We start from the raw sequence: 113,988 nt of genomic DNA on the forward strand, positions 1-113,988 counted from the left end.
AACTGTACATCTTTTAAGTAATACAAAAACTTTTTAAATACTTTTCTCAAATATTGTGCCTGGGGCTCAATCCCACCCAGAACCTTGCACCTGCATGGGACAGCTGAGAAACCTCCCTGCCAGTCTCCATTCTGTATCCTTTAAGAGAGGGAGACATGCAAAGCCCTGCTCCTCTCTGCACGGAGTCCCTCCCATTGCCTGCCTGTGGTGTTCACTTGCAGTGTCTAGGATCAGACCCCCAGCCACATGCTATATAAAGCATGTGCTTTACCCCCTGAGCCGCCTTCTGGATCCTCAGTTTGATTTCTGGCATTGCATGTACCAGAATGATGATCTCATTCTCTCTCATGAATAAAAAAGTTATGTTATTTATGTTATTTATGTTATGTTATGTTTTTAATTAACGTATGTTATGTTGTGTGTTCTTTTTAAGAAACAGACAACCTGCACCTAAATTTAGGCTGGTAACTGGACTCAACAGTAGGCCAGGCCCATTTAAAATCCAGTATCAACAAATTTAGAACCACGGCAAAGGAGAGAACAGTCACTACAATCTTTTTTTGAAGACACTGGGTAGCTTCTTTGCATTATTTTCAACATCTCTGTATTTATGATTGAAGTGGGTCAAGCTGACGTAGCTCTTCTTGAGCCAGACAATGTGTGTATCTACATTTGGGTCACAATACCCTGCTGTATGTTGATCTTTGAAAGTAAAAGAATATGCTGGGATGGGATGGGGAGGCAGAACTTGGAGAAAGAATCATGGTCATCCATAGGTGTTGCTATATTCTGCCTTCACATAGGAAACACCTCAAGATATCAGTATCAGAGCAACCATTTACAAGTATGTTTTCATGATTTATTTTACTTTACATGTTTATTGAATAAAGACAGAGAAACTGAGATGGTAGGGGGAGGTAGAGAGAAAGACACCTGCAGCACAGCTTAACTGCTTGTGAAGCTTCCGTCTTTGCAGGTGAGTCTACAGTTATTACCATATTAAGCTAGGTATCATTTCTTCCTTTCTTTCTTTATTTCTTTCTTTTTCTTTTTAATTTCTTTATTGGGCAATTAATGCTTTACATTCCACAGTAAACACAATAGTTTGTACTTGCATAACAATTCCCCGTTTTCCATATAGCAATCTATGTATCATTTCTTTTCTTTCTTTCTTTTTTTTTTTTTTTTTTGTTATTGGATAGCGACAAAGAGAAATTGGGAGAGAAGGGGGAGGTAGAGAGGAATAGAGACAGAGAGACACCTGCAGACCTGCTTTACTACCTGTGAAGGGACACCCCTGCAGGTGGGGAGCGGGGGCTTGAACTAGGATACTAAATGGTCCTTGCTCTTTGTGCCATGTGGGATTAGCCCACTGTGCTACTGTCTGGTTCCCTTAGGTATCATTTCTAACGCCTGTTAAATCTAAAATGTTCTTAACCTTTTGTAGTAATTTCCTGATTCATGTTTCCTTGTCTTAAACATCTTGGTTCTGTTTTAGTTTGCCTTGTGGGAACTCCCATCTGTCTTTGGTCTTGGTGATTTTCCAGGGCTTGTAGTTGAATGCCAGCAAGAACGCTCCCAGATAAAAACCAAAGAAATCGCTCTGCATGTGCTTCGAGGTAGGCTTTACCAGAAGATTATAGAGAAAGACAGGTGTCAACAGCAAAATGCTAGAAGACTGCAGGTAATATATATACATTTAAATAAAAGAAAGACAGAAAGAAAGGTGGGGGTCAGGTGGTAGTGCAGCAGTTTGAGTGCAGGTGGTGCGAATCACAAGGACTGGTGTAAGGAACCTGGGTTGAGCCCCTGGCTCCCCACCTGCAGGTTGTCTCTTCATAAGTGGTGAAGCAGGTTTGCAGATGTCTTATCTTTCTCTCCCCCCTCTATCTTCCCCTCCCCTCTGGATATCTCTCTGTCCTATCCACAAACAATGACATCAATAACAATAATAATAATAAACATAATAATGATAAAACAAGGGCAACAAAATGGAAAGGAAAAAATAACTTATTCATTAATGAGAAGGTGTGAGGGAAGAACCAGAGCATCACTGTGACCTATGGAATGCCAGAGATAAGACTCAGAATTCATGCTTTAGAGTCCAATGTCTTATTCACTGCACCACCTCTCAGGACACTGCAGATAAGTTTTATTTAGTAGAATCACTTAACAACTGTTCGAAGAGTCACTCTGCACATGCCTTACATATGGGAGTCCCTGGACTTGTTTCCTGGCAGTACTGAACAGTAACACAGACACAGCAGGCCAAGTTCAGTGGATGGTAGAGCAGTGCTTAGGTCTCTATCTCAAAATCATAAGCATTGAACTGTGAAGTAGCTTATTGGTAAATTGCATACTGCACATGCATCAGGCCCCAATGACTGTGGAGAGCAATGGTGTCATCATGCAGGCAAGAGCCCCAGCAATAATCCTGGTAGTAAAAAAAAAAAAAAGTCATAATAAAAAATTTATTTAATTAGTCATCCTAGTCTCGTCATACTACAAAGCAAGCCAATACATTTTTTTCAATATATAATTATTGATGGGAGAGTACTAGAATGATATGGAGGAAATGCTCCTACGAAATTTTTTAAAAACTGCTAATACACATTCCTATCTTCCTTAAGGGGAGGGGATGGGATATAGAGATCTGGTGGTAGGAATTGTGTGGAGTTGTACCTCTCCTATCCTACAATTTTGTTAACATCTCCTTTTTAAAATAAATAAATAAATAAATAGAAATAAAAAAATACTGCTCAAAAACATCCCTGTCTTCTTTCAACATAACCTGGCTCTGAGGCAGATATGGATGGTGAGACACTGTGGGATGAATTAGAGTTTCTTTCTAATGGGAATCCCAATCCTACCACCTCCCAGTCTCAGAATAGACTCCATGCCTAATCCAGACACTCACTGTGTCACTTCCTGGATTGCCTGAGACACTAGAGAAATCTAAAACATTCCCTATCCATCCATCAACACAGATCCAGCATCACTGTAAAAATTTGAGTCTTCCTTTTAGGTCAGACTTCCAGGTTTTTCTCTCCTTTTTCTTGTCATTCTCTTCTTCCTTCTCTTAGGCTCTCAGTTTTCTCAGTTTTATACTAAGATAGTAATAATATAAATGAATGAAAACAGATGTACAAAAACTTACAGATCAACTTATATCCCTCTATTTAAAACACTTTTGTGTGTACTACATGAACAATCTCTATACATTTAGAAACAAGTAATATTACAAGTCATTACACAGACAATGTATTAGATTCACTAAAAAGGGTTATTTCAGTTTCTCTAGGAAGTAAAGGTATGTAGTGTACATTATCTTTTTTTTATATGGTACTATTGTTTAAATTCTAGACACCCATGATTTTTCTTGTGTGCATTAGGTGTCATTTAGGTGTGCATTTAGTGTCAAAGTAATTGATATGACTAGTTAATTTTTTCCTTTGCTTTTGCTTTTCTTTTTTTTATTTAAGAAAGGATAAATTAATAAATCCATAGGGTAGGAGGGGTACAACTCCACACAATTCCCACCAATCAATCTCCATATCCCACCCCCTCCCCTGATAGCTTTCCCACTCTCTATCCCTCTGGGAGCATGGACCCACAGTTGTTGTGGTTTGCAGACATAGGTGTTGACTGGTCAGTCCATACTCCTAGTCTGCCTCTCTCTTTCCCTAGTAGGGTGCGTCTCTGGGAAATCAGAGCTCCAGGACACATTGGTGGGGTCTTCAGTCCTGGGAAACCTGGCTGGCATCCTGATGGCATCTGGAACCTGGTGACTGAAAAGAGGGTTAACATACAAAGCCAAACATATTGTTGAGCAATCATGGACCCAAAGCTTAGAATAGAGGAGAGGAAGTGTAAGGGGGGTACTCACTGCAGACTCTAGTGTACTTCTGCTTTTAGGTATATATTTTGCAGTAGTTTATGGATACGTGTGCACATAAGCTCTCTCTCACCGAAACTGGTGTATATCTAGGTTTTGGGACTTTGTTAGAAAGTGAACCACCTTAGATGGAATTAAAGAATACTATGAAAGATAAGGTCTCACCCGAGTAATGAAGCTGAAGGGTTGTCATTCCACATGTGAAGTCTCTGGACACAGTCTGAGGTGAAGCATGTTGAGGTGGCAATCATTGTGTTGATTAGGTTGCGATCAGCAGATGCAATATAATTTGATACAGATTGGGAGAGGCATACGGGAAAGTGGGCCCTATCCAAAGGTATCAGGACTGGGGGGAGTAGAGGCTCTATAGTGGAGATGTGAGGTTCCTGCTGTCTTAGGGTTCAAAAAGACAATGGATAGTTAATGTTAACATCACATTATTTGGTAATTGGGTTAACTTTGAAAAGTCCTTTTGTTAGTATTTGCTGTACAGTACCCAGTATCTTGTATATAGCTGTGCTATTGGTTGCTTATGATCTACTTGGTCTAGGCTTTTGAGAGAGTCTGCATTCAAATACACAGCCTATATATTAAAAAGACTCAGTCTGTGTTTTAAAAACTTTGAGACATACAATTAACTTTCCCCCTCTCATATTAATTAACTAGTGATTTATACGACTACACTTTACTAGGAGTGTACATAAACACCATTCCCACTACCAAAAGACTGTGACCCATCCCTCCCACACACTCCCACCCCCCACTGGCCTAGGAAGCTGCATGGCTACCCCTCCCCACAGGGTTTTTACTTTGGTGCCCTACTTACAATTTAGTCAGGTCCTACTTTTAGTTTCCCTTTCAGATCTTCTTACTCAACTTCTGTTGATGAGTGGAATCATCCCATACTCATCTTTCTCTTTCTGACTTAGCTCACTTAACATAATTCATTCTAGCTCTGTCCAAGATGGGTCAGAGAAGGTGGATTTATTGTTCTTGACCGCTGCATAGTATTCCATTGTGTATATATACCACAGCTTTCTCAGCCACTCATCTCTTGTTGGGCACATGGGTTGCTTCTAGGTTTTAGCTAATATGAATTGTGCTGCTATGAACATAGGAGTACACACCTCTTTTTGGTTGGGTGTTATGGAGTCCTTGGGGTATAATCCCAGGAGAGGAATTACTGGATCATATGCAAGGTGCATGTCTAGCCTTGTGAGAGTTTTCCAGACTGCTCTCCACAGAGGCTGTACCAATTTACATTCCCACCAGCAATGCAAAAGGGTTCCTCTGTCCCCACAGCCTTCCCAGCATTTGTTGCTGCTGTCCTTTTTGATGTATACCATTCTTACAGGAGTGAGGTGGTATCTTAGTGTTGTCTTAATTTCCATTTCTCTGACAATCAGTGACCTAGAGCAGTTTTTCATATGTTTGTTAGCCTTTTGGATCTCCTCTGAGGTGAATGTTTTGTTCATATCCTCTGCCCATTTGTGGATGGGGTCATTTGCTTTTTGGTGCTAAGTTTGCTGAGCTCTTTATATGTTTTGGTGATTAGTTTCTTGTCTGATGTATGGCATGTGAAGATCTTCTCCCATTCTGTGAGGGGTCTCTTTATTTGTTTAATAGTTTCTTTGGATGTGCAGAAGCTTTTCAATTTGATATAGTCCCATTGGTTTGTTTCTGCTTTAGTCTTCTTGCAATTGGGTTTGATTCATCAAAGATGTCCTTGAGGTTTAGGTGGGAAACTGTTTTACCAATGTTTTCCTCTAAGTATTTGATTGATTCTGGTCTGACATCCAGGTCTTTGATCCATTTGGAGTTGATTTTTGCTTCTGGGATAAAGTGGTTCAATTTCATTCTTCTGCATGTTACAACCCAGTTTTCCCAGCACCATTTATTGAAGAGAGTGTCCTTCATCCATTTAATCCTTTGCACCTCCTTACCAAAGATTCGATGTCCATAGGTGTGGGGATTTATTTCTGGGCTTTCAATTCTGTTCCATTGGTCTGTGTGCCTATTTTTGTTCCAGTACCATGCTGTTTTGATGATGATGGCTTTATAATATAGTTTAAGGTCTGGGAGTGTGATGCCTCCATTTCTGTTTCTTTTCCTCAAGATGGTTTTGGCAATTCTAGGTGTTTTCAGGTTCCAGATAAATGATTGTAGTGTTGTTCTATTCTCTTAAAGAAGCTTGGTGGAACTTTGATGGGTATTGCATTAAATTTGTATATGGCTCTGGGGAGAATATTCATTTTGATGATATTTATTCTTCCAATCCATGAGCATGGGATATCTTTCCATTTCTTGGTATCAGTTTCTATTTCCTTGAGTAGCGACTCATAGTTTTCAGTATACAAGTCTTTCACTTCTTTGGTCAGCTTTATTCCTAGGTATTTGATTGATTTTGCTGAAACAGTAAATGGGAGTGATTTCTGGATGTCTTCTTCTTGAGACTTAGTGTTTGCATAAAGAAACGCCACTGATTTTTGTACATTGATTTTGTAGCCTGAACCTTGCTATATTGCCTAATAACTTCCAGTAGTTTCCTGCTGGATTCTTTAGGTTTTTCTATGTATGCTATCATATCATCTGCAAATAGTGAGAGCTTGACTTCTTCCCTTCCAATCTGTATTCCTTTAATTTCTTTCTCTTGCCTGATTTCTATGGCAAGAGCTTTCAATACTATTTTGAAGAGTAATGGTGACAGTGGACAGCCCTGTTTAGCCCCTGATCTGAGGGGGAATGCTTTCAGCTTCTGTCCATTGAGTATGATTTTGGCTGTAGGTTTGCTATATATAGATTTCACTATCTCCCACTATCCCTTCGGAGGATGGAACATTCTGTACCATTGTTGATCCAAGTTCCAGAGCTGTAGTTTCTGACACTTTGCCCTCTACCTGCACAACAGCCCCAGGATCCAGGCTCCCTCAGGCGGGCTCCTGACTCTGAGATCTCTGCTTCACTTCTTTTCAGTGGCTGCTGGTCGCAATGGGATCAGAAGTGCCTCTGAGGAAGTGGTAGCCAGGGCGGAGCCCTGAACCCTAGGAAACTACATCTGGAAGTGTCAAAGAGGCACAGTGGGAAGTGACTCTAGTCTAGGGTGCCTTGTCGCCTCTAGGTCTGGTTTCTCAGCTCTGAGTATTTCAAGTCCTGGTGATCTTTCATGTGGTACTCTCCATTGTGCTCTCTTTATAGAGGTTGTTTTTTTTAGTAGGACAGAGAGAAATCGAGAGGGAAGGGGAGAGCAAGACACCCTCTGTACTTCCTGCAGTGAAGCCTCCTCTTGCAGGTGGGGGCCCAGGTTCTGAACTCCAGCCCTTAAGCTCGTCCTTGCTCTTTGCGCCATGTACTTTTAAACTGCTGCGCTCTACCCAGTCCCTGAACTACAGCCCTTAAGCATGGTGATGTGTGCACTCAGGCAGGGACACTACCCGTGCCTCCTCTGCTTCCACATCTCTTTTTTAAATATTTTTCCTTTTAATTTTTTAAAATTGCCTTTATTTACTTATTGGACAGAGACAGCCAGAAATTGAGAGGGAAGGAGAAGATAGGGAGAGGGACAGACACCTGCAGCCCTGATTCAACACTTGAGAAGCTTCCCCCTGCAAGTGGGGACCAGGGGCTCAAACCTTGGTCCTTGTGCATTGTAACATGTGAGGACAATCAGGTGCGCCACCGCCTGGCCCCTGTCTCCCCATCTTAGTATCCTTTTCTGTCTGCAGGTGGTCTTCCTGCATAGCTGCCTGAGTGGAGCTTTTCCTGCGAAGTCACTTCTGACTGTGTGCAGGCTGAGCACTTCCCCAGGGGTCACAGTGTCTCTCCTGAGGTGGGTTTCTGGGTATAACAACCCCAGGAGCTCAGCATCTTGCTTTTCCAACTCCACTCCATTTACATTGAGGTTCCTGCTGTGCTGAGGTAGGAATTTTACCTGGAAGTGTTCTAACAAAAATCTATTTGCCATTCTTTTATTCTGACCATTTTTTCTGAAGGACTCACTGCTGATTGTCATTTCTGGTAACTACTGGTGCATTCTTCTACAGCCTTTTCCAAATACTATTAAAAATGTTAAATTTCACTAAGGGTCTGGGAGATAGAATAGTTATGTATAAGATTTTCTTAGCCTGTGGCTTCTAGTTCCCAGGTTCCATCCCTGTCACCACCATCGGCTGGAACTGAGCACTTTGCTGGGGAGAAAGAAAACATGAAATTCACTAGTAAAATTATGCAGGTTTGATTATTTTTGGAGGTCATTCTGTGTATTTTATTACTTGCAAGAATGCCGGCACAGGCTGATAGTGATAAAGTGAAATAATATACTATTGCACCTCACACAGTAGAAGCAACAGACTTTCATAAAGGCTGATTCTGATCCATTGTGCCCTTTGCTCCAGCTTTAAACCTCAGGGTGTTGTTGTATGCTTTACATTGGGTAGTTCTCCCCCGCCAACAGAATTGGATCAGTCCAGTTAGTTTCGTGGGCCTGCTTGGCCCCGACCCGAAGGGACCCCGAGAGGGTTCCTGAGTTCCAGAGTAAGAGAGAGTGCTTGCGCCGCCGCAAAGAGACAGCAGAGTTCTGTTTGGTCATTAGTTTGGTTTAGTTTATGAATCGTTGTTCCTGAATAAAGAAATACAGCTTCCCTGCCCAGCCGTATGTCTCTGGTCGTCTCTGTTACCCGCCGGTGAAGCTAGCCCGGCCAGCTAAAGCCGCCGAATTTTGTAACAACAGGATGTAATAGGCAAAGTGCTTTTCTTAGAACACATATCCCACCCCCATCCCCTTTCTAATTGGATAAAACTATTATGTAACTTTGTTAACTCTTGATCATCTGTGTTGGTGTTGGAGGAGAACAAATAGTACTACCCACAGCCATTATATCTAACATTAATTTTTTAAAATAATTTTTTAATATTTATTGAATCCCTTTTGTTGCGTTTGTTCTATTTTTGTAGTTGTTATTGTTTTGTTGGTTAGGAAAGAGAGAAATGGAGAGAGGGAAGACGGGGAGAGAAACACACCTGCAGACTTGCTTCCCCACTTGTGAATCGACTCCCCTGTAGGTGGCGAACTGGAGACTTGAACTGGGATCCTTATGCCAGTCCTTCCACTTTGCAACACATGCACTTAACCCACTGCACTACCGCCTGACTCCCAACTATTATTTCTATAACTACCTGCATTTACATACATTTACCTATTTTTCCTGTGGCCCTGCCTTTTCTCCTTTCTAACTCACACCTACACCTATCACTACTTTCAAATGTCCTTCTTTTTTTCCTCTTCTCTCTCTCTGGGTCCTGGTGGAATTGGAGTCCAGAGCCCTCTGGTTATCTTCTCCTAACATTTCTTCCCCTCTGAGAGTATGAATCAAAATTACTTATGGGGTGCAGAAGGTGGGAATTCTGGTGTCTGTAATTGCTTCTCCACCAGACATGGACACCAGGCTGGGTTGTTTGCCCAGGGAAATCAGGATGGAACCATAGTAGCATTTGCAACTTGGTGGCAGATTATTGGAGTTGGAAGGTTGACATCTATAGCTTGGTCTCTCTGGATACAATCCTAAGTGAAAAGGCAGTGGTGGCATAATGTGGCATGGTGGCACTGGCATTGGTGGCATTGATTTAGTTGAAGTCTGCAGACGCAGTATAGCAGACTAGGAGATCTAGAGGAGAAGCATCAAAAAATAACAAGCAAAGTCCCAAAGGTTCCAGGACTGGGAGAAATACAGATTTTAATGAGAATGGGGAAGGTACTTTCCAGTCTTACGATTTAAGAAAGCAATAGATAATAATAATAATAATAATATTAATAATAATATTATAACAAAGTTACTTAGGAGTTTAGTTAGAAAAACACCATGGTGATTTGGGAGGTGGCTTAATGGATAAAGCACTCATCTCAAGCATGAGGTCCTGAGTTCAAACTCTGGTGACAGCACGAGTACCAGTGTGATGTCTGATTCTTTCCCTCTCTCCTCCTCTTATCATTCTCATTAATAAATAAAATATTTAAAAAAAAGAAAAGAAAAATACCATGGATAGGAAATCCCATGCCATATTTGACCTCACCATGGAAAAATCACTAATTTAACCTGTAACATTGATTATTAATTTTGCTGCTATTTTTCATGTTAGTTAATCAAATATAGTGGATGGGTATAGGAAACAATGCTGTCTTTATTTATTTAAATGTTTTATATTAAGGGGAGCAGGTGCTAAGTAACTGGGTAGAGTGCACACTTCACCATGCATGAGGACCTGTGTTCAATCCCTGGTATCCCCATAGGAACACTTGCATGGGGGTGGTGACAGGCAGAGAGAATCTTCACAAATAGTGCAGTGTTATGGTGTCTTACCTCTCTCAGGAGATGTCTAAACATAGAATAGGAGTACAGTATGTAAAGCATTGGTCTCTCAACTTTTGAGGTCGAGTTCAATTCTTGACATGCCAATTGCCAAAGTGATGCTCTAGTTCTTTATCTGATTAATAAATAAGTAAATCTTAAAAAAGAAACAAAGAAAGAATAGTCTTCAGGGAGCAGCATCATACAGGTGTGACTTTCAATAATAACCCGACAAAAAGAAAATAGTTTAAAAGTTTGAAAGAATTATTGGGGTGGGGTGTTGGTTTATGTTGCAGGAGAGAGAGGGAACACAAATATTTATTCAGGCAGACGCCTCAGAGTTGGGTGAGAGCACAGCACTTCGGGCCACATGGAGCTAGCAAGATGGCCGCCTACTGCTATGTGCAACAACCCTTCTCTGAGTCGGTTGCTGAAGTGAGGGAAAAGGCAAGAGAGAGAAGGGCAGAAGTGTGAGGGCTTTTAAGGGAGAAATTCTGTAACTGGCAAGTCCTTACGGGATTGGCTAGAAAAATGGGGGTGGAGAAAACAAGGCATTCTGGGAAGTTATGGTTTCAGCTTTAGCGGGAATGGGTGATACCCTGAGGGTATCTGCACAATTACCCAACAGTATGGGTGTTCTGGAAACTGGGAAATGTATTTACAGCTGTCTTGGGGCAGTGAACTAAGTTCTTTAATTTTCTTCAGCTTTATTATATATGCACCCACAGTCAACAACTGCCACCTCTCCAGATTCAAAGGAGGTCTCGAAACTTTACATCAGGCTCAACCTGACGCTGTTGACTGGCTACGGAAGAAGGGCAAATGCTAGAAGAAGAAGCATTAAATATGCAGTGCTGAATTTTTTTTCTTTTTTTTTTAATTTCGAGTGCATTTATTGTATTTCAGGTGCTGAGATGAGTCATCACCTGTTCATTTGCTTGTTCAGAAACTTGTCTCTTGTTGGTCACCACCACATCCACATCAACCTCTGTTCTCATTTGCTTGTACAGACACATTATGATGTGAGGGCATGTGTTTTCAGACACAATGGGAATAATATTGTCATCTGTTAGGTAAGATTTGGCCCAAGAGACATTGTCATCAGGATATTAGGATGCTTTTGAGGCAGAAGGCACTACAGAAGTACATAGGGGGCATGAACACGGAGTACCAGACTCTGGATCAGTGCTTGCAGCATCCTTCTGTGCATGAAGGGGACTGGAGGTCTGTGAAGTGGAGGCATGCCCAGTTGGCACTACTGGTAGCCATCTTCCAGGAAATCCAAGAGGCTGAGTGAGCCATAGAGGAGCTAACCTGGATGTGTGCAGGTAAATGAAATGTGTTGGTTTCCTAAACTGAACAGCTTTGCCGGATTCAGTCTTTTAAGGACCTGATAAGTCATAAGCTGTATACTTGGAAAAGACAGGACTCAACTCTTAATTGTTTTAAGTATTCCAACTACTAGAAATCTATCACTAGAGTCCAAGGTTTTGTAATGCTTGGGTTTATTGTACAGACGTTTGTTGAGCTTGGTCCTACATGTCACCACCTACAGTGGTACCAGTTAGAGGGTTTATATAATCTAGGCATTGTTCAATCGGCTCCCCCAAAGCACTCTGACCTCATTGTCTTCAGTCTCCTTGAATATGGTTACCCTTCTCAGTTTTTTTTTCTCTTTTTAAATAATTATTTAATGAGAGAGCATGCACACTGGTTAGCTCTGGTTTGTGATGTTGGGGTTTGAGCCTAGGATCTTGGAGCCTCAGGTATGGATGTCTTTTTGTATTGTATATCCAATATGCTTTCTCCACAATCCCCCTGTGCTCTATTCTGGTCCTTAACCTCCTCCCCTTCTCCTTTAACAAGAGTGCCATATTTTGTAATTTTTATACCTCATGTGGTAGTGAAAATAGGCTTTATCATAGACTTTAGCATTTTGTGGTTGTATCAATATCAAGAAATTACATGACGTTGGATTTTATACTTCGGTAAATAGAACACAAAGCACTTTTATTTGATTGTAAACGACAAGAGTTCTAGAACAATAGTTTGCTTTTTTATTCTAGGACAGTGGTGCTCTCGCTTGTGGTGAACCTGGGGCCAAGGAACTTCAGGCATGAAAGTCTTACTTAACCATATGCTATCTCCTGCTGATGTATGCCATATATACATAAGTAGAGAAAATCCCAATTAATTTCAAAACTTAACTTATTTGGGTTGATATTTATTTAGGCACCTCCTTTCTCAATGTGTTGATTAATTACCAGTTTCTGTAATTACTTACAGACATTTAAATCATAACCTTTTGGGGGTTAAGATTATTTTTTTCATACAAGAGGACATACTTATTAATTGAAATTTTTAATGATACTAACTGTTCTTTAGTGTAATAATACTTTTTGCTTATAACTAAAAGTATAATGGCAAACATTTTTTCTTCTTTTATATTATTATTATTCTTTTTTATTGGGGAATTAATGTTACACATTCAACAATAAGTACAATAGTTTGTACATGCAAAACATTCCTCAGTTTCCCATATAATAATACAACCCCCACTAGGTCCTCTGAATCCTTCTTGGACCTGTATTCTCCCCACCCACCCACCCACCCCAGAGTCTTTTACTTTGGTTCGATAGGCCAATTCCATTTCATGTTCTACATGTATTTTCTTTTCTGATCTTGTTTTTCAACTTCTGCCTGAGTGAGATCATCCCATATTCATCCTTCTGTTTATGACTTATTTCTTATTTCTGACTTATTTCTTTCCTATTCTTTATCCCTCTGGGAGTATGGACTTAGACACATTATGGTGTGCAGAATGTAGAAGGTCTGGATTCTGTAACTGCTTCCATGCTGAACATGGATGTTTACAGGTGGATCCATACTCTCAGCCTGTCTTTCTCTTTCCCTAGTGGGGCAGAGCTCTGGGGAAGTGGGGCTCCAGGGCACATTGGTGGAATCGTCTGTCCAGGGAAGTCTGGTAAGCATCTTGGTAGCATCAGAAACCTGGTGTCTGAAAAAAGAGTTAACATATAAAGCCAGACAAATTGTTGACCAATCATGACCTAAAGGCTGAAATATTAAGATGGAGATTTGGGGTCTCCATTTTGAAGATAGCTAGTAGGCCTATTTTAGTTCTATTCCAAAGGGATATATATTCCAATGGGATATATATTCCAAAAGGATATTATATTGCAAGGGATATATATTCCAAAGGGATATTATTTTCCTACTGCTTTGTCCTCCTCTCAGGCAGTCTCATCCTGCAGGTAGCTGGGGTGGGTCTGGGCAAAGCCCTATTTCTTTTTCTGGCTCTGAGATTTTGAACTTTACATCCTGTCTCTAGATTTTATTCAAACTTAAGTCTGTCTCTAAACCCTAACACCATCAAAACAAAATGAGTTGAGTTAAAGTCTTAAAATTTATTTTGGATTTGAGTCCCCACCACACCTGCAGAGGAAAAGCTTTGTGAATGGTGAAGCAGTGCTGCTGGTTTCTCTCTCTCTCTCTCTCTCTCTCTCTCTCTCTTCTCCCTCTTTACTTCCCCTTTCCCTTTTGATTTCTGCTGTTACTGTCCAATAAATAAAGATAATAAAAATATTTTTATTTTTAATTTTCAAAATATTTATTTTCCCTTTTCTTGCCCTTGTTTTTTTATTGTTGTAGTTATTATTGTCGTTATTGATGTCCTTGTAGTGGGATAGGACAGAGAGAAATGGAGAGAGGAGGGGAAGACAGAGAGGGGGAGAGAAGGATAGACACCTGGAGACCTGCTTCACTGCCTGTGAAGCAAACCCCCTGCAGTTTGAGAGCCAGTGTACTTAACCTACTGTGCTACCACCTGACTTCCTTTAGATTATTTTTAAAGAATTTATATTTACAATTTAATTTTGATTTGATAGAACAAGGCAATTCATACAAGGAAGGGAGATGATGAGAGAGACAAACACACGTGCAACTCTGCTTGCTTGTCAGGCTTTCCCCCACCCCCTAGCAGGTAGGCACTGGGGCCTTGAACCTGGGTCATGGTTATGTGCATGCTCAACTGAGATGACCACCACCTGTGCCTATTATAAAATTATTAAAGATTTTCTTAAGAATCCTGTCAACTCTTCATCTGCACTATTCCAGCCTTTAGGTCCATGATTGTTCAACAATTTGTTTGGCTTTGTGTGTTAACTCTTGTCAACCACCAGGTTCCAGATGCTAGCATGATGCTGACCAGACTTCCCTGGACAGACAACCCTAGCAGTGTGTCCTGGAGCTCTGCTTCCCCAGAGCCGTTCCCCACTAGGGAAAGGGAGAGACAGGCTGGGAGTATGGATCAACCAGTCAACGCCCATGTTTAGCCTGGATGCAATTGCAGAAGCCAGACCTTCCATCTTCTGCATCCCACAATGACCTTGGGTCCATACTCCCAGGGTTAAAGAATAAGAAAGCTATCAGGGTAGGGGATGGGATACAGTGTTCTGGTGGTGGGAATTGTGTGCAGTAGTACCCCTCTTATCCTATGGTTTACTCAGTGTTTCCTTTTTATAAATAAAAAAATTAAAAAAGGGAGTTCGGAGTTAGCACAGCGGGTTTAGCGCAGGTGGCACAGTATAAGGATCCTGGTTCGAGCCTGAAAGGGGCCTGGCTTCACAGGCGGTGAAGCAGGTCTTCAGGTGTCTATCTTTCTCTCCCCCTGTATTCCCTTCTTCTCTTCTTCCCTTTGTCCCAGTGCATCCACAGCAGCGCCATGGAGCCCTGTGGCCAGCGCCCTGAGGCCCTGTCGCCCCCACGCATTGCGTAGCTTTGCGTCGCGTCTCACCCATAGGTCCCAGCAATGGCGCCCAGACCCCGCGCCCTGAGCGCCCTGCCAGGACTGTGCGGAGGCCCCCCATGTGGAAGTACTGCTGGGGACTCCTGAAGGTGCTGTGCCAGACAGCAGCCAGCGGCCAGGTCCATCGTGCTTGAGCCCATCTAGTGAGATTCCTCCAAGTAAGTGGCCCCCGGTTCCCGCGCCCTTGAAGGCTGGGGTGTCGCGCTGCCTGGGAAGGTGCTGGGTGGGGGGAGGGGCGAAGTTGGGGTGCAGCCCCAGAGGGGCCAGCGCCCCCGGACCCCAAGCGCTGGGCCAGGCGCACCCTGGAGAGGTGGCTCCGCGCCCCCCAACCGCCAGGACTCAGCGGCATTGAGTGGGGTGCTCCCAGGGGAGGTGTCCGCGAGCCCCCAGACCCCGCCCCCCCCCCGCAGGGACACCCTGGAAGGGTGGCTGCGCCCCCAGATCCTGCTGCTTTTGGCTTCCTGGAGCGCGAGCTCAGGGACCCTGCCGGAGAGTTGGTGTGGCCGGCCTTCCCTTTCCTTCCTGCCTGGAGAGGGGTCCTCGGGTCCCTGGGCAGACAGAAATGGAGAAAGGAGGGGAAGACAGAGGGGCAGAGAAAGACACCTGCAGACCTGCTTCACCATTTGTGAAGTGACTCCCCTGCAGGTGGGGAGCCAGAGGCTTGAACCGGAATCCTTACGCTGGTCCCTGCCCTTTGCGCCACATGCGCTTAACCCACTGTGCCACCGCCCGACCCCCCCGACTTTCCTTTTTATAAATAAAAATTTTAAAAAGGGAGTTCGGAGGTAGCCCAGCGGGTTTAGTGCACGTGGCTCAGCATAAGGATCCTGGTTCGAGCCCCCAGCTCCCCACCTGCAGGTGAAGCAGGTCCGCAGGTGTCTATCTTTCTCTCCCCCTGTCTTCCCTTCTTCTCTTCTTCCCTTTGTCCCAGCTGCATCCACAGCAGCACCATGGAACCCTGCAGCCCGCGCCCAGAGGCCCCATCGCCCCCATGTTGCATTGCGTAGCGTAGCTTCGCGTCACCCCCACGCCGCATTGCGTCACGTCGCGTCGTGTCTCACCCATAGGCCCCAGCGCTGGCGCCCGACCCTGCGCCCTGAGCGCCCAGCCAGGACTGTGCGGAGGCCCCCCGTGTGGAAGTACTGCTGGGGACTCCCGAAGGTGCTGTGCCAGACAGCAGCCAGCGGCCAGGTCCATCGTGCTTGAGCCCATCTAGTGAGATTCCTCCAATTCCAAGTAACTGGCCCCTGGTTCCCGCGCCCTCGAAGGCTGGGGTGTGGCGCTGCCTGGGAAGGTGTTGGGTGGGGGGAGGGGCGAAGTCGGGGTGCAGCCGCAGAGGGGCCAGCGCCCCCGGACTCGTACCCCGGGCCAGGCGCATCCCGGAGAGGTGGCTGCGCCCCCCACCCAAATCCCCAGGAGCCAGAGGCCTTGAGCAGGGTGCTCCCCGGGATCGCTGCCATGCGCACCCCTGGCAGGGGCGCACCCAGGGGAGGTGTCTGTGAGCCCCCAGACCCCACACCCCCGGTAGGGACACCCTGGAACGGTGGCTGCGCGCCCCCAGATCCTGCTGCTTTTGACTTCCTGGAGCGCGAGCTCAGGGACCCTGCCAGAGAGTTGGTGTGGCTGGCCTTCCCTTTCCTTCTTGCAGGGAGAGGTGTACTCAGGTCCCTTGTCCTAGGCAAGCGTGTCCCTGCTGGAGGCTCCCAGAGCCCAGAGGGTGAGGTCCCGCCCATACAGCTGGAGGCCGGGCAGTGCGCCTCCCAACCACCTGGGCAGGAGGGGACCCCAGAACCCACCAGCCTGCCATGGCTTCAGGAGCAGCCAGGCCCAGAGAACTTTCCGCGCGCCCGCCCACCCGAAATGTGCACCCGCTGTCCTTCCTCTTGGTGTGTGGCCCAGGACGAGGTCCTCGGGGGACTGCTGTTTGGAATCCTGAACTTCGAGTTTGGCCTGGGGCAACATGGCGAGCCAAGCTCCCAGACTAGGGTGAAGGAGGCTGGGGCGCGGGGTGCGGGTCCAGGTTGGGGGTCTCCTCGCACTACTAGATCTGCAGTGTTTTCTCTGCCTCTGTCTCTCTTGGAAGAGACATGCATTTCAGAGCGGTGCCCCAGGCCTGCTGGCTCCAACCCTTGTTGAGCCCTGGGCCCGGGCTGTGGTTTGGGTCTGGGCTGAGGGTCTGGCACTTTGCAACCTGCTGGTCCTGGGAGGCCACTCCTAGTGCCCACCTCAAACCCCCTCATCCAGGAGGCCTGGGCCTGGCAGGGCTCCATGTGTGGTGGGGGTGGGCAGGGGTCGCCTGGGGTTCTTGTGTCTGCGGGGACAGTCCTGGGGAGACTGCAGTCTGCCTGCGCACACAATGGGGCGGCCAGGGCGCTGGCAGGTGGGAGCTGCACTCAGAGCCCTGCAGAGCCAGGCAGGAGCCAGTCTTGGAGCTGGGTAGGAACTGGGCAGGAACCGCGATTTTTTTTTAAAAAGAAATTACACAAAGGAAAAACATTGTTACTTATTAATACAAAAAAGAGAAGCAGAGCATGACTATTGGACATGCAAATCTGGGGATTGAATTCAGGACTTAACGCCTACAGATCCATTGCCCTAGCCATTCTGCAATTCTAAAGTATAAATAGGTTATTTTATTTTTGTTGTTGTTGTTGTTGTTGTCACCAAGGTCTCATTGCCCCCCCTTTTTTCTTTTCTATTCTTTTCCACTCTTTTAATTTTTATTTATTTTTCCCTTTTTTGCCCTTGTTGCTTAACATTGTTGTGGTTATTAATGTCGTTGTTGTTGGATAGGACGGAGAGAAATGGAGAGAGGAGGGGAAGACAGAGATGGGGAGGGAAAGATAGACACCTGCAGACCTGCTTCACCACCTGTGAAGGGACTCCCCTGCAGGTGGGGAGCCAGGGGCTCGAACTGGGATCTTTCCGCCGGTCCATGAGCTTTGTGCCATGTGCGCTTAACCCGCTGTGCCACTGCCTGACTCCTACTGTCTCCATCTCTTAACACTTTTTTTTTTCTAGCTTTTCCTCCCTCTCCTACACACACAAACACTTCTCCACTCCTGGTCCCTAAACTCTGCCTGCCCCTGAGCCAGCCTCTGTGCCTTATGGGTATGACCATCTCACTTTAAAGATTTTATTTTTTCTGATGTGCCGGCATCTCATGCATGCCTGACTTCTCTGCTCTGGAGGGTCCTGAATTGGCACTGACAATGCCCTCAACTCAGTAGGACGCTTTCCCTTGTGACCTGGGACCTGGGGCATGGGGCTGGGCAGCTGTGGCAGACTGAGCCCCAGCATTTCATGTGCTGAATGGATGAATGGATGCTTTGGTTCTCCCTCTCTTCTGTTGTCCTATTCCATATATATACATATGCGCGCGCGCGCGCGCACACACACACACACACACACACACACATACATATACATGATTAAATGCTTTTTTTCTCCACATGTAACAGCCCAGACCCACAGGAAACCTGGTTAGCTAAGAAGGACACCTGTAAAAGTAGCATTTTGGGGAGTCAGGCGGTAGCGCCGCAGGTTAAGTGCAGGTGGCACCAAGTGCAAGGACCAGCTTAAAGATCCCGGTTCGATCCCCCAGCTCTCCACCTGCAGGGGAGTCGCATCACAAGTGGAAAAGCAGGTCTGCAGGTGTCTTTCTCTCCCTCCTCCTCTGTCTTCCCCTCCTCTCTCCATTTCTCTGTGTCCTATCCAACAAGGACAACATCAATAACAACAACAATAATAACTACAACAATAAAACAACAATGGCAACAAAAGGGAATGAGTAAATATATATTTTTTTAAAGTAGCATTTTGTCAATCTTTTGAATCCTCCAAATCTTCCCAGGCCCGAGAATCTCATGTGTTTTCACCACTGAACCACATGAGGGCGTCAGTGCACCTCGAGAGTTCTTTCCCTCTCTTTAAACTATAACAACTATTAAAACATTAAAGCTTGCTTGCTATTTCTGTTTTCTCGAGATGCCTGCCCACTTGTTTTACTTTTTTTTTTTTTTTTAACAAGAGCATAGTTCAGCTCTGGCTTGTGGTGGAAAGTCATGAAAAGTTTTTGCCCATTTTTTTCCTCCATAAAAGGGAAGCAGAGTGAAAGATACAGAGAAAGACTAGGGAATCTGATCAGATTAGCTCTGATTTACGGTGAGAATACGGACTGATCCTGATACCTCAGGCATGAAAGTATTTTTTTCTTTAATTATCTTTATTTATTTGTTGGATAGAGAAAATCAGAAATCAAGAGGGGAGGAGAAATAGGGAGAGAGACACCTGCAGCCCTGCTTCACCACCTGGCAAGTTTTCCCCCTGCAGGTGGGGACAAGGAGCTGGAACCTGGGTCCTTGCGCATTGTAACATGTGCGCTCAACCAGGTGAGCTACCACCCGGCCCCATTAAAGTATTTTTGCATAACTATTATGCTGTTTACTCAGCCCTTCCTCCCCATATATAAATAAGCGTGGGGCAGGGATAGATAGCATATTGGTTATGCAAAGAAACACTCATATCTGAGGCTCCAAAGTTCCCGGTTCTGTCCCCGGCACCAAAAAAAAAAAAAAATTAAAATTAATAAATAAATAATGCAGGCACCAAGCCCTAGCGATAACCCTGGAGGCAGGGGAAAAAGAAAAAAAAAAAAGCACATAATGGCCCAGAAGGTGACCCAAGCAGGTAAGGTGACATGAGTTTCGACTTGTTCCCTCACATGACATGTGTCTGGGTGGTGCTTTAGTTCTATAAACAAATAGAACAGTAAATAAACGAGTTTGCAGCTTAATGAGTGTGTGGGCACACCCTGAGCTTTGGGTACCCGTGAGACACGTGGGTAGTGAATCTGGAGACAAAGTTAGCCTTTGGGTGGAGGCTAAGGCATTGCTGGTGCCAGTAGCAAGAAGACCGGTTCCCATGAAAAGACCGGATAAAAGCATCTGCCAAGGAGCCTCCGTTTGCCAGAAAGGAAGAAGAGGGAGGCATGCATGTGAGGCAGAGGCGCAGAGAGGAGCTGGAAGAAAGAGGGGGCAGGCGAGAGCAGGGATGCCTAGTCACCCTGTCTTTTCCAAAGGGTAAACACAGTCAGGGCTGCAGAAATGACAGAGGCCAGAGGTAGCCAGAGATGATCAGCTGGAGGAGGAAGGCGGGCTGAGAGCAAAGGGGAGAGAGGCTGAGCCCAGCTGCAGGGGCGTGGAGATTCTCATCCAAAGGAGGAGAGGCCGTCGGGATCCAGACAGAGCAGAGTTGGAAGGTTGCAGGAAATTCATATATGCCCGAGGAGGCCCTATGTGAGCGCCCAACCACCACCACTACCCGGGCAGAATGTGGTGGCGGTGACAGGTAAACAGGGACGAGGGCCCATGGAGCCGCCAGCCAAAAAGAGTGGGTAGCCCTCTTAACACTTTTTAAATAAGATTATAAAATAGTCCTAGCCTTGGTAGCACATATACTAAAATTGGCATGATACAGAAAAGATCAGCATGGCCCCTGCTCAAGGATTACACAGAGAGTCATGAGGCATACCATATTTTTTCAAAAAAAGTATTATAAAATATATGTACACACATATGAATAATTATAATCTTTAAAGAGCCAGTTAATGCAAGCTGGCAGGTGGCTAAGTGGATTTGTATGTGTGGGATCCCAGGTCTGTCTGAACTCTGGTTCTACATATGCTGAAGCTCTTTTAAAAGATTTATTAATCAGTGAGGGAGAAAGGGAGGAGAGAGAGAGGAAAAACACTATAACATCAGTCTGGAACATGTGATGCTGGAGGTAGAATTCAGGACCTCATGCTTGAGTCCAAAACTTCAACCACTGTGCCAGCCTCCAGGGCTGCAGATTGGCTTTTTTGAATAAAATCATGGTAATATTGTTCTCTTAACTGTACATCTTTTAAGTAATACAAAAACTTTTTAAATACTTTTCTCAAATATTGTGCCTGGGGCTCAATCCCACCCAGAACCTTGCACCTGCATGGGACAGCTGAGAAACCTCCCTGCCAGTCTCCATTCTGTATCCTTTAAGAGAGGGAGACATGCAAAGCCCTGCTCCTCTCTGCACGGAGTCCCTCCCATTGCCTGCCTGTGGTGTTCACTTGCAGTGTTGAGGATCAGACCCCCAGCCACATGCTATATAAAGCATGTGCTTTACCCCCTGAGCCGCCTTCTGGATCCTCAGTTTGATTTCTGGCATTGCATGTACCAGAATGATGCTCTCATTCTCTCTCATGAATAAAAAAGTTATGTATGTTATTTATGTTATGTTTTTAATTAATGTATGTTATGTTGTGTTTTCTTCTTAAGAAACAGACAACCTGCACCTAAATTTAGGCTGGTAACTGGACTCAGCAGTAGGCCAGGCCCATTTAAAATCCAGTATCAACAAATTTAGAACCACGGCAAAGGAGAGAACAGTCACTACAATCTTTTTTTGAAGACACTGGGTAGCTTCTTTGCATTGGTCTCTATATATAAAGTTATTTTCAACATCTCTGTATTTATGATTGAAGTGGGTCAAGCTGACTTAGTTCTCCTTGAGCCAGACAACATGTGTATGTACATTTGGGTCACAATACACTGCTGTAGGTTGATCTTTGAAAGTAAATGAATGTGCTGGGATGGGATTGGGAGGCAGAACTTGGAGAAAGAATCATGGTCATCCATAGATGTTGCTATATTCTGCCTTCACATAGGAAACACCTCAAGATATCAGTATCAGAGCAACCATTTACAAGTATGTTTTCATGATTTATTTTACTTTACATGTTTATTGAATAAAGACAGAGAAACTGAGATGGTAGGGGGAGGTAGAGAGAAAGACACCTGCAGCACAGCTTAACTGCTTGTGAAGCTTCCGTCTTTGCAGGTGAGTCTACAGTTATTACCATCTTAAGCTAGGTATCAGTTCTTCCTTTCTTTCTTTATTTCTTTCTTTTTCTTTTTAATTTCTTTATTGGGGAATTAATGCTTTACATTCCACAGTAAACACAATAGTTTGTACTTGCATAACAATTCCCCATTTTCCATATAGCAATCTATGTATCATTTCTTTTCTTTCTTTCTTCTTTTTTTTTTTTTTGTTATTGGATAGCGACAAAGAGAAATTGGGAGAGAAGGGGGAGGTAGAGATTAAAGGAGACAGAGAGACACCTGCAGACCTGCTTTACTACCTGTGAAGGGACACCCCTGCAGGTGGGGAGCGGGAGCTTGAACTAGGATACTAAATGGTCCTTGCTCTTTGTGCCATGTGGGATTAGCCCACTGTGCTACCATCTGGTTCCCTTAGATATCATTTCTAACGCCTGTTAAATCTAAAATGTTCTTAACCTTTTGTAGTAATTTCCTGATTCATGTTTCCTTGTCTTAAACATCTTGGTTCTGTTTTAGTTTGCCTTGTGGGAACTCCCATCTGTCTTTGGTCTTGATAATTTTCCAGGGCTTGTAGTTGAATGCCAGCAAGAACGCTCCCAGATAAAAACCAAAGAAATCGCTCTGCATGTGCTTCGAGGTAGGCTTTACCAGAAGATTATAGAGAAAGACAGGTGTCAACAGCAAAATGCCAGAAGACTGCAGGTAATATATATACATTTAAATAAAAGAAAGACAGAAAGAAAGGTGGGGGTCAGGTGGTAGTTCAGCAGTTTGAGTGCAGGTGGTGCAAATCACAAGGACTGGTGTAAGGAACCTGGGTTGAGCCCCTGACTCCCCACCTGCAGGTTGTCTCTTCATAAGTGGTGAAGCAGGTTTGCAGATGTCTCATCTTTCTCTCCCCCCTCTGTCCTCCCCTCCTCTCTCGATATCTCTCTGTCCTATCCACAATGACATCAATAACAATAATAATAATAATAAACATAATAATGATAAAACAAGGGCAACAAAATGGAAAGGAAAAAATGATTTATTTATTAATGAGAAGGTGTGAGGGAAGAACCAGAGCATCACTGTGACCTATGGAATGCCAGAAATAAGACTCAGAATTCATGCTTTAGAGTCCAATGTCTTATTCACTGCACCACCATTCAATGCTGTCTCCTCTAAGTATTCCTGCCTGTGACCACTGAGTTTAGTGAACCTGCTGGAACCCTGCGGGGACTGGTGTTTTGCCAGAGGTGACCCCAGGAATGCAGGACCTCAGTCTGCTAGGGGAAGAAGCTGCTCAGCTGTGTGGCAGATGGGCACTGACTGAGGTGTTGTGAAAAGTAGAAGGCTTAGTTCTTGAGGAAAGAAGCTGCTGGCAGCAGGTTTCTTTTTGGCGACAGGAAGACTGAGCTGGATGGTTGAGGACTGAGATGGATTTGGGCAGTTGAGCAAGAACTATCCTTCAGAAGTCACAGGCAGCAGATCAGCAGATACAGAGGCAGCACAACATGAAACTGGATGGTGTGAGAAGAGACAACTGACACCCTAGGACAGTGTGAAGGGGTCAGCTGATAGGAGGTTATGGTGGGGTTGTCTTTGTGCCTGAAAAGTAACTCAGCAGGAAGAGCCCTAGGTTTGCCTTTGTGACACTGAACTTGGATGTGTGAGATCTTGTCTTCTGGACCAGCATGGCTTGTGTGAGAGATGAGTGATGCTTTGCCAAAGGATGTCTTTCTCCTTAAGTAAGTGCTTAAAACTGGAAAACAGAGTTTTATAAATGAACTGTAATTCAGGGAGCCTGAGGCCATTGGAAGGTGTGTAAGATAAGAAGGATGTTGTAGCTGTGAATCACAGTGTTATATATTTCTTCCTTTTTTATCATTTAATTATGAAGGACAAGTCCATAGCCCCCTACCCTATGTACTTCCTGAGTTCCTCTCTGCTGCCGGGAGGAGAAAGATGGAGGGCACATGGTGTGGTGATTACATTGTTTGCCCGCTCGTGAATAAAGATTAAACTGCGTTCTCAGCTCAGCCACGAGTTTCTGGTCATCTGTGACCTGCCCATGAAGCCAGCCCCGGAGAAAACGACATGGATGGGTTTAGCACTGCTGAACATAGATATTTAAGCATCTGAGCAGAGGCTGTGGTATAAAATCCAGCCATAACAGGATTCATTCAGAAATATTCAGAAGGTAATTTCAAAAGAATAGAGAGTGTGTTGGGCTGGGGAGATGGTCCTAGAATTAAAGCTCCAAACATTCAGTCCCAAGATACATGAGGCCCCAAGTTTAATTCCCAGTAAGCCATGGCTGACCAGTGCTCTGTTAAAAAAAAAAAACAAAAAAAAAGCAAGCAAACAAAAACTAAATTAAATAATACTCTGTAGAGGTAGCCATGAGGGGGCTTTAAACAAAGTGAAATCAAATCTCCTAGAGCTAGTGGTTCTCTGTCACTAGCAGTGCAGGCACCTGCCACCTCCTTGCAGCTCTTTGCCTGCAGGATTTTCTCTCTTCAGATACTGGCCTGAAAGTGGAGCTGCACAGAGGATATATAAACAGATCACCAGCGCCTCCTTTCAAAACACCCAGTGTATTGCTCATGTATTTGTTTCTCTAAACTGGTAGGTAGGCCTCTATCCGTGAAAGCTAAGTAGAAAAATCACGGGTTTCTTAACTGATTTTACTCAAAGAGATAGAATTACAATATTTTTGAGGTCTACAACTCCACAGAGTCTATTCTTCAAAGCTCTTTCTGGACTTTCTCAGATTGATTTACACTGATGGGACCTTGCTTGTGACTACTGGGGATATTCTAACCTTCCCTTCAGTTATCTTCCTGCCTTTCTGTCATCCCATTAACTCAATCCTCCAAAGTGTTATGGAATTCTTTCTCTCGAAGTCAGTTATACTTGGAAAGGCTTGTTCTAAACCCTGGAATCACCTTCTCCTATTCCCATATTTCAATTACCAGAAGCCAGCCTCTAAGGACTGCAGGATAAGCTCTGCACCTTAGTGCTTATTTTGTTATTTAATATTTGTTTTTCTAGAGAAGGAAATTGAGAAGAGGGAGACAGAGACCCCCATAGCCCTGCTTTAGTACCTGTGAAGCTTTCCCCCCTGCAGGCAAGGTCACGGGGCTTACTCGCTGGTATCCTTAGGCACTGTAGTGTATGCACTTTGTGTGTGGCAGCCGGGCCATGCAATATATTGTTTAAATTTCATGGTGAAAGGGTGAGCAGTGCCACAGTCCTGGCACAGTAGTTAGTGCTCACACTACCTCTGGGCCTCTTACTCCTTTCTCACCTCGGCACATCCGCAGTGGGGATTTGTAGTGTAGGCACTGAGCCCTAGAAGTTACCCTGGAAGCCAAAAAAAAAAAGAGATAACTGCAGGGAGGCAATTTTCAAAATTTTTTTTTTAATTTCTTCACCTTCTTAATTTAATTTATTTAAAAAGTAACATTAACAAAACCATAGGATAAGAGAGTTACAACTCCACACATTTCCTACCACCAGTACTCCATATCCCATCCCCTCCCCTTATAGCTTTCCTATTCCTTATTCCTCTGGGAGTATGGACCGAAGGTCACTGTAGGATGCAGAAGGTGGAATTGCTTCCCCACTGAACATGGGCGTTGAATGGTCGATCTATACTCCCAGCCTGCTTCTCTCTTTCCCTAGTGGGGTAGAGCTCTGGGGAAGCAGAGATCCAGGACACATTGGTGGGGTTGTCTGTCCAGGGAAGTCTGGTCAGCATCATGCTGACATCTGGAACCTGGTGGCTGAAAAGAGAATTAACATACAAAGCCAAACAAATTGTTGACAATCATGGACCTAAAGGCTGGAATAGTGCAGATGGTGTGTTGGGGAGGGGGACCCTCCATTTTGGAGATAGCTAGTAGGCATATTTTAGTTATATTTCAAAGGTCCTGTAGCTGTACTAGTTTGTTTTTTATTTTTCCTCTGAGCCTGAAATCTGATATGCAAGTGGATCCCAGTATTGTCTGGGGAGTTGATGTCATGGCTGGAAAAGGGACAGAAAGCTGGATCAGGGAAGAGAGTAGCTCCCTATTATGGGAAAGGGATATAAATATTGTTGACTATAAACCCTATCAATTTGATATGGACTGGGACCGATATTCAACTTAGGATCTATGTGAATTCTGCATCCCTGTAGATCTGAGCTCACAGGCTGTGGTCATGAGTAGGAGCATTCCAAGCTGCATCAATATCAGGACCCATCTTCCTTAGGTGTAGCATAGCTTATGTTGTCCATCCTCCCTTTGGAGGATGGGACATTCTCTACCATTGTTGATCCTAGCTGAGGTCAAGGTCCTCTGGGGGCCCATATAGGGTTGTTTTTTATAGAGATGACCGGTAACAATGGAGAGAGGGAATTATTTGAGGTCTAGGCCCATCATGTCTGTTTGGGAATCTCAGGACTCTGCGAATAGGGCCCCAGCTGATAGGGTGGCCAGATAGTGAGGAAAGAGTCATCATTAACGTACGCCAGCCTCTTGTCCTTTTCAGGTTTGCAGTCCTTGCTTTGTTAAGGTTAGCTTTGGAGTGAGTGAGAGAACTGTAATAGGAAGGAGGTAGGAGGGTATCTAAGTCTAATTAGATACTATTTCATTAGGAACTTTATACTGACTCACTGAAGACTATTGTGTACATATGCTTTCAGGTATATATTTTGTCCTAGTTTATGGATGCATGTGAACATATGCTCTATCTCATGGGACCTGGTCTATATCTAGGTGTTGGGAGTGAACCTCCTGGGATGGAATTAGAGAATACTATGGAAGGAAAGGCCTCACCCGAGTAATAAGCTGAAGGTTGTCATTCCACACCTGAAGTCTCTTGACACAGTCTGAAGTGAAGCATGCTGAGGTAGTACTCCTTACATTGATTAGGTTGGGATTGGCAAATGCAATATTATCATTATTGTTGTTAGTAGTATTTTTGTTGGATAGGACAGCCAGAAATGGTGAGAGGAGGGGAAGATAGAGTGGGAGAACAGATAGACACCTGCAGACCTGTTTTACCATCTGTGAAACAACTCCCTGTAGGGGCGCATACCCAGATCCTTATGCTTGTCCTTGTCCTTCAGGTTATGTGCACTTAACTGCCTGTGCAGCTGCTCAGCACACAGGATCCTTTCCTTATCCTTACTTTGTTTCATTGTAACTATGATATGTCATGGTGTCTTCAGGTCTGGGTTGATCCTGTTTGGGACTCTCCTGGCCTCTGTAATCTTAATGTCCTTTCTGTTGTTGAGAGCTAGGAAGTTTTTCTCTATTATTTCCTCTAGGATGTTTTCTTCCCCTTCCTCTCTTTCTTCCTCTGGCATGCCAATTATGAAATTTTACTTCTTTTGAGATCATCCCATATGTCTCTGTTACTGTTTTCAGTGTCTCTCAATCTCCTTTTTAGCTCTTTTATATCCTTCTTACTTTTTTCTAGCTCATATTCTGTCTGGCTAATTCTGTTTTCTGCTTCTGTTAACCTTCGTTCCCTTCCTTCACCTTCCTTCTTCAGTTCAGTAACTTGTTCTGCTAGTTGGCCTTTTAGCTCAGTTCTTTCAGCTTTCAGTTCTCTAATTACCTTGAGGTAGCTGGTATTTTCCTTGAGGGTCTCCTCTGTTGTTTCCCTATTTCTGATAGCGCTTTCCTCCATAGTTGTCTTTATTTCTGTGATCATCAGATCTATTAGTGTTTGCATACTTGTCTATAATTACTTTTGATTTATCTGGACTTTGTTCTGGGGTCTTGTCCTGATTCATTGTTCTAGCAGTTTTATTTGCTCTCAATTTAGCCTTCTTTATTTTTCATTGATGTGGTTTATAGTTTTCTGTCCTGTCATTCTTAAGTTGTTGTGTGTGTGAGTATAAGGCCACACTAGAGTCTTTTCTCAGATGAAGTCGCAAACCCCAGAGTGTACAATAGCAGCTGAAGCAGAGATTGATGCAGTTCAATCAAAACCAGTTAGCCAGACAACACCACAACCGTTAAAACAACAACAGACATTAATGAAAAGAAGAGAAAAATAGAAAGAAAAATGGAAAGGCAAGAATACACTATTACAAAAATCAGCCATCAACTATAAATTCTAGAGATAGTGGGAAGGGAGAGTGAAGGAAGGGGAAAGAGGCACAGGGAGATAGAGACATAGACAGAGTCCACTCCGCTACTGCTATAAGCTCACCCATCTCTGATTCTGGCATCTTGTTTGAAGGATTCTGAGCAATGAGTCAATCCTATTTCTGAATTATGCCATTTCCCAGAATAACCATAATAATTCTTTGTTGTGATAGAGGTAGATGACACATAGATAGATAGATAGATAGACAGACAGACAGACAGACAGACAGACAGGCAGACAGACTACAGCACTGAAGCTTGCTTCAGTGAAGTGGGGTCAGGTCAACATGCATTTCACACATGGAAAAGCAATGCACTATTCAAGTGAGCTATTTCACCTGCCCAGAAAAATCTTTGTTTTTCTGTCTTTTTAAAAGGTTTTTAAAAATATTTATTTATGGGAGTTGGCAGTAGTGCAGTGGGTTAATTGCATGTGGGACAAAGTGCAAGGACCAGCATAAGGATCCCGCTTTGAGCCCCTGGCTCCTCACCTGCAGGGGAGTCACTTCACAGGCAGTAAAGCAGGTCTGCAGGTGGCTATCTTTCTCTCCCCCTCTCTGTCTTCCCCTCCTCTTTCCACTTCTCTCTGTCCTATCTAACAATGATGGCATCCATAACAACAACAATAATAAGTATACCAACAATACAAAACTACAAGGGCAACAGAACGGGAAATAAATAAATATCTAAACAAATAAAAAAAATATTTATTTACTTTCTTATTTCTTTATAGAGACAGAGAGAAATTGAAAATGAAGGGGGAGGAGATAGGGAGAGAAATATACCTGCTACACTGCTTCTCCTCTCATGAAACCTCCCCCGAGAGGTGGGGACCTGGGCCTTGAACCCAGGTTACTGCTCATGGTAACCTGTGTGCTCAACTGGCTGCACCACCCACCACATGCGCTGCTCCACATAATATTTAAATATCTTTGCTAGGGGCTGAGAGATAGAGGTAGGGTGCATACCTAGTAGGGTGCTCCCGGCCCAGATGAACCCTGGTACCATATAGGTAGGAGTACCATAGCACCAGGGGCTGGGCAGAGGTACACCCAGTAGAGTGTGTATGTTACCATGTGCAAGGACCCTAGTTCAAGCCCTCAGCCCCTACTTGCAGGGGTTAAAGCTTTAGGAGTGGTGAAGCAGTGCTATAGGTGTGTTTCTGTCTCTCCCCTGTCTATTTCTCCTTCCTTCTTAATTTCTCTCAATCCTATTAAATCAAATACATTTATTAAAAAATGACTGTCACTGCACCAAGGGGGAGCGCCTGTCTATCTGAGTGAAATTGGTGGGACTACTTAGTAGTTCATGCAGAAGACTTTAGGGCTTGAGGCACCAGAGATTCCAGGTTCAGTCTCCAACAGCATAAGCCAGAGTTAAGCAGTGGTCAGCTAAAGAAGGAAAAGGAAGGGAAGGGAAATACAGAAAAGGAGAGTAAGGAGAAGGAGAGATATATGGCATTTAGTGGTGCTTATATATGACCATTATGCTATCTCCTCAGTCTTTCCGTTTTTTTTTTTTACCACTTATAGATCAAATTAGAAAAAAACTCAAATCCCCATTCATCCACCCTCCAAATTTAAACAATAATCATACTTTGTCTCTCACAGTTTGTTCTTTCCTAGTCCTATTTTTTTTAAAAAAACTAATTTATTTATTTTCCCTGTTGTTGTTATTGTTACTGAATAGGACAGAGAGAAATGCAGAGAGGAGGGGAAGACGGGGAGAGAAAGATAGACACCTGTCAACCTGCTTCACCACCTGTGAAGCGAACCCCCTGCAGGTGGGAAGTTAGGGGCTTGGAACAGGATCCTTATGCTGGTTCTTGTGCTTTGTGCCATGTGTGCTTAACCCACTGTGCGACGGCCGGACTCCCCAGATGTCTTTTCTTAACATAATGGTGTTACCACTATAATGGATTTTACTTTTTTCCTTCTTAATATTGTGTTCAGGATCTTTGCCAGTTAATAACATCTAAATTTGGAGGCGGGGAAGATAACTTAAAGTTTACGTAGAAAGCTTTCATGCTTCAGGTTCCAAGGCTTCAGGTTGAATCCCCAGCTCTCCAGCATAAGTCTGATCTGAGCAGTGCTGTGCTTTCACTCTCTAATACACACACACATATTTATTTATTTTTTATTATTTTTTTACCAGAGCCTTGCTCAGCCCTGCGTCTTGGTGAGGCAGGAACCCCAGAGCTTCAGGTATGAGTCTCTTTCCATTACCATTATGTTATTTACCCCTGCCCATTCTCACTCTTTTTGCGTCATTCCATATCTCTAGCTTTCATTACTAAACATAACAATAAAATAAAATGTGATAAAGTAGTAAGTGGGCAATAATGACTGCCTAGTTATCACCTTTCTGTCTTTATACCTATCTCTCATTACTAATGATATTTTAAAAAGTAATGGAAAATAAAATATTTTTCAAAGAAGCCCTTCGACTGGGAGAGCTTTGACATCTTTCTCTCTCTCCATAACTAAATATAATACAATAAAATACAACTATTTAAAATAAAAGAGAGTTGGGGTAGATAGCATAATGGTTATGCAAAAATAATTTCATGCCTGAGGCTCCAAGGTCCCAGGTTCAATCCCTAATACTACCATAATCCAGAGCTGATCAGTGTCCTGGTTAAAAAAAAAAAAAAAAAGAAGTAGAAGGACAAGGAGAAGGAGAAGAAGAAACATACCTTGTGAGACCCATATTTGAATGTGTGAACTTTGGAGTTCTTTAAATAAAATAAAGTAAAATAAAATAAGACCTTGTGCTTAGGAGTTCTGCTGAAGCCTGTCATACCTGTGGCTTTAAGAGCCCAGTATCAGTTTCCCTGTGCCCCCTTGAGCTTGAGATGACTGTTCTGGTGTTTCTCTGTATGTTTTTCTCCCTTGATCTGAGTCTGGAAAAGAAAGTGAAGAGAAATTTGGGAGAAATATGGGAGCCCTTTGGTTGGCTCTAGGTTCCTGTAAGGTGCATTCTGCTCTGTGTCCACAAGGCAGCAGCATAACACAGCATGGCCCCTCCTGGGTTGGCCTTGCTCTCATTGCACTGCCCCTTGGTCTGGAATAGTTGTTACTTTGGGCAGGGTGTCTGCAGTCTGTTCCCAGGATCTGTTCCTGGGAGCTTCCTTCCCAGGAGCTAGAGAGAGGCAAGAGACTGTTCACTGGGCATGGCACCAGGTTTATGAGGCTTAGGCGCCAGGTTCCCTGTCCTGGTGAGGTGGCCACAGAGACAGAAGGGTCCTGGAGCTCTGCCTTTGCTCCCCCTGTGTTTGTGTCATGGGTGTATCCCCTTCCATTTCTTGCACTGCTCCAATCCCTTCCTGGGAAAATGATTTGAACACCTGTGCTGGGCTGCTGGGCTGTGAGGAACCTGCTGGAGTTCCCAGACTTCCCTGCACAAGGACCAGGGTTGGAGCCCTGTTGGTTCCCCACCTGCATGGGGAGGAGAGGTGAGGCAGGTCTGTGGGGGTCTCTTTCTCTCCACATCTCTCTCTCTCTCCCCTTCCTCTCAATTTCTCAGTAGACTTTAAAATCAGAGAGAAAGAACAAATGGGACATTGTTAGGTGGCAGGAGTGGGGTGAGCCATCAGCATCCCTGGGTTCCTAATATTGGAAATGATGTCCAATTAAAAATACTTGTCAAGGCAAAAAATAAGGAATTGAAGCAAGGCATTTATTTATTCTTTTGCAAAAGGGCATGCCACCAACAGTGGCCTTCAGGCAGCAGCATGTCCCCCTCAGCCTTCTCCCATCTTTTATACCTGAAGCAGAGCTGTCTCCTCCACCCCTGGGCTGGGCTTCAGAGCTCACAGTCTCCCCACTGTCTAAATAAGGAAAGGAGGAAGGGTGAATGAGGGTCTCTGCTGGAGGAATGGGGGGCACTGCAGGGAGCTGACCTAAAGAATACAAAACTACTGGCCACAGGTGGTCATAAGTAACAATTTATAAAAGAATGTTTGTACTAAACAGTTGTTCTATATGTGTTCTTTTGAAGAGAAGACCTAGTCATCTCTCACAGTTGATCAACTTTTTCTCTGCATGTTCTTTCATTGATAACCAACAGTAAAGCTTCCATAACCTTCATGAAAATAAAGAGGGAAAAAATACAGATGGGAAAGAGCTGTAGTTCAAGTCACAGCAATTCTGCTGATCCTCAGGTTCCTTAGAATAAAGCAGAAGTGTCTAAAATTTTAGTTCAAGAAGTTATCGAAAGTACAAGAGATAAAGTCTCTGAAATACGTTTTCCTAGTAGATAAAGAACTACATAGTATTGATTTAACGTTCACTATTTCTACATGTCTCTATCTATACATACGAATGCAGTTATTTCTCTACCGCTCTGCCCATTTGTGTACTACCAGAGAGAAATTGAGTAATGAACCACAAGGTAGGGAGCAAACTCTCACAAGAATATACTAAAAAGTTATGTGTCACAGTGTTTATTTGGAGTTATTCATGACTTTAACCATCAAAGAGGATTGGAAAAAAACAATGGATGGGAGTTGGGTGGTATAGTGCAGTGGGTTAAGTACAGGTGGCATGAAGCACAAGGACCTGCATGAGGATCCTGCTTTGACACACACACCCTCCCCAGTTCCCCACCTGCAGGGGAGTCCCTTCACAAGATTTGAAACAGGTCTGCAGGTGTGTATCTTTCTCTGCCACTCTGTCTTCCCCTCCTCTCTCCATTACTCTCAATCCTATCCAACAATGATGACATTAATAACAACAACTAGAACAAGGGCAATAAAAAGGGAAAATAATTTTTAAAAACTAAAGGAAAAAAAAAGAAAAAAAGCAATTGATACTCGATTTCACTGTTAGATATTTTCGCTATTAGGCCAGATTTCACTATTAGACATCGGTGCTCAATGTTGGTAAGTTTGCTTGATAACCCAGTCGACCAGGAGAAATCACTCTGCTTGTGTTCCTACATTAATGACTGTAAACAACACTATTCATCGTTTCCATTAAAAACAGATTCATTTAATTCTAGAGAACTTTCAAGGAATGATTAATACCTATTCCCATAACTTCTTATTCAATGATCTGTTATTGGCTATTAGTTTGCTTTCCTGTTTGGCTACTGTAAGTAGTGCAGCCGAAAACATGGGGCTCAGAAACCTTTTTTTTTAAATGTGTTTGCCTCCAGGGTTATGTATGGGGCTGGGTGCCTGCACTACAAATCCACTGCTCCTGGAGGCCATTTTTCCACTTTGTTGCCATTGTTGCATTGCTGTTGTTGGATAGGACAAAGAGAAATTGAGAGAGGAGGTGGAAGAAAGAGAGGGGGGAGAGGAAGACAGAGACCCGCAGACCTGCTTCACCCCCAGTGAAGCGACCCCACCCTGCATGTGGGGAGCAGGGGGCTGGGGCTCAAGCCAGGATCCTTGTGCTGCCATGTGCAGTTAACCTGCTGCAATACCGCCTGGCCCCTGGGCTCAGATTTCTTTTGAGAACAAGTGCTTCCATGTCTTTATTTATTTTAGGCTAAGACAGAGAGAAACTGAGAGGGGAGGGGTACATAGAGAGGGATAGAGACCTGTTTCTCAGATTGTGAAGTGTTCCTCTGCAGGTGAGGAGCCAGGGCCTCCAACCAAGTTCCATGCGTGAGTCTGTGCTTTTATACTATGTGCACTAAACCCAGTGCACCCCCACCTACCCCACCCTCCCATTTGCACTCCTTTATAGGTGAGAGGAAATACAAAATCAGAGGCAAAATCTTCACCCAGCACTTTGTTTAGGCCAGAAGAACTGCAAATGTCCCCTCTCAGCTCAGAGGGAGAGGGGAGTTTCTCTGCATGTGATGCCTGTTGTTTTTTAATTATCTATGTATGGATTGACTGATTGATTGGATAGAAACAGAGAAATTGAGAAGGGAGGAGCATATAGAAAGGGAAAGAGATGGAGACACCTGTAGCTATATTTCACCACTTGTGAAGTTTTCCACCTGCAGGTGGGGGCCCAGGGGCTAGAACCCAGGTCCTTGTGCACTATGATGTATGCACTTAACCAGGTGCACCACCACCTGCCCCCTTGTTTTTTTGTCTTTTAAAGAAGCTCCCACTGATTTTTTTGCATACAACTCTATATGTATGCTATTCTTTTAAAAAATTTTATTTATAAAATCGAAACATTGACAAGGCCATAGGATAAGAGGGGTACAATTCCCACCACCAGAACTCCATGTGCCATCCCCTCCCAATAGCTTTCCTATACTTTATTCCTCTGGGAGTATAGACTCAGGGACATTATGATGTGCAGAATGTAGAAGGTCTGGCTTCTGTAACTGCTTCCATGCTGAACATGGTGTTTACAGGTGGATCCAGACTCAGCCTGTCTTTCTCTTTCCCTAGTGGCACAGAGCTCTGGGGAAGTGGGGCTCCAGACACACTGGTGGAGTCGTCTGTTCAGGGAAGTCTGGTAGGCATCTTGGTAGCATCTGAAACCTGGTGGCTGAAAAAAGAGTTAACATATAAAGCCAAACAAACTGTTGACCAATCATGAACCTTAAAGGCTGGAATATTGCAGATGAAGATTTGGGGTCTCCATTTTGAAGATAGCTAGTAGGCCTATTTTAGTTCTATTCCAAAGGGATATATAATCCAAAGGGATATTATATTCCTACTGCTTTGTCCTCCTCTCAGCCAGTCTCATCCTGCAGGTAGCAGGGGTGGGTCTGGGCAAAGCCCTATTTCTTATTCTGGCTCTGAAATTTTGAACTTTACATCCTGTCTCTAGATTTTATTCAAACTTAAGTCTGTCTCTAAACCCTAACACCATCAACACAAAATGAGTTGAGTTAGAGTCTTAAAATTTATTTTGGATTTGAGTCCCCACCACACCTGCAGAGGAAAAGCTTTGTGAATGGTGAAGCAGTGCTGCAGGTCTCTCTCTCTCTCCTCCCTACTTCCCCTTTCCCTTTTGATTTCTGCTGTTACTATCCAATAAATAAAGATAATATAAATATTTCTAAATTATTATTTTTTAATCTTTATAATATTTATTTTCCCTTTTGTTGCCCTTATTGTTTTATTGTTGTAGTTATTATTGTTGTTATTGATGTCCTTGTAGTTGGATAGGACAAAGAGAAATGGAGAGAGGAGGGGAAGACAGAGATTATTTTTAAGGAATTTATATTTGCAATTTAATTTTTATTTGATAGAACAAGACAATTCATACAAGGAGGGGAGATAATGGAGAGAGTGAGAAAGACATGTGCAGCTCTGCTTGCTTGTCAAGCTTTCCCCACCCCCTAGCAGGCAGGCACTAGGCCTTGAACCTGGGTCCTTAGTCATGGTTATGTGCATGCTCAACTGAGATCACCATCACCTGTGCCTATTTTAAAATTATTAAAGAATTTCTTAAGTATCCTCTCAACTCTTCATCTGTACTATTCCAGCCTTTAGGTCCATGATTGGTCAACAATTTGTTTGGCTTTGTATGTAAACTCTTTTCAGCCACTAGGTTCCAGATGCTAGCATGATGCTGACCAGACTTCCCTGGACAGACAACCCCACCAATATGTCCTGGAGCTCTGCTTCCCCAGAGCCCTTCCCCACTAGGGAAAGGGAGAGGCAGGCTGGGAGTATGGATCAACCAGTCAACGCCCATGTTCACCCAGGAAGCAATTGCAGAAGCCAGACCTTCCATCTTCTGCATCCCACAATAACCTTGGGTCCATACTCCCAGAGGGATAATGAATAAGAAAGCTATCAGGGGAGGGGATGGGATACAGAGTTCAGGTGGTGGGAATTGTGTGGAGTTGTACCCCTCTTATCCTATGGTTTACTCAATGTTTCCTTTTTATAAATAAAATATTTTTTAAAAGGGAGTTCGGAGGTAGCACAGCAGGTTTAGCACACATGGCACTGCGTAAGGATCCTGGTTGTAGCCCCCAGCTGCCCACCTGCAGGGGCGTGGCTTCACAGGCAGTGAAGCAGATCTGCAGGTGTCTATCTTTCTCTCCCCCTGTCTTCCCTTCTTCTTTTATTCCATTTGTCCCAGTTGGGTCCATCCATCCTGCGCCCTGAGGCCCCGTCGCCCCCACGCTGCATTGCGTCATGTCATGTGCGTTGCACCCATAGGCCCCAGCGCTGGGGCCCCTACCCCGCGCCCTAAGGGCCTGGTCACAACCCTGCGGAGCCCCCCCTCCCCCTCCCGCGTGTAAGTACTGCTGGGGATTCACGACGGTGCTGTGCTGGACCGCCTTGGCCAGGTCCATCGTGTTCGAGCCCATCTACTGGGATTCTTCCAGTTCCAAGTAAGTGGCCCCTGGGGCCCAGCGCCCTGGATGGCTCGGGTATTGCGCCCGCCCATGAAGGTGTTGGGTGGGGGGAGGGGCGAAGTCGGGGTCAGCCACAGAGCGGCCAGCGACCCCAGACCCAGTACCCCAGGCCAGGTGCACCTGGAGAGGGGGCTGTGAGCCTCCCCAACCCCCAGGACCCAGCGGCCTTGGGCGGGGCGCTCCCCGGAAATCGGCCATGCGCACTGGCAGGGGTGCACCCTGAGAGATGTGCACAAGCCCCTAGACCCCGCACCCCCTGCAGGGACACCCTGGAAGGGTGGCTGCGCGCCTCCAGATCCCGCTGTTTTCGGCTTCAGTGAGCAAGAGCACGGGGACCAAGCCAGAGAGTCCAGGTGGCTGGCCTTCCATTTCCTTCCTGCCAGGAGAGGGGTCCTTGGGTCCCAAGGCCTTGCCCAGCGTGTCCCTGCCTGCAGCTCCAAGCGCCCCGAGGGGGAGGACCCGCCTGCGCAGCTGGAAGCCAGGCAGTGCGCCTCCTGCCCACCCCAACCGCCCAGGCAGGAGGGGACCCAGACCCACCGGCCTGCCTTGGCTTCCGGAGCGACCAGGCCCAGAGAACTTTCCGCGCAGCAGCCCATCCGAAATAGAGCCCTCTGTCTTTCTTCTCGGTGTGGCCCACGACGAGGTCCCTGGGGGACGTCTGTTTGGAATCATGAACCTCGAGTTTGGCCTGGGGCAACATGGCGAGCCGGGCTCCCAGACTAGGGTGAAGGCTGGGGCACTGGGTGTGGGTCCAGGTTGGGGGTCCCCTCGCACTTCTAGAACTGAAGTGTTTTCTCTGTCTCTGTCTCTGTCTCTCTCTCTCTCTCTCTCTCTCTCTCTCTCTCGGAATAGACATGGATTTCAGAGCGGTGCCCCTGACCGGCTGGCTGGAACCCTTGCCGAACCGTGCACCCAGGCTGTGGATCTGGTCTGGGCTGAGGGTCTGGCATTTTGCAACCTGCTGGTCCTGGAAGGCCACTCTGAGCCCGCTCCCACCCCTGATCCCTTCCAGGAGGCCTGGGCCTGGCTGGGCTCAGTGTGCAGTGGGGAGTGGGTGGGGATCGCCTGGAGCACTTGTGTCTGTGGGGACAGTCCTGGAGGGACTGCAGTCTGACTGAGGGCACAACGGGGAGGCCAGGGCACTGGCAGGTGGGAGCTGCACTAGGAGCTGGGCAGAGCCAGGCAGGAGCCAATCTTGGAGCTGGGTAGGAACCGGGCAGGAACCGCAGTTTTTTAAAAAAAGGAAATTTAAAAAAGGAAAAAAAATGTTACTTATTAATACAAAAAAGAGAAGCAGAGCATGACTATGGCACATGCAATGCTAGGGATTGAATTCAGGACTTAATGCCTACAGATTTATTGCCCTAGCCATTCTGCAATTGTAGAGTAGAAGTAGGTTATTTTATTTTTGTTGTTGTTGTTGTCACCAAGGTCTCATTGTCTCCCTCTCGTTTTTTTTCTTTTCTACTCTTTTTTTTATTTTTTATTTTCCTGTTTGTTGACCTTGTTGCTTAACATTGTTGTGGCTATTAATGTCGTTGTTGTTGGATAGGACAGAGAGAAATGGAGAGAGGAGGGGAAGACAGAGAGGGGGAGAGAAAGAAAGACACCTGCAGACCTGCTTCAACACCTGTGAAAGGACTCCCCTGCAGGTGGAAAGACAGGGGCCTGTCCCTGAGCTTTGTACCATGTGTGCTTAACTGGCTGTGCCACCACCCGACTCCAAATATCTCCATCTCTTAACACTTTATAAATAAGATTATAATATAGTCCTAGCTTTGGTAGCACATATACTAAAATTGGCATGATACAGAGAAGATTAGCATGGCCCCTGCTCAAGGATTACACACAAATTCATGAATCATACCATATTTTTTTAAAAAATATAAAATATATGTACACACATATAAATAATTATAATCTTTTAAAGAGCCAGTTAATGCAAGCTGGGAGGTGGTTCAGTGGAAAGAGGTCTGGATTTGCATATATGGGATCCTAGGTCTGTCTGAACTTTTGTTCTACATATGCTGGAGCTCTTTTAAAAGATTTATTAATCAGTGAGGGAGAAAGGGATGAGAGAGAGAGAGAGGGAGAGAGAGGAGAAACACTATAGCATCTGGAACAACTGTTGCTGGAGGTAGAATTTAGGACCTCATGCTTGAGTTCAGAACTCCAATCACTGTGCCAGCCTCAAGGGCTGCAGATTGGCTTTTTAAAAAATAAAATCATGGGGAGTCGGGCTGTAGCGCAGCGGGTTAAGCGCAGGTGGCTAAAAAGAACAAGGACCGGCATAAGGATCCCGGTTCGAACCCCGGCTCCCCACCTGCAGGGGAGTCACTTCACAGGCGGTGAAGCAGGTCTGCAGGTGTCTGTCTTTCTCTCCTCCTCTCTGTCTTCCCCTCCTCTCTCCATTTCTCTCTGTCCTATCCAACAACGACAGCAAGTATAATAACTACAACAATAAAACAACAAGGGCAACAAAAGGGAATAAATAAATATTTAAAAAAAATAAAATCATGGTAGTATTGTTCTCTTAATTGTACATCTTTTAAGTAATACAAAGACTTTTTAAATTTTTTTTCTCAAATATTGTGTCTGGGGATCAATCCTACCCAGAACCTTGAAGCGGCATGGGACAGCTGAGAAGCCTCCCTGCCAGTCTCCATCCTGTATCCTTTAAGAGAGAGAGACATGCAAAGCCGTGCTCCTCTATGCACGGAGTCCCTCCATTGCCTGCCTGTGGTGTTCACTTGCAGTGTGGAGGATCAGACCCCCAGCCACATGCTATATAATGCATGTGCTTTACCCCCTGAGCCACCTTCTGATTCTCAGTTTGATTCCTGGCATTGCATGTACCAGAATGATGATCTCATTCTCTCTCATGAATAAAAAAGTTATGTTATGTATGTTATTTATGTTATGTTATGCTTGTAAGAAACATGTTGTGTTTTCTTTTTAAGAAACAGACAACCTGCACCTAGATTTAGGCTGGTAACTGGACTCAACAGTAGGCCAGGCCCATTTAAAATCCAGAATCAACAAATTTAGAACCAAGGCAAAGGAGAGAACAGTCACTACTGTCTTTTTATTAAGACACTGGGTAGCTTCTTTGCACTGGTCTCTAAAGTTATTTTTAACATCTCTATTTATGATTGAAGTGGGTCAAGCTGACTTAGTTCTCCCTGAGCCAGACAATGTGTGTATCTACATTTGGGTCACAATACCCTGCTGTATGTTGATCTTTGAAAGTAAATGAATGTGCTGGGATGGGATGGGGAGGCAGAAATTGGAGACAGAATCATGGTCATCCATAGGTGTTGCTACATTCAGCCTTCACATAGGAAACACCTCAAGATATCAGTATCAGAGCAATCATTTACAAGTATTTTTTCAAGATTTATTTTACTTTACATGTTTATTGAATAAAGACAGAGAAACTGAGATGGTAGGGGGAGGTAGAGAGAAAGACACCTGCAGCACAGCTTAACCGCTTCTGAAGCTTCCTTCTTTGTAGGTGAGTCTACAGTTATTACCATCTTAAGCTAGGTATCATTTCTTTCTTTCTCTCTTTCTCTTTTTAATTGCTTTATTGGGGAACTAATGTTTTACATTCCACAGTAAATACAATAGTTTGTAGATGCATAAGAATTCCCAGTTTTAGTTTTCCATATAGCAATCTATGTATCATTTCTTTTCTTTCTTTCTTTTTTTTTTGTTATTGGATAGAGACAGAGAGAAATTGAGAGAGAAGAGGGAGATAGAGAGGAAGAGAGACAGAGAGACACTTGCAGACCTGCTTTACTACCTGTGAAGCAACTCCCCTGCAGGTGGGAGCCACGGGCTCAAACCAGGATCCTAACCGGTCCTTGCTCTTTGTGCCATGTGTGCTTAGCCCACCGAGCTACCGTCTAACTCCCTTAGGTATCATTTCTAAAGCCTGTTAAATGTAAAATGTTCTTAACCTTTTGTAATAATTTCCTGATTCATGTTTCCTTGTCTTAAACATATTGGTTCTGTTTTAGTTTGCCTTGTGGGAACTCCCATCTGTCTCTGATTTTGGTAATTTTCCAGGGCTTGTAGTTAAATGCCAGCAAGAAGGCTCCCAGATAAAAAACAAAGAAATCGCCCTGTGTGTGCTTTGAGCTAGGCTTTACCAGAATATTGAGAAAGACAGGTGTCAACAGCAAAATGCCAGCAGACTGCAGGTAATATATATACATTTAAAAAAAAAGAAAGGTAGGGGTCAGGTGGTAGTGCAACAGGTTAAGCGCAGGTGGTGCAAATCACAGGGGCTGGTGTAAGGATCCTGGGTTGAGCCTCTGGCTCCCCACCTGCAGGTGTTTGTGCCTGCTCACTTAAGGGCGATAAAGCACCTCCCCTTTCCTCACTAGGCCTGAGAGCAGAGCTCCACTAGATGAGTGAATTGGCTTGGGAGGGCAGTGTCTACACTGTGTGGCACCTCGCTACCCACTGACAGGGCTACTACTCAGATGGCAGCGTGGTTGGGAGCCCGCAGTTCAGGTGACATTGCCAAATGAACATCCAAGTGCCACTCCATCCAGCAAGAGAGGCTTGGGAAAGCCCGCTCTCAAAGGAGTGACAAGCAGTGTCTTCCCAAGCAGCTCTAGACTTAAAGCTCTGCGATTCTCTTTATTTATTTTATAAAATGGAAACACTGACAAGACCATAGGATAAGAGGGGTACAATTTCACAATTGCCACCAACAGGGCTTCAGGTTATGGGGTGGACTGATAGTGACTAGAGAGTCATCATTAAAGTATACCAGTCTCCTGGCCTTATTCAGCTTTTGTAGTCCTTACTTTGATAAGGTTCATTTTGGAGGGAAATGTAATAGGAAGTAGGTGAGGAGGGTATCTAGGTCTAAGTATAAACTGTTTCATTAGGTACTTTATGGTGTCTTTTTAGGTCTTTCTACTTGCTTGTTTCATTTATTGACTCACTGCAAACTATTGTGTACTTTTGCGTTCAGGTATACATTTTGCCCTAATTTATGGAGATGTGTACATATGCCCTATATCATAGGACCTGGTCTATACCTAGGTTCTGGGACTTTGTTAGGAAGTGCACCATGTTAAATGGAATTAGAGAATCCTATGAGAAAGGAAAGGTCTCACCGGATTCATGATGCTGAAGGGTTGACATTCCACACTTGTTGCCTCTGGACACAGTCCAAAGTGAAGCAAGCTGAGATGGTGCTGGTTGCATTGATTAGGTTGGGATCAGCAGATGCAGTATCATTTGGTATGAATTGAAAGAAGTAGGCAGGGAGTTGTGGCTATGGAGCAGCAGCAGCAGTGTTTTCTCCTCTCCTCTCTTCTCTTCTCCTCTCCTCTCCTCTCCTCTCCTCTCCTCTCCTCTCCTCTCCTCTCCTCTCCTCACCTCACCTCACTTCACCTCACCTCACCTCACCTCTCCTCTGCTCTCCTCCCCTCTCCCAGGTCAACTATGAATACCAAAAGAGACCATCTTGGACTACAACAACACAGGACTAGAAGGACTTCAGGAACCCACCAAATCACTGTTGAGTGCAAACCCGTGTGGCTTGTGGACAGAGAGAGGATGCCCCCAGAGGCAAGAAATGCCCTTTCGACTGCTCGGCACTGCCCTTTGAGTCAGGAAACTGCCTTTTGAGTCAGGAAACGCCCCCCCCCCAGTCCTCCCCTTGGCATCACACTGGTTCTTGCTTCTCTCCTATTTTGTTCCTCCATGTCATGTGCCAGTTCTTTTGAAAATTCCTGTGCCATATAGGTTTCTGTTCACCCCACACTCCTGATACTATGGCCATTAGTTAAAAAGTAAGGGGGAATTGTTGGTATGCTTCTAATTCTGCTTCTAAAAACTCCTTCTGTTTCATTGGTTTAATCCCCCCCTGATTAACACTGTATTCTATTTACATAACCACTGTTAACTAAGCACCATCCTGTCTCCAGGGCATTGGTTTAATCCCCACTGGTTCATGATGTCTTTTTGCTCCACTCCCTCTCCTAGTACACCCTAATTTCCACCAATATCTTTTTGCCTCACCCTTTCTATGTCATATCATGTTTACATCCTACTTGGCCAGTATATATATATATATATATATATATATATATATATATATATATATATATATATATATATATATGGACAGGTAGTTTAGTTTAGTATTTAGATGGTTTAGATTGTGCTACATTCTGCATAAATAAAGAGATATTATGTACAACTCAGCCATGAGTCCCTGGTCATCTGTCTCCCACTCGCAAAGCTAAGCCCAACAAGACACCACAGAAATCCAAAAAAAATTAAGCGAACGTTCTACAAACAACTACATGCCACTAACAAAAAAATCTGGAAGAAGGGCTGAGGGTAGAGGTAGCATAATGGTTATGCAAACAGACTCTCATGCCTGAGGCTTTAAATTCCCAGGTTCAATCCCCCGTACCACCATTAGTCAGAGCTGAACAGTGCTCTGGTGAAATGAATGAATAAATAAATAATAAATTTAAAAAAATAATCCAGAAAAACAGAATATTCCTAGAAACATACACCCTTCCAAAACTGAACAAGGAAGAACTACAAAACTTAAATTCATCAGTTACAGACAAAGAAATCAAAACAGTTATTAGAGCTTCCCAACAACAAAAGTCCAGGACCAAATGGTTTACAAATGAATTCTACAAAACCTTTAGGAAATACATAATACCTATACTTTTAAAGCTCTTCTGAAAGATCGAAGAAACAGGAACATATCCTTCCACCTTCTGTGAGCCAGCATCACACTACTCCAAAAGCAGATGGGGACACAACAAAAAAAGGAAAGCTCAAGAGAATATCTCTGATGAACATAGATGCTAAATCATTGAACAAGATCCTAGTCAACCAGATACAGCAGTATAACAAAATGATTGTTCATCATGACAGGGTGGGATTTACTCCTGGAATTCAAGCCTAGTTCAATATGCATAAGTCAATCAACACCATTCACCACATTAATAAAAGCAAAACCAAAAACCACATGATTATCAATAGATGGAGAGAAAGCCTTTGATAAAATCCAACACCCAGTCATGCTCAAAACTCTACAAAAAACAGGAGTAGATGGGGAATTTGTCAAGATAGTGGAATTCATATATAGCAAACCTACAGCCAACATCATACTGAATGGACAGAAATTGAAAACATCCCCGTTCAGATCAGGGACTAGACCGGGCTGTCCATTATCACCATAACTCTTCAACATAGTATTGGAAGTTCTCTCCACAGCAATAAGGCAATGGAAAGGAATCAAAGAAAGGGAAGAAACTCCAAAGGTTCACTACTTTTATAGCCAAAAGTTACAGCTGTAACCACTCCCCTTTCTGGGTGGTGCCTTCTCTCCCTCAACACCATGACTCATCCAGGAAATACTCCTCCCTGCTCTCTCTATGCCCTGAGCTTCTGCGTCCTGCTCCTGCTTCCACTCCAGCTCCTGCCTGATTTCCTGGGTCCACATGGGTCTGCACTTCTGCTCTGAGGAGGCACCAGGACCACCACTTTGGAGACCACACCTTGAGTCCACCAGGAGTCACAGTGCACAGGGGAATCTCAGTCTTGCTGGAGATAGAATGGGTGCGCTCAGGGGGTCTTAGACTTCAGCCACATGGCCATCTCCTTGACATCACTGCTTCCCACCTGGAGCTTCCAGAAGCTTCTTCAAAGGCGCTCCTGCTGTCTGAGGGCAGGAGACCCGAGTGTCTCTAGAGGTTAAGAGACAGCGGTTGGGATTGTGCCCATATGTCAACTCTGTCCCATAAACCTGGAAGCCCCCATTAAGATGATGGCAAAAGGAAAACAGACAAACAGCAAAAGATGGAAGGCAACAGTGAGGTGAACAATGAACCTTTGAACGTTCACTGAAATGTTTAATGTGAGACGGCCTTTACTCTGTGCTTCATTTTGTCCCACCAGACCCGGGGCTCCACATCTGCCCAACTCCACCATTCCTAGAGGCCATGCTTTATCTTCTTCTTTTTCCCATTTTTCTTTTGATGGAGCACCCAGATGGATGGGGGAGACGGTGGCACACACTATAGAGCACAGCTACAATAATGTACAAGGACCCAGGTTCAAGACCTAGGCCCTCAACCCAGTGGAAAAGAGGCTTCACAGAGCAGTTAAGCAGAGCACCAGGTGTCTCTCTCCCTTTCTGTATGTCTGTCTTTCCTCTTTCATTTTCTCTATGAAAAATAAAGAGAAAAATCGATCACATGCAGCACTATTCATCTGCTTCTGAGTTCTTCCCCCTTGAGGAGGGGACCACTAGGGACTTGAACCCAGGTCCTCTACTATGGTAACATGTGCTCTCTATCAGGTGAGCCAGCACCTAAGCCCTGGCCTTTGCCCTGAGCCCTCTCATCACACTTGCCAGGGGCAGTGATGTGGACATGGACACACACAGCCCAAACCTTTTGATTCTTACTGTGTTAGCTTCTGACTTTGGAGTCCTACAGGTCTTGCGCAACTATGAACATGACACAGCATAGCCAGGACTGAACACGTTAGGAAAATAACTGAACAGTCTGGGGCTTGGGATTCAGCATCCAGATAAATGTAGATGCACTTGCATTTTCCCACCAGTTGTTAGAAGTTCTCTTCCACTGGAATGAACTGCATATTGGAATTTAAACATACTTATGAAGGAAGCTCAGTGAGTTACTATTATTGAAGTGAGGAGGCACAGTTTCATTCAGAGCACAGCGTTCTTAGCACATCAGTGTGCAGACATGAAGTCTGGCTGCAAGTGGGCACCAACTGAGGAGTTTTTAGACCCCAGAGATTCTGTTCTGTCATAGGATGGACTTCCTCTGGGGGGCTGATCTCAGTGCTGAATAGCTCCAGGTGAAACTCCCTGTGCTGCACATTTGGAGGGACCACCGTGGGGCTCCAGGGACATTGACATCAACTTTGAGAAGCAGCCTTGGTTAGTCCTGTGAGTGACCACACATGTCTGGTTTGTCAAGAGCGTGCTCAGAGAATGTGAAGATAAGAATAAGACAGAGCGTTGCCAGTGGTGGTGTGTGGGCTGCTGAGGAAGCCTAGATGCAGAGATCGGCACCACAGTAACAGTGTGTGGATTGCTGTTCTGGGGACCCTTCTAAGCAGCTCATGTTCTTTGGAAGCACATGTCAGGCTGTTCTGTAACTTAGAGTCTTTCCATTTTTCCTTTGAAAACAGGAACTGATATGACTGACTTTGACCCATGTCTAAATGAGGGAGTGGGGGCTTGTCTCACTGACACTGTGGACATAAACATGTTGATGTCAGGGAGTCTGGCGGTAGCACAGGTGGTCACTCACCGGTGGTGCAAAGCACAAGGGCTGGAGTAGGGATCCCGGTTCAAACCCCGACTCCCCTCTTGCAGTGGAGTCGCTTCACAAGCAATGAAGCAGGTCTGCAGGTGCCTATGTCTCTCTCCCACTCTCTTTTTTCCCCTCCTCTCTCCATTTCTCTCTGTCCTATCCAACAATGACCACATCAATAAGAACAACAATAATAGCCGAAACAAACTAACAAAGAAAAAAAAACAAAAGAAGGGCAACAAAAAGGAATGAATAAATACAATATTTTTAACAATGTTGATGTCTAGAAACAGGTCTTCAACTAATTTTAGCTAAAAATGCCAGTGAGAATTGTAATCCCCCCCCCATTTTATATTATCCTGCAGTTATTCACAGTGGTATTTTAGATGAATTCAAAGTGTGTTTATTACATTTTGGTGACTGGAGATAGCTCAGCTGTTAGAGTGCATGCCTCCCGTGTTTGAGTCCCTGCATTGGAGCATCAGCACCATACATGGCCTCAGTGCCTTCATGGATGTTGCAGATGCTATGATGACTAGGTCTCTCTTTCTCCACTGCTCTCTCTCTCTCTCTCTGAAAAATTATTTTAATATTATACAGTTGGGCATTGGGGCCACTCAGTGGCACTGTGCAGATGACAGGGCCAGGATTATTCCCTGGAATGATTAACATAAATCAAGAGCCAGGGAGAGACCATAATGCTTATGCAAATGACATTCATGTCAGAGGCGCCAGAGTCCTAGGTTCAAATTCTGCCACCACCATAAGCCAGAGCTGAGCAGTGCTCTAAAAAAAAATAATAATAAGTCTCCTTTCAAATGAACTCTTCCAAGGAGGTTTCCTTGTTTGTCCTCTCCACAGTGTCAGTCAGGTTTCACGTTCCACCTTTACTCCCTCACTTCCTTCTTTGTTTTTTTCTGGGTAATATTTCCAGGAGTCTAGAATCACACTGTGATTGGTGGTCTCTTCTGTTGAATTTCTGTTCCCCATTCAAAAGTTGGTCGCATAAGAATTGGGCCGTTTTTCTTTTTCTTTTTTTTTTTTAGTTCTCACTATAGGACACTATTTCATTTCCTCAGGAAAATAACTTAAATATGTAGGCCAATATGTAGATGCAGATAAGAAATCATTAGTAGCCACTTGTGGTGGACAGTCATTAGCACCTTGGGGTCCAGGACCTGGACAGGGCTGAAAACTTTCCTTGGAAGCTGCATGGACATGTCTGAAGCATACAGTCCTGCAAACCTAGGTCTCATCCAGAACTATTAATGATACCTGGCAGAGGCAGAATGTTGAGGTGGTTGTGTGTCTAGTGGTAAATAAAAGACAGGCGTTCCTCAAGCTTCCTGAACAACTAGGAAAAACACAGCCCACATTTCTCCAGTTTAGCTACTACATAGCCCCCATTTGGAAACAGCCCAAATGCCCTTTGACAGATGACTGGATAAAAAAGTTATGGGACATAAAGTTATGGGACAGTAAGGAGGTAAGGGACAGCGACAGAATGGTTTCACTCACATTCAGAATGTAGAGAATTAAACACACAAATGTGAAAAAAAAATGTGCAGCTTTATCTAAGAATGTGGGAGAACTATAATGGTTACCAGGGGGGTGAGGTGGGGACGCAGACCTTTGGTAATGGGAGCAGTGAGAAACTGTACTCCTAAATGAGGGGGGAAAAAAGAAAGAAAAGAGATGAAGGAGGAATTCAGTAAAATATTTTTGAAATTTGAAAGTAGTGATAGAGGTGGGAAAAAAGCCTAGATGAATTTAAAGGGAACATGAGCAGATGAATATATTTGTCTGACTCTGTCCTTGTGAACATCCTGATCATGATACTATAATCTAGGCAAGTACTACCACTGGGTCAGTAGAGCTAAAAGTCCTTTCTTACACCTGCATGTGAGGCTGCCTTCATCTTGTAACTGAAATACTAGTCTTTAAAGATCAACAGCTGGGGGCACTGCTGGCCCCAGGAGGCAGTTCAGCAGTGTGTCAGTGATGTCAAGAGCCTTAGAATGTGACATCACAGCTCCAGTGGCCAAGGCTACTGCAGAATTTTCAGACTTGAGGACGAAGTTGGCAGTACTCGGGGTATTGTACTCTTACTTTCTCTTCAAAGTCAAGGAGTAAGAGTGAAGGATGTCTGCTTCCACCCGAAAGCCCTCCAGGCTTTCAGGGTGCCTTGGCTGGCTCTCCTGCTTGAGGTAGGCTCTCCCTGTGCTGGGTATGGTTGTCAGGGGAGCAGGGCAGTGATGGGAAGTTCTCTGCTTCATTCCCTCTGAAACATGGGAAAGGACTCTGTTGGTCTTCAGCTCTGGTTTCATGAAGAGATAGTCCTGTTCCTGGCACTCAGTCCTGCAGAATATGAGAAAAAGGTTAGACCTTCTTAGGCAGATACTTCTCAGGGTCCATGGGAGGGTTTTCTGTATAAATAATGAAATGAGTAAAATAATCTGCCATGTTTGTCCAGAACTTTCATGTTCTATTGAATTGAGTTGTCATAGCTGTTAAGACTGGACAGTCCTAGTGAAGTCCACCCATAGTTCAGTATTATCTAGCCACTTCCTTGCAGTTAGAGATATTTGGATCTTTTTAGTATTATTTGCTGATTCTGATAATTTTTCCCCAAAATGTATTAATCACTTTAGACAAGATTGGAGTCAGTTTTCCAGATTCCTGTTACCTAAATTTTTAGACTCTCCTGCAGCCACATTGCCCTCACCTCTCCACAGCTCTACATGCCATTTAATGTAGCCTCTTATAGTTCCCAGAGAACCTGCTTGTTGTGTTGGACATTTTTTTATTTCTCTCTCCCTTTGTCTATTTGCTTTTTTTCTTCCTAGCAGCTCTGAGCGGCCTAGCTGCTTCCTCTCTCCCTCACGTCTAAGATGGCAAGGCCCAGTGTCCTCACTTCAAACTGCTCCCATCTCCATCAGTCCCCAAGCAACCTCATCTCTCACACGGGCTTTCTATAACCCAGGGACTCCTGACTGGAAGTCTGGGTTTCTCTTTGGGGGATTAAAATAAATGACTAGCCTGTCGTGTCACTGAGGATGTTAAGCATGCAAACCTGCTGTCTACTTGAGCCCTGAGTGGCTGTGTTTGATGTGTTCCAGAGGGTCTTCTGAGGACACAGCTGCTTCTGAAGGTGAGGATGCTTGGGAGGGACCCTATGGCAGGCTGCTGCTGGCCACCACAGCCACGGTCAAAAGGGGCCGCAGGAGGCAGGCGCGACAGCTGCACCTATATGCCAACGTCTTGCTCATCTCTAGCTCAAAGTATGTAGATGCTCCATCTCCATGTATGACCTGGGGGTGGGGACAGTGCAGGCCATGTGGGCCAAAGCAGCACTGAATGCTGCCTCCTGGTGCCACCTCCTGGGCTGGTTGGCTATAGTGGTTACGTTATGCATGTGCAAGGCCCCAGCAGTGCAAAAAAAAAAAAGTACATACATGGGGGGGCGAGAAGGAGAGTGACACTGTGACTGGAGAAGTTTCTGGCACTGGGTAGAAACAACTCAGCAGTACAAATCTCAGGTCTGTTCTGTGGCACTGCATATGCTTGTGTCATGTGTCATTCTATCTCTGTCTCTCTCATCAGTCACCAAATGGATTTTTAAATTAGGCTACCTGGTGATCTATTCCTCTCATCCTAAATAAATTCTTGAAAAAATAAATGGAAATATTTTTTTAAATTCCTTTATGAAAAGGAATTGAATTTTTTCCAATTGTGTTCTTTTGTATGAAGGCCTGAAATAAACTAGAAGGTCTGAACTAAAAAGTGCATGATTTCTATTAATGTGTGAGGTTTAATTATATAGTATATACAATTAAATGTAACAAAATATAAGTATCAGAATTTCAGCAACAGGAAAGGACACTCGCTGTTTGCTGAGTGGCATTTGTAAACACTGAAGTACGGCCACACTGGAGCCTCAGCTCTGAGGGCTGGCTGCTTCCTGCCTTTGGTGAGATGCCCCCAGGGTCAGTCAGCACACACAGTGCTCAGGCCCCTCTCTCCACCCTTGCTGAGCTGCCAGATGAGGACAGCTGCAGGAGCAGGTCTTCATGGGCTCGGCTGAGAGTACAGGGCAGAGTGACAGAGGTCTTCTTGCTGTCCCTCCAGGTTTGAAAGCAACTTCACCATCAAGCACTCGGTGCCCCTGCGTAGCCTGTGGGTGTCTGCCTACTTGGAGAGGTCCAGGAGAGCCACCAGCAGAGACCGGAGGTCACTGGTTCTAGGCTGGCCCAGGAACAGCTTCGTGGTCACTTTCTCGTAAGACCTCCATCTTGGTTTTCCATGTGGTCATGACTTTTACATCTAAAACATTTTCATCTTGTTGTTTGTAAAGCCAATTGCTCAAGCATGAAGTCTTTGTTTTTCTCTCTCGTTCTCTTCTGAACGTTAAAAGGGAAAAACAAAAGAAATCATGGGTCATCTGGGACAGTGTAATCATGCACGGGAGGCCCAGCAGACAGAGACAGGAAATATGGATATCAGTGTTCTGTGGAGTTGAACTTATTTCTTCCCAATTTCTTGCACTGCAGGTCTGTTCAGCAAAAGCAGGAGTGGCATTCCTGTCTGGAGAGGTATGTTTGCCAGTACATATTTTCTATCTTTCATGTGTAATGAAATAATGCAGATCTCAGCACAGCAGTGTGGCCTTCTCTCCTGCCCTGCCCCATGGTGGTGAGTTCTGGTTTAGAGCCACCTGCCACTCATGCAGGTGTTGGTCCCTCCTTCACATATGTATCATACTCCATTATTGATTTCTGAGGGACTTGTGGTCAGCACTCTTTATTTTCTCTTCCTTTTAACTTGTGATTGGAGACAACAGCTATTTTCAAAAGGTGAATTGAAATTCCATAAACTGTAGACACTTATCATGGTGAGATGGGAAATTTTACCCAAGTGAGAACTAGACCATAAACCATCACCCTTAATCCTGCACACACCCCCCATACACACTGTTGTTGGGTGAATCAATAGGCCCAGGTTTCCCCTTTGCATGATTCTCAAAACAAGTTTCCTTCCCTCCCTCCACAGAGCCCTAGGCCATGGGTTCTCATCTGTGAATAGTTGCAGATCCAGAGCTCCAGTCTCACAGACCATGTCATACTTTCCAGGGCTCCTCTCACTTGCCTGAAATAAAACTCCTTACTTTCCCCAGATTTAGACTTGACTTCATAAGAATGTTCATTTGTTTTGAAAAGTAGCACAGGATATTAAACATAGTAGCAACAAATACTGACTTGGGGGAAAAACAGACTAACAGCTCATCCTTTCTCCTCTCTTTTGGGTCCCTGTTGGATTTGATTAGCTGCATGGTTCTTGCTAACGACAGGGACCAGCCTGGAATGACTCCCCAGGACACCCTTCCTGTACAGAGGGAGGATGGGGCATGCGTAAGTGTTTTTTTTTTAATTTCTTTATTGGGGAATTAATGTTCTACATTCAATAGTAAATACAATCGTTTGTACATGCATTAACATTTTCCAGTGTTCCATATAACAATACAACCCCTACTAGGTCCTCTGTCATCTTTCTTAGATTCTCTCCACCCACCCACCCCAGAGTCTTTTATTTTGGTGCAATATGCCAATCCCAGTTCAGGTGCTACCTGTGTTTTCCTTTCTGATCTTGTTTTTCAACTCCTGCCTGACAGTGAGATCATCCCATATTCATCCTTCTGTTTCTGACTTATTTCACTTAACATGAATTTTTCAAGGTCCATCCAAGATCGTGCAAGATCGGCTGAAAATGGTAAAGTCACCATTTTTATAACGGAGTTATATTCATATATATACCACTACTTTCTCAGTCACTCATCTGTTGTTGATTTTGGCTATTACAAATTGTGCTGCCAAGAACTTATGTATACACAGATCATTTTGGATGGGTGTGTTGGGTTCCTTAGGATATATCCCCATGAGAGGAATTGAAGGATCATAGGGTAGGTCCATTTCTAGCCTTCTGAGAGTTCTCCAGACTGTTCTCCATAGAAGCTGGACCAGTTGACATTCCCACCAGAAGTGTAGGAGGGTTCCTTTGACCCCACGGCTTCTCCAGCATTTGCTGCTATTGCCTTTCCTGACCTATGACATTCTTAGAGGAGTGAAGTGGTATCTCATTGTTGTCTTTACTTGCATTTCTCTGACAATCAGAGACTTGGAGCATTTTTTTCCTGTGTTTCTAGGCCTTTTGGATCTCTTCTGTGGTGAATATTCTGTCCATGTCGTCCCCTCATTTTTGGAAGGGGTTATTTGTTTTCTTGCTGTTTAGATTTGCAAGTTCTTTATATATTTTGGTTATCAGCCTCTTGTTGAGGTATGGCATGTAAAGATCTTCTCCCATTCTGTCAGGTGTCTCTTGGTTTGGGTAGTAGTTTCTTTAGCTGTGCAGAAGCTTTTTAATTTGATATAGTCTCATAGGTTTATACTTGCTTTAGTCTTCTTTTTAATTGGATTTGTTTCATTGAAGATGTCTTTAAAATTTATGCGGAAATGAGTTCTGCCAATATTTTCCTCTAAGTATCTTTTAGTTTCTGGTCTAACATCCAAGTCCTTCATCCACCTGGAATTTACTTTTTTATTTGGTGAAATATAGTGATTCAGTTTCATTCTTCTGCATGTTTCAACTCATTGTTTCCAACACCATTTGTTGAATAGTCTTTGCTTTCCCCTTTTAATAGTCTGGCACCTTTGTCAAAGATTAATTGTCCATAGGCGAGGGGGATTACTTCTGGGCTCTCAGTTCTATTCCACTGGTTAGTGTGTCTATTCATGTTCCAGTACCTAGCAGTTTTGATGACAAGGGCCCTATAATACAATTTGAGATCTGGGAATGTGATGCCTCCAGTTCTGTTCTTCTCAAGATTGTTTTGGCAATTCTAGTTCTTTTCTGGTTCCAGATGCTACATTTGTAGCATTTGTTCTGTTCTCCTAAAAAATGTCTTTGTGATATTGATAGGAATAGCATTAAGTTTGTATATGGCTCTGGGTAGTATATTCATTTTAATGGTGTTAATTCTTCCAACCCATGAACATGGAATATCTTTCCACTTCTTTGTGTCTTTTGCAATTTCCTTGAGTAGTGACTTACAATTTTCAGTATACAAGTCTTTCACTTCTTTGGTTAGGTTTATTCTTAGATATTTTACAGTTTTTGTTGCTATAGTAAAAGGAGTTGATTTCTGGATTTCAACTTCTTCTAAGTTAGTGTTTGCATAGAGGAATGCCACTGACTTTTGAGTGTTAATTTTGTAGCCTGACAACTTACTGTATTGCCTGATGATATCCAAAAGATAGTTGATGGATTCATTAGGTTTTCTATGTAGATTATCATGTCATCTGCAATTAGGGAGAGTTTGACTTCTTTTCTTCTTGTCTTTTTTTTTATTTTTTATTTAAGAAAGGATTAATGAACAAAAACATAAGGTAGGAGGGATACAACTCCACACAATTCCCACCACCCAATCCCCATAACCCAACCCCTCCCATGATAGCTTTCCCATTCTCTAGCCCTCTGGGAGCATGGACCCAGGGTCATTGGGGTTTGCAGAAGGTAGAAGGTCTGGCTACTGTAATTGCTTCCCCGCTGAACATGGGCGTTGACTGGTCGGTCCATACTCCCAGTCTGTCTCTCTCTTTCCCTAGGAAGGTGTGTCTCTGGGGAAGCTGAGCTCCAGGACACATTGGTGGGGTCTTCAATCCAGGGAAGCCTGGCCAGCATCCTGGTGGCATCTGGAACCGTTTCCAGAAGATGTGATCAGAGAACACCGAGTTTGACTTCTTTTCTTCCAAGCTGTATGCCTTTAATTCCTTGCTTCTGCCTGATTGCTATGGCAGGAACTTCCAACACTATCTTGTATCGTAATGGTGATAGTGGGCAGCCCTGTCTAGTACCTGATCTGAGTGGAAATGCTTCCAGTTTTTCACCATTGAGTATGATGTTGGCTGTAGGTTTACTCTATAGAGACTCCACTATCTTCAGGAATTTTCCATCTATTCCCATTTTTTGTAGTGTTTTGATCATAAAGGGATGTTGCATTTTGTCAAAGGCTTTCTCTGCATCTATTGATATGATCATGTGGTTTTTGGTCTTGCTTTTATTGATGTGGTGGGTCCCACCGACTGATTTACGTATATTAAACCAACCTTGCATGCCTGGCATAAACCCCACTTGGTCATGATGAACAATCTTTTTAATCTACTGCTGTATCCAGTTGGCTAGAATTTTGTTCAATACTTTAGCATCTATGTTCATCAGAGATATTGGTCTGTAATTTTATTTTTTGGTTGTGTCCCTGTCTGCTTTTGGGATCAAAGTGATGTTTGCTTCATAGAAGCTGGAAGGGAGTATTCCACTGTCTTCAATCTTCTGGAAGACATTTAAAGGTAGAGCTATAAGTTCATCTTTGAAAGTTTTGTAGAATTCATTTGTAAAATCATCTGGTCCATGAGTTTTATTTTTGGGAAGATTTTTGATAACTGTTTCAATTTCATTAGCTGTGATGGGCCTGTTCATGTTATCCACTTCCTCTTTACTTAGTTTTGGAAGTTGGTAGGTATCTAGGAAATCATCCATTTCTTCCAGGTTCTCTAGCTTGGTGGCATATAGTTGTTCACAGAAGCCTCACATGATATGTTGAATTTCTGCAGTGTCTGTTGTGATATCTCCTGTTTCATTGACTATCCAATTTATTTGGGTCTTCTCCCTTTTTTGTTTTGTGAGTCTGGCTAAAGATTGTCGATTTTGTTCACTCTTTGGAAAAACCAACATTTACTTTAATTGATCTTTTGTATGGTTTTCTTATTTTCAATGTTACTGATTTCTGCCCTAACTTTAGTGATTTCTGTCCTTCTAGTTGCCTTAGGGTTCTTTTTTCTTCTACTAGGTCTTTAGGGTGTGCAGTCAGGCTGCTTATTTGTGCTTTTTCTTGTTTCCTAATGTGTGCTTCTATGGCTATGAACTTCCCCCTCAGTACTGCCTTAGCTGTGTCCCAAATATTTTCAGAGCTTGTGTCTTCATTTTCACTGAACTCCTGAGACATTTTGATTTCTTCTTTTATTTCCTCTTTGACCCAGTAGTTGTTAAGGTGTGTACTGTTGAGCTCCCACATTTTGGGACTCTTAGTAATCTTTGTTGACTGTTAAGTGTTATTTTAATTCCTCTGTCCTCTGAGGAGATGCTTGGGATGAGTTCAGTCGCTGGAATTTGCTGATGCCCCACTGCTATGCCACCGAGATATAGATCTTCTGCTGAGTTTCTTGCTTAGTTCTCTGACCCCTGGTGTCAGCACAGGGCCTCCATGCTGCTGCTCCAGACTCTGAGGGAAGTAGAAATGGAGACTCAGAGTTGCACTTGGTGAGTCCCAGGGGACTTCTCTCCTCCCCTCAGTGGTCCCCTTGTTGGTGAAACAGACTGAAGTTGGTGTCTCAACTGATAAACTGCCTGACTCTTACCAGCCACCCAATCTCTCCCTAGGCTCCTTTTTGTCCACCAGCCCACACCTGTTTGCACTCATTGATGATCTGGTGGGTTCCTGAAGTCATTCTAGTCCTGTCCTGTTATGGTCCCAGGTGATCTCCTTCAGTATTCCTAGTTGATCCAGGAGAGGAGAGGGAGAGGGAGAACAAGAGGGGGAGGGGGAGGGGGAGGGAGAGGGAGAGGGGCACATCTGCTGCTGCTTGTAGCCCCACCTCCTGAAGTCTCAAGTGTTTACTTTTAAGAGGGTAATCAGATTACCACACAGAATGGGATGTAGAAAATACAGTATTGAGAATTTACATGTGAGAGAAAGTATATAATCAAAATGTGGATCACTTTTCTCAGACTGTTTTAATTGTTTTATTTTTATAAAAATAGAGACAAATTGAAAGGTAAGAAAAGTGAAGAGAAAGAGAGCCAGACATCTGTAGCACTACTTTATAGCCCTTGAAGCTTCCCCAGAGCAGGGAGCTGAACCCAGGTCCTTGCTCTTGCTAACATTGCACTCTACTTGGTATACCACCTCCATTCTCTGCAGTGGGTTTACTAGGGAAAGTACAGACATTTATTTTTATGTGAAACTGTGAATGCATAGAAAGCAAAAGGAATTCTTAGTGACTCTACAGCCTAAATATAGAAATAATGTTGTTTATTAAATTCCATAATGTTGATCTGGCTCTTCTTGATATCAATCATCAAAGCTTCTTGTAAGGAAGTGAGTTTGAGGGCCAGCTGGCGGTGTACCTGGTTAAGCACACCCATTACAGTGCACAGGGACACAGGTTCAAGCCCCTGTTCAAGCTTTAGGAGTGGTGAAGCAGGGCTGCTAATGTCTGTGGCTCTCTCCTTCTCTATCTCCCCTCCCCTCTCAATTTCCCTCTGTCTCTATCAAATAATATATATTTGCAAATAAAGGGGCTGATGTTTACTAACTGGAAACTCCTACAAGAATCAAATAAATTTTCTAAAAGCAGGGGAAAGGCCCAAAGCCCTGTGTTCAAGTGAGATACCATATGGATGGCTGAGGGTGAGAGTTTCTACATAGAGTTTAGGGAGATACGAATGTGAACCCATCAGATGACTACAGTCTTGCAAAACATCATTCCTGGGGGCCTACCGGTAGCACAGCAGGTTAAGCGCACATGGTATGAAGCACAGGACCAGGTTAAGGATCCAGGTTTGAGCTGCAGGCTCCCCACCTGCAGGGGACTCCCTTCACAGGCAGTGAAGCAGGTCTATAGGTATCTGTCTGTCTTACTCTCCCCCTCTGGATTCCCCTCCTCTCTGGATTCCTCTCTGTCCTATTTAAAAACAGCCACTATAACAACTACAACAATGGGAAAAATGGCCTCCAGGAACAATGGATTCATAGTGCAGGCACCAAGTCCAGCAATAACCTTGGGGGCAAAAAAAAAATCCTCAGCATAAACAACAATTTCCTCCAATTAATCGTCATCCTTACAAATGGTGGTTTCAGTGTTTTCATAGGTCACTGTCTCTTATGATTTACTGAGGTAAATGTAACCTAGAAAAAAATGGTAAATGTAAAAGGGTCATTCAGAATCCCCTCAAGTGCTTTACCTGGACTCACCATTTCGTGGTCTTTTCCTACCCTCAAGGAGCCCTTCCACCTGGAGCAGATGACTTCAGAGACCTCAAGGCAGCTGGTCCCTAATCCCAGGCAGCAAGGAAGGAGCCAGCAGGGGAGAGGTGAGCCCCAACCCTCTGAAAGTGCCTCCTCTGGGCTGTCTCCCTTTCTGAAGCAGGATCATGACACTGAGGACCATTCGCACTGTGGGGGTTGGGAGGGTTCAGGGAAGGCTACAGGCAGGGACCCAGTACTCACCCCCAGTCATTTCTAGAAAGTTATTTTAGTTTGTGAATTGCTCTAGGTCAGGGTGGGCAACCCTTTTTCTGCCAAGGTTGACATGGATATTTAAGAGATAATTTGTAGGCCCTACAAAATTATCAACTTGAACATGAGCACTGGATGCTATGTGCCGACTCTGATTCCCAAATAAAATGACTCCTTGGGTCTCATGTTGCCCACAGGCTGGAGGTCCTCACCTGTCTATGTTGACAGTGGCTCCTATTCCGGATGCCCAGAGTCTGTCCTCCATGAGCTTCTCTGTAGGTGCATTGTTCTCTCAGAGCAGGACCTTTAGGACCTGGGAAGAGGCCTTCCCCACCTCAAGTATGTGTCCAGTATCCTGGCCATCCTGGGAGCAGATGTACTGCCAGGCCTGTCAATCCATACTTGTAGTGGGGACTCTGATGCACAGAGAGTATTGGGGGGTGAAAGGGAATCTGAGCACAGCCTGGGCTGAAGTGGCCTTGACTAGGCTAGAATGTGGCTCTGACCTCACCCCACTCTAACTTACTTCCCACATACTGACTGGAAGTTGATGGTCAGGTCTTAATTTTTTTTTTTAATTATCCAGCTTCCTGTTCTCCCATGCTTACATGTTATGCTTCTAATATTCCTACTACAGAAAAAATATGATTTGATGAGATTTGCATCAGAGGAAGGGCAAAAGACTGTCTTAGTGCACTGCATTGCTTTTGTATGACGAAACCTCAAGCCCAGACCCTCCATGTTGAAAAAAGCTTTGGTACTATCTCTCTCTCTCTCTCCCCCTCCCTGTCTACTTTTCTGTCTCTTTTCTCCTCTGTTTTTCTGTCTCTATCTTAAGTAGAAGGATTTTGCACCAAGAATGAAAATCGCATAATATACCTTTTAGCAGGATGACTCTTACTTTATAAAGATCTAGTTCACCTTTTGTTGTTGTTGTTGTGAATAATATTCTTCCTTCACTGAAACCTGAGGAAACTGTACTTGAATCTTGGCCTTAACAGATGGAGAAAGATGAAGTTGCATTAAGTTAACTTCTTTAATCATGTCCATCGGCCTGTCTAAAATAAAATAGACCATGTATTGTGATCAGTCACAGAAATACAGAGTCTCCACCAGGGCATATCTATCTGTGATTAACAGGAGAGCTGAGCCTGACAGTCCTTCTCGGGATGAGACTCCTTTTCTGTCTGTCTGTGTCCTGGAGTCACTACTGCAAGATTACACAAAGGCTCTATTCCATCAAGGAATAGAGCATTCTTGCTAAAAGCCTTTGCAAGGGACTATATTTGGGTTCCATTTTAGAAGTCTTTAATGGATCTCCGGTAGGAAAACCAGGATGCATGTATCAAGTCATCTATAAACAAACATTCCCATGGTGATGTAGGAGAATCCCCTGCTGTATTAAATAGGTGTTTGCTGTCCCTTCCTGTCTGTCCTACTGAGCCTCAGTAGGAAGTGGACCTGCCCCAGGCCTTGTATTTAGCAGTCCTCTGTTCTCCAATACTCTACTAAGCAACCAGGGAACTCCTCCTCTGCTCCTCCCAAAGCTCAATGTCTTATTTACAGGTGTCCTTGCTGATGGGAGAGGCTCCAGGATGGGATTCCGGGGCAACACCAGGAACTCCCAGCCCCTGGGAACCCTGTTGGATGAGCACTCCTTCTCCATCATGTATCAGCAAGAAGCCACCTGGCAGCAGTCCCTGTTCATGCAGATGCGCGTGGCTCCGGTCATACTGCGGGGCCCATCCACGCTGGCCCTGGGTGCAGCTCAGTGCCCCCCATCTGTGCGGGTCCGTAGGGACCGGGGAGCCTGCAGTAGACCACAGGATAGCAGCAGCACGGTCCTGCGTTGTTCCAGTTACAGCATCTTCACTGGAGTGACTGGCCCCATAATATGTGTCAGTGTCCCCTAGAGACACCTGCTAGCCATATGCTGTTGGGCATTTCATTCTTTTCCCATTGGTTTTTATTAATTTTTGATGTTTTCAATTGTTGCCCTTGATTTTTTATTGTTATTGTAGTTATTAGTATTGATATTGTCATTGTTAGAAAGGACAGATAGAAATAGAGAGAGGAGGGGAAGACAGATGGGGAGAGAAAGATGGACACCTGGAGATCTTCTTCACCACCTTGAAGGGACTCCCCTACAGGCAGGGAGCTGGAGGCTCGAACTGGGATCCTTCAGCAGGTGCTTGTGCTTTGTGCCACGTGGCTTAATGTGGTGCGCTACTGCCTGGCTCCCTTTTTCACTCTCTTTTTTAAAATTTATTTATTCATTTATTCCATTTTGTTACTCTTGTTTTATTGTTGTAGTTATTATTGTTGTTGTTACTGATATCATTGTTGTTGGATAGGACAGAGAGATATGGAGAGCAGAGGGAAAGACAGAGAGGGGAGAGAAAGATAGACACCTACAGACCTGCTTCACTGCTTGTGAAGCAACTCCTCTAAAGGTGGAAATCCAGGGGCTCGAACCGGGATCATTACCCCAAACCTTGTGCTTTGCTCCATGGGCGCTTAACCCGCTGTGCTGCCACCCAATTCCTCTCTTTTCCCTTTCTATATGCACTGAGTATGTACTTGTGTCTGATGGTCATGTATACCCTATGGGTTTTTGTCTTTTCTTTTGCCTCCAAAGTTATCAATGGGGCTCCGTGCCAACACTACGAATCCACTGCTCCTGGAGGCTGTTTTTGACATTTTGTTGCCCTTGTTGTTATTGTTGTTATAACTGTTGTTGTTGTTGGATAGGCAGTGAGAAACTGTGAGAGGACAGGAAGACAGAGAGGGGCAGAAAAAGATAGACACCTGCATACCTGCTTCACTGCTTGTGAAGCGATGCCCCCCCCCCCCAGGTGAGGAGCTGGGGGCTCAAACTGGGATCTTTATGCCGGTCCTAGTACTTTGAACCATGTGTGCTTTACCCGGTGCGTACCGCCCAGCCCCTGGTATTTGCCTTTAATGACTTCGGTGTATCTTGCTAATAATGAGAATATTTCTCATATAGACCCAGAATTATACTTTGATCAGTCTTTTCAGGACAGCATTTCTTTAGATCATGTTCAGAGCTATATTTCACTTTTTAAATATTTTTCATGAAATTCCAGATTTTATATATATGGATACAGAGATAGAGATAGGAACAGAGAGACAAGAGAGACAGCATACCCAGAACCCATCTGGCTGGGATAATCCCCTAAACTCTCTGCCCTCTCTGCATCCAAGGAGACGTCCTCGTCCCTACTCCCTGACTGTCCAGGGACCCTCTGCCTAGTAATTGCTACCTACCTCTGCTTTTTGCCTAGTCAACATGAATGTTTGATCATTTGAGAGTTGCTCCCTACTCTTGAAAATTGTTCACACTTTCAAGGTGTTTACTCCTCCCCCCTACATTAAGGAGCACTTTAACTGCTATGTGGATAAAATACATTTCCTTGCAAGAAAGTATTTGAAACTGTGATCTCTATTTAAACTTGATTTACAAAGAGATGAATTTGCTAGAATATATATTTCTCATTTACAAGGAAATAGTCACTGTGCAAGAAGAAATACAAGTGTTGGCATTAGTGTTTTAAACATATATTGTTCTTATGCACTCAGTCAAAGAGTTACTGAAATCAACAATGTTTGCTCTCAAACCGTAGTCAAGTCTGTGGAGCTAAGAGAATTTATATTTTTACTTGATTCATTTTTTGTGAAACTTAAGGAAGCTAAAGACAAGTTTTCTTCAAGTAGATCCTGTGAAAGGTGGGTTGTAACCCCAGTTTTTTTCTTAATTCAAGGTTCTTGCACAGCATGAGATGTGTCTGACTTCTAAGGATAATGAGACCCCAGACACAGTGATGGGTGAGTGTCAAGATATTCTAAGTTGGGATGGTGGGATTTAAAAAAGCAGATCAAAACTCTCTTAATAGCAGCTGTGGGAGTCGGGCTGTAGCACAGCGGGTTAAGCGCAGGTGGCGCAAAGCACAAGGACAGGCATAAGGATCCCGGTTCGAACCCCGGCTCCCCACCTGCAGGGGAGTTGCCTTCACAAGTGGTGAAGCAGGTCTGCAGGTGTCTATCTTTCTCTCCCCTCTCTGTCTTCCCCTCCTCTCTCCATTTCTCTCTGTCCTATCCAACAACGACAACAACAATAATAACTACAACAACAAAACAACAAGGGCAACAAAAGGGAATAAATAAATATAAAAAAAATTTAATAAAAAAATAGCAGCTGCTTAGTATTAAGCTTAATTGTCTTCACACATTTCATCCATCCTGACCAGCCCAAAACTGTGGCACAAACTCAGACCTGCCTTCCTAAAAATTTTCTTTAATACATTGAAGGAGCTATTAATTTGTACATCTGTGGAACAATATAGTTGCTGGGTCTTTCTATTTGTTTTGTCATCACAGTGTAATTTGTTTTAGGTAAAATGCTTTATTAAAATAATGAAAATAAAAACAGCCATTGTACAATGTAAAGGCATCAATACCCCTGTCCCAAACTCACCTGTTCCCAGTGTCTTTTTCATCCCCTTTCCACATTTTCAGCTGCATGTTCTTAGCCAAAAAAAAAAAAAAAAAAAAAAAAACCTCAGGCCTGTGCCTCTAACCATACTTGATGGTGTTTCTAGCCAGGGAGGTGAATTCTTCTCTCTTTTTTTTTTTTTTCGTCAGGAAGTGCTGTCTTGAAAAAAATGTTTTGAGGGAGAGGCTGGGTGGTGATGCACCTGGTTGAGAGCACATGTTACAATGCTAAAGGACACAGGTTCAAGCCCCTGGTCCCGACCTGTAGGGGGGAAGCTTCATGAGTGGTGAAGCTGTGTTGCAGGTGTCTCCCTCCCTATCACCCCCTTCCCCCTCAATTTTGGGCTGTTTCTATCCCATAAATAAATAAATAAATATAATAAAAATTTTAAATATATATATATATACATGTTGAAGGGACTGGTTGTGCACCCGTTAAGCACACATAGTACTCAGCACAAGGGTCCATACAATGATCCAGGTTCAAACCCCATTCCCCACGTTCAGGCAGGTCACTTCACAAGAGTTGAAGCAGGTCTGTAAGTGTGTGTCTATCTCCCTCGCACTCCCCTCTCAATTTCTGTATTATCCAATAAAATGAAAAAATAGGACACCATGAAAAATGGAATCTTATTGAGCCCCAGCAATAAATAACCCTGGAGGCAAAAAAAAAAAAAAAAACAGGAAAAGGAAAAATCTGTTAATTTATTTATTCATTTATTTCACTAATCATTTCTTTCTCTCAATATGTTGAAAGAAATACAGTTTAGACTCTCTTTTCCTCACACCTTTTTATTTTCAGTATGGGATTCTGCTAGTGTATTTCCTTACAAATGAGCCCCTTGTATTTCTGAGACTCCTTTCAAATGAGGTCACACCTGTGAGTCCACACAGAAGTATTTTTGAACTCCAGCTCCATGGCAGAATGTCCTCAGCGTCTTACCATGGTGAGAGGCTTGTGTCCAGGCTCCGGTATTCACATGCTGACCACAGCACTTGGTGTTTCTCAGACTGAGTTCCCAGTCCTCTTAGTGATGTGCAGTTACAGTCCAAGTTAAATTCTCAAACAGATCAGAGTGGAAGGAGACTGTGCTCTCTATACCTCAGAAATTTGCTCCATTTCCCAGACTGTGAGCTAGTGTCCAGAGCACTGTCAGGCGACTGTGAGCTGCTTAGTGCAGTATCCTCAGTGCCCATCCAGAGTGACACTCTGTTCCTCCTTTCCTCCTCTTCTCTCCCTCTTTCTCGCGTATTAAGAAATGATCCTTCCCACCTGCAGGGGAGTCACCTCTTAGGTGGTGAAGCAGGTCTGCAGGTATCTATCTTTCTCTCTCCCTCTTTGTCTTCCCCTCCTCTCTCCATTTCTCTGTCCTAACTACCAATGAATACATCAACAACAATAACTACAACAACAATAAAAACAACAAGGGAATCAAAACAGAAATAAATAAATATTCTTTAAAAATCATTAAAAAAACATTTTAGAAAAAGAAATAAAAAGAAATGAACCTTATTTTTGAAACTCAAATCCACATTACAGCAAACTGTCTTTTTCTAATTTGGGAAGGGCAAGGGGAAGCAATCCTAAGCATGAAGTACTAGCCACTGTTTTTATGCACAGTTACTCCCTGTGTAGGCTCTGGCTTTGTACTTGGCTTCTGGGTTATCAGTCCCCTGAGTCCTCTCTTTGGTGACTTGGTGGGCTGGGAGGAGCAGCGGGATGGGAGCATAGAGCAAGGTGCCTGAGGCTCCTGAGTAGCCCTGACAGAGGAGAAGGACATTCTAGGACTGGCACAGAGCTCCCACAGCAAAGTTCATTTTATTGTGTAGGAAGCCCCGGGTTCACACCACTGATGCACATCAGATCAGCTCACACAGCACAGAGGGGAGACTTCATGAGCAGTGGAGGGGTTCAGTGAGCCTGGATCTCTATCTCTCAACCTGTGTGTGTCTCTCTCTACCTCCAGGGTTGTTGCTGGGGCTCTGTGCCTGCACTATTAATCCAGTGCTCCTGGAGGCTATTATCCCCTGTTGTTGCCCTTGTTCTTTATTGTTATTAGAATTGTTTTTGTTATTGCTGTCATTGTTGTTGGACAAGACAGAGAAATTGAGAGAGGAGAGGAGCAGAGAGAGGGCAGAGAAATACAGACACCTACAGACCTGCTTCTCCACTTATGGAGCCAGGGGCTGGAACAGGGACCCTTAGGCTAGTCCTAGAGCTTCACACCATGTGCGCTTAACCTGCTGCACTACCACGCAGCCACATTGTCTCTTTTTAAAGGATTCAAAAGAAAAGATATTCTGGAACTAGTGGGTCACAATACCATATCAGTTAAGTAAATACTAAAAAAGAAACATTTAAAGTCTATTAGACTGACCTCATGTGTCAGTATAGTGAGCAGAGCAATTCCACACAATCCATTGCAGTTATTTAATCACAGCAGCCATCACAGACCTCTGGTAAAGGCACAGTTTAGAAGGACAATGTCAGAGCACAGGTGGTGGCATATCTGTTAGAGCGCACAGATTACAGTGCACAAGCATCCAGGTTCAAGTCCCCTGCCCCCACTTGCAAAAGGGAATCTTGATGAACAGTGAAGCAGAGCTACAGGCTCCTGTCTGTCTCTCTACCCCGCCTCCTCTCAATATCTCTTACCTTAATTAAAAAAAAATAAATCAAGTGTTATCTAAAGAGGGCACATTTAGAGTCAGAATTGACAAATAATCTGCCAGAGAAATAAAGATCTCAATGGTATTGGGCATGAATGAGCAGGAGTGTTCTCAGACAGGATCCTAGCAGAAGTTACTAATGGTCCCAGCAGAAGAGCCCTCACACTGCACAGTCGCCTGCCTTTCCTGTGCTAGATCCGGGTTCAAGCTCAGTCCTCATCACATGATGGAAATAAGTGTCAGTGCTGTGTTGCTGCCTTTCTCTCTCTCCCTCTCTGTCTCTCTCTTTCTGCTATTCTGTAATTCACTGAAGCTGGATGCACGCACTGTGAATTCACTGGTCCTGTCAAGTCATTTTCCTTTTGTTTTTTTCTTCCATTTTATTTGATAGAGAGAAATTGAAGGGGAAAGACAGAAGAGAGAATGATAGACGCCTGCAGTGTGTTTCCTCACACTAGAAACTATCCCCAGCATGTTGGGAGCTCGAGCTCAAGATCCTTGTATGTGGTCGTGTGTACACTCAGCCTGGTGGCCCACCACCTGGCCCCTTGTTGTTATTTTTGATCTATCTCCCTCCTCTACTGGAAAGAAGGCCAGACCAGTGCAGTGTAACCCCAGACATCATGGAATACAAAGTCCCCATTGCACTCTGTACCAAGGGATGTCTGCATTCTAAGCAAGGGAACCTGGGAAGCCTGCTCCCAACAGACTCAGCACATTCCATGCTTGGGCACCTGCTTTCTGTAGGGTCTCCGTGCCTGAGTGCAGGGATGCTCCCACAGACACATTGGCTCCATCCTGAGACCCAGAAGGAGGACCACGGGCACCATGTGGGCACTAGCTGGGGTGAGTTGGCCTGATGGGGACCATTCATCAGCCTGAGTCTGCATGTTGACTGTCCTCCCTGTAGGGCACCAACAAGACTGTGGACAGGAAATGGGTGAGCTGCCAACCACTGAGCTGCTGTCCCAGAGACCACAAGACTCCACTTCTGTCTTCATCATCACAGAGCCCTATGATCTGGAGCAGACCTCTGAGGAGACCCCAGGTCAGTGTGTCCTCAGGCCCAGACACTGAGTGGAACTGGGAGGGAGCACTGGTGAACCCCAGCCATCCTGCAGGTGTCCCCTCTGTGCCCATGACTGCCCTCCTGATGTGGCTCCTGACATTGGAGTGAAGTGATCATGGAGTTCCAGGTAGAATGGAGCTCTCTATCCCACCACAAGCAACCTCACTCCCACAATTCCCAGGTGTAGCTTGATATGAATGTCTGTGCGTAGGAAGGCAGGGTGTGTGTGTGTGTGGGGTTCCTTCTTGATGTTTTCTGCCTTCCATTCTAAAATGTTTTACCGTTGATATTACTACTATAGAGGAAAATGTTGGATTGGTATGCATTTCACGCAGAAAAGATAAAACGAACTCTTGTATATATTTTGTTTGGAGGAATCATAATATATAGTTTTATATATATAACTTATATATTATGTCAGGTTGTCACTGTGGCTCAGTCCCTGCAATATAAATCCACCACTCCTGGAAGCCATTTTCTGCTCTTTTTTTCCCCTTTTCTTTTCTTTCCATCTCTCTTTCTTTCTTTCTTTCTTTCTTTCTTTCTTTCTTTTGCCATTAGGGTTATTGCTGCAGCTAAGAGCCTGAACTAGGAACCCATAACTCTGGTAACCCATTCCTCCATTTTGTCTTGTTTGATTGGAAGAGAAAAATTGAGAGGTGAGGTGCAGATTGAGAGGGAGAGAGAAAGACACCTGCAGACCTGTTTGACTGCTCCTGAAGGATCCCCTTGCAAGTGGAAAATGGGTGTTTGCACTCAGATACTTGGGTATTGTACTGTGTTTACTTAACCAGGTGTGCTACTGCCAAGCCCTCTAATATATATATATTATATGTTTAATGGATAGAGACGGAAGTGAGAGAGAGGGGAAACACACACACACACACACACACACACACAGATATACAGAGTTTTGCAGAAAGAGAGAATTCTTCATCAAGGAATGCAGAACTCTAGATGAAGTGATTCTTCTTTCTACGAAAGCTGAATAACAAGTTCTAGTTTAAAAACTTCAAATTAGCAAAAATCAGGGAAACCAGGATGCCTCAGTCAGCTCACTTAAAAGCTATCCCTGTTGATACACTGGAACCCCATGCGCTGTTCAGAATATGTTCTGTCTCTATTTTGCCTTTCTAAAGTGGCTCCTTAGAAAGTGAGCTCTCTGTAGCACCCCTCTCTGAAATGTCTCCATCCTCTCACTTCCTCTGTTCCACATCCTTTGCATCAAATTCACAGATTGTCTCTTTCACAGGAGTCTCTGCAGTTGGAGCAGCCACCTGGCCCGCACCACCCCACATTATCAAGTGCTCCCCTTACCAGGGCGCTAAGATGGCGTTGCATTGGCAGTACAAGGAGAACATCTTCTCTACTCTATATAGCAGAGAAGATATCTGCGGGTACTCCCCCCACATCCATGGGGCTCCCAAGGTTCCCAGAGCATTGGCCTTGCTGGCCCTCCATGCCTCAGAGGAGACTGAGACTCTGCGGATCTGTGGGGACAGGGCCACCCCCAGCCTGTCCCTATACACTTTTAACATGCACCGAACCATCTTCCACCAGAAGGTGCAGGTAATGGATGTGATAGATTATTTACAAAGCATCCTTGTAAAAAAGGTCATCACTATGACCTCCTGCATCTCTCCCAGATAGTTCTTCTACCCTTAAATAGTATATTACATATATTATTCATAGTATCTGATAGCATATATATTAATATAATAAATACTTTGTTGCTCTATACCTTAGAGGACTACTTTTTAAAAAATTCTTTATTGGGTAATGAATGGTTCACAGTTGACAGCAAAACACAAGCTTTTCTACATGCGTAACATTTCCCAGCTTTCTACAGAACAATTCAACCCCCACTATGTCCTCCTCTGCTATCACATTCTAGGACCAGAACCCACACCCTGCCCAGAGTCTTTTACTTACAACTCCAGTCCAAGTTCTGCTTAATGTTTTCCCTTCTGATCTTGTTTTTCAACTTGTGCCTGTGAGTGAGATCATCCCATATTCATCCTTCTCTTTCTGACTTCTCTTATTTTACATGATTCCTTAAAGCTGCATGCAGAATGAGGTGAAGAAGTTGAAATCACTATTTTTAATATCTGAATAGTATTCCATTGTTTACATAGACTACAATTTACTCAGCCCTTAGCTGATTATTTTATTTGCTGCTGACTCATATACACATAGGTGGCAGTGTGTCTTGGGTGTTAATTTTTTATCTATTTATTTTCCTCTTTGTTGCCCTTGATTTTATTGTTGTTGTAGTTATTGTTGTTATTGATGTTGCCATTGTTAGATAGGACAGAGAGAAATGGAGAGAGGAGGGGAAGACAGAGAAGGTGAGAGAAAGACATCTGCAGACCTGTTTCCCTGCCTGTGGAGTGACTCCCCTGCAGGTGGGGAGCCAGGGGCTCGAACCCAGATCCTTACGCCTATCCTTGCGCTTTGTGCCTCATGTGCTTAACCCGCTGCTCTACCACCTGACTCAGTGTGTTAAATTTAAAGAAGAAGAAAACCAGCTATTAGATAAGAGGTTTTGCACAGTGGTAGGTGCTCCAGATATCAGGGCTGAACCCAAGAGCGCCTAGATTTAACACCACCAAAACCCAGAACTGTGTCACAGACTGGGCTCCATCCATTTTTCTCTTTCATTAAAAAAAGGGGGGGAGCTGGGCGGTAGTGCAGTGGGTTAAAGGCTTGTGGCGCAAAGCAGTAAGGATTCCTGTTGGAGCCCCTGGCTCTCCACCTGCAGATGAGTCACTTCACAGATAGTGAAACAGGTCTGCAGGTGTCTGTCTTTCTCACCCCTTCTCTGTCTTCCCCCTCTTGTCTCCATTTCTCTCTGTCCTATCCAACAATGATGATATCAGTAACAACAACAATAACTACAACAATAAAACAAGGGCAACAGAAGGGAATAAATAAATAAGTAAATAAAACTCTGCTCCCAATTAAAAACAACTTTTATCTTACTATCAAGACATAATCAGTCTTCTGGGTGAGCTCATTCCTATCACAGTTATCAACATCTAATCATGCTATATCATAGCATTGGAGAAGAAAGAACATGTTATAGAAATACACAATCTGATTGATAGAGATGAAATTAAATCTCACAAACCGTCATCCAGGTTGAAGTCGCCCAAATCTGAGAAGTCCCCTTATGTCTCAGCCCAATGATCATTTTCTCTTGCAATGTCACCACTGTGGTGACTCTATGATCCTACTGCCATTAAAATCATAATGCCTAAACATGTGCTCCTGACATTATCTGATGTTGTCTGCTTTTGGATTGCCTTACTACCATACCTGCAGAGTTAGCAGTGGGGCTTCAGTGCTTGCACAAGGAATCCCCAACTCCTGTGGCCTTCTTTGTACCATTTAAAAAATGTATTTAATAGGACAGAAATTGAGAGGGAAGAGGTAGGCAGAGGGGAAGAGAGAGATGGACACTGCAGCAGATCTTCACCACTCATAAGTCTTATTGGTACAGGTAAGGACGGGGCTGGCAGCCATGTTTTCTCATGGTACTCTGTCAGCCCCTGGCTTTGAACATTTTATGAGTTAAACCACCCCCTGTGTGTTCCTTGTCTTGATTGTTTAACTTGACAACCTGTACAGGGGATGAATCCCTGTGGCTGAATGTTAACCAGTACTCATTTCTTGTTATTAGCATGTACTTCTACTGTTATTAAAGACATCCACTGGAATCCACAGGGCTGTGCAGGGTGTGGTTAACACCTTTCTCAACTCTTTTCACGTGGTGATGGAATCTTGGATATAACTCACATTTTATTTCCATATTCAACAATTTTATTATTCTTTGGTTCTCCTCTCCAGATCAGTGTTTGCAGACAGACACAGAGAGGACAGAGCTGAAGAGAGAGGGAGAGGCTCACAGCACAGACCCTTCCTCAGGAGCCACAGCGCTCCCTGGGCTGGACTGGGGGCTCAGACCTGGGCTGTGCACATGGCAGAGTAGACAACTCCTGAGTGAGCTGTCTTTGGGCCCCGGGTGTAACACTGTATCCTTGTATTACCTCTGCTGTGAGAGTCCATGGTGAAATATAAGCTCTGTTTATGCACAGAAGTTCTTTGTAGATGGGAACAACAATTCCCATGTTCATTCTGCTAGGATTTGTATTTGCATTTTTCTGACTCTGTGTAACCATATATAATGTCACAATCAACAGATCTAAACACACTTTTTTATTTTACACAAGGCTGTATTCTCCCCATTTTTTTGAAGTCTTTACTATAATCATCTCTAAGTTTTATGCATTTTTTGCCACCTCAGTTATTGCTGGTGCTTTTTGCATGCAAGTCTCCTGCATCCCAGGTTGAAATATTTTTTCAGTTTCTTTTTTTTTTTTCATATGCAATATGTGAGACTGCAACACATAGAGTGAAAGAGAGTCAAATGTATACATATCATAAATCCTCACACTTCCCCTTGTAAAGGGGCACAGAGATTTGTACTTGGTCTTCATGCTGGGGAAGATGTGCTCTCTGTTATCCCAGATTCACCCTGGTCCCTTTGGCAATATCTGAAAGCAGCAAGGTGTTCATCACCTCCTGTTCCCAAAGGCTCAGGCTATAGCTAGAGGACCGACAAGGCCAGGCTCCCACAGTGGACCAAGTTCAGAACTCATAGAATATTAAGGGGGCCATTGTGTTAAAACCTTGTATGTTCAATTTCAGTTGAGAAGTCACTATAGGTAACCAGTCTGCATTGCCTGTGCTGACCAGTCTTGTAGAACACTTGCGAGAGTCTGCTGGTGACTGGTAACTTTCCAACAGCTACTCAACTCACACAAGGTAGCAAAGGGTATTGATGAGGGGCTTTCTGGGCATAAACATGTGGCCGTTTACAAAGAGATAGAGAGAAAGAGAGAGAGAGAGAGAGAGAGAGAGAGAGAGAGAGAGAGAAATGGAGAAATGGAGGAGGGAAGAGAAGGAAAATGAAAAGAAAACAAAAGAAATGAGAATTAAGGAACAATCTGGTCCATTTGATTTCAAAGGGAGGAATCCGACTGATTCCCACCAAAGAGAGACCAGGTCGCAGTGCTGGCCTAGTGATTGCAGACAGACATACACAGTGTCACAGAGGGACTGGGGGCCCTTTCCCACATTGGGAGCTCATAGCGGGCCACTCAGAGCCAATGTTACATTAGAAGCATTTAAATGAAATGTTGGTGTCTGGTAACTTGAGACAGGAATGCCTTCTAGCTGTGGGAAATACACACACACATACACACACACTCACACACACACACACACACACACACACACACACACACACACACACACAAGTGCACGCACGTGCCCAACTAGGCACACACAGAATGGAAATAAGCAGAGGAATTAAAAAACACAGCCATGCAAAAGGAGACAAATAGGTCTCCAAAGTGATCTGTGCACAGGTGGGTCCAACTACCGGAGCAACCCCGAAGGTTAACAGAGGAGTGTTTCAGATGGTTGTGGTCCATATACAAAAGTGAAGTCTACTCACCCATTGAAGATGGAGAAATCATCCCCTTGCCTCCTGCTGGATGGAACTTCAGGTGGTCCTGTTTAGTACCATCAGCTGGAAGGAGAATGATGAGTACTTGGTGATCTCTTTTACAGACGGAACTTAAGAAATAAGGAAGAGGTTCAAGCCCCTGGCTCCCCACCTGCAGGGGAGTCTCTTCACAGGCACTGAAGCAATTCTGCAGGTGTCTATCTTTCTCCCCCCCTCTCAGTCTTCCCCTCCTCTCTATCCATTTCTCTTTGTCATATCCAAACAACATCAATATTAGCTACAACAATAAAACAACAAGGGCATTACAAGGGAATAAATAAATAAATAAATTTTTAATGCCCTCACCCTTAATTAAAAAAAAATTAGGAAGAAAAGCCAGTGACATTACATTGTGACATTTAGACTGGTCCTGGCCTGTTGCATCAAGACCAGGCCTTGGGGGGGCTGGGCGCAGGAGGAGTCAGAGTGGGTGCTAGAGACACAATGCCCATGGGTGGCAGAAAGGCTAAGATGACTGTGGGGTCAGTGTGCAGGTGCCTGTTAGGTAAGGAGAGAAGTTGTGCCCACATAATAATTACTATTATTAAATCATTCCCAAGTAGAATAAAAAAAAAACAAAACTGAAAGTCATTTTGAAAATTTCAATACACTTTTTTGAGTTCAGGTAAATTCATAAACCATTGTTTCAGAAATTGACGTCTTCACTTTTTCAAAATGTGTTGCAACACCTTATCTTCCAAAGTCCACTGAACCCTCTGCACCCCATCTGCAGACTCTGGGGTCTAAGCACTAAACTCTAGTTTTCCACACAAAGAAGTTCTGCTGTCCTTGATTTAAACTAGATTTTATGGACAGAAGTCACTTTCCTAATTCAGGTGGCTCACTAAATTATGTATTGTTAGGATTAAACTGAAGTTCTGTAGAATACAGTTTTTAGATCAGTATATAGAACATAGTAATAGCCAATCAGTCATTTATTTTTATTTCCCCAAATCTGTTGTTCTTAATTTTACAAATACCTCATGTGTTTTAGATTTTGCCCATTTGGCTTTGGCTGGAATTCAATTACTCTGCCGGTCCTTGTCTCATCATCTAGTGGGTAACAACTTTTTCCAACGTAGGCCAGGGAGTCAAGTACTATTGTTTCCTTTCTCCTAAAGTTGAGAATACCATTCCAGGTACACATGGGAACACTCCATTTAGTCTGTATTATGAACAGCCTAACACACTAAGGATTAAAACTCTTCTGAAATGCCTTCTATAAAGGTTTTGCAATACATCTGGTGTCTCTGCTAGAATTTTTTAGCTCCAACAATTTCAAGTATCAACTTAGCGCTATTAGTCATAGGAAGTATTCAAATGCTATAGCAATACAAAAACCATCCTTGATTAAGAATGAATCTCAGCATGTAAGGAAATGTGTATCTGTATATATACATATGCACATAGTTGTGTGAGAAGTTTACACTAAGGAACTCAGTGTTGTAAGAAACATTTATATTGTTTTATGTACTGCATAATCCTGAAGTGTAAGGGCTTTATGTACATTTATGGTTGTTCATTCCATCAGTGAATGTCCCTCTCTAAGTGGAATTGAACTGCATTTATACTTCAAGCATTATTGACCATGTGGACCTAGGGCCTTGCATATGATGAATTGCACCTCTTCTAGGCTGCTTTTTCATTCAGACAGAGGGAAAAGAGAGGTGAAGAGAGATAGATGGAGTAGTGACTGCATTGAAACTTCTCCTGGTCCATTCTCTTCCCATGTAGGCCAGGGCCCAATTCTGGGCAGCCTGCTCTACTTGGTGAACATTCTGTGTTAAAGTGTTCATTTTCCACATTTTAAACTGTTTTTTACAGGTAGCATTTGCAAAACAGTGTCTTGGAATGAGGATAGGTTGACTTTAGATGCCAGTTACAGGCATAGGTACTCTTTGCATATTAGTGAAAATTCAGTTTTCCAGAACTTGGACATTGATTTTCTCTACTAGAACTTCTGTTTTCTTTCTTTATTATTTTTCCCTCTTTCTCTCTGTATTTATGTGTTTATTTATTTTACCAGAGCACTGCTCAATTCTGGCTTATGGTGGTGTGAGGCGTTGAGCCTGGGACTTTGGAGTGTCAGGTATGAGAGTCCTTTTGCAGAACCATTATGCTCTCAACACCTGCTGGAACAGTGACTTCTTTGTATCAAATTCTTCTCAAGAGAACATACCAGAGCATCATTCTGGTACATTCAGTGCTGGGATCAAATTAAGGATCCTCTGCTTGCAGGTCCTGTTTTCTGAATTCTGAGCTCCCTCCTGGGTTATAATAATTCTGCTTTTAAAAACAAACAACCAGAGCACTTCCAAGCTCTGCTTGTGGTGGTGCCAGAGGTTCCACTGGGACTCCAGAGCCTCAGGCATGAAAAACTTTTGTATAACCACTATGCTGCCTCCCAGTCGCTGCAGTTATGCTTGCAAAATGGACTTGTAGCACCAAGGTTTGGTGCAGGCACCTGAAGGAGCCAGGAGCAGCCCCAGCCCTGAGTGGTGCCATGCAGGTGTTGTGAGCTGAAGCTGGGTTTGGAGGTCAGTTTACTGTGCCAAGAAAGCTTCATGGAACTCATTGTGACACCTGTGCTTTTCCTCCCTTTATTATGCTTTGATCAAAGTCTAAGTGTTCTTTAAAGGAGGCTTGGTGCTCTTCTCTTTTCAGACCCAGTAGAATTCTTTTCTCCATTGTACTGTCAGCATCATGACTTTTATTGGTTTGAAGCCCATCACTAACTTGTTAGAATCACTGCTGCTTGGATGTTGCTAACATTATGCTTGCTTACCCCTGAATTGTGAACTTCTGGTGGGCAGAAGGGGAACAGAAAGACACCTGCAGACTTGCTTCACCACCTGTGAGGTGACTCCACTGCAGGTGAGGATCTGGGGTATAGAACCAGGGTCCTTATGCCAGTCCTTGCATTTCACAACATGTGCCCTTAACCGGTTGCGCTACTCCCCAACTCCCTGTTACTATTTTTTGTATTGCCTTTTAGAGAGTTTAAACTTTTTAAAATTTATTTATTCCTCCTATTGCCCTTGTTTAGTTATTGTAGTTATTTTTGTTGTTGACGTTGTTGGATAGGATAGAGAGAAATGGAGAGAGGAGGGGAGACAGAGACGGGAAGGGAAGATAGACACCTGCAGACCTGCTTCACTACTTGTGAATCAATTCCCCTGCAGGTGGGGAGCTGGTGGCTCTAATTGGGATCCTTACCCTGGTCCTTCTGTTAGTGCCACCTATGCTTTACCCGCCGTGCTACTGCCCGTCTCTTGACCTTAAACTTTTATAATTTTCAGTTGTGGTCGTAATGTACAAAGATTTTCATTTTTTAAAAATTTTGACAAAAGCAGACTCTGATATGTTAGAAAATTTGTGCTTTTTACTTTGGAAAATGTGGACTTGCTTGTTTAAAAATGTCACTTCTCTTTGAAAAGACGTTGGGTGTTATATTTTCTAAAGTTCTTAGTAGGCAGTGTAGTACTAAGTTTTCCTAAAAAGAGAAAGGGCAGTCAGGTTGAACAGTGACCTTCATTTCCCCAGGATGCCAGTTTTGACCTGTGACCTTCTGACTTGCATGTGGTGCACAGATGCTGGCCAGTGTCAGCATAATGAGTGGCTATTCCATGAACATTTGTCCCCACACTTGGCAACTGTCTGGGAAGTGCTGGGCTAAGGAATAAAAGGCTAGTAGCTGAGGCCCTATGGTAGTACAGATGTCACCTTGAACTTTGCCGTGAAATGTGCTGATCACAGTAACAGCCATGCAGAAGTCGGAAATGCGCCATCTTTACTCTCTGCTACTGTCTCCTCCTGGCTGACTGCAGACTCAGCCATGTTCTTGCTCTGACCTATGGAACATGGACAAATGGGAAGCAGGCGGAGACCTCAGTGATTGTCTGGCCATGGTATGGGAGCCCTTCTTCTGGCACTGAAGAAGCTAGGTGCCACCCTGTGGAGGCTTGGGGAACAGGCAACACACAGAAAGGAGATCCAATTCAGCTGCTAGCTGCCTGCAGACACATGGGACCTCAGCTAATGCAGAGCTGCCCAGTGGAGCCCACCAAGGTTTCATCTGAGCCGTGAGCAAAGAGAGGGGTCATATAAGGCACAGAGTGAAGGAGTGATATTTATTATAGCAATAGAATCAACAAGAAAATACAGTAAAAGACTGTATAACTACATACATACAGTGAAAGGAGTAAGAGAGAGATTTCTGTGAAAAGACCTTCAAACCAGGATGTAAGAAGGGATCAGGGAAGATGCCTCAAATGAAATGAGCTGGATGTGGAATATTGACATTTTTCATTGTGACCCCATTAAACAAAAAGTTTAAAAGAACTGCATTAGTCAGAGGGCTTCATGTCTTCCACCAGGAAGTTTTCACATAGATGGCAGGACTGAGGACTAACTCAAAATCCTGCAAAGGATTAAGAGAATAATTGTTGTCAGTTGGATATCATAAACTAACAGGGAAAAGAAAGGGTCAGTTCTACAAAGGGGAAGCTGGCTGTAGGCATTCCAGCAGACACCCAGGTGGCCTCACTGATTGCAGATTTGCCAGGGGAGCCCCCAGCAAGGTTCTGAGTGGAGCCCTGAGCCCTTATCAGCAGAGCAGGTTGTAGGTAGGGGGCTCTCTGAATCCCATTAGAGAGGCCTGATATGGTCCATCACTGAGCCTTTCTGGAGGTGTCACTCTCCCAGATAGGAATATGCAGGCTGTCTTCTTGTCATGCCTGAAATGAAAAACAGAGAGCTGTCTTAGTTAAATCACATTGTCATATACTAGCTTCCTCTTGATTCCTGAAGAAATAAGTTAAGCCAAAGAAAGAATTTCTCCATGGAGATAAATACGTGAAAGGGCTAAGTGGTGCCCACCTGGTGAGTATACATGCCACAGTGAACAAGGACCTAGGTATTTGCCCCTATCCCCACCTGCAGGGGGGAAGCTTCAGGAGCTGAAAAGCAAAGCTGTAGGTATCTCTCAATTTCTTCCGCACTGTCTCTCCCTACCATCTTAATTTGTATCTCTAGCAATTAGTTAAAGTGAATTATTATCAAAAGAGTTAAATAGATTAAAACCTACTCAACATTTCCTGTCAACACAGCCAAATTCTGCAGCCTCCACCTAGACTGTGTGTCACCAGGAGAATGAGTAAAGTCCTGCCATTGTTGGGATGTGATTCTCTTGTCCTGTTTTAATCAGCCAGACACCTTTGTCTCACAGAGACTAGTTGCTCCAATTAATGTCATATGGCCTAGGCTCACCCAGACTCATGTTGTAGATGAGGTGTGCCCGGTCACCTTTGTACTGCTAGCATCAGTAAAGAAGGAGGCACCTACCTCTAGCAGGAACAGGGGACCAAATGGAGGGCCTCACTCCTCCCTGTCTTCCTTTTTAAGCAATGTGTGGTTGCTGGTGCACAGCATGGCCATGATGCAGGAGAACTGAGTGCTGGTGGCCTTCTCCTTCTGGAGGAGCAGATAGACACAGTCCATGATGTCCTCCACTGCCAGGTTCACGGGGATGATGGGGTGGCTCAGGGCATAGTTGTAGAGTGACAGCTTGTGGGTGGCCCTGTCCCTACAACCCATCAGGTATTCAGGAGTTAGCTCAGAGGCAGTGAGGTCCAGCAGAGGCAGCCATGAGGGGGCCACGTGCAGACGGTTGAACACGGAGCTCTGCCTGATACTTTCCACATCATGGAGGGTGGTGTCAGTGTCATCCCTCTGGTCCACAGCCACCAAGATGCTCTTGTGGTGGCCGATGTCAACGGAGCTGCCCAGGAAACAGGTAGAGTCACCCCCAGTGCAGAGACCTGTGAACATAGTAGTGGGATTAGCAATGGACAAAGTAGGAGCCCTAGGGAGCAGAGCAGAGGCTCTGAGAGGATGAAGGACATGGAAAACCAAAAGGTCGAGCGTCCACTTTCTAACTGAAACCTTTGTAGAGGAACAGATGGAGTTAGCAAACCCAGTTATAAGTGTAGGAGATGATTCCTGCATATAGGCAGGAAAATATTTGAGGATTTGTGAAAGGAGACCTGGACTCCCTACTTTTGATTGAATATGAAAGTTTATATCTGCCCTTGGCTTTATATTGCAGAACTTAAGAGGTTTCTAGAAACTTGGAAGTAGAAGTTATCATGCTGCGTCACTATTAGTTCTGGTGTATATTCTGGTCCCATTTCCCCAGTGAGGCCGGTTTTCAGTGTCATGAGCTTGTTTTCAAGAGGGGAAAAATGTCCAGAGAGGTGGAACTTGCATCAGAGTGGTCAGTTTCCCTCTCCTCTGCTGGCCCTGACCTGGGGTCTGTGCTTGAGGAGGAACTAACCTGGAGTGTCCTCAAATAGCTGCTCCAAAAGGAAGGACTCCTGGCAACTGGAAGCCAAGCCAGTGATTTCCTGTTCCTGTGACTGCTCCTCAGTCACCTGTAGTGGAGCCATTCCACATTCATGGTGATATTCACCGTCTGTATGGAGAGAAATCCAAACATAGGTTCAGGCTGAAGTGGTTGTGATGAGCCTATCGTGACCACAGGATGTAGCTAGAGCATGGCAAGGGAGCTGTGGCTTCCTTGGAGATGTGCATGGTTTTCTGTGGGGCTACTGGGTCCCTGCCAATCCTGCCCCCACCTTGGGATTGACTTTCAGTGTCATGAGTTTGTTTCAGAAAGGAAATATCACGTGGAAGGAGGCATGTACAGGAACCCAGCTGGTCTCCACATGCGAGGCTGTGGTAGTCATCTACTTCTAGTGGAAGCCCCTCAGTGGCTGGCATTTGACCCTTCATGTTTATGCTGATGTTTGACACCTACATGTAGAGAAACTCCAATCTAGGTCCAGGCTGACCATGAAGAGACCCACCTCACTGTAGAAGATGACACATGGGCCTTCTCCTGGACCTTCTGTGCAAAGAAGGCTGTGTCTCTGTGTCTCTGTGTCCATGAATCTGACAGGAGACCCTGCCCTAGCATGTGCCCAAGAAAAGAGTTGACAAAATAAAGAGGAAGATGGTCTCATACATTCCTGTGCCTGGAATGCAATGAATTCCTCATGAGGAGAAGCTTTATATAGCAGCCCTGTCTGCCACAGAGAAGTAGAGACGCAAGGACTGTCATTAGAGCCTGTTACAGAGCAGTGTGTTGGTCAGTGTCTGCTGAGTGCACGGAGGCCTTTTGCCTGCTCTTTTCCCTGTCAGAAGGTATTGAAGCTAAGCTGGAAACCATTTTCCCTGAGCCTTTACAGTTAATGTCTCACTCCAGTCAGTCTCTTCTTAGACTGCCCTGACACTCACCTGCAGGTGACTCTTTGGTTTCTTCCATCTTGGAACTCACAGACCCCTGATCAGGTTCCTCAGACTCCTGGGAGAGAAAGAAGTCAGGGTCACAATAAGCCTTTGGAGTGAGCAGTGGAAGAACACATTTTCCACCAGCTCTGTTTACCCAGAGAGAGAGAGAGAAAGAGAGAGGGTGGGAGAAAGAGAGAGAAAGGAAGAGAGAGAGAGAGAGAGAGAGAGAGCCCTGTATCCAGTATCAAAGCTACTTGACTCTTGGGGGTGACTGTGATTTAGAGTTGCCACTGCAGATTTTAGTTAGTACCTGGATTTTCAGTGTATGATTAGCAGTGTGTTGACAAGGTTATTTGAATTTCTTCCTTCTTGCTCTCTAGTCTCAGGATAATGCACACAGGTAGTTCTCAGTTGAGTAAGTAATTTGTAATTTAAAATGTCATCTATCTAATCAAATACTTTTTAAAAAATGTATCCCCCACTCCACTAGAGGAGAAGAATTGCCTGGTATATGTTGAAGCCGGAAACTGGCATCAATGCTGCAGAGTGAAGGCCAACCCTGACATGATGCAGATGTTCAAATTATGCAAAAGAAGAAATAAGAAAAAAAGAGAGGGCTAGGGGTGTTGCAGCTGGTTAGGCACACACCTTACCAAGTGCAAGAACCCAGGATTGGGTGCCACTACCCTGCCAGAAAGCCTTCTTATTGACATACTAAGCTGATAATGAAGATGAGAAATTAAGGAGGAATTGGTTTGTGATAAGTCATTAAAAATTATTCCATTCTGGGGGTCGGGCGGTGGCGCAGTGGGTTAAGCGCACATGGCGCAAAGCGCAGGGACCGGCGTAAGAATCCCGGTTTGAGCCCCCGGCTCCCCACCTGCAGGGGAGTCGCTTCACAGGAGGTGAAGCAGGTCTGCAGGTGTCTATCTTTCTCTCCCCCTCTCTCTGTCTTCCCCTCCTCTCTCCATTTCTCTCTGTCCTATCCAACAACAAAGCAACGTCAACAATGGCAATAATAATAACCGCAACGAGGCTGCAAAAACTAGGGCAACAAAAAGGGAAAAAAATGGCCTCCAGGAGTGGTGGATTCATGGTGCAGGCACCGAGCCCAGCAATAACCCTGGAGGGAAAAAAAAAAAAATCAAAAATGATTCCATTCTAATGCAGTAAAGAATTGTAAAAAGAGCACACAGTGTACAAGGGACATGCAGACAGTATCCCTAGGTCTAGTATATCTGTAAGTGGGATCTTATGAGAATAGCATAGTGGGATCTCCAAGCATAATGGTTATGGAAAGAGACTGTCATGCCTGAGGCTCCAAATCCCAGGTTAACCGCCCCTCCCCCCATAAACTATAAGGCAAAGCTGAGCAGTGCTCTGGGAAAAAAGAAAGAAAGAAAGAAAGAAAGAAAGAAAGAACCCTCCTCAGGGCCAGGCAAGGCAGTACACCTAGTTAAGTGCACACATTACCATGGACAAGGACTCATGTTGTAGTCCCGGGCCCCACCTGTAGGGGGATAGCTTCATGAGTGGTTAAGCAGTGCTGTAGGTGACTCTGTCTCTTTCCTTCTCTATCTCCCCTCCCCTCTCAGTTTCTTTCTGTATCTATCCATAGTAAAATTAGTAAAACAAACAAACAAAAAAACTCCAAGGGAAGAAGATGGTGTCCCATATCTGAAAATGGGGAAAGATTTAAGATGGGAAAGAAAAGATATCCGAGGTCACATGACTGAAAGATTCTAACTTAAAGAAACAAGTACATTTCCAAATTGGCGAAGATACTCAGAATTACTTCGTTCAAGTTCACATGACTCAGTTCTTTATATTCCATAAATGTGTGAAACCACCTCATAGCTCTCACCTCCTCAATTCATTAAGCATAATCATCTCCAGTCCCTCCCCCCAGATGGAGCACAAATGTATCTCAAGGTTTGTGAGAACTATGAAATTATCTCTTACAGGAGACACAGGGCTTTGGAGTGGGGTGAGCATGCAACTCTACCCCTATACTTGGATAAGCTTATTAACCATTATTCAGTCACTACTGAAAATGTGGGTAAGAGAATGTCTTAGTTCCCCATGGTAAAAATCTATTGTACTGCAATTCCATAAAACAAATGATATGAATAGATCTTTTTTTTTTTTTCTAGCAGGGCTTGGTGGCTGCATCATGACTTCACAGCTCCTGGCTGCCATTGTTCTTTTTTCTTTTTCTTTGATAGAGGGGGAGAAAGGGGCAGAGAAAGAGAGAGACACCAGCAGTACTGCCTCACCACTCATGAAGCTCCCCTGCGCCAAGTAGGACTCAGGGACTTGAACCCAGGTCCTCTTGCATGGTAACATGTGTACTCTACCAGGTACACCACTGCCTGGTCCCTCCTAGCTTGCTTTTGGTCCAGTAGCATAAAGAAAAGTGAGGTTGTTATTTTTTCTTTAATTAGTAGAGTCACCCATTCTAGGAGGAAATAATCCACAGGGAGCAATGCAAACCACTCTGTATATGCAAGAGAGGGTTGCATACAGTATCGGTTCCCTTTTTTGTGTCTATAGATATGTGTGTGTAAATAGGAAAATGCATCCTTCTGGGTAGTATGTGCTGAATTCTTCCCTTATCTCTAGACCACTTTCTGTGTAAAGCAAGAACTTGGGATGTAAGTTCTAGCCTTAGAAACACTCACACAGGTGCATTCTGCCTCCTTTTGGTTGATATCCAGGTAGTTGAGAATGGCGGTATAAATTTTTTTAATGGATTCCACGGTGACCCAAAAGAGAGAAGGAGAAATGAGCTGTTGGACTATTATCAAATGAACTTGCATTTTGGCTAATCATTTCAACATTTTTCAATGCTTTTTCAAGATATCAAGTTTTTGAAGATATGTGCAAGATGTAATGAGAACAACAACATGCAAATGTATTTCTGAAAAATGAGACAGATCCCAGAAAACATGTCTGTGGTGTCAGGTCTCTGAGACCAGGGCTGAGCATCGCATCCTCCAGGCCTGCCTGGAGTCCAGGCCAGAACCTCCCTGGGCTGTAGCTCTGGCAGGTTCATTTGCTTTGAGAGCCAGCCCATGGAGAAACCTGCCCTTAAGTCAGGGCCATTTAATACATGGTGCAGGGTGATGTTAGCTCCCATCACAGTGTGAAGAGAAGGAGGACAAGAGGGAGGAACATTGACTGCTAGGACTCTGCATTCTGAGAACTTGAAGATTTGAAATACATGAAATGAGGACATACTCAGAAAGCTCATTGTACCATTGCTCCATCTTCTCAACTGATCTGAAATCCAAGAGAAGGGGAGAAAAAAATTAAAATGCACATTCACACAAACATATTATGAGTGCTGGGTTGTGTAAACAGCATCATTGATTGTTATTGGTGGGACTGTGTGATCCAGGGGGCCTGTCCTGGTCCCTGGGTGCTGAGGGGCCCTGCTCTTTGACAGTTTGCTGGGTTGCAGGGAAATCTTCTAAATGGAGGAGAAATTGGGTTTAGGGCCAGTTGGTGGTGCTGGTGGTTCACTGCACATGCTACCATGCACAAGGACCCGGGTTCAAGCCCTTGGTCACCACCTGCAAGAGGCTTATCAGCTACATGTGTTTGCCTGTATCAGAGCCATTGGGAGCCAATGGAGAGCTCAGAGCTGTCCTTGTGGGGGTCAGAGCACCTGTGGCTAATAGACCCCCAGATGGAGCTGTGCTCCCCCTCAGAGTCGTGAGGAGACAGGCAGGGCCTGGCTGCAGTCTTACTGAAAATAGACCATGAAGCTGCGGTCAGTCCATCCCAAGACCAGCGATGTGCGGGCTCTCGTGGCTTTCCTCATGTTGGTTTCCACCCACATGTCCATCAGGTGTGCCAAGTACTTGACTCTTGTACCTGGAGAGGAAATAGAGCACAGCGCTGTTAGCTTGTATCCCAGAGATCTGGGAGCAGCTGGGTTTCTCCTGAGGAGATGAGATGGTGGGTGTGTTTCTTTCTTTAATTTTTTTATTTGGGAATGAATGTTTTACAGCCGACAGTAACTACAATAGTTTGTACATGCATAACATTTCTCAGTTTTCCCTGAGAGTTTTCCACATAGCAATACAACCCCCACTAGGTCCTCTGTCATCCTTTTCCAGGGTCTGTACTCCCCCCACCCCTCACTCCTCCACCCCAGAGTCTTTTACTTTGGTGCATTACAGGAACTCCAGAGGGGGCAGGTACCTACTTTGTGTTGGAGATGAGCAGCACGTAAGATCAGTTGCCTTTTCTGCCACCTCCGACCCTTCTGGAATTTGCCAGTGCCCATGAACTGGATATGGCCATAATGCAACACTAGGATGTTCTCTTCCAGACTACCCTCCTCCATAGAAGAGCTGCAACACAGCAGACCCACAGGGCAGTTTGTCACTGGCAGGTGGGACACAAGGGCTCATGTTGATGTCAGCACTCACAGAGCATTACAGAGGAGTCTCAGTGCCCCAGAAGGGCTCAGCAGCCCAATTAAGGAGTCTTGAGCTAGACAGAGCTCCTGTGAGAGTTGAGGTCACTCAGGGCTGGTGGTAATGGAGGGCTGCTTAAAGGACAGGGCACAGGGCCTGTCATTTCAGTGTCAGGGGACAAGGAAGTAGCAGAGTCTAAGGACCTGGTAGAAAGGAGACACTGAGAGGGAGTGAGTGGGAGTGAGGGTATTGGGGCCCTGGTGCTTGGTGCTGGGAGAGGACCTGACTTGGGGTGAGAGTATTGTGCAGACACCCTGTGTCAGCAAATCACACTGTAGTGAATTAATACTTCAAAATATAAGGATAAAAAAATGTAAGGGGACACTAAGTGGTCAAAGGAGAGAGGATGAGAAATGTTTCATAGAACCAACTCAGGGACACTGGGCCTAGGCCTGAAGGCAGCACAGTGTCTAGAGCGTTGTCGGAGCATAATCAACCCCTAGTTTTAGCCTCTGTGACTCTGCTTCTTTCCCTACCCATTCCTCTCCCCTTCTTTCCTCTTTCTACTTTTCTCCTCTTTTTTATTCTCGCTCTTCCTCTCTCATAAAAGTAATTTTAAACAGATCTGTGTGTGACCTATAGGGGTCAGATTGCATAGATCCAAGAGTGTGAAGAAGTCATTCCATTGTGGTCTCAGGTTAACATACACACTTAGATAACAGGATTCTGGAAAACTGACTCTAATCTTCTTTAAGTCAGTCATCACTTTGGGGTTGAGGGGGCCAGCAATCCCATGATCAGCCGAGAATAAGCCAAACATTCAAATGTTTCTCAACTCAAGGAAGTACTAAGTTATTCCTTGGCTGTGCCCTGAGTAAGCCCACAAGACTCTGATGCTAATGGGTCATGCCTGCTCTCTGGCATCAGCAGAAGGGAATCTCATGAGCACAAGTAACTGTTGATGAGACCAGGCTGAAGCTGAGGATTGTCAGTGGGAATCACACAGAGCACCTCCTGGGACCACCCTCCTCCTCCTCTGCTGGTCATACAGGGCATGTGAACAGACTCTACCTTAAGCAGGGCAGCCAGCGCAGACATGCTGAAAGCCTCAAAGACTTTCTGGTAGATGCAGACATCCTCGACTCTTCACTCCTTGACAGGAAAGAGAGAGCTGGACACAGCACTGTGTGCACTGTTCAGCTCAGTCTCCAAGACTGAAGATTCTGCTATAGCCTGGGCCCCTGGGCTGTGATGTCAGTGGTCAAAGGTCAGCATCATAACTGACAGCTGACAGAGTGCCCCTCTAAAGCCAGTTGCACCTATAGCTTTGAGTCTTTTAATCTTTTCCTTTTGAGATGACTATAGACTTCCAGGCTTTTATTGGAAATAATAGAGATGCTACAAGCCTAGCCCCTATCTCATGCAGTGGTCATCTAATTTTATAATTCTAAACAGAGTAAATATCACAGTAGGATATTCACATGGATGCTGTCACAGACACAGTATTTCCAGGAGCATTAGTGTGTGTGTGTGTGTGTGTGTGTGTGTGTGTGTGTGTGTGTGTGTGTGTGTGTGTGTGTACATACACAAACAAAGGCAATGTTATCCTCATAAAACCATTTTTGAAAGAATGAATCCATCAGCAAATGAGTTGTGGACATTCTTTGATGTCCTTCAACTCTAGTGTAAAAGACACACATTTGAGAAACCATTGGAGGACTTGATGTAGCCTAGAATAGATGTCTTAGCTTCTTGGTATTTTTTATCTTTTATTAATTAAGTTATTTCTCTTAATGAGAAAGATAAGAGCCCTGCTCAGCTCTGGCCTTTGGCAGTGGGATTGAACCTGGAAAGGACCCCAGATCCTCACACATGAAAGTCTTTCACTTCTTTTTTTTATTATTTTATTCATAGTTCACTGGACAGCTACAGAAAAAGTAGAGTGAAGGAGATGGAGGGAGAGTGGAGAGAAACCTACAGCACTGCTTCAACTGCTTGTAAAGCTCTTCCATTCTAGGGGGGACACGTGTCTTGAGCCCAGCAGCTTGTAACTAATGCTCTGAGCCAGGTGCACCACAGCCTTCCACCACTTCTTGTCTTAAACAGCTCTGTAGGATGCAGTCCATCTGATCACAGACAAGAAACATTCAGATTAACATCAGTGAGAGAATCACTGGTCAGAAATATCAGGGTGTGGAGCACCAGACAGTGTGTTTGTGTCTGTGTCTGCTTGTGTGGGAGAGAGGTGGGGACAAGCCTGTTCTCATTGTCCTGCTGCATCGTCTGAGTGCATGACCAGGCTGAGTGGTTCCTCAGACTTTTCTTTCTTTCTTACCTTTCCTTAAGGTCTTATAAACTATTTGAAGGAAAATATGACTTTCATACTAATGATGTCATGCTTGAACAATGCTTTTCCTCACTCAATACAGGAAAAAATGAGACAGATGTTAGTCTTTGCCATAAGGAATGATAAAAAGATTAAGGAGGCAATGGATCCCATATACTAGATTTCCCTCATGCTGCTGGCACACAGGTAAAGCACAGTCAGGTGGCCATGATGTCATTCACTTCCCTTGTCTGTCAGACTCATTGTAACTTCACCTCTAAAAGGTTCAGGCAGATTTGCTTTAGCTGCAGTTTTGGAAATCAGCCACCTGAGGGCACTCATCCTCTACACAGGGCAGCAAAATGAACAAAACTCACAGTTTTCTTCAAGTACTTAGGAGATTCTTCCAATAGATCCATTCACATATTTTAATTGTGAATGATCAACTTATAGCAGTGCATAATGTTTAATAAGAATCAGAAATTCAACATACATGTAGATTGATATTAACTGTCAACTGGAGGCAGTCCGCAATATTTTGTAAAATGATTTTTTCTATGGATTATGCTTTTCAGAACATTGGAATGATTCCATTCCATACTTTAGAGATGCATCTGGATCTAAATTTACAAAAATTTTTTATTTTTTTTATATTTATTTATTTTCTCTTGCACTTGTTTTTTATTGTTGTTGTAGTTATTATTATTGTTGTTATTGATGTTGTTGTTGTTGGATAGTACAGAGAGAAATGTATAGAGGAGAGGAAGACAGAGAGGGGAGAAGAAAGACACCTGCAGACCTGTTTCACAGCCTGTGAAGTGTCTCCAGCAGTGAGGAGCTGGGGCTTGAACTGGGATCCTTAGCCAGTCCTTGAGCTTTGTGCCACATGAGCTTAACCCAGTGTGCTCTCGCCTGACTCCCTACACAACACTTTTTATGTGTCCAGCATTAACTACCACAATAATAGTTTGAGTTTCCTTAGGACATTTGGGGTCAATTCTCTTCTTTGTGTCCAGGTTATAACCTCTGGGGGCTCATTGCAGGCACTAGGAATCCACTACTCCTGGTTGCCATTTTTTTTTTTAAATATTTTATTTTATTTATTTATTCCCTTTTGTTGCCCTTGTTGTTTTATTGTTGTAGTTATTATTGTTGTTGTCGTCGTTGTTGGATAGGACAGAGAGAAATGGAGAGAGGAGGGGAAGACAGAGAAGGGGAGAGAAAGATAGACACCTGCAGACCTGCTTCACCGCCTGTGAAGCGACTCCCCTGCAGGTGGGGAGCCGGGGTTCGAACCGGGATCCTTATGCCGGTCCTTGTGCTTTGCGCCACCTGCGCTTAACCCGCTGCGCTACAGCCCGACTCCCTATTACTTCTTCCCTATTTTGTTGGATAGGACAGAAAGAAATTCAGAAGAGAAGGGAGGGAGGAATATAATATATATATGTGGATAGAAGGAGAGAGAGACCTACAGACCTGCTTCTCCACTTGTGAAGCCTCCTTGCTGCAGGGATGAGCAGGAACTGGAAGCTGGGCCCTTGACCATGTACTGTGTGTGCTTATCTGGGTGCACTACCGCCAGCCCCATAATGAAGCGATTAAATGCACAGCTTTTTACTCTACAGGCTAGAGAAACACCAGTAAGGGCACTTTTACATATTAATATGTCATTCATATAGCCATTGAGTAATAACTTTGTCTCATACATTTGGGGCCAAGATTGGAACATTCATTTTTCTTTACATAGTTCAGTCTGCAAAGGAGATTCTGCAGATGAGAAAGAGGGAAAGGATGCAGCAGGAGGCAGCTTTTCTGGCCTCAAGTTTCAAGATTGATCCCCAGGGGGTGGTCAGCTCCTGATAGCCAACCACAGAGAAACTCCACAGGGGTGCTGGGTGTTGGCTCACCCTGATGAGAGCACATGTTTTCATGCCCAAGGAACTTATAAAAGGTTAAGACAGTAAATATCTGGGAGTCTGGAGTTGGGCAATAGTGCAGCAGGTTAAGCACACGTTGCAGGAAGTACAAGGACTGGCTTAAGGATCCTGGTTCGAGCCTCCGGCTCCCCACCTACAGGGGAGTCACTTCACAATTGGTGAAGCAGGTCTGCAGGTGTCTATCTTTCTCTCCCCCCTCTGTCTTCTTCTCCTCTCTCCATTTCTTTCTGTCCTATCCAACAACAAGGACATCAACAGCAACAACAGTAATAACTACAACAATAAAAGAAGGGCAACAAAAGGGTATAAGTAAATATTAACAAAACAAAAAGACAGTTAATGTCCAGGAACGCTGGCTGCCCTGTGGCTCTGCATTTTTACAGTTATGTGTGAGAAATAGTCAGCTAGCTTACAGGAAACAGTCTTTCAGGTACTGGCTTAGACAGCAATCCTAAACTCTAGGACATCTTATCTGAATGTCCCCCAAGTTTGAAGGTAGACAGTCGAAGGTTAAGGATGTGCTGGTGGCCTTCAACTTCTCTAGAACCAGAATGAAACAGCTTATGTCCTCCACCACTATATTCTCAGGGAAGATGGGGGTCTCCTGGATAATAGCTATTGTACAGGAGCAGTTTGGGGCAGCCCTGTCCCCAGAGGCCATCACAGATTCAGGCGTGAGCTCAAGGCACTGAGGAGGAGTAGATTTGGCCAAGTTGGGGCCATGGGCGTGTGGTATATGGTGGAGTGCCTGCAGCTAAGTTTCCATATCATTGATGGTGGTGATGATGTCACTGTTCTGGTCCACTGCCACCACGAAGCTGTGATGGATGGTGTCTGAGGACAGATTGTACAAGGGCCAGGGATAACCCACCCTCCCCGAGCAAATAGACCTGTGACATAGCAGTGTGTGTAATGATGAGCTCCAGTGGCCACTCTGTGTGCTGAGAGGAGGTGGAGAGCCAGGTGGCCACCAGGCCCACTTTCTAGTTGAGAGCATTATAGAAGGAGAGAAGGAAGAAAGCCCAACCAGTCTTACATCCAGGAGAATGATGTACCTCACCATGGAAATGTTTGTGCATGGGCTGATGTATGAGATTCGACTTCTCTACTTCTAACAGGATTTAAGATTTCGTAGGTGGAATCCAGATATATTGTGTTATTCATCTTTCACAGGGAGAATGCCTATAGAAAGAACGCCCTGTCCCTTGACATACAGTCCTACCTCCAAAGACAGCTCTATGAGCAAAGACAGAAAGCAGAGAGGGCACTGAGTCTTGTCACATACTGTTGTCTGGCTTCTGCCTTTTGAATGGACAGTATCTGTTGCAAGAGTCACCAAGGCCTGGCAGTGGTGCACCTGGTTGTGCACACACAGGAGCCAGGGGCAGGACCTTGTTTTAAGTCCCTGGACCCTATTCCTGGGTGTGGAAGAGGGAGAGGAGAACACCTCCCAAGTGGGGGAGCAGTGGTGCTGATGTCTGCCTTTATCCTTCTCACCCCATCTCTATATCTCTCTGGTGTGGAAAATTAGAAAAGGAAAAAATGACTGTGGAGAGCAATGGTGTCATCATGCAGGCAAGAGCCCCAGCAATAATCCTGGTAGTAAAAAAAAAAAAAAAAGTCATAATAAAAAATTTATTTAATTAGTCATCCTAGTCTCGTCATACTACAAAGCAAGCCAATACATTTTTTTCAATATATAATTATTGATGGGAGAGTATTAGAATGATATGGAGGAAATGCTCCTACGAAATTTTTTAAAAACTGCTAATACACATTCCTATCTTCCTTAAGGGGAGGGGATGGGATATAGAGATCTGGTGGTAGGAATTGTGTGCAGTTGTACCTCTCCTATCCTACAATTTTGTTAACATCTCCTTTTTAAAATAAATAAATAAATAAATAGAAATAAAAAAATACTGCTCAAAAACATCCCTGTCTTCTTTCAACATAACCTGGCTCTGAGGCAGGTATGGATGGTGAGACACTGTGGGATGAATTAGAGTTTCTTTCTAATGGGAATCCCAATCCTACCACCTCCCAGTCTCAGAATAGACTCCATGCTTAATCCAGACACTCACTGTGTCACTTCCTGGATTGCCTGAGACACTAGAGAAATCTAAAACATTCCCTATCCATCCATCAACACAGATCCAGCATCACTGTAAAAGTTTGAGTCTTCCTTTTATGTCAGACTTCCAGGATTTTCTCTCCTTTTTCTTGTCATTCTCTTCTTCCTTCTCTTAGGCTCTCAGTTTTCTCAGTTTTATACTAAGATAGTAATAATATAAATGAATGAAAACAGATGTATAAAAACTTACAGATCAACTTATATCCCTCTATATAAAACACTTTTGTGTGTACTACATGAACAATCTCTATACATTTAGAAACAAGTAATATTACAAGTCATTACACAGACAATGTATTAGATTCACTAAAAAGGGTTATTTCAGTTTCTCTAGGAAGTAAAGGTATGTAGTGTACATTATCTTTTTTTTACATGGTACTATTATTTAAATTCTAGACACCCATGGTTTTTTTTGTGTGCATTAGGTGTCATTTAGGTGTGCATTTAGTGTCAAAGTAATTGACATGACTAGTTAATTTTTTTCCTTTGCTTTTGCTTTTCTTTTTTTTATTTAAGAAAGGATAAATTAACAAATCCATAGGGTAGGAGGGGTACAACTCCACACAATTCCCACCACTCAATCTCTATATCCCACCCCTTCCCCTGATAGCTTTCCCACTCTCTATCCCTCTGGGAGCATGGACCCACAGTTGTTGTGGGTTGCAGACATAGGTGTTGACTGGTCAGTCCATACTCCTAGTCTGCCTCTCTCTTTCCCTAGTAGGGTGCGTCTCTGGGAAAGCAGAGCTCAAGGACACATTGGTGGGGTCTTCAGTCCAAGGAAACCTGGCTGGCATCCTGATGGCATCTGGAACCTGGTGACTGAAAAGAGGGTTAACATACAAGGCCAACCAAATTGTTGAGCAATCATGGACCCAAAGCTTAGAATACAGGAGAGGAAGTGTAAGGGGGGTACTCACTGCAAACTCTAGTGTACTTCTGCTTTTAGGTATATATTTTGCAGTAGTTTATGGATACGTGTGTACATAAGCTCTCTCTCACCGAATCTGGTGTATATCTAGGTTTGGGGACTTTGTTAGAAAGTAAACCACCTTAGATGGAATTAAAGAATACTATGAAAGATAACGTCTCACCCGAGTAAAGAAGCTGAAGCGTTGTCATGTGAAGTCTCTGGACACAGTCTGAGGTGAAGCATGTTGAGTTGGCAATCATTGTGTTGATTAGGTTGCGATCAGCAGATGCAATATAATTTGATACAGATTGGGAGAGGCATACGGGAAAGTGGGCCCTATCCAAAGGTATCAGGACTGGGGGGAGTAGAGGCTCTATAGTGGAGATGTGAGGTTCCTGCTGTCTTAGGGTTCAAAAAGACAATGGATAGTTAATGTTAACATCACATTATTTGGTAATTGGGTTAACTTTGAAAGTCCTTTTGTTAGTATTTGCTGTACAGTACCCAGTATCTTGTATATAGCTGTGCTATTGGTTGCTTATGATCTACTAGGTCTAGGCTTTTGAGAGAGTCTGCATTCAAATACACAGCCTATATATTAAAAAGACTCAGTCTGTGTTTTAAAAACTTTGAGACATACAATTAACTTTCCCCCTCTCATATTAACTAGTGATTTATATGACTACACATTACTAGGAGTGTACATAAACACCATTCCCACTACCAAAAGACTGTGACCCATCCCTTCCACACACTCCCACCCCCCACTGGCCTAGGAAGCTGCATGGCTACCCCTCACCACAGGGTTTTTTACTTTGGTGCCCTACTTACAATTTAGTCAGGTCCTACTTTTAGTTTCCCTTTCAGATCTTCTTACTCAACTTCTGTTGATGAGTGGAATCATCCCATACTCATCTTTCTCTTTCTGACTTAGCTCACTTAACATAATTCATTCTTGCTCTGTCCAAGATGGGTCAGAGAAGGTGGGTTTATTGTTCTTGACCGCTGCATAGTATTCCATTGTGTATATATACCACAGCTTTCTCAGCCACTCATCTCTTGTTGGGCACCTGGGTTGCTTCTAGGTTTTAGCTAATATGAATTGTGCTGCTATGAACATAGGAGTACACACCTCCTTTGGGTTGGGTGTTATGGAGTCCTTGGGGTATAATCCCAGGAGAGGAATTACTGGATCATATGCAAGGTGCATGTCTAGCCTTGTGAGAGTTTTCCAGACTTCTCTTCACAGAGGCTGTACCAATATACATTCCCACCAGCAATGCAAAAGGGTTCCTCTCTCCCCACAGCCTCTCCAGCATTTGTTGCTGCTGTCCTTTTTGATGTATGCCATTCTTACAGGAGTGAGGTGGTATCTTAGTGTTGTCTTAATTTCCATTTCTCTGACAATCAGTGACCTAGAGCAGTTTTTCATATGTTTGTTAGCCTTTTGGATCTCCTCTGAGGTGAATGTTTTGTTCATATCCTCTGCCCATTTGTGGATGGGGTCATTTGCTTTTTTGGTGCTAAGTTTGCTGAGCTCTTTATATGTTTTGGTGATTAGTTTCTTGTCTGATGTATGGCATGTGAAGATCTTCTCCCATTCTGTGAGGGGTCTCTTTATTTGTTTAATAGTTTCTTTGGATGTGCAGAAGCTTTTCAATTTGATATAGTCCCATTGGTTTGTTTCTGCTTTAGTCTTCTTGCAATTGGGTTTGATTCATCAAAGATGTCCTTGAGGTGTAGGTGGGAAAGTGTTTTACCAATGTTTTCCTCTAAGTATTTGATTGATTCTGGTCTGACATCCAGGTCTTTGATCCATTTGGAATTGATTTTTGCTTCTGGTGAGATAAAGTGGTTCAATTTCATTCTTCTGCATGTTACAACCCAGTTTTCCCAGCACCATTTATTGAAGAGAGTGTCCTTCATCCATTTAATCCTTTGCACCTCCTTACCAAAGATTAGATGTCCATAGGTGTGGGGATTTATTTCTGGGCTTTCAATTCTGTTCCATTGGTCTGTGTGCCTATTTTTGTTCCAGTACCATGCTGTTTTGATGATGATGGCTTTATAATATAGTTTAAGGTCTGGGAGTGTGATGCCTCCATTTCTGTTTCTTTTCCTCAAGATGGTTTTGGCAATTCTAGGTGTTTTCAGGTTTCAGATAAATGATTGTAGTGTTTTTCTATTCTCTTAAAGAAGCTTGGTGGAACTTTGATGGGTATTGCATTAAATTTGTATATGGCTCTGGGGAGAATATTCATTTTGATGATATTTATTCTTCCAATCCATGAGCATGGGATATCTTTCCATTTCTTGGTATCAGTTTCTATTTCCTTGAGTAGCGACTCATAGTTTTCAGTATACAAGTCTTTCACTTCTTTGGTCAGCTTTATTCCTAGGTATTTGATTGATTTTTCTGAAACAGTAAATGGGAGTGATTTCTGGATGTCTTCTTCTTCAGACTTAGTGTTTGCATAAAGAAATGCCAGTGATTTTTGTACATTGATTTTGTAGCCTGAACCTTGCTATATTGCCTAATAACTTCCAGTAGTTTCCTGCTGGATTCTTTAGGTTTTTCTATGTATACTATCATATCATCTGCAAATAGTGAGAGCTTGACTTCTTCCCTTCCAATCTGTATTCCTTTGATTTCTTTCTCTTGCCTGATTTCTATGGCAAGAGCTTTCAATACTATTTTGAAGAGTAATGGTGACAGTGGACACCCCTGTTTAACCCCTGATCTGAAGGGGAAGGCTTTCAGCTTCTGTCCATTGAGTATGATGTTGGCTGTAGGTTTGCTATATATAGATTTCACTATCTTCCACTATCCCTTCGGAGGATGGAACATTCTCTACCATTGTTGATCCTAGTTCCAGAGCTGTAGTTTCTGTCACTTTGCCCTCTACCTGTACAACAGCCTCAGGATCCAGGCTCCCTCGGGTGGGCTCCTAACTCTGAGATCTCTGCTTCTCTTCTTTTCAGTGGCTGCTGGTCGCAATGGGATCAGAAGTGCCTCTGAGGAAGTGGTAGCCAGGGCGGAGCCCTGAACCCTAGGAAACTACATCTGGAAGTGTCAAAGAGGCACACTGGCAAGTGACTCTAGTCTAGTGTGCCTTGTTGCCTCTAGGTCTGGTTTCTCAGCTCTGAGTAGTTCAAGTCCTGGTGATCTTTCATGCGGTACTCTCCATTGTGCTCTCTTTATAGAGGTTGTTTTTTTTAGTAGGACAGAGAGAAATCGAGAGGGAAGGGGAGAGCAAGACACCCTCTGTACTTCCTGCAGTGAAGCTTCCTCTTGCAGGTGGGGGCCCAGGTTTTGAACTCCAGCCCTTACGCTCGTCCTTGCTCTTTGCGCCATGTACTTTTAAACTGCTGCGCTCTACCCAGTCCCTGAACTACAGCCCTTAAGCATGGTGATGTGTGCACTCAGGCAGGGACACTACCCCTGCCTCCTCTGCCTCCACATCTCTTTTTTTAAATATTTTTTCTTTTAATTTTTTAAAATTACCTTTATTTACTTATTGGACAGAGACAGCCAGAAATTGAGAGGGAAGGAGAAGATAGGGAGAGGGACAAACACCTGCAGCCCTGATTCAACACTTGAGAAGCTTCCCGCTGCAAGTGGGGACCAGGGGCTCAAACCTTGGTCCTTGCACATTGTAACATGTGAGGTCAATCAGGTGCGCCACCGCCTGGCCCCTGTCTCCCCATCTTAAAATCCTTTTCTGTCTGCAGGTGGTCTTCCTGCATCGCCACCTGAGTGGAGCTTTTCCTGCGACGTCACTTCTGACTGTGTCCAGGATGAGCACTGGCCCCCGGGGTCACAGTGACTCTCCTGAGGTGGGTTTCTGGGTATAACAACCCCAGGAGCTCAGCATCTTGCTTTTCCAACTCCACTCCATTTACATTGAGGCTCCTGCTGTGCTGAGGTAGGAATTTTACCTGGAAGTGTTCTAACAAAAATCTATTTGCCATTCTTTTATTCTGACCATTTTTTCAAAAGGACTCACTGCTGATTGTCATTTCTGGTACCTACTGGTGCATTCTTCTACAGCCTTTTCCAAATACTATTAAAAATGTTAAATTTCACTAAGGGTCTGGGAGATAGAATGGTTATGTATAAGATTTTCTTAGCCTGAGGCTTCTAGTTCCCAGGTTCCATCCCTGTCACCACCATCGGCTGGAACTGAGCACTGTGCTGGGGAGAAAGAAAACATGAAATTCACTAGTAAAATTATGCAGGTTTGAATATTTTTGGAGGTCATTCTGTGTATTTTATTACTTGCAAGAATGCCGGCACAGGCTGATAGTGATAAAGTGAAATAATATACTATTGCACCTCACACAGTAGAAGCAACAGACTTTCATAAAGGCTGATTCTGATCCATTGTGCCCTTTCCTCCAGCTTTAAACCTCAGGATGTAATAGGCAGAGTGCTTTTCTTAGAACACATATCCCACCCCCATCCCCTTTCTAATTGGATAAAACTATTATGTACCTTTGTTAACTCTTGATCATCTGTGTTGGTGTTGGGGGAGAACAAATAGTACTACCCACAGCCATTATATCTAACATTAATTTTTTTAAATAATTTTTTAATATTTATTGAATCCCTTTTGTTGCGTTTGTTCTATTTTTGTAGTTGTTATTGTTGTTGTTGGTTAGGAAAGAGAGAAATGGAGAGGGGGAAGACGGGGAGAAAAAGACACCTGCAGACTTGCTTCCCCACTTGTGAATCAACTCCCCTGCAGGTGGCGAACTGGAGGCTCGAACTGGGATCCTTATGCCAGTCCTTCCACTTTGCAACACATGCACTTAACCCACTGCACTACCGCCTGACTCCCAACTATTATTTCTATAACTATCTGCATTTACATACATTTACCTATTTTTCCTGTGGCCCTGCGTTTTCTTCCTTTCTAACTCACACCTACACCTATCACTACTTTCAAATGTTCTTCTTTTTTTCCTCTTCTCTCTCTCTGGGTCCTGGTGGAATTGGAGTCCAGAGCCCTCTGGTTATCTTCTCCTAACATTTCTTCCCCTCTGAGAGTATGAATCAAAATTACTTATGGGGTACAGAAGGTGGGAATTCTGGCTTCTGTAATTGCTTCTCCACCAGACATGGACACCTGGCTGGGTTGTTTGCCCAGGGAAATCAGGATGAAACCATAGTAGCATTTGCAACTTGGTGGCAGATTATTGGAGTTGGAAGCTTGACATCTATAGGTTGGTCTCTCTGGATACAATCCTAAGTGAAAAGGCATGGTGGCACTGGCATTGGTGGCATTGATTTAATTGAAGTCTGCAGACGCAGTATAGCAGACTAGGAGATCTAGAGGAGAAGCATCAAAAAATAACAAAGTCGCAAAGGTTCCAGGACTGGGAGAAATACAGATTTTAATGAGAATGGGGAAGGTACTTTCCAGTCTTAAGTTTAAGAAAGCAATAGATAATAATAATAATGTTATTATTATTATTATTATTATTATTATTATAACAAAGTTACTTAGGAGTTTAGTTAGAAAAACACCATGATGATTTGGGAGGTGGCTTAATGGATCTCAAGCATGAGGTCCTGAGTTCAACCCCCGGTGACAGCACGAGTACCAGTGTGATGTCTGGTTATTTCCCTCTCTTCTCCTCTTATCATTCTCATTAATAAATAAAATATTAAAAAAAAGAAAAGAAAAATACCATGGATAGGAAATCCATGCCATATTTGACCTCACCATGGAAAAATCACTAATTTAACCTGTAACATTGATTATTAATTTTGCTGCTATTTTTCATGTTAGTTAATCAAACATATTGGATGGGTAGAGGAAACAATGCTGTCTTTATTTATTTAAATGTTTTATATTAAGGGGGCAGGTGCTAAGTAACTGGGTAGAGTGCACACTTCACCATGCAGGAGGACCTGTGTTCAAGCCCTGGTATCCCCATAGGAACACTTGCATGGGGGTGGTGACAGGCAGAGAGAATCTTCACAAATAGTGAGTGCAGTGTTATGGTGTCTTACCTCTCTCAGGAGATGTCTAAACATAGAGTAGGAGTATAGTATGTAAAGCATTGGACTGTCAACTTTTGAGGTCGAGTTCAATTCTTGACATGCCAATTGCCAAAGTGATGCTCTAGTTCTTTATCTGATTAATAAATAAGTAAATCTTAAAAAAGAAACAAAGAAAGAATAGTCTTCAGGGAGCAGCATCATACAGGTGTGATTTTCAACAATAACCCGACAAAAAGAAAATAGTTTAAAAGTTTGAAAGAATTATTGGGGTGGGGTATTGGTTTATGTTGCAGGGGAGAGAGAAGAGACCGGAGAGAGAGGGAATACAAATATTTATTCAGGCAGACGCCTCAGAGTTGGGTGAGAGCACAGCACTTCAGGCCACATGGAGCTAGCAAGATGGCCGCCTACTGCTATATGCAGCAACCCTTCTCTGAGTCGGTTGCTGAAGTGAGGGAAAAGGCAAGAGAGAGAAGGGCGGAAGTGTGAGGGCTTTTATGGGAGAAATTCAGTAACTGGAAAGTCCTTACGGGATTGGCTAGAAAAATGGGGGTGGAGAAAACAAGGCATTCTGGGAAGTTATGGTTTCAGCTCTAGCGGGAATGGGTGATACCCTGAGGGTATCTGCACAATTACCCAACAGTAGGGGTGTTCTGGAAACTGGGAACTGTATTTAGAGCTGTCTTGGGGCAGTGAACTAAATTCTTTAATTTTCTTCAGCTTTATTATATATGCAGTGCTGAATTTTTTTCTTGTTTTTTTTTTTTTAATTTCGAGTGCATTTATTGTATTTCAGGTGCTGAGATGAGTCATCACCTGTTCATTTGCTTGTTCAGAAACTTGTCTCTTGTTGGTCACCACCACATCCACATCAACCTCCGTTCTCATTTGCTTGTACAGACACATTATGATGTGAAGGCGTGTGTTTTCAGACACAATGGGAATAATATTGTCATCTGTTAGTTAAGATTTGGCTCAAGAGACATTGTCATCAGGATACTAGGATGCTTTCGAGGAAGAAGGCACTACAGAAGTACATAGGGGACATGAACAAGGAGTACCAGACTCTGGATCAGTGCTTGCAGCATCCTTCTGTGCATGAAGGGGACTGGAGGTCTGTGAAGTGGAGGCATGCCCAGTTGACACTACTGGTAGCCATCTTCCAGGAAATCCAAGAGGCTGAGTGAGCCATAGAGGAGCTAGCCTCGATGTGTGCAGGTAAATGAAATGTGTTGGTTTTCTAAACTGAACAGCTTTGCTGGATTCAGTCTTTAAGGACCTGATAAGTCATAAGCTGTATACTTGGAAAAGACAGGACTCAACTCCTAATTGTTTTAAGTATTCCAACTACTAGAAATCTATCACTAGAGTCCAAGGTTTTGTAATGCTTGGGTTTATTGTACACACGTTTGTTGAGCTTGGTCCTACATGTCACCACCTACAGTGGTACCAGTTAGAGGGTTTATATAATCTAGGCATTGTTCAGTAAGCTCCCCCAAAGCACTCTGACCTCATTGTCTTCAGTCACCTTGAATATGATTACCCTCCTCAGTTTTTTTTATCTTTTTAAATAATTATTTAATGAGAGAGCATGCACACTGGTTAGCTCTGGTTTGTGATGTTGGGGTTTGAGCCTAGGATCTTGGAGCCTCAGGTATGGATGTCTTTTTGTATATCCAGTATGCTTTCTCCACAATCCCCCTGTGCTCTATTCTGGTCCTTAACCTCCTCCCCTTCTCCTTTAACAAGAGCGCCATATTTTGTAATTTTTATACCTCATGTGGTAGTGAAAATAGGCTTTATCATAGACTTTAGCATTTTGTGGTTGTATCAATATCAAGAAATTACATGACGTTGGATTTTATACTTCGGTAAATAGAACACAAAGCACTTTTATTTGATTGAAAACGACAGAGTTCTAAAACAATAGTTTGCTTTTTTATTCTAGGACAGTGGTGCTCTCGCATGTGGTGATGCCAGGGATTGAACCTGGGGCCAAGGAACTACAGGCATGAAAGTCTTACTTAACCATATGCTATCTCCTACTGATGTTTGCCATATATACATAAGTAGAGAAAATCCCAATTAATTTCAAAACTTAACTTATTTGGGTTGATATTTATTTAGGCACCTCCTTTCTCAATGTGTTGATTAATTACCAGTTTCTGTAATTACTTACAGACATTTAAATCATAACCTTTTGGGGGTTAAGATTATTTTTTTCATACAAGAGGACATACTTATTAATTGTAATTTTTAATGATTCTAACTGTTCTTTAGTGTAATAATACTTTTTGCTTATAACTGAAAGTATAATGGGAAACATTTGTTCTTCTTTTATATTATTATTATTTCTTTTTTTATTGGGGAATTAATGTTACACATTCAACAATAAGTACAATAGTTTGTACATGCAAAACATCCCTCAGTTTCCCATATAATAATACAACCCCCACTAGGTCCTCTGAATCCTTCTTGGACCTGTATTCTCCCCACCCACCCACCCACACCAGAGTTTTTTACTTTGGTTCGATACGCCAATTCCATTTCATGTTCTACTTGTGTTTTCTTTTCTGATCTTGTTTTTCAACTTCTGCCTGAGAGTGAGATCATCCCATATTCATCCTTCTGTTTATGACTTATTTCTTATTTCTGACTTGTTTCTTTCCTATTCTTTATCCCTCTGGGAGTATGGACTTAGAGACATTATGGTGTGCAGAATGTAGAAGGTCTGGCTTCTGTAACTGCTTCCATGCTACATGGATGTTTACAGGTGGATCCATACTCTCAGCCTGTCTTTCTCTTTCCCTAGTGGGGCAGAGCTCTGGGGAAGTGGGGCTCCAGGACACATTGGTGGAATCGTCAGTCCAGGGAAGTCTGGTAAGCATCTTGGTAGCATCTGAAACCTGGTGTCTGAAAAAAGAGTTAGCATATAAAGCCAGACAAATTGTTGACCAATCATGAACCTAAAGGCTGGAATATTGCAGATGAAGACTTGGGGTCTCCATTTTGAAGATAGCTAGTAGGCCTATTTTAGTTCTATTCCAAAGGGATATATATTCCAATGGGATATTATATTCCAAAGGGATATATATTCCAAAAGGATATTATATTGCAAGGGATATATATTCCAAAGGGATATTATTTTCCTACTGCTTTGTCCTCCTCTCAGGCAGTCTCATCCTGCAGGTAGCAGGGGTAGGTCTGGGCAAAGCCCTATTTCTCTTTCTGGCTCTGAGATTTTGAACTTTACATCCTGTCTCTAGATTTTATTCAAACTTAAGTCTGTCTCTAAACCCTAACACCATCAAAACAAAATGAGTTGAGTTAAAGTCTTAAAATTTATTTTGGATTTGAGTCCCCACCACACCTGCAGAGGAAAAGATTTGTGAATGGTGAAGCAGTGCTGCAGGTTTCTCTCTCTCTCTCTCTCTTCTCCCTCTTTACTTCCCCTTTCCCTTTTGATTTCTGCTGTTACTGTCTAATAAATAAAGATAATAAAAATATTTTTATTTTTTAATTTTCAAAATATTTATCTTCCCTTTTCTTGCCCTTGTTGTTTTATTGTTGTAGTTATTATTGTTCTTATTGATGTCATTGTAGTTGGATAGGACAGAGAGAAATGGAGAGAGGAGGGGAAGACAGAGAGGGGGAGAGAAAGACACCTGGAGACCTGCTTCACTGCTTGTGAAGCAAACCCCCTGCAGTTTGAGAGCCAGTGTACTTAACCTACTGTGCTACCACCTGACTTCCTTTAGATTATTTTTAAGGAATTTATATTTACAATTTAATTTTGATTTGATAGAACTAGGCAATTCATACAAGGAAGGGAGATGATGAGAGAGACAAACACACGTGCAGCTCTGCTTGCTTGTCAAGCTTTCCCCCACCCCTTAGCAGGTAGGCACTGGGGCCTTGAACCTGGGTCATGGTTATGTGCATGCTCAACTGAGATGACCACCACCTGTGCCTATTATAAAATTATTAAAGACTTTCTTAAGAATCCTGTCAACTCTTCATCTGCACTATTCCAGCCTTTAGGTCCATGATTGATCAACAATTTGTTTGGCTTTGTGTGTTAACTCTTGTCAACCACCAGGTTCCAGATGCTAGCATGATGCTGACCAAACTTCCCTGGACAGACAACCCCACCAGTGTGTCCTGGAGCTCTGCTTCCCCAGAGCCCTTCCCCACTAGGGAAAGGGAGAGACAGGCTGGGAGTATGGCTCAACCAGTAAACGCCCATGTTCAGCCTGGATGCAATTGCAGAAGCCAGACCTTCCATCTTCTGCATCCCACAGTGACCTTGGGTCCATACTCCCAGGGTTAAAGAATAAGAAAGCTATCAGGGTAGGGGATGGGATACAGTGTTCTGGTGGTGGGAATTGTGTGGAATTATACCCCTCTTATCCTATGTTTTACTCAGCGTTTCCTTTTTATAAATAAAGAATTTTAAAAAGGGAGTTTGGAGTTAGCACATTGGGTTTAGCGCAGGTGGCACAGTATAAGGATCCTAGTTCAAGCCTGAAGGGGCCTGGCTTCACAGGCGGTGAAGCAGGTCTGCAGGTGTCTATCTTTCTCTCCCCCTGTCTTCTCTTCTTCCCTTTGTCCCAGCTGCATCCACAGCAGCGCCATGGAGCCCTGCGGCCCTGCCCTGAGGCCCCGTCGCCTCCACGCCGCATTGCGTAGCGTCGCGTCACGTCACCCCCGCGCCGCGTTGCGTCACGTCGGATCACGTCTCACCCATAGGCCCCAGCGCTGGCGCCCGACCCGCGCACTGAGCGCCCAGCCAGGACTGTGCGGAGGCCCCCCGTGTGGAAGTACTGCTGGGGACTCCCGAAGGTGCTGTGCCAGACAGCAGCCAGCCGCCAGGTCCAAAGTGCCGTGCTTGAGCCCATGTAGTGAGATTCCTCCCAATTCCAAGTAACTGGCCCCTGGTTCCCGCGCCCTGGAAGGCTGGGGTGTCGCGCTGCCTGGGAAGGTGTTGGGTGGGGGGAGGGGCGAAGTCGGGGTGCAGCCACAGAGGGGCCAGCGCCCCCGGACCCCAAGCCCTGGGCCAGGTGCAACCCGGAGTGGTGGCTGCGCCCCCCAACCGCCAGGACCCAGCGGCCTTGAGTGGGGCGCTCCCAGGGGAGGTGTCCGCGAGCCCCCAGACCCCGCCCCGTCCCGCAGGGACACCCTGGAAGGGTGGCTGCGCCCCCAGATCCCGCTGCTTTCGGCTTCCTGGAGCGCGAGCTCAGGGACCCTGCCAGAGAGTTGGTGCGGCCGGCCTTCCCTTTCCTTCTTGCAGGGAGAGGTGTATTCGGGTCCCTGGGTCTCGCCCAGTGTGTCTGAGCTGGAGGCTCCAAGCGCCCTGAGGGTGAGGACCCGCCCGCGCAGCTGGAGGCCGGGCAGTGCGCCTCCCAACCACCCCAACCGCCTTGGGCAGGAGGGGACCCCAGAACCCACCAGCCTGCCATGGCTTCAGGAGCGGCCAGGCCCAGAGAACTTTCCGCGCTCCCGCCCACCCGAAATGTGCGCCCACTGTCCTTCCTCTTGGTGTGTGGCCCACGACGAGGTCCTCGGGGGACGCCTGTTTGGAATCCTGAACTTGGAGTTTGGCCTAGGGCAACATGGCGAGCCAAGCTCCCAGACTAGGGTGAAGGAGGCTGGGGCGCGGGGTGCGCGTCCAGGTTGGGGGTCTCCTCGCACTAGTAGAACTGCAGTGTTTTCTCTGCCTCTGTCTCTCTCGGAAGAGACATGCATTTCAGAGCTGTGCCACAGGCCTGCTGGCTCCAACCGCTGTTGAGCCCTGGGCCCGGGCTGTGGATTGGGTCTGGGCTGAGGGTCTGGTACTTTTCAACCTGCTGGTCCTGGGAGGCCACTCCTAGCGCCCACCCCCAACTCTCCTAGTCCTGGAGGGCTGGGGCTTGGCAGGGCTCCGTGTGTGGTGGGGGTGGGCAGGGGTCGCCTGGGGTTCTTGTGTCTGTGGGGACAGTCCTGGAGAGACTGCAGTTTCCCTGTGCACACAATGGGGCAGCCAGGGCGCTGGCAGGTGGGAGCTGCACTAGGAGCCAGGCAGAGCCAGGCAGGAGCCAATCTTGGAGCTGGGTAGGAACCGGGCAGGAACCGCGGTTTTAAAAAAAAGGAAATTTTAAAAAAGGAGAAAATGTTACTTATTAATACAAAAAAGAGAAGCAGAGCATGACTATTGGACATGCAAATCTGGGGATTGAATTCAGGACTTAATGCCTACAGATCCATTGCCCTAGCCATTCTGCAATTCCAAAGTATAAATAGGTTATTTTATTTTTGTTGTTGTTGTTGTCACCAAGGTCTCATTGTCCCCCTTTTTTTTCTTTTCTATTCTTTTCCACTCTTTTTTAATTTTTATTTATTTTTCCTTTTTGTTGCCTAACATTGTTGTGGTTATTAATGTCGTTGTTGTTGGATAGGACGGAGAGAAATGGAGAGAGGAGGGGAAGACAGAGAGGGGGAGAGAAAGACAGACACCTGCAGACCTGCTTTACCACTTGTGAAGGGACTCCCCTGCAGGTGGAGAGCCAGGGGCTCAAACCGCAATCTTTCCACCAGTCCTTGAGCTTTGCACCATGTGCGCTTAACCTGCTGTGCCACTGCCAGACTCCAACTGTATCCATCTCGTAACACTTTTTAAATAAGATTATAATATAGTCCTAGCTTAGATAGTACATATACTAAAATTGGCATGATACAGAGAAGATTAGCATGGCCCCTGCTCAAAGATTACACACAGATTCATGAGGCATACCATATTTTTTAAATAAAGGATTATACAATATATGTACACACATATAAATAATTATAATCTTTAAAGAGCCAGTTAATGCAAGCTGGGAGGTGGTTCAGTAGCAAGAGATCTGGATTTGTATGTGTGGGATCCCAGGTCTGTCTGAACTCTGGTTCTACATATGCTGAAGCTCTTTTAAAAGATTTATTAATCAGTGAGGGAGAAAGGGAGGGGAGAGAGAGAGAGAGAGACGAAACACTATAGCATCAGTCTGGAACATGTGATGCTGGAGGTAGAATTCAGAACCTCATGCTTGAGTCCAAAACTCCAACCACTGTGCCAGCCTCCAGGGCTGCAGATTGACTTTTTTGAATAAAATCATGGTAATATTGTTCTCTTAACTGTAAATCTTTTAAGTAATACAAAGACTTTTTATTTTTTTTAATATTTATTCCCTTTTGTTGCCCTTATTGTTTTATTGTTGTAGTTATTATTGTTGTTGTCGTTGTAGGATAGGACAGAGAGAAATGGAGAGAGGAGGGGAAGACAAAGAGGAGGAGAGAAAGATAGACACCCGCAGACCTGCTTCACCTCTTGTGAAGCGACTCCCCTGCAGGTGGGGAGCTGGGGTTGGAACCGGGATCCTTATGCCGGTCCTTGTGCTTTGCGCCACCTGCGCTTAACCCACTGCGCTACAGCCCGACTCCCATACAAAGACTTTTAAAAAAATTTTTCTCAAATATTGTGCCTGGGGATCAATCCCACCCAGAACCTTGCATCTGCATGGGACAGCTGAGAAACCTCCCTGCCAGTCTCCATTCTGTATCCTTTAAGAGACGGAGACATGCAAAGCCCTGCTCCTCTTTGCATGGAGTCACTCCCATTGCCGGCCTGTGGTGTTCACTTGCATTGTCGAGGATCAGACCCCCAGCCACATGCTATATACAGCATGTGCTTTACGCCCTGAGCCGCCTTCTGAATCTCAGTTTGATTCCTGGCATTGCATGTACCAGAATGATGCTCTCATTCTCTCTCATGAATAAAATGTTATGTTATATATGTTATTTATGTTATGTTTTTAATTAACATATGTTGTGTTGTGTTTTCTGTTGAAGAAACAGACAACCTGCATCTAGATTTAGGCTGGTAACTGGACTCAACAATAGGCCAGGCCCATTTAAAATCCAGAATCAACAAATTTAGAACCATGGCAAAGGAGAGAACAGTCACTACAATCTTTTTTTTAAGACACTAGGTAGCTTCTTTGCATTGGTCTCTCTCTTTATATAAAGTTATTTTCAATATCTGTATTTATGATTGAAGTGGGTCAAGCTGACTTAGTTCTCCTTGAGCCAGACAACGTATGTATCTACATTTGGGTCACAATACCCTGCTGTATGTTGATCTTTGAAAGTAAATGAATATGCTGGGATAGTTTGGGAGGCAGAACTTGGAGAAAGAATCATCGTCATCCATAGGTGTTTCTACATTCAGCCTTCACATAGGAAACACCTCAAGATATCAGTATCAGAGCAACCATTTACAAGTATTTTTTCAAGATTTATTTTACTTTACATGTTTATTGAATAAAGACAGAGAAACTGAGATGGTAGGGGGAGGTAGAGAGAAAGACACCAACAGTACTGCTTAACCGCTTGTGAAGCTTCCTTCTTTGCAGGTGAGTCTACAGTTATTACCATCTTAAGGCAGGTATCCTTTCTTTCTTTCTTTCTTTCTTTCTCTTTATTTTTAGTTTCTTTATTGGGGAATTAATACTTTACATTCCACAGTAAATACAATAGTTTATACTTGCATAACAATTCCCAGTTTTCCATAGAGCAATCTATGTATCATTTCTTTTCTTTCTTTCTTTTTTTTTGTTATTGGATAGCGACAAAGAGAAATTGAGAGAGAAGGGGGAGGTAGAGAGGAATAGAGACAGAGAGACACCTGCAGGCCTGCTTTACTACCTGTGAAGCAACTCCCCTGCAGGTGGGGAGCAGGGGCCTTGATCCAGGATCCTAAATGGTCCTTGCTCTTTGTGCCATGTGGGCTTAGCCCACTGTGCTACCCTCTGGCTCCCTTAGGTATCATTTCTAAAGCCTGTTAAATCTAAAATGTTCTTATCCTTTTGTAGTAATTTCCTGATTCATGTTTCCTTGTCTTCAACATCTTGGTTCTGTTTTAGTTTGCCTTGTGGGAACTCCCATCTGTCTTTGGTCATCCCTCCCGCCCACTCCCACCCCCCACTGGCCCAGGAAGCTACATGTCTACCCCTCACCACTGGGTTTTTACTTTGGTGCCCTACTTACAATTTGATCAGGTCCTGCTTTTAGTTTCCCTTTCAGATCTTCTTAATCAACTTCTGTCAATTTTCTTATATATATATATATATATATATATATATATATATATATATTAATATATTTATTTATTATTGGACAGAGACAGAGAACTTGGGAAGGGAGGGGGAGATAGAAAAGGAGAGAGACAGAGAAACACCTACAGCCTTGCTTTACCACTTGTGAAGCTTCCCCTACTCCCTGCAGCTAGGGACCAGGGGCTTGAACCTGGTTCATTATGCAATGTATTTTGTGTGCTTAACCAGAAGAACCACTGCTGACCCCCTGTATATTTTATTCATTTATTATTTCCTGGATAGAAATTGAGAGGGAACAGAAGATGTAGAGGGGGAGACACAGAGAGACACCTGCAGCGCTGCCTCACCACTTGTGAAGCTTCTCTTCAGCTGGTTGGATCTTGGGCTTGAACCTTAGTCCTTGTGCATTGTAACATGTGCACTCCACTGTTTTCACCACATCCTAGACCCCATTTTTTCATTTTAAATTTAAAAATTGAAAGCAGCTATTGGTAACAGTAGAATTATGTAGGTATGAAACTGGAGCTCTAAAATACATCAACATATTAATCTTTCTTTAAAGGTCACTTTGTGAGTGCACACACATTATAGTGTGTGAGGACGGGGGCTCAAGCCCCTGATCTCCACTTGCAGGGGGAAGCTTCACAAGCAGTGAAACAGCATCTTAATGTGACTCACTTTCTTTTTCCATTCTATCTCCCCTTTCCATCTCTATTTATTTTTGTCTTAAAAAGTAAAAAGAAAAAAAAAACTTTTTAAAAGGTTACTTTATATTAAAAATGTTTTTTCATTATTCTTGACCAAGTAAAAATATCTCAGGACATAGAGAAAATACACTCTGTTGTGAATAAGAAATAACTTGAATGTTTAGGCTCTCTGTGTCTGTGCCAGTAGGGGTTTGCTAAGAAGTAGTGGTTTGGAAATGCGAATTCCTGCCTCAAGTCTACCTACTGATGCTCCTCTGCAGTCTTAGACCCTTGCAGACATGGGATTAATATATCATTTGCACTGTCACTTACACTACTGCAGACTAAAACTAGGTAGGCAAAGTGGAAAGGACAAAAGTAGTGAAAACTAAAATATCTAAATCAAAGTGACTAGTGACAGTTATTATAATGCTTACTGTTATGCAACCCACTTTTCCTAAAATGGGAAACATAGCTGTGCATATGTCTTGGGACTAGCATACAACTAAAGATTAGAAATTAAAGTACATATATATGTTTTTTAACAGGCTATTATTATTGGACAAAACAGAGAGAAAATCAGAAGGGAGAGGGTGGTGGAGAAGGCTAGAGACACAGTGCTTCACCACTCTTGAAGCTTTCTCCACCTCAGGCAGAGATCAGAGGCCTGAACCTGGGTCACTGTGTGTTGTAACATGTGAGCTCAACCAGGTGTGCCACTGCCCGGAACCTAAGAAGAAGAAAATATATATTTAAAGATTTTCTTTATTAATATTTCTATATTTATTCCCTTTTGTTGCTCTTGTTGTTTTATTGCTATAGTTATTACTGATGTAGTCATTGTTGTACACAACAGAGAGAAATGGAGAGAGGAGGGGAAGACAGAGGGGGGAGAGAAAGATAGACACCCGCAGACCTGCTTCACCGCCTGTGAAGCAAACCCCCTTCAGGTGGGGAGCCAGGTCCTCGAACCGGGATCCTGATGCCAGTCCTAGTGCTTTTCACCAAGTACACTTAATCTGATGCGTTACCACTCGACTCCCAATTTTTTTATATTTTTAATGAGAGAGATACAAAAAGAGAAAGATCAGAGCACTGCTCAGGGGTTATGGTGGAGCTGAAAATTGATCCTGGGACTTCAGAGCCTCAGTTATGGAAGCCTTTGACAAACAGAACCATTATGCTGGCTCCCCAGCAGGGACAGTGGAAGATAAGGAAGTCAGATGAGTGACATGCCTGGAGAGAATCTGAGTATTTAAGACTATGGGAAGTTCTTAAAAATTGAGAAAAGTGGGCAGTTTGTATGTCACCCAGTAGAGCACTTAAGTTGCCGTGTTGGTGACCCAGGTTCCAACTCCAGTCCCCACCTGCGAGGTGGGGAGGGGGGAAAGTTCTAGAAATAGTAGAACAGTTCTGCACCTCGATTCTTCATCTTTGTCTTTACATACATTCAAAATTAATAAAGACAGCTGATGATGATGTTAGAGTCCTGTAGCTAATAATAAAAATAACATAAATAATATATTTATTGTATATGAATAAAATAAATAAAAATTAAATTAAATTAAATGAAGACAGCTGATAATGATGATAGAGTCCTATAGCTAATGAGCAGAAGCCATAGCATTCACAACAACGATGAAACATCAAGAAGAAAATGACACAAGGGCCTTTAGAGTTTTTCAAATATTATGAATAGGGTACAGAAAAAGTACAGGTAGTCAATAAATACATAAAAATATTACACTTGTTCAGCTATTATCAGGAAGGTGCAAAAGAAACTATAATAATGTTGATTGTATTTATAAGTAGTATCGAAAAATGTGGGTCACTATTGAAAAATATAAAAGAAAACTCCCATGCTCAGTCATTTGGAACTGACTGAAATCATTGTTTCCATCTTTGTTTTTAAAAAATATTTTATGGTGCATTTTAAAAATTGTATTTATATATTTATTTCCCTTTTGTTGCCCTTATTGTTTTTATTGTTGTTGTAATTATTGTTGTCGTCATTGTTAGATAGGATAGAGAGAAAAGGAGAGAGGAGGGGGAAGACGGGGACAGAAAGATAGACACCTGCAGACTTGCTTCACCACCTGTGAAGTGACTCCACTGCAGGTGGGGAGCTGGGGTATAGAACCAGGATCCTTATGCCAGTCCTTGCATTTCACATGTGTCTTAACCCGTTGCGCTACTGCCCAACTCCCTGTTACTATTTTTTGTATTGCCTTTAGAGAGTTTAAGCTTTTAAAATTTATTTATTCCCCTTATTCCCTTGTTTAGTTATTGTAGTTATTATTGTTGTTGATATTGTTGGGTAGGATAGAGAGAAATGGAGAGAGGAGGGGAAGACAGAGACGGGAAGGGAAAGATAGACACCTGCAGACCTGCTTCACTACTTGTGAATCAACTCCCCTGCAGGTGGGGAGCTTGTGGCTCTAACTGGGATCCTTACCCTGGTCCTTCTGCTTAGTGCCACCTGTGCTTTACCCTACGTGCTACCACCCATCTCTTGAACTTAAACTTATATAATTTTCGGGTGTGGTAGTAGTGTACAAAGATTTTCATTTTTTTAATTTTGACAAAAGAATACTCTGATATTTTAGAAAAATTGTGCTTTTTATTTTGGAAAATGGGCACTTGCTTGTTTAAAAATGTCACTTCTCTTTGAAAGGACATTGGGTGTTATATTTTCTAAAGTTCTTAGTAGGCAGTGTAATACTAAGTTTTCCTAAAAAGAGAAAGGGCAGTCAGGTTGAACAGTGACCTTCATTTCCCCAGGATGCCAGTTTTGACCTATGAACTTCTGACCTGCATGTGGTGCACAGATGCTGGCCAGTGTCAGCATAATGAGTGGCTATTCCATGACCATTTGTCCCCACACTTGGCAACTGTCTGGGAAGTGCTGGGCTAAGGAGTAAAAGGCTAGTAGATGAAGGGCCTATGGTAGTAGAGGTGTCACCTTAAACTTTGCAGTGAAATGTGCTGATCACAGTAACAGCCATGCAGAAGTCGAAAATGCGCCATCTTTACTCTCTGCTACTGTCTCCTCCTGGCTGACTGCAGACTCAGCCATGTCCTTGTTCTGGCCCATAGAACATGGACAAATGGGAAGCAGGCAGAGACCTCAGTGATTGTCTGGCTATGGTATGGGAGCCCTTCTTCCGGCACTGAAGAAGCTTCGTGCCACCCTGTGGAGGCTTGGGGAACAGGCAACACACAGAAAGTAGATCCAGTTGAGTTGTTATCTGCCTGCAGACACATGGGACCTCAGCTAATGCAGAGCTGCCCAGAGGAGCCCACCAAGGTTTCATCTGAGCCCTGAGCAAAGAGAGGGGTCATATAAGGCACAGAGTCAGGGAGTGATATTTATTATAGCAATACAATCAACAAGAAAATACAGTAAAAGACTATAACTACATACATACAGTGAAAGGAATAAGAGAGATAACTTTGAAGAGACCTTCAAACCAGGATGTAAGAAGGGATCAGGGAAGATGCCTCAAATGAAATGAGCTGGATGTGGAATGTTGACATTTTTCATTGTGACCCCATTAGACAAAAAGTTTAAAAGAACTGTGTTAATCAGAGGGCTTCATGTCTTCCACCAGCAAGTTTCCACATAGATGGCAGGACTGAGGACTAAGTTAAAATCCTGCAAAGGATTAAGAGAATAATTGTTGTCAGTTGGATATCATAAAGTAACAGGGAAAAGAAAGGGTCAGTTCTACAAAGGGGAAGCTGGCTGTAGGCATTCCAGCAGACGCCCAGGTGGCCTCAGTGATTGCAGATTTGCCAGGGGAGCCCCCAGCAAGGTGCTGAGAGGATCCCTGAGCCCTTATCAGCTGAGCAGGGTGTAGACAGGGGGCTCTCTGGATCCCATAGAGAGAGGCCTGAGATGGTCCATCACTGAGCCTTTCTGGAGGTGTCACTCTCCCGAATAGGAATTAGCAGGCTGTCTTCTTGTCATGCCTGAAATGAAAAACAGAGAGCTGTCTTAGTTAAATCACATTGTCATATACTAGCTTCCTCTTAATTCCTGAAGAAATAAGTTAAGCCAAAGAGAGAATTTCTCCTTGGAGATAAAAACATGAAAGGCTCAAGTGGTGCCCACCTGGTGAGCACACATACCACAGTGAACAATGACCTAGGTATTTGCCCCTATCCCCAACTGCAGAGGAGAAGCTTCAGGAGCTGAAAAGTAAAGCTATAGTTATCTGTCAATTTCTCCCCCACTGTCTCTCCATCCCATCTTAATTTCTATTTCTATCAATTAGGAAAATTGAATTATTATCAAAAGAGTTAAATATATTAAAACCTAGTCAGCATTTCCACTCAACACAGCCAAATTCTGCAGCCTCCACCTAGACTGTGTGTCACCAGGAAAATGAGTAAAGTCCTGCCATTGTTGGGATGTGATTCTCTTGTCCTGTTTTAATCAGCCAGAAACCTCTGTCTCACACAGACTAGTTGCTCCAATTAATGTCACATGTCCTAGGCTCACCCAGACTCATGGTGTAGAAGAGATGTGTGTCCTGAAGCCTGGTCACCTTTGTACCGCTAGCATCAGTGAAGAAGGAGGCACCTACCTCTAGCAGTAACGGGACCAAGATGGAGGGCCTCACTCCTCCCTGTCTTCCTTGTTAAGCTCTGTGTGGTTGCCGGTGCACAGCACAGCCATGATGCAGCAGAACTGAGTGCTGGTGGCCTTCTCCTTCTGGTGGAGCAGATAGACACAGTCCATGATGTCCTCCACTGCCAGGTTCACGGGGATGATGGGGTGGCTCAGGGCATAGTTGTAGAGTGACAGCTTGTGGGTGGCCCTGTCCCCACAGCCCATCAGGTATTCAGTCCTGAGCTCCAACAGAGGCAGCCATGAGGGAGCACTGTGCAGACAGTTGAACACAGAGCTCTGCCAGATGCTTTCCACATCATGGAGGGTGGTGTCAGTGTCATCCCTCTAGTCCACAGCCACCAAGATGCTCTTATGGTGGCCTCTGTCAACAGAGCTACTCAGGGTCCAGGTAGAGTCACCCCCAGTCCAGAGACCTGTGAACATAATAGTGGGATTAGCAATGGACAAAGCAGGGGCCCTAGGGAGCAGATCAGAGGCAGTGAGGATGAAGGAAGGACGTGGAAAACCAAGGGGTCGAGCGTCCACTTTCTAACTGAAACCTTTGTAGAGGGACAGATGGAGTTAGCAAACCTGGTTATAAGTGTAGGAGATGATTCCTGAATATCAGCAGGAAAATCTTGAGGATTTGAGAAAAGAGACCTGGACTCCCTACTTTTGATTGAATATGAAGGTTTATAACTGGCCCTGGCTTTTTTATTAGAGAACTTAAGAGGTTTCTAGAAACTTGGAAGTAGAAGTTATCATGCTGCGTCACTATTAGTTCTGGTGTATATTCTGGTCCCATTTCCCCAGTGAGGCTGGTTTTCAGTGTCATGAGCTTGCTTTCAAGAGGGGAGAAATGTCCAGAGAGGTGGCACTTGCATCAGAGTGGTCAGTTTCCCTCTCCTCTGCTGGCCCTGACCTGGGGTCTGTGCTTGAGGAGGAACTAACCTGGAGTGTCCTCAAATAGCTGCTCCAACAGGAAGGACTCCTGGTGGCTGGAAGCCAAGCCAGTGATTTCCTGTTCCTGTGATTGCTCCTCAGTCACCTGTAGTGGAGCCATTCCATATTCATGGTGATATTCACCATCTGTATGGAGAGAAATCCAAACATAGGTTCAGGCTGAAGTGGTCGTGATGAGCCCATCGTGACCACAGGATGTAGCCAGAGCATGGCAAGGGAGCTGTGGCTTCCTTGGAGATGTGCATGGTTTTCTGTGGGGCTACTGGGTCCCTGCCAATCCTGCCCCCACCTTGGGATTGACTTTCAGTGTCATGAGTTTGTTTCAGAAAGGAAATATCACGTGGAAGGAGGCATGTACAGGAACCCAGCTGGTCTCCATATGCGAGGCAATGGGAGTCATCTACTTCTAGTGGAAGCCCCTCAGTGGCTGGCATTTGACCCTTCATGTTTATGCAGATGTTTGACACCTACATGTAGAGAAACTCCAATCTAGGTCCAGGCTGACCATGAAGAGACCCACCTCACTGTAGAAGATGACACATGGGCCTTCTCCTGGACCTTCTGTGCAAAGAAGGCTGTGTCTGTGTCTCTGTGTCCATGAATCTGACAGGAGACCCTGCCCTAGCATGTGCCCATGAAAAGAGTTGACAAAGTAAAGAGGAAGATGGTCTTATACATTCCTGTGCCTGGAATGCAATGAATTCCTGTCTGCATGTTCCTTGTACATTGTGTGCTCTTTTTACAATTATTTACTGCATTAGAATGGGATCATTTTTAATTACTTATCCCAAACAAATTCCTCCTTAATTTCTCATCTTCATTATCAGCTTAGTATGTCAATAATAAGGCTTTCTGGCAGGTTAGTGGCACCCAATCCTGGGTTCTTGCACTTGGTAAGGTGTGTGCCTAACCAGCTGCAACACCACTAGCCCTCTCTTTTTTTTATTTCTTTTCATAATTTGAACATCTGTATCATGTCAGGGTTGGCCTTCACTCTGCAGCATTGATGCCAGTTTCCTGCTTCTACATACACCAGGCAATTCTTCTCCTCTAGTGGGGTGGGGGATACATGAGCACACCCATTCTCTCTCCAGCAGGACTGAGATCCCCCTGTGCACTGTGACTCCTGGTGGTCTCAAGGTGTGGTCTCCAAACCCCGGATCCTGGTGCCTCCTCTCAGCAGAAGTGCAGACCCATGTGGACCCATGAAATCAGGCAGGAGCTGGAGTGGGAGCAGGAGCAGGAGACAGAGGCTCAGGGCATAGAGAGAGCAGGGGTGAGTCTTTCCTGGATGAGTCATGGTGTTGAGGGAGAGAAGGCACCACCCAGAAATGGGAGTGGTTATATCTGTAGGTGGGGCCTTTGGCTATAAAAGTGGTGAACCTTTGGCATTTCTTCCCTTTATTTGATTCCTTTCTCATGCCTTATTGCTGTGGAGAGAACTTCTAATACTATGTTGCAGAGTTATGGTGATAATGGACAGCCCTGTCTAGTCCCTGATCTGAAGGAGAATGTTTTCAGTTTCTGTCCATTGAGTATGATGTTGGCTGTAGGTTTTCTATATATGGATTCCACTATCTTGACAAATTTCCTGCCTATTCCCATTTTTTGTAGTTTTGAACATGAATGGGTACTGGATTTTGTCAAAGGCTTTCTCTCCATCTACTGATGTGATTTTTGGTTCTGCTTTCATTGATGTGGTGAATGTTGATTGACTTTCACATATTGAACTAGGCTTGCATTCCAGAAGTAAATCACACTTAGTCATGATGAACAATCATTTTGTTATACTGCTGTATCTGGTTGACTAAGATCTTGTTCAATGATTTAGGATCTATGTTCATTAGAGATATAGGTCTTGAGCTTTCCTTTTTTTGTTGTGTCCCTGTCTGCTTTTGGAGCAGGGTGATGTTGGCTTCACAGAAGGTGGAAGAATGTGTTCCTGTTTCTTTGATCTTTTGGAAGAGCTTTAAAAGTATAGGTATTAACTATTTCCTAAAGGTTTTGTAGAATTCATTTGTAAAGCTTCTGATCCTGTACTTTTATTGTTGGGAAGATCTTAATAATTGTTTTGATTTCTTTGTCTGTGATTGGTGCATTTAGGTTTTATAGTTCTTCCTAGTTCAGTTTTGGAAGGGTGTATGTTCTAGGAATTTTCCATTTCTTACAGATTCTTTTTTTAAATTTTTAATTTATTCATTTTTTTCACCAGAGCACTGTTCAGCTCTGGCTTATGGTGATACGGGGGATTGAACCTGGGACTTCAAAGCCTCAGGAATGAGAGTCTGTTTCCATAACCATTATGCTATCTACCCTCAATCCTTCTTCCATATTAATTTATTTTAAAAAGGAGATATTAACAAAACCGTAGAATAGAAGGGGTACAACTCCACACAACTCCCACTTGTTGGTATGCTTCTAGTTCTGCTTCTGGGATATAGTTCTGCTTCTGTTACATTGCTTGACATTGCGGTCTATTTACATGGTTTTTTCTGTTACAGTGGTTTGGTCTCACTCCCCCTGCCTCCAGTAGATTTCGTTTAGCACTTCTCCCTTCTCCCGGTCCCCTATCCTATATACTTCTGGAGTTCTTGATGCTGCCGCTGAAGGAGAAAGATGGAGGAACACATTGTGTGGTGATTAGGTGTTGGACTGTTTGCCCACTGGTGAATAAAGATTAAACTGTGTA

The 113,988-nt window shown here is 44.0% G+C and overlaps 1 protein-coding gene, 1 long non-coding RNA gene and 3 other non-coding genes across 6 annotated transcripts; 4 read left to right on the forward strand and 1 right to left on the reverse strand.

The window, feature by feature from the left end:
* Nucleotides 1–20,495: 20,495 nt before the first annotated feature.
* On the forward strand, nucleotides 20,496–20,602 carry LOC132539618 (U6 spliceosomal RNA). Its single transcript, XR_009550956.1, has one exon. It is a non-coding gene; the product is annotated as a U6 spliceosomal RNA (small nuclear RNA).
* Nucleotides 20,603–38,131: 17,529 nt separating this feature from the next.
* Nucleotides 38,132–38,238, forward strand: LOC132539603 (U6 spliceosomal RNA). The gene has a single exon (XR_009550943.1). It is a non-coding gene; the product is annotated as a U6 spliceosomal RNA (small nuclear RNA).
* Nucleotides 38,239–48,508: 10,270 nt separating this feature from the next.
* On the forward strand, nucleotides 48,509–97,174 carry LOC132539438 (uncharacterized). 2 transcript variants are annotated; one of them, XM_060194687.1, is made up of 9 exons: nucleotides 48,509–48,984; nucleotides 49,832–49,981; nucleotides 50,254–50,295; nucleotides 51,027–51,111; nucleotides 56,815–56,905; nucleotides 58,617–58,948; nucleotides 60,833–60,896; nucleotides 65,143–65,280; nucleotides 96,704–97,174. In XM_060194687.1, exons 1-9 carry the CDS (start codon nucleotides 48,812–48,814, stop codon nucleotides 96,868–96,870), a joined length of 1,242 nt encoding a protein of 413 aa, XP_060050670.1. In that variant the 5' UTR covers nucleotides 48,509–48,811; the 3' UTR covers nucleotides 96,871–97,174. The 2 variants fall into 2 exon arrangements, with proteins under 2 accessions (XP_060050670.1, XP_060050668.1); XM_060194685.1 differs by lacking the exon at nucleotides 96,704–97,174 and adding an exon at nucleotides 66,554–66,991.
* Nucleotides 97,175–102,578: 5,404 nt separating this feature from the next.
* LOC132539611 (U6 spliceosomal RNA) lies at nucleotides 102,579–102,685 on the forward strand. Its single transcript, XR_009550949.1, has one exon. It is a non-coding gene; the product is annotated as a U6 spliceosomal RNA (small nuclear RNA).
* A 6,379-nt stretch (nucleotides 102,686–109,064) lies between these two features.
* On the reverse strand, nucleotides 109,065–112,364 carry LOC132539440 (uncharacterized). Its single transcript, XR_009550730.1, has 3 exons — nucleotides 111,288–112,364; nucleotides 110,311–110,770; nucleotides 109,065–109,693 (listed from the first exon to the last, which is right to left on the reverse strand). It is a non-coding gene; the product is annotated as an uncharacterized LOC132539440 (long non-coding RNA).
* Between the last annotated feature and the right edge of the window lie 1,624 nt (nucleotides 112,365–113,988).

The sequence above is a fragment of the Erinaceus europaeus genome, chromosome 7, assembly GCF_950295315.1.
Source record: "Erinaceus europaeus chromosome 7, mEriEur2.1, whole genome shotgun sequence".
Classification (NCBI taxonomy): domain Eukaryota; kingdom Metazoa; phylum Chordata; class Mammalia; order Eulipotyphla; family Erinaceidae; genus Erinaceus; species Erinaceus europaeus.

Bases quoted from the DNA above. Each gene is read 5' to 3' on its own strand.
- LOC132539438 (XM_060194685.1), top strand. From the start codon at position 48,812: ATGTGTTCCAGAGGGTCTTCTGAGGACACAGCTGCTTCTGAAGGTGAG. The intron at 50,296-51,026 runs GTATGTTTGCCA...GGATTTGATTAG, and splicing joins TGGCATTCCTGTCTGGAGAG to CTGCATGGTTCTTGCTAACG. The intron at 51,112-56,814 runs GTAAGTGTTTTT...CCTACCCTCAAG, and splicing joins AGAGGGAGGATGGGGCATGC to GAGCCCTTCCACCTGGAGCA.